General features: G+C 43.9%; 1 protein-coding gene and 2 long non-coding RNA genes across 3 annotated transcripts; 2 read left to right on the forward strand and 1 right to left on the reverse strand.

Moving 5' to 3' along the window:
• Positions 1 to 21857: 21857 nt before the first annotated feature.
• Positions 21858 to 97349, reverse strand: Rasef (RAS and EF-hand domain containing). The gene is made up of 17 exons (XM_042665621.1): positions 96865 to 97349; positions 70771 to 70917; positions 66202 to 66292; positions 60348 to 60443; positions 57082 to 57159; positions 55724 to 55839; positions 53340 to 53408; positions 51974 to 52058; positions 50531 to 50619; positions 46295 to 46529; positions 45897 to 46034; positions 45652 to 45799; positions 43682 to 43763; positions 42410 to 42524; positions 38790 to 38909; positions 31989 to 32065; positions 21858 to 23720 (listed from the first exon to the last, which is right to left on the reverse strand). Exons 1-17 carry the CDS (start codon positions 97347 to 97349, stop codon positions 23615 to 23617), a joined length of 2277 nt encoding a protein of 758 aa, XP_042521555.1. The 3' UTR covers positions 21858 to 23614.
• On the forward strand, positions 49289 to 62907 carry LOC122095137. The gene is made up of 3 exons (XR_006145040.1): positions 49289 to 49385; positions 51762 to 51768; positions 62895 to 62907. It is a non-coding gene; the product is annotated as an uncharacterized LOC122095137 (long non-coding RNA).
• Positions 97350 to 98379: 1030 nt separating the features above from the next.
• LOC122095133 lies at positions 98380 to 100330 on the forward strand. Its single transcript, XR_006145039.1, has 2 exons — positions 98380 to 98601; positions 99978 to 100330. It is a non-coding gene; the product is annotated as an uncharacterized LOC122095133 (long non-coding RNA).
• Positions 100331 to 137180: the final 36850 nt, after the last annotated feature.

A 137180-nucleotide genomic window follows, 5' to 3' on the forward strand; every position in this document is an offset into this window, starting at 1 on the left:
GACATTTGCTAGAATTGCACCGAATTGCTAGACTAGCACAGAGGAGAGCAGGCATGGGGGAGGCAGGAAGTGGCAGATTACCAGCACAGAGAGCTGGCAAGAACCGCCCTCATGGACACGTGAACGCCCTTGAACGTCCTTCAGCCAAACACTGATGACACGGCATTTCACATCTCTACCTGCGAGTGGTCCAGGGGGCCTGGGGTGTCGTCGACTCTTTCATGCACAACCTTCTAAAACGTTTGCTGGTTTAGGGATCTCCGTCGTAGCGTTTCCATAGTTCAACCCAGGCACTTGCTACGAGTCTCCTCATACAAAATACATATAAAACACAGATAGGAGCTGTGGACGTATAAACGTTCCCTGAAGCAAAGAACGGCCTTTCTCACCTGGATGCACTGCTCGGCGCCGCCGGGCTCCCATGCTCTCCTAGACAGTTAAACACCATCCATGCCCACGTAGAATGGGAGTTGAAGTAGCTTCAAACACTACACCTGTGGGTTGAGGCCAGCCCGAGAAAACAGCTCAGGACCCCATGTCTGTCAGAACAAGCGGGCCGCGGGCATCTACCAGTCACCCAGCAACCTCGACCGCAGGCCAGGCCAGCCGGGCAGAGCGAGACCCTATTTGAAACATTACGAAAGCAAAAAAGAGGTAAGGTCCTAGCTCGAGTGATAGAGGCCTGTTCAAACCCAGCAGCACGCGCAAGTGCACGCACACACGCACACACATGCACACATGCACACACACGCACACGCACGCACACACACATGCACACACACACGCACGCACACACGCACACACACACACATGCACACACACGCACGCACGCACGCATGCACACACACACACACACACGCACACACGCACACACGCACACACATGCACACACACACGCACACACACATGCACACACGCACACACGCACACACGCACACACATGCACACACACACGCACGCACACACGCACACACACACATGCGCACACACACGCACGCACACACACACATGCACACACACACGCACACACGCACATGCACACACACGCACGCACGCACACACACATGCACACATGCACACACACACGCACGCACACACATGCACACATGCACACACACGCACGCACACACACATATGCACACACACACGCATGCACACACGCACACACGCACACACACACACGCACACACGCACGCACACACACACGCACACACGCACACACACACACATACACACACACACACACGCACACACACACATGCACGCACGCACACACACACACACGCACACACGCACACACGCACGCACACACACACACACACACGCACGCACACACACACACCTACTCTCTCTAGGTAGTGCAGAAACCAGGCCTCCTCTGGAGGAGCAATGTACTCACTGCCTGGCAGGCAGGGCCAGGAGTCAGAAGGCGGTGGGGCTGTGGGGGCGCGGGGGCCGACCTCCTCTCCATGATCCTGCTCCAAGCATGGGGGCCGACCTCCTCTCCATGATCCTGCTCCAAGCATGGGGGCCGACCTCCTCTCCATGATCCTGCTCCAAGCATGGGGGCCGACCTCCTCTCCATGACCCTGGAGCGCGGCGGCCGACCCTCCTTTCCTCTCCACGAGGCTCCGGAGGCTCTGTCCAGGTGTGGACGCTGTAACCTCATGGAGCTTGCACGTATGGGAAAGGTACTTCTTGACTGAGGAAAAGAAACCCCTCCACATTATTCTGCCTCAATCAAACGTATCCATAAGCCAACCCCACAAATAAGCAGGACTTCCGGCTTCTGCAACCCCAGAGAGCTTTGTGACCTGTATTTGCAGACAATTCCGTCTTCACTAAAATTCTGTGTCTCCCTGCTCAAAGGGGGTTTTCGGGCAAGGTCTGCTAACTTTTACCTGGGCACCGATGTTTGCACACACGTTGGGCCTTGAGTTCGCGGGATGTGATGGGAATCTATCCATGGGCTAAGAGTCAGCAAGCATGTTGCCCATTTATGTTGCTCTGGGCAATACCCGGCTACTGTAGTTCTATGCACAAAGTTGTATAATGGCACAGAAATTTAGTATGGCTCTGCCAATTTACTTCCACTCTCTGCCAGTCTATAAATTCCTCTCATCCCTGCATTATTAGGTCATCATGAGATTATGTGATGACTGAACACATCAATTCTTCAAAGGGAGCAATTTCAATGACCCAGAAATCTCCCAGCGTTGTCATTAAGAAAGAAATCATGTAGACAGCAAAGTCCCCATTAGAGGTACAGAAGGAAGAACTAATAATAACCGGCAACGTCCACATGTCCTTAATTACAGCATCACGTTCAGTGGAGTTAAGGCTTTGCGGGCCATCCGCTAGCATCTCTGAGCTTGAAGGTCTATGCATTTCTAGGAGAGGGGAAGCCGAATCGTTCAACATGGCTGTCGCACAGGGGAAGGGAGAGGCACGGCCGGCCGTCTCCCTCCAGAGAGAAAATAAAGAGAGGAGCGCATTGTGTCTGTCACTACGTATATCTAAATCCTGCACTCTTCTGTTACCCAGAAAGAAGTCAGTCTCTGCGTACACTCACACAGGAAGCAGCTTGATTTCGAGTCCTGACAATCGCATACATTAATGACAACTCTCCACCGAGAAATAAGAAACGCAATGATGTTTCAAAACAATGTCTATCTTTTTCCAGAGCCTAGATAAGCTATAATGAATGGTTTCAGCTGGTGTCTCTGATGTGACAAGCCACACCCTAAAGGAAATGATATACGCGTTGGTAATTACATTTTTTTTCTCCAAAGGAGAAAATAAATCTAATCTAGACATTTTGCAATGTGCAGTATTAAGCTAGCATCAGAGCTTCTCTGTAGCCCGGAGATCCAGGGGGCTGAATGGCAGGAAGAAAAAGGAAAGAAACATCCATCCTATTCAGAATGAGGAGAGACTATCCAAAACCCTCTTCTGAGCGGCCCTGTATGCACACACACTGATCTGTATGCACACACAGTGATCTGTGTGCACACAGTGATCTGTGTGCACACATTGATCTGTATGCACACACTGATCTGTGTGCACACACACTGATATGTGTGCATACACACTGACCTGTGTGCACACACATTGACCTGTGTGCACACACACTGATCTGTATGCACACACTGATCTGTGTGCACACACACTGATCTGTATACACACACTGATCTGTGTGCACACACAGTGATCTGTATGCACACACACTGATCTGTGTGCACACACTGATATGTATGCACAAACACTGACTTGTATGCACACACACTGATCTGTGTGCACACACTGATCTGTGTGCACACACTGATCTGTATGCACACACACTGATCCGTATACACACACTGATCTGTGTGCACACACAGTGATCTGTATGCACACACACTGACCTGTGTGCAGACACTGATCAGTATGCACACACTGACCTTTGTGCACAGACACTGATCAGTATGCACACACTGACCTTTGTGCACGCACACTGACCTGTGTGCACGCACACTGATCTGTATACACACATTGATCTGTATACACACACTGATCTGTATACACACACTGATCTGTGTGCACACACAGTGATCTGTATGCATGTACACTGACCTGTGTGCACAGACACTGATCGGTATGCACACACTGACCTGTGTGCACACACACTGACCTGTGTGCACAGACACTGATCAGTATGCACACACTGACCTGTGTGCACACTGATCGGTATGCACACACTGACCTGTGTGCACACACACTGATCTGTGTGCACACACAGTGATCTGTATGCATGCACACTGACCTGTGTGCACAGACACTGATCAGTATGCACACACTGACCTGTGTGCACACACACTGACCTGTGTGCACACTGATCGGTATGCACACACTGACCTGTGTGCACACACACTGATCTGTGTGCACACACAGTGATCTGTATGCATGCACACTGACTTGTGTGCACAGACACTGATTGGTATGCACACACTGACCTGTGTGCACACACACTGATCTGTATTTTCCTTTGTACTTGTGAAAGGAGTGAGGAAGAAGAAACGCATTCACCAAAAAATTCAAGATCTGGCTGCAGCCCGCTAAGCACAGCTGAGTTGGAGGAGGCGCCCGCTGGGCCCAGGGCCGCTGCGGCTGCGCGCGGGGCATTGGCTCTTATGCGGCCTCACCGATCATGTTCTGGAAATGCCAGACCCTCCTGGGTCTCCAGGAGGCCACCTGGAAAACCGAGGTGGCCCCACCAGGATGATTTGTTCACGGCGTTAAGGCCACGGCCCCAGCGTCGCTCACCAAAAGAAAGACGTGCCCACCGCCCTCAACCTGATGGCGTAGTTCACTCATAGCACGGGAGGTAACGCTGGCCAAGAGGCAAAACCAGCCACTCCAAGCGGAGAGGCCCAAGGCTCTGCAAGACCTCGATCTCCCTGCCTAGGATGAGTCTTCCACAATGCCTGCCACCTTTGCTAGCCACAACCCATTCTCATGTCTGCTGGCTGCGCTGGTTCATGCTGATTGCCACGCTTGGACCTCTTCCCCACTACCTCCTCCAAGTGAGAACGGCCTACCCCGAGCCCTGAGCCCCTCACCCCTCACCCCTCCTCCCATCGAGCCCCTCACCCCTCACCCCTCCTCCCATCGAGCCCCTCACCCCTCACCCCTCCCATCGAGGCTGCCCTCTCCTGGCCTCCCGGCAGTGCCCTTTCTGCCCCCAGCAGCATCACTGGCCCCCTTGGAGACAGGCCCGTGACCTTCACCCGGCTCCCGCCTTAGCCTGGGCAGGGCAGCTGCCTCCCGGCTCATCACGTGACTGCTCTGGCTCTGGTAGTGTGAGTCTCTTAGCCATGCTGGAGGGAAGAGGGAACCAAGGCTAAAGGTCCACACACAGCCAGAAAGATGCGTCTTCTTGGGGTGTCGGCATTCAACCTGTTTACCTCCTTCTACCAGCATGGCTAAGAGACTCAAAGGCAAGGGCAGCCAGTCCCCTGGCTGCACAGCCATCTGTGTGTGAGTGTGTGTGTATGTGAGTGTGTGTGTGAGTGTGTGTTTAGTGTGTGTGTGTAAGTGTGTGAGTGTATGTGAGTGTGTGTGAGAGTGTTTGGTGTGTGTGTGTGTGCGAGTGTGTTTAGTGTGTGTTTGGTGTGTGTGTGAAGAAGCCCATGGCCAGAATTCATTGCACTAATAACTACACCTCCCAAAAGACCTCCAGAAGAGAAAAAAGGTTCCAAGCACACAGACAGCACACTGTGTGGAGTCTCACAGCGCCTTAAAGAATCAGGACTCCCACTAGTTTTGTGGAAGGTGTGTGTGTTTCGGGAGAGTCTGAATCGTGTCATTCTCCTTGGCCAACGTCTCACTGAATTAATGGAGGACACCATGTAGATTTTGAACACATAATTTCAGTATTCTTGTGCGAGGATCCAATACAAACAAGTTCACTGACACATCAGCTATGTCTGAAGCAGGAAGGCCTACGGCCTTTCTACAGACCATTCCCTGAAGTAGATTATTCACGCACAGGCACAGCACACTTGGCTTTTCACAGACAGGAAATGTGGGTTCAGTGGTGAGAGATTCATTACCCTGTTCATATACTTATTTTATATGATCCTGACTTCATAATTTTGTCTGTTTCCTTTTTTATGTCAGTTGTGGGCCTTGAACGCAGGGTCTGGGCGCTGTTCCTGAGCTTTTACACTACAAGCTAGTACTCTACCACTGGGGGTTAAATTGGAGATAAGAGTCTCAAGGACTTGCCTGCTCAGGCTGTCTTTGAACTGTGAGCCTCAGATCTCAGCCTCCTGAGTAGCCAGGAAGACAGGCGTGAACCAATAGGACCCAGCGGTCTTTGCCTTTCTATTATCAAAGTCAAATCACTTGAGTGGCAAAATATCAGAATTTGTTTTCTGCTTGTTCATGCCAGTACTGGGTCTTTTATTTTTGTCAGTCGTGGGGCTTGAACTCTGGGCCTGGGCACTGTCCCTCAGCTCTTCAGCTCAAGGCAAGCGCTCTACCGCTTGAGCCACAGCACCACTTCTGGTTTTCGAGTGGTTTACTGGAGATATGAGTCTCACAGAGTTTCCTGCCCGGGCTGGCTTTGAACCACGATCCTCAGATCTCTGCCTCCTAAGTAGCTAGGATGACAGGCATGAGCCACCAGCGCCTGGCCAGTACTGGGTCTTGAACTCAAGGTTTTGACCGCTCACAGCATTTTCTACTTGAACCAGATCTCCACTTCTTTTTGTTGTTGTTGCTATTGGGGGAGATTTTTTTTTGTTTTGGTTTTTACTGGTTAATTGGATATAAGTGTCACAAACTTTTCTGCTGACTTTGACAAAATCTTCAAATTTTAGCCTCTTAAGAGGCTAGGCTTACAGGCATGAGCCACTGGCACCCAGCTTAAAAACCCAGAATTTGTGAGTTCACTGGCTTGGCCATTCAGAACTCAATTTCAATGCAGAATATTAGGCATCCATGATAAGAACTGATGGTTAACAATGTTGGCACTGACCTGACATATGACCCTGGACACAGGCCCTACCCTGGCAGCAGCCTGTTCCTTGGTCCGGAAAATGAAGGTGTGCGCTAAGGGCTCCCTGCCTCATTGGCTGCCAGGCGGCTTCGTGAGTAACTCATCTCCACTCCAAACTAGAACTGCACTGCACAGCAGTAAATCAATACGCCAGTGAAGGTCCAGTTGCTGTGAGTCCACGTGCTTTGTTTGGGTTTTCATGTGGTCCTGGGGCTTGAACCCAGTGCTGTCCCTGAGCTTTTTTTGCTCAAGGCTAGTGCTTTACCATTTGAACCACAGCTTCACTACTGGCTTTTCCTTCTTGCTAGCTCACTGGAAATAATAGCCTCCCAGACTTTCCTGACTGGGCTGGCTTCAAACTGGGATCTTCAGACTTCAGCTTCCTGAGCAGCGAGGATGACAGGTGTGAGCCACCGTGCCCAGCCGATGGTAAAGCACGAGTTGACTCCCAGATGCGGTGGCAGCCATGAGTCTGTCAAGCCTTACACTGGAAGGCTAGCCCTCACAGAGACACTGCGGGGGGCCACGGCGTCTAGACCTCGATTCCATCCGCTTCACATTCTCACACCGCTCCAAACAATGCGTGTAGTCGCTGCTGCTAAGTTCTCTGCCAAGTCACAAGTTCAAGGATTTTGATCATGCTCTGTGGGTCTATTCCTTTCTTCCATAAAACATGAACAGAAACGGACTCGTTTCTACCTTGGTGCTCACCTTTTGATGGCCAAGTATCCATTGCTAGGCTGGAATTATTTCAGTACCCTCCAACATAGGTGAAAGAAAACATTTATTTTGTTTGCTTCATATAAAACAAATTCCAAGTTAAAATAATTTAAAATTTTTTAGAATGAGAAAATCACCATTATCCTGCTGCACTTAGGGTAGTAATCTGATCATTTCTTCCTGTACTTTATCAAAATATAGTTAAACCATTTTTACTATTAATTCTTTACTAAAGTTGGCTTTGAATCAAATATACCTACTATGAAAATACTATCTTTGCTTTCCGAATAAACACTTCCTGGTAAGCCAGTATCAGTATATTTCTTTTTTATTAGCAATTATATTATACTCACCTAGGAATCTATACAAAATGTGATTTTCCTTTGTATTCATTTTTGTTAAATTTTTTCAACCAAAAAATTTCTTATTCAAGCCAGGTGTCAATAGCTTGTGCCTCTAATTTTAGCTACACAGGAGGTTGAGATCTGAAGATCACAGTTCAAAGCCAACCCAGGCAGACAAATTCAAGAGATTCTTATTGCTAATTAACCAGCAACATACTGGAAATCATGGTCTAGCTCAACTAATAAAGCACCAACCTTGAGCCAAATAAACAAGTGACAGCCAGAAGTTCTGAGTGCAAGTCCTGGTACCGGAAGACAGACAGACAGACAGACAGACACACACACACACACACACACACACACACACACACACACACGATTTCTTATGCAAATTTTTCTTATTGCCTACATATTTGTACATGTGTGTATCTATTGCCAAGGATTCTTCCAAAAAAGGAGCTGAAAATCCCACATTAAGACACGTTTTGGTTTGATAATGCACCAAAGTATCGATCCGTTTGCATGGCCTATTCAAATATGGCACAGTACAATTTTGTACAAGGAAAACGAGGGTGGTGTGGAACGTAAGTTATTATATATGATAAAAAAAACTTAGTCGTTTGCCTCAAAGTGATTGTCTTTCTTTAAAAATATCTGCTCCTTTGCTTGCTCTAAATACCACTTAAATACCTAGGATCTACTAAGCAGCATTTGTCTGCGCCCATCAAGCGAATTCACTGAGGCGTGAGGCTCTATAAGCAGCGGAGCGGAAGGCCATGCTGTTACAGGGATAAATGCCCCGGAGTCACTGAAGCAGGACAGAAACAATCGCAGGAACACAGATTTGAGAATGTGCTGAAGCAGCCATGTTTGGGGGCTAGGAGGAAGCAGAGGCTTGCTCGTAAACAGGGAAAGAGTGATCCCATGACACTCCACAAAAATCAGGTTCCCGTGTGCGGTGTGATTGGATAAATGGTTGCTGTTCTGCTATCTGCTTTTCAGATAGTTTAAATTCATCAGGAAGCCATGGTCATTTCACAGACATATATAATGGAACCTTTTATAGGATGATTTTCTTTTAATCACCCAAAGGTCTGATAGGGTGGTTGGCTTGCTTCCCTAATAAAATTTAAATAGCTTTGCCTCAGGTCAAAGTGAAATCGTCTGTCCTAAGAGGAGTGCATCTGTGACATGAATAATAGCTGGCCCGTCTCAGGAGGTGACTTGAGATTACTGCTTCTGTCAGGAAAATAAATAATCACACGCGCACACACACACACACACAGGATGGGGAGATTATGGCAAGCAGAAAATTACTAAGCAAAACAAATTTTACTTCATTGGCCTCGTGAAGTCTTGAGCAGAAAGCTTAGCTTCCTTCTAGATCCTTCTCGCTAACACACCTAATGATGCCTTTTCTTCCTTCCTTCCTTCCATCCCCCCTTCCATCCTTTCTTTTTTCTTCTCTCCTTCCTTCCTTATTTCTTCATTCCTTCCTTTTTTCTGTGTGTGTGTGCGCATGTGTTTGTATGTGTGCGCACATGTGTTTGTGTGTGCACATTTGTGTGTGCGCATGTTTGTGTGTGTGCATGTGTGCACACACGTGTGTGTGTGTGTGTGTGTGCGTGTGCGTGCACACATGCGCACACAATTCAGCTCAGTTCCAGGGCTAGCACTCAGGCTCTGAAATCTATCAGCTTTCTTCAGTCAAGACTGGCACACTGCCGTTTGAGCCACAGCTCCACTTCTGGCTTTTTGGTGACTAAAGGGAAATGAGAGTCTCCCAGCCTTTTCTCCCCAGGCTGGCTTCGAGCCATGACCCTGAGAGCTCAGCCTCCCGGCAGCTTGCTAGGGGCTAGGCCTGGGCCACTGGCCGCTACCTGTTTCTAACCCTGTTATCCAGAACAGAGCCTGAGCTTCTCTGTGAAGGAAAATCAGGTAGACCCCTTTCAATCTGGATTCCTCATGCCCTCTGGCTGTGATCTGAGTCCCTAGTGTGGCTCTAGGTCTTCTATCATGGTCCTCTTGTTGTCTTTGGATTTCTAATTGGCTTCAGATTAGTTCTGACCTGAGAGTCTTTGCTCACATCTATTCTACAATGCTAAGCCCAGATCCTTGGCCTAGAGAGATTCAACCTACATAGTAATACACACTGAATGGGTTAATCACACATGTAAGGTGCACACACACAGGCACAAACACACAAGACAATTTTTTATCTAAGGGATAACGGTTAAGGCTGTCCAGTTACTTTTACAAGTAAGGCCCACAAGATTTCCCCAGGTCTTATTTTCCATCCTTCTATATCCCAAGATATAGGATTAGGATAAAAACTGGAGAGTCTCACAGACTTTCCTGCTTGGGCTGTCTTTGAACTGTAATTCTCAGAACTCAGCCTCCTGAGTAGCTAGGTTTGGTGCCTAGCTCTACCCTGAGCTTTGATGGGAGCTGGAAGTTTATCAAAATACTAAGCTTGGCTTTTGAAGAATTCATGGTGTTGACAGAGGAGAGCATGAATAAGTAGCTAAGAGATTCAAGTGGTGTAACTCCTCTTAATAACTAGCAAACAGTTTTAGCCAAATGAATACCTAGCAGCTGACGCATCTTTTGTTGGGGTGGGTTGACAGATGGAGAGAAGAAGAGGGGTGAATAAAGGCAAAACATTCAATGCTCATACGTGAAAACGGAGTTAGGAAATTGGGATTGGAAGAGATGGAGGGTAAAGACGGAAGAGGCTGAGATCACCACCCAACAGAATCCCAGAACCCCACACCGCGGTGCTAAGTGACAGCATGGAGATGTGATGTCTCCCCACCTCTGAGCAGAGAAATGGGGTTTGTAACCAGCTTCCAGCAACCAACAAGAGTCAGTCAGAAGTCAGGCGTCTCAGACCCAGACAAGAACACAGTAGAGGCGGCCCAAAATCCCAATGCCAACCCAAGTACCCCGATGGCTCACACCTGTAATCCCACTCAGGAGGCTGAGATCTGAGGATCAGGGTTCAAAGCCTGTGAGATTCTTATCTCCAATTAACTACCAAAAAGCCAGCAGTAGCACTGTGGCTCACATGATAGAACACTAGCCTTGAACACAAAAAGCTCAAAGACAGTCCCTAGACCCTGAGCTCAAGCCCCAGGCCCAAAACAACAACAACAACAACAGAACCCAACTCCAGCTGCTTTCTAGGCTAGTGGAGCACCTGCTGTGCCCTGCTGGCCATCCCCGGCAGGAAGAGCGCACGGGGTGCACAGCGGCTGATCGGGGTCTTTCATTGTCACGGCACACAGGACTTAGTCTGCAGGCTGGCACTCGTGGAGAGCAGACTGCTCCTTGCCCAGCCCCGGGCGAGCAAACATGACCTCAAAGGAGGCAGGAAAGGGACAGGCCTCAGGTCATGGGCAGGGGGCAGGGGCTCCTTACTCAGCAGCAGTTTCTGACCCTATTTCCTCCGCTTCCACAGCCGCATTTTTCAGAATTTAGGACCTGCTCTCGGCTGTGGCGAGGGGCCCTGCACTCTGGGCCACGGCGCGTTTCAGGATTGCACAGCCCGTTTATGAAGGGCCCGGAGCGAAGCAAATCCATCTGTGTCTTTGCATGCTACTTCAGAACCACCTAACCATCTGAACTCAAACTTCTCAGGAATAAATAGGCTACAAGGTCAAGTCCCAGGGAGTGTCACTTCTAACCTCCAGCAAATGTTCACAGCAGAGTGGCAAGCTCCACCCAATCGCCATGTCTAACGGGAGGCTGACAGGCTTCTAACAAAAGCAATTCCAGTGTGCTGCTATAATAACCTACTTCTTTTGATTGCATTTATTTTTAATGATTATTTTCCCCGCAAGCCAAACCAACCTGGGCTGCCGACCCACGAGGAGGGGGAGGGGAGGAGGGGCGGCCTGGGGACTTGTCTTGGGCTGCACTGCCACCTGGTGGCAGCTCTGCAGAACTGGCCTGTCCCTCAGAGCGAATTCAGCCAACAGGACTGAAAACGGTCCTCCAGCTTCAGACAAAACAGATGATGAGAAAGCGGCTTCGCATTGGCATGCTCAATGAAAATTATCACCGGCCTTCAACGAGAAGGAATGACTCCAAAGAACAAGTGGAAAATGCTTTCTTCTGAAGGTCTTTTTATCACCAAGGTTAGATTTGATTTGCCTTCTGAAATGAATTGACAGAAATGGACATCAAAAACTGGATACAGAAGTGGCGCTGTGGCTCCAGTGGTAGAGCACTACCCAGAGCTGAGGGACAGCGCCCAGGCCCAGAGTTCAAGCCCCATGACTGAAAAAAAAAAAAAAAGAAAGAAACCTCTGGATACATCTATATGGAGTTATAATTTGGTCACACAAACAAAATTGATTCTGAAGTTATTCACCTCAGGAAAGTACTATAAGGATCAAAGAAGAAAGTCTTTGGAAACTTTTGCACACTTGTGTTCTGTGAATGAAAGCTTTGTAGGACAGAACACAAGTGATCACCATTATTGGGGAAAACAAATTCAAAAATCTGCTTGTTGTAGTTGGCATGACCTTTGATCTTTATCCCCAGGCATCAATTTGCACACAGGACACAACACATTTTAATAAACACGAGTAATGTGTATTTCCGGAAGAAGTAATCACACAAGGTCAGGGAGAAGATAATTTAGGCAGGCTTTTGGAAAGATTTAATCAGTGTTACTAATGATACTGTTGATAAAAGACAGGCCAATTTCTGAGGCAGATGGAAGAGCAACCCCATCCCTGAGTTGCCACTCAGGCTGTAAGAGGGCCAGCGGGGCTCTGGTTTGATTTCGGAGCACGCAGGCTCAGCAGCAACTTTAGAGTAGCTCAGGCGTCACCAGCTTGCCGCTCACAGGACTCAGTGGAACCAGCCAATCGGAATCTTTAGAAACGTAGCCTTCTTTGAAAGGGAAAAACTCAGCAATATTAGGGAACTAGGCCAGGCGCTGGTGGCTCACTCCTGTAATCCTGTCAGGAGGCTGAGGTCTGAGGATCAGCCTGAATCAAGCCTGGGCAGAAAAGTTCATGAAATTCCTATCTCCCAGTAACTGGTAAAAAGCCATAGTAGTAGAATGACACCAAGCGCTAGTACTGGCACGGGGGGAGGGGGGGGTGGTTCTGGTTTACTGTGTTTCTATTTTAGACTATACTCCTGTGGTCATCCCGCGTACACCTGACGGATGTAGGGGAAGAGTCTGGATGGAAATGCAGGCAGCGTGTCTCCCGTCTCTGTTCTCTTAGGTGCTCACATTTATAGTATCTTACAGGAGAATGCCTTCTGTTGGACGACTCAAGGAGCTCATGTTTTCCCCTGTGCTGTTATTCAAGGTGGTGTTTCCACCGCCAGCGTGGAGCAGCTCTCTCCTTCTGGGATATGTGTTCGGGTCAGCTGACCTGGCTGGTAACAAGGCCCAGAATACCATCCTTTCCTCCTGGATACTTGGCTGGTTGGAGCTAAGCCAGGGGATCCATCAGTGGATCTAACAGGAATTGCGCTTTCCACCCAGGGGTACTGCTTACTTCCCTCCTAGCTTTGGGTATGGGAGCCGTTTTGGAGGTCAATTAGAATCCTATGTCTGAGGTAGGTGTTCAATAAATGTTGGAATGGGATCAATGGAGGCATTTCCAAGGCTTAATCAAGCCAGAGGCATTTTCAATGTTGATGGTGTTCTGGAAGCTCCTCCAGCCTCCGCCAGTTCCCTGGAGGTTGAAGACAGAAAGTGGCCAGTTGCCCGCCGGTGCTGGCTGTTACCGAGGCCCTCTGGGGGTATTAGAATCCTCAGTAATAAGAATTTTACTGATTCACAAAGAGCTCAGTCAAGGGAAACAAGGCTTATTTGCAAAGGTTATTAAGCTAAATGTCTCTTTGTTAAACCTTGTAGATCCTTCTGGAAGGTGAAAGTGAACAAGAGGTCATTGTAACTTCCAAAGGGTGCTACTATTCATATTATTCATTCAATTGTTAGGCTGTAAGAGAGACCGCGGCCATGGCCGTCAATGCATGTGTGTGAGCTGGCGCTGGGGTTGAGGGGACAGGCAGGGGCAGGAGCCACGCTGGTGAAGGGCACCACACGCACGCTGAACGGGACCTTCCTACAGCTAAGCTCAATCAAAAGGGGGCAAGGCCTTCCCAGTTATCCCCGGAGCTGGGCCCGGGCAGCCAGCCTCAAGTCTGGGTCCCAACGGCTGCTTCTCTTGTCAAGGAGCCATGAGTCAACCAACGGGTAAAATGATCAACACCTCAGCCAACGAAGAAACCAAGACCTCGGGTAAAATGATCAACACCTCAGCCAATGAAGAAACCAAGACCTCGGGTAAAATGATCAACACACAGCCAACGAAGAAACCAAGACCTCGGGTAAAATGATCAACACTCAGCCAACGAAGAAACCAAGACCTCGGGTAAAATGATCAACACCTCAGCCAACCAAGAAACCAAGACCTCGGGTAAAATGATCAACACTCAGCCAACGAAGAAACCAAGACCTCGGGTAAAATGATCAACACCTCAGCCAACGAAGAAACCAAGACCTCGGGTAAAATGATCAACACCTCAGCCAACGAAGAAACCAAGACCTCGGGTAAAATGATCAACACTCAGCCAACGAAGAAACCAAGACCTCGGGTAAAATGATCAACACTCAGCCAACGAAGAAACCAAGACCTCGGGTAAAATGATCAACACCTCAGCCAACGAAGAAACCAAGACCTCTGGGCCAGGAAGGCAACAGCTTGCCGCGGACACTCACACTGTACACCTGGTCAGTGAGCCATGGACACACTCACACTTGTACACCTGGTCAGTGAGCCACAGACACACACTTGTACAACTGGTCAGTGAACCACAGACACACACTTGTACACCTGGTCAGTGAACCACAGACACACACTTGTACACCTGGTCAGTGAGCCATGGACACACACTTGTACATCTGGCCAGTGAACCACGGATACACACTTGTTTGAACATCTGCTCAGCGAACCACCATGGAGACCTTTTTTCTGTTTGGATCGAGGTGGCGTCTGGAGCCTGAGTCTCATGCTGGCCTGGGAAGTGGTTGGAAGAGGCCAGCCAGCGAGGCCCCCACAGGACCAGAGAGGGCCAGAGCATCGTATCCAGCACGGTAGCCAGAGGAGCATGTTGGAAATGGATTATCAGAATGAGGGAGGTGGGCAGGAGGTCCTGGGATGATCCAAATGAAAGAGGCTGGCAGTGAGCATTGGGAATACTGCAGAGAGAAAGCCAAGAGGTCAGAGCGCCACAGAAGACGAGCCAAGCAAGCTGGGCTGCTGGCAGGAGAGAGGTTTGTGCCAGTGTGGCACAATTGTGCTTCTCTGGCTTTCTTTTGTCACGGTTTATGTTTTGCTGAATAGCTAATAGTGTCCCTGGAGCACAGCTCTGAAGGTTCCAAAGGATTTATTGAGTGGCCATCTCTCTTCCACTCTCTCATCCTAATTTCCAACTTCCCCTCCCTGGAATTTCTCCTCTATCCTTCCACAGGTAGGCAGTATATACAAACGCATGTATGTAGCTGCACTCATTACATCACAACCAGGACACATATCACTTTGTAGCTTACCTTTTTGGAACAGTTCCAGGACGATATCTGTACCACCAGTTCACTCCTCTTGGTGGCAGATCATTATTTAACCCATGTTTATGCATGTATAGTTAGATCACATTCACACTTTTCTTATGCGTAAAAGCGAAGCTGCTCTACTGTAGAGATGGGCACTTCTAAGTGTGATCAGTACTGTCAAACTAATCTCCAAATAGGTGAATCATGCATTTGGAATTATTATTCCAAATTATATTTTCTGTTACAACTTATTATGAAACTTCTTTTTCTCCATAGGTGGTGGGGCCTGAACTCTGGGCCTGGGCGCTGTCCCTCAGCCCTTCAGCTCAAGGCTAGAATTCCACCACTTTGAGCCACAGCCCCACTTTCAGTTTTCTGGTGGTTTATTGAAGATAAGAGTCTCATAGACTTTCTTGCTGGGACTGGCTTTGAACCATGATCCTCAGATCTCAGCCTCCTGAGTAGCTAGGGTTATAGGCTTGAACCCCAGCACCCAGCTATAAAACTTTAGATTGCCTGAATAATCAATAGGAAAGATGACATATCAGTATGTTAACTTTTCTTTTTGTTGGTTGTGGGACTTGAACTCTGGGCCTGGGCACTGTCTCTCAGCTCTTCAGCTCAAGGCTAGTGCTCTACCACTTGAGCCACAGCGCCACTCTGGCTTTTTTTTCTGCTTATGTGGTGCTGAGGAATCGAACCCAGGCCTTCATGCATGCAAGGCAAGCATTCTCTACTGAGCCACCTTCTCAGCCCTTAACATTTTTTAATAATACATAGTGTTGAACAGATTTCATATAATAAAAACTGACTAGGATAGCAGTTACTACTTCTTGGCCCACTATTCTTATCATAGGTTAGAGCTATTTCACAAGCATGAAATCCATGGGCCAGTATTAGACCTAGGCAGAAAATTCTAGACAATATGCCATTGATACTGATGCTGATATCCCACCCCTCATTTTGTACAGATGTATTTGCTCTTCAGAACAAGGAGATTCCTTGCAAAATGCTATCTGGATAAACCTGACTACATAATTTTTCTAAAACTACAGGCCAGATAAGGGGGAAAGCTAGGATTCAAGTTCAAGTCATCTTTTTCTTCATTCTGTATTTTTTGGTACTATTTTTTGGTACCTATTTTTTTTTAGTACTGAAGCTTGAACTCAGGACCTCACACTCTTAACTGGCTTTTCTATGTCCAAGTTTTTGCTAGTTAAGCAGAGATAAGATTTGTCTTCCCAGGCTGACTTCAAACCCCAGATCCTCAGATCTCAGCCTCCTAAGTAGCTAGGATTACTCACATCCCTGAGCCACCCATACCTGACCCAAAACTTAACTCGTAACTGCCAACAGGAACGAAAGCAGCAGCGCTGAGATCAGAACACTTGGGGGACGTGCAGTCGGCTACTCACCAGCCACATGATTTCTTAAGGTCTTATTTTTCCTTTTCTTTTTTATTTCCCTCAAAAATCTTTAGTAGTTAAGTCCTTCTAGGGTTCAGTACTCTGTAATCTGGTGAGGATTCAAATGTCTTACACAGAAAGGAAACACAAGAGTTGTGGCATATCCAAACGTATCACCGTCATGTTCTAAAGATTGAGAGCTGGTGATGACCAGCTCACTTGGAAATGACCGCCATGCTCAGGCACCTAAGGCCAGGGGTTAGTTCCTATCTTTATGCCTATTAGATTGCTAATTTAAAAAAAAAAAAAGCTATTGATGGTCAGTGCTTTGTAGTAAATATCTCTATGTTCAGGCCAGGATCTTGTTAGCTTATTGGTTTACTTTTATGCTGAGTGGTAAATAGGTCACAGACTTCTTGTAGGTTTAATTCCTGCCTCCAACCTGAATTGTCCTCGTGATTTTATGTCTTAATCATTGTACCTAACAGAAAGAATGGAAGGAAGAAAGGAGAAAGGCAGAGAATGAGGGAGGAAGGGAAGGAAGGAGGGAAGGAAGGAGGGAAGGAGGGAGGGAGGGAGGGAGGGAGGGAGGGAGGGAGGGAGGGAGGGAGGGAGGGAGGGAGGGAAATATGGAACTCCACACGTGTTCACTAAATCAGTAACTGGACAGGCAGGAGCCAGGTCACACAGAGAGCCTCAGACAACATGATAAAGTTTGGGGATTGTTATCTAAAGGGTAAAATATTTATTTGGGGAATGACTGAGAAAATGAATCTTCTGGCAATTAAAGAACACCAAATTTACCACTAAAATCCTACTGGAGATCCTTACAAAACTCTCCTTAAATGCTTCTGTTCTTGCATTCAGTGCACAGCTGGAAAGAGGTGCTGGTCTGGATGGTTCTGGAAAGCAAATGCACACAAACCATGTCATTAATAACTGTGACACTGAGCCAATGACAGGACGTGTGGCTCGTGATCCTTTAGGCACAAGCGGATGAGGGGTCTGACAACTCAATTCCTACACCACAGGAAATGAAGAAACAGACCCACCAATCAACAACACTCAGAGGCAGAAATAAATGGACATGCCTAGTCTTTCCCATATGAAAATTTCTTACCTTCCAATTTAAGCTGAAAAGTGTTTGTCTTTTTCCTTTTTCAGCTATGAAAACAGAGCTAGATATCCAGATCTGGGAAGAAAAGTTCTTATTTTAATTAATTAATTTATTATTATTATCATTATTTTGGTCCGTTGTGGGGCCTGAACTCTGGGCCTGGGCACTGTCCTTCAGCTCTTCAGCTCAAGGCTAGTGCTCTACCTCTTGAGCCACAGCACCTCTTCTGGTTTTTTGATGGTTTATTGGTGATAAGAGCCTCATGGACTTTCCTGCCTGGGCTGGCTTTGTACCTTGATCCTCAGAACTCAGCCTCCTGAGTAGCTAGAATGACAGGCGTGAGCCACCAGCACCTGACCTTACTTTAAAGGTTGCCAATATTCTTTTCTGGAGCTGTGTTTCCCTTTTTGAGAATTTGTGGGTCTACCCACAGGACATCCAGTTATTTACCACAAGCATGAAACACAGAGATCATCAAGGAATCCATTATCTCACCACTATTTACGCTGTCATCGGCTCAAGGTCTTTCAACCATTTCATCTACCAGCCAGTAACAAGTGGAAATTCTACACTTGCTCCATGCTATCTCCCCTTCCTAATTTTTCAGGCTGTCATTCCATTCCCCTTAGTCATTTCCTCTTTCTTTAATTCTACCGAATACAATGCTCTGTCTTATGTAAAACCCTAACTGTGATTTTGAAAACATGAGATTTGATATGGTTATCAATTCACTTAAGAAAGGATCCTCTACAGTGTTCCATTACCCATGCAACCAGGTAAATTTCTGTGTTTCTATCACTTATTGATGACGGTGCTCAGAGTCTTGAACACGACTGATACAATCAATAGACTGGGCACCAATGGCTCAAATCTGTAACCCTAGCTGGGTTGGGAGGATGAGAATGGGAAGGTCGTGGTTCAAGGACAGCCCAAGTAACCATGCCCATGAGACCTCTTCTAGCCCACAGCTGGGCACAGAGGTGTACATCTGTCACCACAAGCTACACATGAGACCAAGAAGGGAAGAGTCCTAATACCAAGCCAGCCTGGGCAGAAAAGTCCAGGAAATTCTCTCCATGAAGGGGAAGCTGGATGCTATGTTACGTGCCTACAATCTCAGTGATGACTGGCAGAAAGTCTAGAGTAGGTGAATGGCAGCGCAGGCCCAGGCCTGATAAAACAGTCTAACACTATCAGTGACAAACAGGACTGGAAGTATGGCTCAGTGGTATACCAGCCCCATAAGCAGAAGGCCCTAAATTCAAGCCTTAGTAACATAGACTCTAAAAGGTAACAAACACTATTCTAAGCCCTTTATTATACATTAATTCAGTCCTCATAGCAACTGTTATCTGCTTGTTACAAATGAAGAGGCTGAGGCTCACAAAGGTTAAGTTCCTCACTCAATCGTGAGGCCAAGCAAACTGCTCTTTATCTGCACTGTTCACAGCCATCACACACGTCTGTGCACTCATGTGCATATCCACAGAAGCACTATGCAAATTTGGCCTCATTTACTCCATCAGTTCTCTGGCCATCTGCTATGGTTGAGACTTGAATGTCTCCCCAAGGGCCCACGTGTTAGAAGGCCTGGTCTCCGGCCTGGGGCGTTCTGGCAGGCGGTATCATGGGGACATGGCTTGGAAGGGGATAGCGGGCCCCTAGTCTCTCTTTTTTTCTTTTGTTCCTGGCTGCCATAAGACGAGCAGTTCACTCTTCCTTGTGCTTCCGGCCTGGACCCTCTATGAACCAAAATATAAGCTTCTTCCTTTTAAATTCACTCTCCCAGGTATTTCACTACAGCAATGGAAAACTGTTAAATAGGCATTCAATTGCAAGAAACAGAAAGGCCCCATCTTGAGAGGTCAAATTGGGAGTCTTTACTAGAAAACCAGTAACTGCAGGTGGACTCCTGTCTCAAAGACCTGCAGCCCAGAAAGTAGTTTGCACAGCGCTTTTAAAGACAAAGCTGTGCTTGGGGTGGAGACTCAAGCCTTTTAGGGGAATACTCAAAGCAAACCATTTAGGGAAGCAGTAAAGGTGAGCAAGATGCAGCTGCAAGTTCTCGACAGCAGAGCTCTGCTAGCATTCCTGGAGCTAAACAACGTGACCCATCTACAGTAGTTCAAAGAATGGCCTATCTCACCTCTAGGCTTTTCCCCCATGACACCAGGATGGCTGTGGAACAAGGAGCTATTACATTTCGCTATCGTTATTCACCTATCAGCACTATCAGGTTCCTCCACTGTGTACACGGGGCACACTCGGAGGTGGCAGTAGACAAAGGGCAAAGGACACATTTCTAGTTAAACAACAAATGACAGGTGTGAAGCAAGTGGGGTTCAGGGAGCCTTCCTAGAGTTGGCCAGGCGGTGGGAGGGGGGGGGTATCAGATGTTATGAGGAGGGCCAGGACAGGACCAGTGGCACGGTTGCACCACAGCATGGAACCAAATGCACCCACTCTTTTCTCCTAGTCAACAAGGCTGGAAGGGCCAGTGTCCTCGCAGAGCATCCGGTCTCATGGGAGCCCATCTCAGAATCAAAGCTGCTTCTGGAATACCTGCAGCAAAGCAGAAAGAAACAATCCAAAGGCCAAAAGAAGCACGCTTTATTGAGTTTACAAGGCACAAGGTATTTGTAGTTAATTAGATAATTGCGTTGCGATAAAATTATACTTTATGGTATAATTATTAATGGTTCAAAGAGAAATAAACAGTATAAACAAAATAAGGCCCAGACCGTGAAAATGTAAACCACGTAAATCAAAATCCATAAAAAATTATTCAATGCTCAGAGGCCTGCGTAACATATGCATACAACATTTCTTATATACATATACAATAAAGGGCCACAAACCTTCACTCTGAAACCAGTCACTGCATATATATACGAAAATAAGGCTTTATCTTTAACCTCAATTTCATCTTCAACAGGAGGGCTGTGTGGCTTGAATTTATGCAAATCATGCTTTGTATTAAATAATCAAATGTCACCTACAGCATATAAAGCAGCAAGTAGAAAAAAATAAATTAGGGAAATGAACAGGACTTAAAATTAATGGTAAACAATTGCCTCGTTATCCAATATTATTTTCCAGTGAAATTAATATACTACCCAATGTGTCCAGAGGCATAAAAAGGAGTGTAGCTTAATTGTGGTATTAAAAGAAAATAGAGACAAGGGCGTTAACTCCCACAGGCATATGCAAAAAACAACTAAACTGAGCCTAAGTTAATAGCACTAAGTACTTTTGTTCTTACTGAAGGCAAACCTCAAATTTGAGAACACCTTCATGAAATTAAAATATGGAGTAAATAATCGTTGATCTCCCCGAAAGGCAATTAGGTGACTTTTCTTAAACAGATGTGCCAACTAGACATATGTCCCTAAACAGCATGGTGCAGCCATACTCAGATTCTCGAGGATGGCTAGTCTGTCTGTCCAAATGCAGCGGTAATGTCCCAATCAAGTTAGTGTGCCCACTGCATAACTGAGAAGCAAAGACCCAGATCATCTGCATCAAAGGAATGATCTTATTACAAATAGCAAGATAAATACAAGGATTTTCAGGAAGAAATAAGGGTCATATAATAAGATGCATATCAACACAGCTTGGGCAGTAAAACCCAAATATGTGTCCCACTTAGTAACACAGGTCCAATGGCCCACGTGTAACTCACCTGGGCTCCAAACCTCACTGAGTCCCAAGATTGGAAGGGGGGACAGCAAAGTTTTGTTTGACCATGCCACATAAAATATAACTACTCGCACCCCCCCCCCCAGTTTATCCTCACAGTGTCCCATGAACACTGGTCAGAAACGCTACCTATTTTTTCAAGGAACCAAAAACTACCACACAGCAACTCAGTTACTGGGGATATAATTTCCCAGTAAAAAGAATAAATGTCTTTAGTAGGGAGAAAGCACATTTTTAAAGGCTAAATGATGTAGTTATTTATCATTTTTTAGTGTAACATATCTAGTCAACTCCCATATTTTAAAAGAATGAAGTTTAAGTAATTTGAAGTTTGATCATAAAAACCATCTACAGGCTAGGTGCCAGTGGCTTCAACCTATAGTCCTAGCTACTCAGAAGGATGAAATCTGAGGATCAATGTTCAAAGCCAGCCCAGTCAGACAAGTCTGTTAAAAAAAAAAAAAAAACAGCACAATAGAAATTAAGCTCAAATGGTAAAGTACCAGCTAAGAATAAAAAAGCTAATAAGTTAGAGCAGGTGGCTGGTATTGGTTCACACCCCAAAAGAAAAGAGAAAAATCATCTACAGGAAGGTTGCCACATGCATGGCATTGTTTCCACTCAACAAAAAGAAACGTTTTGAACTTACATAATATAATAAATCACAGAGACCATTTACACAACTCTTGTTGGCAAGCTGCTTAGAGCCTGGGCCTACATGAATCTAGATAGGCTCAAGTCTTTCACTTGGAACACATTAATTGGCTCAAACTCCTGGGAGCAGGTATCACGGATCCACCTCGGGTCAGGTAGTGACTCCGCTGGCTTCTTGTTGTTGTTGTTGCATTTTTTGTTGTTCTTGCAAAGGCGGTGTACAGAGGAGTTACAGCTACATAAGTCAGATAAAGAGTACATTTCTTTTTGAACAATGTCACCGCTCTGTTGGCTTTTAAGTCATTTAGTTCAGTGTGGCAATCTATGAGATGCTTGAGGTTCTAGACTGATCAGGCTTCTGATGATTACATCAGTTAAACCAAGGACGCACCTTTTTTTTTAATACTTCTTTTGTTGCTTATTATTTAAGGAAGTTAATGTTTGAAACCAGGGGGTAATTAGGGGACTGGCACTGAATCACAGCTTTGAACTATGGAAAAGAGTAAAACAACATGGATATTTTCATATGGCAAATGGTAAGTCATTCTAATGCCAAGATACTTCTTCATGAGATATAAATTACATGCCATATAAATTATCCTTTCAAAGTGTACAATGCATCAGTTTCTTCATAAATGAAGAAAGGTCCACAACCATTACCACCATTGTCATTCTGGAACAATCTTGTTATTCTCCAAAGAAACCCATGCTCCTGAGCAGCCATGGTCAGCAGCCTGTTCCTCGGCCTCTTGTCCACCGCTGGTGCATACTTTTCTGCTGAACAACATTCCTGGCATTGTGCTTTCTATAGTATACGCCTTACAAGTTTACCTTAAAATTAAGTATTCTCAAGTTTGTATTCAATCCTTTTTCAAGCATGTTTTCTTTATACATAAAAAATAGATCTTTTCTTATCAGAGCCTAAAATGCAGCCTTTTTTTCTTCAATTAAATTGTTATCCTTTCAGAAGTGAGAAAAATCAATATCACCACATTTAAGAAGTGAGACACCTGCTCTACAGGTCCCTGGAGCAGCCCTTCCTGCTGCTAAGAATGCTACAAATTCCGAGAGGTGCCGGGGACCACGGCGTCTTTGAGGCTAAACTGCTGACTTTACAGAAAGGAAAAAAAATCTACGATGGGCCAGAGACTTAGCCCAGAGCACCAGGCTTCAGCGAGGCTTGGTTCAAAGTCCTCAGATGAGGACTGCCTTGGGTCAAGTGTGTAAGTAAGTCCCAGCAGAGGTTAGCTAACAGCTATGTATGAACCTGATTAAATCTGTGGTTTGTCAGACATCATTAACCTGAGCTCCTGATCTTGTTTTTTATTAAAAAAAAAAGAAAAGAAAAGAAAACAACCACCAGATAACAAACATAAACAAACTATCTTTAAGGAGTTACAACAAAAGTACCAGAAGGCCCAAATCTAATGGCTCACTGGGGAAGGAGCGCACATTCCACACCTCTCCATCGCACGCCACACCCTATTAGGAACCAATGAGTCACAGAACTCAGTGTGGGGGAAATGAAGACATTTCAGGGATGGTTGGGACTTAGCCACTGCAACAATTCTTCATCTGAGTAGACTTTTTGGAACCAGTCCCGGCCAGACTGGTGATGGATTTGCTGTCATCCTCCTCCGTCCTTTTCTTCACTTCCCTGGAGGTTGGTGGAAGCAAGGAAGAGGATTACTCAGGTACAAATTTAAGCCACAAATGGCTCAACAGAAATAAACAGCAATGCCGAGGGCTGCGTGAGCCGTGCAGACATGGCTCTAAATTCTTGGCAGGTGTCAACTGACTAAAACTTCACGAGAACCCTCTGGGTTAATTGTGTCCCCTTGTGCATGTGAGGAAAAGACGACAAAGAGGTTAAGAAATTTCCCTTTGATTAAATGGATTCAAATCAAACAGACTGGTTCTAGGGCCTGCGTTCTGACCACCAGGTCTTTCTCTTATCTCTCCTCTCTCTCTCTCTCTCTCTCTCACACACACACACACACTCTCACTTCCAGGTGTCAGAATGCTGTGTGAACTGCCACCTGCACAGGTCACTCTAACACTCTGGGCCCCGGCTTCCCTCCTCAGGTCATACTTGCTGCCCCTCCTGAAAGCAACAGATTTCCATTCTTCAATTGTCATGACAATGGAGATAACAATAGTTAAAACCCAAGTCTTCTTTTGTCTCTTCTAACATTTCTTTTAAGAGACAGCACTGAATAGTAGTAATAATAATAATAATATAGTAGCTGGAGATGCAGTGGAATGTGAAGACTGAAGTCACCTTGACAGACAACAAGAATGCTCAGTGGTCAAGATCATGTGGGACAGCTTATCTCTCAGATAATTCCACCTTTCCTTCTTAGTGCCTGGAGCACACTATCAAGAGGTGGAGCTCTGTCCTCTTCTCTTGGTCAGAACTGGCTCTCAGATAGCTGTAACTGAAGAATCTGGAGGGAAGGGTGCTCTTGGACTTCCAGATCCAGGGCTTAATCATGCCTGGCTGATTCAGCATCTTCCTGCTCGAGGCCTCAAGCTTAGATGGTCAGTGCTACTTAATGCACAGAGACCACCACAGTGCCACAAAAAAGGAGAACCCGTATGGACAGAGCCACAAGAAGGGGCGAACTGGTGGCAGACACTCAGCAGCTTCTCAGACACAGCTCTGGGCGTCATCTGCCTGCACACATGCAAGGCACCTCAAGCAACAGCAGTTGAGGAACTTTCCAGCTGATAGTCAGCCAATTCTGGTAATTGTGAGAGGAAAAAGAAATAGATGGTGTTTAAGGAGATTATGTTTTGGTATGGTTCATTCTGGAGCAGTTAACTGAAACTACTGGGAATCTTTCCAATAGAGCAACATTGTTCAATAGAAATGTAATGTGACCCACATCTCACTTCAAATGTTTTAGTAGCAATATATATACATATATGTGTAATGTAAAAAGCAGCTGAGTGTGGGTGGCTCCTGCCTGTAACCTTAGCTCCTGCGGAGATGAGGAACAGGAGGCCCGAAGTTCAAGGGAATAGCACGAGACACGCTTCTCATCCCATTGCTGGGCACAGCATGCATGCCTGCCATCTCAAGCTATGTGGGAGGCTGAGAGTAGGAGGGCTGCGGCCCCACACATGCCTAGAGGAGTCAGTAGAACTTCATGTCTTTGGAGAAAAGCTGGATTCAATGGCGTGCCACTCAGCACACCAGGGAGCCGACAGTAGGCAGAGATGGCCGAGCAGGTGCGCTTCCAAGTAGACAGCAAGACCCCAGCTCAAAAAATAACCAGCTGTGCTAGCCTGGCAAGTGTGAGGCCCTGCGCCCAAACCCCAGTTTGCTGAAAGAGAAATAAGGAGGATTAAAAAAAAAAAACATAAAAAGAAACAGGTGTGCTTAATTTAAATAACACACTAGTATCTTTTAGTTAATGCTGAACAGTGAAAATGTTACCATTTCAGAGTCAGTAATAGTATTGAGATAATTTATAATTGGCATACTGTCTTCAAGATCATACATACATATAACCTATACAACACATGGCCTCTTGAACTCTGGCCACATTTCAAGCCACCAGAATAGCCAGTGCAGTTTCAAGAAGCTCTTATTTGCTCTAACTTCTGAAAACCACTAATAATTTTTAAAAAAGAATTCAGCAAGAAGAAGCAATGGAAATCACTTCTTGCTGTAGGCCAGCTAATGAGCATTCTTCTTCCTCAGAGATTCCATGCACGCCAACGCTGATAGGGCACTACTGCCCTTCCTTAGTAGATGAGAAAATGAAGCCTCAGACAAAGAGACTGATCACCCCACAGCACCTCAAAAGCTCCTTTCAGACTGCAGTCATGAGAACTGTCAGATGACTGCAGATGCGTAGGCCACACTTCTGTGGGAATTTATTAGAGAGACAATAGAAAATTCATGAACCTCCAAATGCAAAGTCTCAGTCATGTCGTCATTTAACAAATTTCCAATTTATCCCAAGGTAAGGGAGCGATGATGGAGAACAAGGACCTGAGCAAGCAACAGCATGATCCTGAGCAGATGACCGGTGTGCAGAACCCTTCACAGAGCGGCAGGGACTCTGAGAGGACTCCTGAAAGACAGGAACTCCCTGGAAGGTGAGTTCCAGGTGCGGGAAGATTATGCAGGAAAAACAGAGGCAGCAAAGAGGTGGGACACAATTAGATGCTCAGTTTGCTACATCTAGAGTATTCACTTTGGAAACAAGGGCATTGACTGGAGAAGTAGGTAAAGTGGGGTAATGAAATGACTGCCAGCCACAGGCTGAAGAGCTTAGGCGTTTAACTGAAACAGAACACTGATGAGGAGTTGTGAGCAAGAAAGCAAATATAAATTGTGTTTTAGAAACACTTTATGGGACTGAGAAAGAAGCTCAATGATAGAATGCCTGCCTTGCATGCATGAGGCCCTGAGCTCCATCCCAATGTGGAAAAAATACAGACAGCAAGCTTGACACGGGGAAATCTAAGACAGACGCCGTGGGCATCATGTTAGAAAACTGTAAGGCAGAGGAGGAGAGATGGGAATACAGATTCGCTAGACAGACACAAACACCACTGTATCAACAGGGCTCTGAAGTCAATGGACATAGGGAATTAGGCAAGAAAGGAGACAGGAGAAGAAAGAAATGGTGACTGAGCTTGGCTGACTAGGTCTTAACTGATTTTTGGTAGATTCCTGAGAAAAAGAGCATAGAATGGGAGATAATTATAAAGAAATACTGTGTCAGCTGGGTACTGGTAGCTCATGCCTGTAGTTCTAACTACTCAGGAAGCGGAAACAGGAGCATCAAGTTCAGAACCACCCTAAGCAGGAAAGTCTGTGAGACTCTTATCTGCACTTAATGCCCCCCAAAGCCGGAAGTGCAGTGGTGGCTCAGGCAGTATAATACCAGCCTTGAGCAAAAGAAGCTCAGGGACAGTGCCCAGGCCCTGAGTTCAAGCTCCAGGGCTGGTGAAAGCAAGAGGGAGGAAGGGAGGAAGGGAGGAAGGGAGGGAGGGAGGGAGGGAGGGACAGAGGAAGGGAGGGAGGGAGGGAGGGAGGGAGGGACAGAGGAAAGGAGGGAGGGAGGGAGGGAGGGAGGGAGGGAGGGAGGAAGGGAGGGAGGGAAGGAGGGAGGGAGGGACAGAGGAAAGGAGGGAGGAAGGGAGGAAGGGAGGAAGGGAGGGAGGGAGGGAGGGAGGGAGGGACAGAGGAAGGGAGGGAGGGAGGGAGGGAGGGAGGGACAGAGGAAAGGAGGGAGGAAGGGAGGGAGGGACGGAGGAGGAAAGGACAGCATCTGTGGAAATTCCAGTTATTCCATTTGGTAGCTCAGAATGCACTTACAGTATTTAAAAAACAGGTAGGAGTAAAAAAAAAGTATGGCAACTTTAAGTGATCATCTGGAGATGATTTCAGTAACTATGGTGATATAACACATCAGAAGGAGACATAAAATGAAAAAGAGGGGCTGGGAAGGTGGCTCAGTGGTAGAGTGCTTGCCTTGCAAGCATGAGGCCCTGGGTTGGATTCCTCAGCACCACATAAGCAGAAAAAGCCAGAAGTGGCGCTGTGGCTCCAGTGGCAGAGCGCTAGCCTTGAGCTGAAGAGCTGAGGGACAGCGCCCAGGCCCAGAGTTCAGGCCCCACGACAAAAAAAAAGGAAAGAAAAAGAAAAAGACAAAGAAAGGCCATAGGAATACAGAAAGGAATGTGTGTGCGCGCGCGTGTGTGTGTGTGTGTGTGTGCGCGAGCATGCGTGTGCGTGCGTGTGCGTGCGTGTGTGTGATAACCAGGGCTTGAACTCAGGACCTCGTGCCCTCACCTGGCTTCTTCACTCACGGCTGATGCTCCACCCTCTGAGTCACACCTCCACGTACAGTTTTTTGATGGTTAAGTGGAGATAAGAGTCTCATGGCCCTTTTTCCTGGGTTGGTTTCACATTAGGCTCCTTAGGTCTCGGCCTCCTGCATAACTGGATGATAGGCATGAGCCGCTGGCTCTCGGGTTAACAACAATGAAGTAGCCAGCCAGTGATTCAGGCCAGTAGTGAACAGGCCTGGCCAGGTCACTTGGGCCAACTGCTGAAGCCTTTTCACCCCCACATTTCCTTGTCTGTAGACAGGTGTGGAGTCATAGCATCCTCACAAGAAAACCTCCTGGCTGCCTGCGGGGAGGGGGCCTGCGGCTTCTGTGAGGCGCACAGGGCGTGGCCCCCCGGTAAATATACGCCCTCCTTGCTTCCCTTGGCATTCTGCTGAATCTGGCACTGGGCTCTGCACATGCCCCATTCTCATCATAATGAACACATTTTATTTAGCCTGGAATCAGATATTAAATATACAGCCACATCTTGGTCAGGCCTACCAAAAAAAACAAAAAAAAGGCAAAACCCACCTTAAGAAAACCAGAAAACAACTTTACCAAAAAGAACCATGTTTAATAACCACATAGTTTAGTGTGTGCACTTATAATGGACTCAGCTCATGCCCAGAACTGCTATGCTTTTTGCCCACGGGTTTTTCTTCAACTTTAGGCTACTGACCAAATAAATGTCTGTTGAATGTGAGCCTACTACTGGAACTATTGAAAGCCTTGATCTAGTGATGACAATGATTGTGAGAGATGGCCTAACAGTGCTCTATGGAAATTGTGTTTCTAGGAGACGCTTTTCCTGGGATGGAGAGATTTTCCAAGAAGAACAGAATGGTTTGGCCATTATTTACACACAAAGAGCCTTTTCAAAAGAAAAATCTGTTCCAGACAGTACAAACCCATATGGTCTTCCAGCTCACAATTTATGATAGGCTAAGTCGTGGAGAGGACCATGCTGGGATCACGCTCTGAGAGCTACATCAAACACTTCTGTGTTTTCTATCATATGTTATTTTCTAAAGGTTGTAAAGCTTTTTAAAATGAGGATTCTACCTGTGGAGAATACAACATTGCCATTATAGACTTAAACACTTTGATAAGCAGATCTGACAGGCAGAGCACAAATCAATTAAAACCTTTATGTACTTGCTTCATTCTTTGAGTGTATGTGTGTGTTGTGTTTGTGTGTACCTGCACGCGTATGCACATGTGCACGTGCCAGCCCTGGAGCTTTAACTCGAGGCCTGGGCTGTCCATTTGAGCCACAGCACCACACTCCCAGGTTTTTTGGTGCTTAATTGAGGATAAGAATCTCACACTTTCCTGCCCAGACTGACTTTGAACCTCAGTCCTCAGACCTCAGTCTCCTAAGAAGCTAGGATTACAGGTGTGAGCCACCAGTACCTGGCACTACTCACAATTTTTATATTGAACACATTAGGCCCAAATTAGGCCATAATTTAATACAGAGGAAGTGACATCTCTATGAGGCAATAGTGAGGAGAGGCCATGTTTGGGGTGTGATCAAGATACAAGTATTCATTTAACTTTTATAGGCTTCCACGTGACAACTGAGCACTAAGTAGTGTTACATCATTCACAGGGACGACCGATGGTATTACAAAGGAACTTTGAGACCTCCACTCATTTTGTTGTATCATTTCTAAATGACTCCATGTTCTTGACCACATATATGGGGTGTGTGTGCGTGTGTGTGTGTGTGTGTGTGTGTGTGTGTGTGCGCGCGCGCATCTGAGGGAAGCTAAGAGGAGGGCACAGAATCAGAGGGAAACGGGAGGAAATATACAACAGAGGGGCCCATCGGGGCGCTGGACATCGAAGGAAACAAACTAAGCAACTCAAGGGCAGCGATGGGAGGGAGGGATGGGAGGGAAGAGGGAGCAGCTGACACTAAGCCAAAGGAAAGAAAGGTACATATCACCCCATGTGGAAGAAATCGTATTGTCAAAACTCATAGAATTCAAACATTACAGACCATGATAATGACCATTTGCCTTGTGAAGGCTAAAGTGTGCTTGTGACTTTAAGTATCACTATCTCACAATACTGTGAAATTTGTAAAATTTATGTAATCACTTAATCTCAATTAAAAAAAAATCATAAAAAAGAAAGGCGGTGGTTTTATTCAGCTTCCCCTGCCCATTCTAGAGATTGCTGGAGACACCGCAAGTGAGACACGGGCTTGTTAAGACTCCATGGCTCTTTGGAGTGCATTTGTTTAAGAGTGAATTCGGAGTTACCCCCGTACATAGGGCAGTAACCAGCCACCACACCCACCTGGAGTTATCTCTTATTTGAAACGCTTGTGACCATGAGGATTTCCAATTTCAGAATTTGGTAGATTCTGGAATACATGTATAGACTTTACATAGTATTCAGTATTCCTAATCCAAGAAACCAGCATCTGAAATGTTCCAAAATTCAAAGTCTTTGACCACCACTGTCCACAATCCTAAAGTTTCAGACTTTGGAGCGTTTAGGATCTCTGAGTTTCCGGCTATAGTTGCTCTAAGGCGTGACTGCAGCATCCTTCTCCAAAGCTTAGGCAGCTCTGGGCTCACACAGAATCTGGTCCAATGATGCTTTAAAGACCAACCTTCCTCCCCCAACAATACGGCACATCTGCTACATCACCTCCACCCAGGAATCCTGGAAGGTTGCAAATACTAACACAGCCATGTGACACAGCCGATCAACTATTCTACCTCACTAAAGAAAAATGCATTTCACTGAACTCTCCTCCTTTATTACACGTGCCTTGAGAATAAACAAAACAGTGTGCTTAAACACAATGCTAATCCAAATGCATGCCAAGATATGCCAAGATAACTTAGATGAATCTCTTCAAGTTTAAATGTTGGCTTTTATTCTAGCCTGGTCTAGGCAACACTCAAAGTTTAAACAGTGTTTAAAGAATTTTTTTTTGCTTTAAACAAAGATGATTTGTTTATGTCTTTGGGGAGAAGGCTATCTCTCTTGGACTGAAGTCGAAGGGGAAAATGGTCAAAGTATAAGCCCAGCACATCTGCCAACCCTGCCACAAACTGATGTGACCCAAGCTACCTCAAGTTCTGAGTCCTGTTTACTTGGTTTATTCAAGTCAAGACAGCCATTTTTTCAAGGCCCTAACCCAACCACTCAGCTAATATTAGTCTAATTTATAGACATTTAATACCAAGTCATTAATCAAAAGGTATCACTGAAAACACTGCAAAGTATTGTAACAGTCTATGTTTAGTAGGAGAGGCCAATTATAGAACTAAAGGCTCTCAGACACAATAGAAAAATAATTGTGTGCCTAAAACTATATATTTGTTTTCTGTGCAATTAGAAATTACTATCCTGAATTTTGCTTATGCATCTTTCTTCCTTTTGTTGTGCGGACATTGGGCAGGAAGTGGTGGTGGTTGTTACAGAAACCCTTTAAGATAGGAAGAATCATCTAATCGTCTTTCCATTTATAACAGAAAGACTAAGCAGGTAATGTTGTAATTTCCTAAAAATACTTCAAGAATTAAAATATGCACATTTATATAAAAGTTCTTTAAAGATGCAATTCTTAATCTATATCACAAAATGTTATTTGTGATTAACACCATTTCCTTAGCTTAACAATTACCCAGGTAATAATTTTGACATCGTGATTCCAACTAGCATGATGTGCAATTTGCTTTGCTAGAAGCTTTTTTTTTCCTTTTCATCTAGAAAAATGACATACTAGATAGTTGTATTCATAATAGACACTGGTGTTTAAAATGTGGTTCCTGGAGATGATTTGCACAAGTCAACTATTAGCTTTGTGCTGACATTTTGCAGAAATGTCAACGACACCTCAGATGCACCTGTTTTGTTTGGCAGTAAGGATGTTTGATATTTTACCAATATTCAGGGGGTGAACAAGTAGCATTGCTGAGGGTTATAATATCCATGTGCATTGGGCTGAAACACGGGACAGTATTTGATCTGCATGCCAGGGTGGAGGAATTTGACGTGTACATTAACTAGGTAACAGCTCCAACCAACCCGAGGCGCCCCTTACCGAGCAAGGTGCAGAGCGGCTTCCACTACGTTGGAGCCATCTTTGGCACTTGTCTCACAGAACAACGCCCCGTAGGTCTGCAGAAAAGAAAGAAATCCACACACAGCAACAGAGCTTTCAACTGGGCCTTTTGACATTTTAGCTATTAGAAACAATAAAATCCAGCAAAGCACACTTTCCCACTGAGCATGCTAACAGTGACTAACAATTAGGAAACTGAGTTCAAGCTGAGCGCCAGAGGCTCACACCTGTCATCCTAGCTACTCAGGAGAATGAGATTTGAGTATCACAGTTCAAAGCCAGCCCAGACAAACAAATCTAAGAGATTCTTATCTCCACCTAACCAACAAAAAGCCAGAAGTAGATCTGTGACTCAAGTGGCACAGTTCGAATTGAGAAAAAGGCCAAACAAGCATGTGAAGTCCTGTGTTAAAGCCCCCTGGGCCAGCACATGCACATGTGTGCATGTGTGTACTCACACATATGCGCACTTGCATGCACGCGCACACACACACACGCACAAACTGAATTGCAATTTTAGTATTCAAAAAGTAGCAAATCTGATTGTAATTATTCCAGAAATAGTTTTTAGTCAGAGGATTATTTTGCATTGAAAATACGTAAGATTTCATATTTTACCTGCAAAAATCATATACATGGGCTACCAAATGCTATCTATCACATAATTTAAGAGCTAAAATGCAACCCTGAAGAAGCCAGTCAGGATTCAGACGTCCATCGAAAGTCTGGTTGCTCTGTGCCAGCAGCTAAGCAAGGCCTACCAGGAGCCGTGGTCCTTTCATTCTGCTGTGGTCCTGCACAGGGACTAGTGCTTTAATTAGATTCTTGTATTTGTACTTGGCTTTTTTGCTCACAGCTGGTGCTCTACCTCTTTAACCACATTCCAGTCCAGCGTTTTGCCGGTTAATTGGAAATAAGACAACTTTCCTGCTTGGACTAGCTTCGAATCAAGATCGCATTTCAGCACCGGCAACCACGGTGCTCTTAAGGAGCACTCAGCCCACTGCAGTCCTGTTGTTCACCTTGTTGATGGCAATGGGTGTGACCAGTGCACCAACGTTCTCTTTCAATCCCTTCTCTGCTTCGCATTCTTCTTTAGGTTATGGCCCTGCTTATGCAGCCTTGGCTGATCTCCGTTTTACCCCAACGACTCTAGCCTTCTCTGTCTTTCTCCGGTGCCCAACTCTCCACTGACCTCAAGACCCTCGTACCTGCCTGGTCTTCCAATTACTTAGGTTGCCCTGACCCCTCCATATCCTTTTCTTTTCTTTTTTTCAAATTTTTTATTGTGATTAAGTGGTTACATAATTTCCAAATTTCACAGTATTGTGGGATAGTGAAGCTTAGTTCAAAGCCACAAACACATTCTAACTTTCCCAGGACAAACTGTCTATCATGGTCTATAACATTTATGAGTTCTATAAGCTTTGCTATACAGTTATTTCTTCCACATTGGGTGGTATGTACATTTCTTTTGTTTTGCACAGCGTCAGCTGTTCCCTCTTTCCCACTCGTTCCCTCCCTCCCTCCCATCGCTGCCACTGAGTTGCTTAGTTCATTTTGGTCAATGTCCAGCGCAGTTGATGGGTCCTGCTGTTGTATGTTTTCCCCTGATTCCCTCTAGTTCTATGGCGTCCTCCTGGTTTCCTTCCAGTGTGCACTTTCAATATCCTTTTCTCTAATCTGACTCCTCCTCATTTTGGAGATCCTAAGGTAACCCCTGAAGTTCAGATTAAGTAGAGTCTAACCTTGAATAGCTCTACCAAGTCTTCCTGGTAGAGATAAAACCTCACAGATATTTTCTGAGTAGTACTTGCAACAAGTTCAATTTCTAGTGTTACTTCTGTTTCTGTCCAACAAGCAGGAGACATTTTATCTTAAGAAAGGTGAACTGAAGCCAGGCTCTAGCGGCTCATGCCTATAATCTGACTACTCTGGAAGCTGAGATTTGAGGCTCAGGATTCGAAGCCAGCATCAGCAGGAAAGTCCATGATACTCTTTTCTCCAACCACCAAAAAGAGGAAAGCAAACTGTGACTCAAGTGCAAGAGTATTAGCCTTGAACAAAAAAGTTCAAGGACAGCACCCAGGCCCTGAGTTCAAGCCCCAGGATAGGCACAAAAAGAAAAAAAAGAAAAAGGAAAATAAAGAAGAACTGGGTGTGTTGAGGGCCTCGACGTGGGCTTAACATTCCCATATGTGGTAAGGGAGGATCTGATGGCTTGGTGGAACAAGGAGGCAGAGGAGAGACCAAGATTGGGGAAGACTCCACAATGGGACCTGCATCCAGCCGCCCTAAGTGATAGGAAAACATATACATACCAGGGAAGAAGGAAATGGGTGGTAGAAACAAGTAGTGGTATCAAGGTGCATGTATCTTCCATCTATCATCCTAGCTACTCAGGAGACTGAGAACTGAGGATCGCCATAGGAAGCCAGCGTAGGCAGACAAATCTATGAGAGTGTTATCACCAATTAAGCAGCAAAAGGCCCAAAGACAGAGGTGTGGCTCAAGCAGCAGAGCACCACCCTGAGAGAGAGCCAAGGGTCCTGAGTTCAACCTCAGTACCAGCATGTGCATGTGCATGCACATGCACACACACATACGGACACAGGTTGTGCTAAAGCTGACTTCTATATGCAGGATGTCATAGGATGACATGTGAGGATGTAGGAAACTGGAAGTCATAACGTGCTTGAGGAAACAAACGAAGACAGAGGGCGAATGAGACCGGAAGGGGACAGAACATTCCAAAACCCCCAGAAGGACCAGGGCTGCCTGCTTTGCCTGCTGATCTTTTCTCAACCCATAATAGAGTAGACATGACTACAAGTGCTGACTGCATCTCCTTCGCATTTCACTGTCAAGTTTTAATGTTTACCATATTTGGTCTGCAGTTATAATACTCAAAATATGCATCTGATTAAAATTTGTAATGTGAAACTTTATGCATGGCCAGTAATCCTAGCTACTCAGGAAACAGATTTGAGGATCATGATTCAAAGCCAGCCCAGGTAGGAAAGTCCGTAAGACTCCTATCTACAATCAATCACCAAAAAGCTGAGAGTGGAGATGTGGCTCAAGTGATGAAGTACTAGTCTTAAACAAAATAGCTCAGGGACAGTGCTGAGGCCCTGAGTTTAAGTGTCAGGATGGATACACGTGCGCGCGCGCGCATACACACACACACACACACACACACACACACACACACACACGAAAAAGGAAAAGGAAAAGGAAAAAAGTGTCCTTCCTTGGTGCCAGCCACCAATACCAGACATCAAATGAGGCTGACAACAGGTGGACCTGCTCAAGGGAAGGAGAGTCCTTCTAAAGGCCCAACAACAGGTGGACCTGCTCAAGGGAAGGAGAGTCCTTCTAAAGGCCCGGCAACCTTCACACCCCGACAGTGATGGAAGAAAACATTCCCACAGTAGTAACCCACACAGAACTTAAATTCTTCCTTCTGCTAATGTTAACCCAAGAAAATGCCAGACGAAGCACAAATCTGTGTCTGTGTCTCTGTGTACGTCTTGGGCTTCACATTCTCCTTCGCTTTTCACACAAGGCTAGCACTCTTATCACTTGACCCACAGCTCCACATCTGACTTTTTTCAGGTTAATTAGAGATAAGAGCCTCACAGACTTTTCTGTCCAGCCTGGCTTTAAACTGTGATCCTTGGATCACAGCCTCTGGAATAGCCAAGGATGACTGCAGGAAGAGCTCTGGAGTGGTCAGGATGATTACAGGAAGAGCTCTGGAGTGGTCAGGATGACTGCAGGAAGAGCTCTGGAGTGGTCAGGATGATTACAGGAAGAGCTCTGGAGTGGTCAGGATGACTGCAGGAAGAGCTCTGGAGTGGTCAGGATGATTACAGGAAGAGCTCTGGAGTGGTCAGGATGACTGCAGGAAGAGCTCTGGAGTGGTCAGGATGATTACAGGAAGAGCTCTGGAGTGGTCAGGATGATTACAGGAAGAGCTCTGGAGTGGTCAGGATGACTGCAGGAAGAGCTCTGGAGTGGTCAGGATGACTGCAGGAAGAGCTCTGGAGTGGTCAGGATGATTACAGGAAGAGCTCTGGAGTGGTCAGGATGACTGCAGGAAGAGCTCTGGAGTGGTCAGGATGATTACAGGAAGAGCTCTGGAGTGGTCAGGATGACTGCAGGAAGAGCTCTGGAGTGGTCAGGATGATTACAGGAAGAGCTCTGGAGTGGTCAGGATGACTGCAGGAAGAGCTCTGGAGTGGTCAGGATGACTGCAGGAAGAGCTCTGGAGTGGTCAGGATGACTGCAGGAAGAGCTCTGGAGTGGTCAGGATGACTACAGGAAGAGCTCTGGAGTGGTCAGGATGATTACAGGAAGAGCTCTGGAGTGGTCAGGATGATTACAGGAAGAGCTCTGGAGTGGTCAGGATGACTGCAGGAAGAGCTCTGGAGTGGTCAGGATGACTGCAGGAAGAGCTCTGGAGTGGTCAGGATGACTGCAGGAAGAGCTCTGGAGTGGTCAGGATGACTACAGGAAGAGCTCTGGAGTGGTCAGGATGACTACAGGAAGAGCTCTGGAGTGGTCAGGATGATTACAGGAAGAGCTCTGGAGTGGTCAGGATGACTACAGGAAGAGCTCTGGAGTGGTCAGGATGACTACAGGAAGAGCTCTGGAGTGGTCAGGATGATTACAGGAAGAGCTCTGGAGTGGTCAGGATGATTACAGGAAGAGCTCTGGAGTGGTCAGGATGACTACAGGAAGAGCTCTGGAGGGGTCAGGATGATTACAGGAAGAGCTCTGGAGTGGTCAGGATGACTACAGGAAGAGCTCTGGAGTGGTCAGGATGATTACAGGAAGAGCTCTGGAGTGGTCAGGATGATTACAGGAAGAGCTCTGGAGTGGTCAGGATGACTACAGGAAGAGCTCTGGAGTGGTCAGGATGATTACAGGAAGAGCTCTGGAGTGGTCAGGATGATTACAGGAAGAGCTCTGGAGTGGTCAGGATGACTGCAGGAAGAGCTCTGGAGTGGTCAGGATGACTACAGGAAGAGCTCTGGAGTGGTCAGGATGACTACAGGAAGAGCTCTGGAGTGGTCAGGATGATTACAGGAAGAGCTCTGGAGTGGTCAGGATGATTACAGGAAGAGCTCTGGAGTGGTCAGGATGACTACAGGAAGAGCTCTGGAGTGGTCAGGATGACTACAGGAAGAGCTCTGGAGTGGTCAGGATGATTACAGGAAGAGCTCTGGAGTGGTCAGGATGATTACAGGAAGAGCTCTGGAGTGGTCAGGATGATTACAGGAAGAGCTCTGGAGTGGTCAGGATGATTACAGGAAGAGCTCTGGAGTGGTCAGGATGATTACAGGAAGAGCTCTGGAGTGGTCAGGATGATTACAGGAAGAGCTCTGGAGTGGTCAGGATGACTACAGGAAGAGCTCTGTATCCAGGATGACTATAGGAAGAGCCACCAGTGCCCGGCCAAAGCACAATCTTTCCTTTCTTTTTATGTTTTAAAAAATCATCTTTCGCCGGGCGCCAGAGGCTCACACCTGTCATCCTAGCTACTCCAGAGGCTGAGATCTGAGGATCGCCTTTCAAAGCCAGTCCAGGCAGAAATGTCCATGAGACTCTTATCTCCAATAAACCACTAGAAAACCAGAAGTGGCGCTGTAGCTCAAGCAGTAGAGCACTCGCCTTGAGCTGAAGAGCGCAGAGACAGCACCCAAGCCGAGTTCAAGCCCCACGACCGACAAAAAAAAAAAAATTATCTTTAAGTGGTTTTACAAAGGAGTTGGCATTTAACAAATCAGTTTCTGAATGCACTACCTCTTGATCAACGTCTCCCCTTTCAACATTCTCACCCATTCCCACCTTACCTACCTTGATCCTCACCCTTCCTAATTTTGTACAATATACACTGGATGGTATTCTCTCTTCTCCTCTCTTCTCCTCTTCATTCCCTTTCCTCTTAACCCCATCACATGCCTTTTGAATACCTGCTTCCTGGTGTTTCACTTGGCTAAACTTTGACTTTGCCTTTCTAAGGAATTACACTATTTCAGTTCTCTATTGAATCTACTGTTTATCAGTTAATATACTTGTATACACTTGTATATCACCCAAAGTGTTTATTTACAAGTGTGTAAGCTAAATTTAGCTTCCATATATAAAGGAAAATATGCATCCTTTGTCTCTGTAGGCCTGATTTCACCTGACCTACTTTTTCCAGGTCTTTCTGTTTCTTTACAAATGGTATGGTATCATTCTTTCTAACAGATGGGAGGAATTCCATTGTGTGTGTAACACATTTTCTGATCCATTCATCCTCTCAGGGGCATCTGGGCTGATCCCATGCCTGATCCAAAGCACAAATCTTCAGAAAGAAGCCTTCGCATTCCCTTGAGGTCAGGCAAAACAGTGCTCTGTAGGTTGCCTCTCTGAAATTGATCCTATCTTAATAAAGTAGAATACTCCTTCTTTTCCTTTCATTCAGGAACCAGACAAGAAGGAAGAGAAATGGGAGATTACTGTGGTCACTTTTGTCAATAAAAATCAGTGGGAAAATGATGATGAGATTGTCTTCCCTTCCTGAAGAATTTACTCCTAGCCATAATTACTTCAATTCCTGCAGAGCAAAGCACTGGGAACTCGACTGGTGTAAGAAAGACAGACACCTCGTCAGACAAGGTGGAGACTTGTCAACCTCTTGCACAAAAGAAAACTAAAGTGAAAGGCCACTAACTCTGAAGCCATTACACCCCTCTATTCTCTTCCAGGTCTAGCCCACCCTCTTACCATGGCCAGTTTTTCTCCAAAATACCCTGCGACACACTTTTGTCCTTCGGCAGCGGCGGTGTCACGAAGATCAGCCTTGTTTCCTACCAGCATGATAGGAATGGTCTCATGGGTTGCATCCTATAATGAAAAAAAAAAAAAAACAGGCATCCATCAAACATTGACAAATTACAGTGACAACAGCCACTATGGTCATAATAGAAACAGTTGTCTAGTTGCTACAAAAATGTAAATAAAATATCATTGCATTCATAGTTTTTCTCCTGTGTGTGCTGGTACTGGGGCTTGAACTCAGGGCCTGAGCAATGTCTTTTAGCTTTTTCACTCAGGGATGCTACTCTACTACTCGAGCTACACCTTCACTTCTGGCTTGCTGCTGGCTAATTGGAGCTAAGAGTCTCATGGACTCACAGATACTCAAACCAAAATCCTGAGATCTCAGTCTCCTCAGGAGGTAGAATTACAGGCACAAGTACCTGGCTTCATTCATAGTCATTTTAGCTGTATTTGGGAGAATAAAGTGCTTATTTGTTATTATTTTCTTAAGTCTTATTGCTAATTGCAACCTAAAAATTATTTATATTTAAGATAATATCTTTAAACTTCAAAAATCTCCCTCAGTACAACCATGCTTATGTCCCCATTTTCAGGTAAGAAAACTGAAATTCAGAGAGTTAAGAACATCTCAGAGCCAAGGCCTGGATCCAAACTGACTACACAACCCCCAACTACTCCATCCTCCATCCTTGCTAATGAAAAAGGGAACAGGCACTGAGAGTAATCAGATTTACAGCAAAGGAAATAGGTATCTGCTAATTTCTAGCACAATAACCAGTATCAACTAAGAGGCATGACCACTGACATCGATCTAGTTGGGAGTACAAAGAAGATAACAGAAAATATTCTGAACATGTAAAACTCAGAGAATTCATCAGGTTTCAGGTATCTCCTTCCAGCCTTTACTTGGTCATTCAACAAATTATTCGTAGCAGGCAAATTATAGGCAGAATCCTATTACAAAATTTTGTAGCCCAATATTTTCTATATGTGCCAGTCCTAGGACTGGAACTCAAGGCCTGGGTGCTGTCCCTGAGCTTTTTTATTCAAGGTTAGCACTCTACCAACTGAGCCACAACATTACTTTCAGCTTTTTAGCAGTTGTTTGGAGCTAAAACTCTTTCCTGCCTAGGCGGGCTTCAAACTGTAATCCTCAGTTCTCGGCCTCCAAAGTAGCTAGAATTACAGGCATTAAGCAGCAGCACCTGGTAACCTAGTGACTTTTAATCAAGGTATGCCAACGGTCAGTTCAGAGGTCCACACATTACTAACAGTCTATTGCTTCTCAACCCCTAACCTGTCTCAGAGATGGTGTTACCCAACTAAGACTGGGCACTCACCGTGGTCTTTATAGGATTGCCCCCAAGCTAGAAAGACATCATGGAGAAGCTTCACTGCACTCATTCTTTCCCTACAATGAAATTCAAATGCCACATAGTATCTACTTTTCCCCATAACAAATTGAAGAGTGAATTCTGAATAGTTTTCCTCCTTTCAGATCCCATGAAAACAAAGTATCAACACTGAAAGAATTGCTGGCCACAGTGAGGTGCTCAGAAAATTAGATCTCCTTTTCCTGGGCATACTGTAATCTAAAATTTAATCTAATGACTAAGCAAGACATTTCAGCACTGGAATGCTTTGCTCAGGACTCAACTGTCCCATGCCAGGGAGGGCTATTTGTCCCTATGAGTAGAAATACCTTCTACATGCATGGCCAATCAGACTTCGGCATCCATTTCTTTTCATTAAAGGCTTATTCTGTAAAACCTGCTGCTTGCTCTGTGCTTTATCTAAGAAGCCACCAGTGTTGACTGAAGCCCAATTTAGACCCCATTCTACTTCTAACCAAGCAAGTACCATATGCTTCCTACACCTCCAGTTTGCCATATATGAGAATATTTCTGACTTCCTTAGGCAGATGTTAGAGAGAGGAATGCAGCATATGGAAACATTTTGAAGTAACCATATTACACATATAAGTATATTTTTGTTACATTTATTATAATTTCACATTACTATCTTTTGATGGGATGATGTACACATTTATTATTGCTGAAGTCATATTTCTTTATTATTTTCTATTTCTTTATTATTATGTTTGTTAGAAAGAACATCCATTTCAGGGATTAACTTCAGATCAGATAGCAACCGTCCTGCTTAGCTTTAACGTCTATTTAAAATTATAGATGATATAGATGAAGAGTCAGCTAATAGTTTATTTGACAAGACAGTACACTGAACCACAGCCCAAACTGTAGCTTTTTGTGGACTCATAACTGTTGGCAGGACATTAAATGTGGTCAAAATCATTTCCTACAGTAAGAATTCTTAGTGGGAGCTGGTGGTTCATGCCTATAATCCCAGCTACTCAGGAGGCTGAGATCTGAGGATCATGGTTTGAATCCAGCCCAAGAAGGAAAGTCCACGAGACTCTTATCTCCAGTTAACTCCCAGAAAACCAGAAGTGGCGCTATGGCTCAAAGCGGCAGAGTGCTATCCTTGAACAAAAAGCTCAGGGAGGCTGTGAATGTGGTTTAGTGATAAGAGTGCTGCCTAGCACGCATGAAGCCCTGGGTTCGATTCCTCACTATTATATATACACCAAAAAAACAGCAGTAGAGCTGTGGCTCACAGTGGTTGAGTGCTAGCTAGGGTCTACACAGTGCCCAGACCCTGACTTCAAGCCCCAGGACTGGCCAACAACAACAACAAAAACCCTCAGGGACAGTGCTCAGGCCCTGATTCCAAGTCCCATGACCAACAATTTAAAAACAAGTTTCTTTACCATGAAAATAAGTGATATAAAAGCACCTCAGGGGACTGGGAAGGTGGCTCAGTGGTAGAGCGCTTGCCTTGCATGCCTGAGGCCCTGGGTTCGATTCTTCAGCACCACATAAGCAAAATGAAAAAAGCTGGAAGTGGCGCTGTGGCTCAAGTGGTAGAGTGCTAGCCTTGAGCTGAAGAGCTGAGGGACAGTGCCCAGGCCCAGAGTTCAGGCCCCACGACCAGACCCAAAAAACAACAACAAAAAAAAAAAAGCACCTCAGATAAAATACACAATAATCTAATTTAACAACAGATACTACCCGACACATTAACAATGCCAGAGACCCCACATCATGACTAAAGTAAGGCTCCCGACACATTAACAATGCCAGAGCCCCACATCATGACTAAAGTAAGGCTGGTACACATCTGTACTGGGTTTGTGCCCCATCCCATCCTCACATCCAGTGGAAACACCACCTGAGTTCCTAACACATATGAAATCCCCTACATACTTTCACCCCCAAAGCAGTACCCTCTTCTCTGTAAATCAATTTGCATTTTGCTTTGATTATATAAAAGATCTCAGAATTTTCATTCCCTGAAGATACCATCAGTAGCATCCATGGTTTGGGGGGCACTTGTGTAACGCCCAAGAGGGAGAGCAACTGTGGCCAACCGCCATGGGACATGGCCTCCAGCATGCCACTACGGCTTCTAGTCATTCCAGCATTTTCTGAGACTGTTCATACCTCCACCTTGTAATCTTCAATTGCTTCATTTTGATTCCTTACCTCAACCATGTCTACCCATTCTCGTACATTAAGGAAGCTTTTCTCACATGTAACATCGTACAGAAGCAAAACACCATCTGCTTTTCGGAAGTAGGACTTGGCAATACTTCTGAATCTGGGGAAAAAAGAAAAGCACATCACCACTCAGTCAGCGAGGCGCTGCCTCCCCTCATCGTTACGCTCACTTCTTTCTCTCATCTTCCAAGGCCAGCCAAGTGAGAAAAGCCCGTGGTGACACACTGCTATGAGTCAGCCCTCACCAAGCTCTGAGAGACACCGCGAAAGGGGAAAACATGAGGTCCTGGGTGACTGACTTAGCAAAGCCAAGCATTTTTTCCTACCAAACAATCCTAAGGATGTGTAGCGAAAGCATAACTAAACTTCAACATCAGCAACAAGCTACCAGGACCTCCATCAGGGTCACAGAGGAAGCTGGAAAGGCATGTGTGCAAGCAATGTTACATTGAGTCTGGTGGGCAGGGAGGGTGGGATAGATGGAAAGACTAAGAGTATGGAACGTCACGGTGTATGTGCCAGACACTGCATCGTGAACATAGAAGATCCACGACAAGACCGCATACATCAAATAATGTGCCTGTCTGAGCTCCAAACCGACCATGGTAGGTTTTACTAGGGCCATGTCAACCATCTGACCCACTGAAATGTTGAAACTCCGTCTGTCAGTGAATACAAGTTTCATGAGGAATTGCTATCTTCTTGTCCTCAGCCACTGAATAGTGCCTGGTACAAAGGCAGGCACCTCAGATTTACTTACTGAACAACTGAGCAGACTCTGTCCCCAAAGAGACAGACAAAATTAAAACCTGTGCCTTGTTTCTAGTCACAGAAATGAATGAGAAATAAGGTATCGTCACCAGATGCTATTCAGTTTACATCTCTGCCTTTAGACCAGGGGTCTGACAGATGCTCTGCTCCCTCATTTACTGTTTTGTAGCTAAAGGAGTTCCTTCCATTGTTGCTGCATTCAGAAGTGTCAACTCACCGAAGTGCTCCTGTTAGGAAAATGCAGTCCTTTTGGTCCAACCAAACATCACTCAAATGAAGCCTAGAAACCCTCTTCTCCCACAACTGAGTGGATGTGAAAAGGTGAGCACTACAGAAATAGTTATATACCTCAGAATTCTAAAAGTAATTGGAATGATATAGTATGTATATAATCATATATAATTATGAGTAGAAATTATATCAAATGCCCTACGAAGGCTTATCTGCAAACCTGAACTCAGGCCAAAGCATAACAAGAGCACTTGCCTCTCCTGTCCAGCTGTATCCCAGAGCTGCAAGACTGTCTGCTCTCCATCGACGATGAGAGTTTTCATCTGGAAATCCACTCCTGAAAGAGAGTATGAGATGGAGAACATGATGTAAATAATTCCATTAGTTTGTGACTTTCAAGCCCTCTTTAGACCAGCGGAAAAGCAGTAAGCCAAAACTCAATGAGGTAGAAGGGAATATGACCTTCAAGGAGAACCACCTTTGAAGAATAAATGCATACAGATGCACTGCCTGCAGGCTGGCTGGTTTTAGAAGAGAGAACACCTACTTTCTGTTTACCAGTTGATTAGCTGAATTCAGTCATCTGTGTGTATATACGCCATGTAATTGCACATGCAAGAAATGCATGTGCATATGTATGTGCATGCATGTGCGTATGAGTGTTGTAAGTGCATTGTGTGTGCAGGTATAGCCATATGTGTGTATTAAGTGTACATGTGTGTATGCACATGGGTGTGTTATAATCATGGATGCAAGAATATGTGTTTGTATAAACAAGTACATGCATATGTATATGATACAATATATACATACATGTATATTTGTGTGTATATGCAAGTTATGTCCTATAAATGTTACGGTCTCTAGAAACAAACCTAAATACTGAAGGCTTTTTATAAATCAAAAAGTGAACTTTCAAGCTGGGCATTGTTGGCTCATGCCTGTAATCCTAGCTACACACGAGGCTGAAATTTGAAGATTGAGGTTCAAAGCCAGCCCTGGTAGGAAAGGCTTCTTACCTCCAATTAACCACCAAAAGCAAAAGCCACAAATGAAACTGTGGCTCAAGAGGTAGAGTGCCAGAAATGAGCACAAAAGCTTGAGGACAGCCCCTATGCCCTGCATTCAAGCCCCTAGGGCCAGCATACACATACATGCACTCACGAGTGCGCGCGTGCATGCGCGCGTGCGCGCGCACACACACAGCAAATTTCCTACTTTGTGATTTTGAAAGGTCTATCAGAGAATCATAGATTTACAAGGAAGCCCATTGTTAAGAGGGCAATCAATCTGTTCTAACAGTTCTAGCTATCAAACATCTCTTTAGGCAATCAATTTGTTCTAACAGTTCTAGCTATCAAACATCTCATTAGATAAAGAAAAAAATTAAGAATTTGCACACGATCAACTCTTACTAATTATTATAAAAGTATCTTGGGAAGCTCAAGATACTACTGATTCCTTTGTTGCGGGATGGGGAGGGGACTTCTACCTGGCTATAATTTTGACAAACTTTCTATTGGTTCACCTCATCAAATGATACCTATAGGAAAAGCTTTCCGCCTTCCCTGTGCAAATCTGCACTCTGTTGCAAACCCCATTTTTTAAAATGAGTTAAAAATGAGTTATTGAACAAGTGCTGAAAATGAATGCATCTGAAAAGCGAAAAAACAATATCTTATTTCTGAAGATGGATGACAGTTGGGAGGCAGCACTGGCAAACGTTAGGGTGAGTAGTTTAATATTGAGAACTATTGAGACACAGCAAAATGTTTGGAAATACAAAATTCACTCACAGATTTTAAAACTTGCTTTTTTTCCATTTCTCTCCATGGAATGTAAGTTTCTGAAATGCTGGGATCTGGTTGGCTTTCTTCACTGCATACCCTTACCACTTACTATTGCATCTAATTTTTATTAGAATTCAAGAACTATATATTGAATAAAATAATCTGGTATCTCAGGCTCTAAGATTTGGTTGACAGATCAGTTAAGAAGATTCTTGCCAGATTTCCTTTGCTAAGATTAGAATTTAGCCAAAACAAAGGCCCATCCACAAACACACGCACACATATACATCTATATCCATGAATGGAGAGAGACAGAGAGACACAGACAAAGAGACAGAGGTAGAGAGACAGGGGGTTATCTATCCCACCTCTAAAGAAAAGTTATTTAGCCAAAGAAAAGAATCTCCCCATTGTCGGCCGAAGTAGGAGCTGTACCCAGGGTGGCACTTGTGTGTCCTCGAAATTCATTCTTGCAGAGTCTCATGAGGAAGCTTGACTTCCCGACCGCAGCATCCCCAGCCAGCACGATTTTGTAAGCTTTCTGAGAGCTGAGTGGTTTAGAGTTGTCATCCACCATGTCTGTCTATGGGGACAAAAAACATACTGGGTGAAATGGTGTTTCCAGTTTTCCTCCTAACAAGTAATTGATGCAGAAGATGAGGGCCTCAGAAGCCACCTACTTGAGGTGAAAGGGCCAGGACGGGCTTTCTGGAGGAGCTACCAGTGTTCCCTTCACACACAGCCCCCTGCGGCTTCAAGTCTAAGACAGAGGCCATGTCCTCCGAATCGTATGCTTCCTCATCTCTTATATCAGGAACCTGTTAGAAACAAAGCCTCTCGTTAACGTGGACCTCATAAATCAAAGAAAAGGTACCTTCAGCTGACTCTGCAGCCAGTGCGGTTCTGGAATGGTAAATCTACGAGGCTGTCTCCCTACTTCGGTGGAGGAAAAAGCACATTCTATTGATAAGGCTTTGTATTTATGGACTTAGCACACTCTCATTTCAGATACATGACCGGTATGGTGAAAGATTTGAGTCAAAGCAAGGCCTTCAATGACCATGGAGTCTGGGCTTACATCTGTGTCCGAAGCGTCACCCCTGAAGCTCTCCTGTAGCCCATGGGAACTCTGAAACCCCCTCTGGTGCTTGTATTCCGCTTCGGAGTCGTACTCATTGGAATCTCGTAGGGTAGACAAGCCACTGTCGAAGCAGCTCTCCGGCAGACTGTCTACTTCGTAATTCATCCTCTGCATGGGATCGCAGAGAGCCAGGGAGTCACAGTCCTCATCCGCATAGGAAGAGCGGGACGACCTGGGGAGGAAGCGGGAGACCGGCTTGACCTGAGGCTCCACGTTGCAACATTCAAGGACACACGGGCGACAGACTGACTGAGGGGGATGTGGCCAGAAAATTCCACATCCTCACCTGCACAGCCACAGTGCCTTTCATGATTAAGACTCAAGGGAATCCAACCAAAGTTCAAAGCAGCAAAACTTCATTCTGTGCAATAAGTAGTTATGACAAAAACTCACATAAACCCAGATACCAGTGGCTCATGTCTAATCCTAGCTTCTCGGAGGCTGAGGTCTGAGATATGGCTTGAAGCCAGCAGGGCAGGAAAGCCCATGAGATTCTTATCTCCAATTAACAATCAAAAAGCTATTAAGTAGAGCTGTGGCTCCAACGGTAGAAAATCTACCTTGAGTAAAAGAGCTAACACAGTGTCCAGGCCCTGAGTTCAAGCCTTAGTACTAGCATACCATACGTGTGTGTCCACACATGCACACCTAAAACACTTTTTAAAAAATGGCTATTTTTTTAAATTATCTTATTGTCCAACACAAAAGAATTAGAGTAAATGGGGCTGGGAAGGTGGCTCAGTGGTAGAGCACTTGCCTTGCATGCACGAGGCCCTGGGTTTGATTCCTCAGCACCACATAAGCAGAAAGAAAAAAAACCGGAAAGTGGTGTTGTGGCTCAAGTGGTAGAGCGCTAGCCTTGAACTGAAGAGCTGAGGGACAGTGCCCAGGCCCAGAGTTCAGGCCCCACAACCGGACCCAAAAAAAAAAAAAAAAAAAAAAGAATTAGAGTAAATGAAGATATAAATGCAAGATGTAAATGCAATTTCTCAAAACTATGTCAATAAAAATGCACGCAAAGCATGAAAGGCTTTCTATTTTAATAGGGTCAGACCATATTCTAAATTGCATGTGTGTGTCTAAAGAGAATGTCTTCTTCAAAGAAAGGCTGGCAACCCAAATGGAAAAGACAGCCACAGTGATGAGAGGAATTCTCTGGCATACATGTTTATGTCTTTTTGTGCTGGTTGGACTGGTACTCAGGTTGGTATTTATACTAAGGTTTGGACTGGTACTCAGTTTGGTATTTATACTAAGGTTTGGACTGGTACTCAGGTTGGTATTTATACTAAGGTTTGGACTGGTACTCAGGTTGGTATTTATACTAAGGTTTGGACTGATACTCAGGTTGGTATTTATACTAAGGTTTGGACTGGTACTCAGGTTGGTTTTTATACTAAGGTTTGAACTCAAGGTCTTGCCCTTGTAAGGCAGGCGCTCTACTGCTTAAGCAACACCCCCAGTTCTTTTGTGCGGTTAAGTCCTCCAATTCTCACAGGCCTCAACCCTCATTCTCATGACCCTGTATAACTACTATGCCATTGCACCTTGATTATGGTTTGAAATGGGATCACCCTATTTTTTTGCCACAACTATTCTCCTACCTCAGTCTTCCCCATCTTTGCCTATCCCAAGTAGCTGGGATAATAGGTGTGAGCCACTACATCCAGCCCTCCACATGAACTCTTAGTGACCTTTCTCTTCAAACCTTAAAGAACTGACAGGTGAAAAAAGAATATACATTTCAGATTATGCAAGATAAACGAAAGGGCAGGTGGTAAACTTTCCTGGGAGTCAGATCAACAGAGTGAAAACAATAGTCAGTAAGAAACACGTGTTCTGGGGACAGCCTGAGGTAAGATGATTTTGACATGTAGTTTGGATATACCCCTACTTCCAGAAGATACGTTATAGGGGGTGACTTACACCAAATACCACTACTGGCTTCTATGAGTCCTTCCATTTTGAAACATTAAGACTTTACAAAGGGAAAGAAAAACATAACAATAAATAGGAGAATCCAAGGAAAGGATATATTTCCATATTAACTTATGAGTTTCTAGATTCTTAAGACTCTAAGTTTCTATTGAAATAAAAACAAGATTATTACACTCATTCTGCATCTACATTGTCCCTGGCTCTTTGTGCACATGACATTTCAGAGTGTGGGCCCTTCCACAGACTTTACAGATGACAGATGGATACAGAGGAGAAAGCTAAGTACCTGCCACATAAATATGGGAAGACAAAGATAACTTTGACTCATCAATAAATGAAACCATTAACCAAATGGTGATTTAACTACAGTTCTCTCCCTTTCTCCCTCTCCCTCTCCCTCTCTCTCTCTGTCAGTTGTTAACCTATAAAGTTATGACATATACATCAGTAAATGTAATTAGCTAGGTGGTTTGTGTTGTTGCATGATTTGTTCTAGTTTTCTAAATCAAGTTTAGGGCAATCTGTAAGAAATGAGAAAAATGTTCTCATTATATTATAGTACAAAGGACTTCAGTTACACAACTTTCATAGTACCCAGAACTATTTGAACCTTTTTTTCTTCTAAATCTATTAGTGGTTTTGAAAAACGTAGATTCTAAATTGAGAGATTAACTCCATGAATATCTAGACTCTAAAAATATCAAGGAGACATTGATCCAGATGCATTGTTCTCATAAAGTGACATGCTAAATTAAAACCGTGTTGTACTACTACTTGAAGATAATATTAAAAAAACAAAAGAAAAGCAAAAAAGGCCCATTTAATACATGTACATTTTTTTGGCCAGTCATGGGCCTTGAACTCAGGGCCTGGGCTCTGTCCCTGAGCTCTATTTTGCTCAAGGCTAGTGCTCTACCACGTTGAACCACAGAGCCATTTCTGGTTTTCAGGCGGTTAATTAGAGGTAAGTATCTCATGGGGATTTTCCTGCCTAGGCTGGCTTCAAATTGTGATACTCAGATCTCAAGCTCCGAGAAGTTAGGATTACAAGCACGAGCCAACCAGCACCCAGTTTACATATACTTCTAAAGTTAAACTGCTTCCATCTTCCCTGATACTGTTATTACAATTAACTGTGAAAATTACAAAACAAGTTGTATTTTTGATTAGGGTTCTTACAAGAAAATACAAAACTGACAACCCAAATGGAAAAGGCAAGCTAAAATTTGCAGGTTAAAATTAAATAAAACTACACAAAAAATGAAATGAAATGAACAACATACCCTATTGAGTTTTTATAATAGCAACCCAAACAAAATACACCATTAAATTTGTGCATCAACTTAATCATTCCCCAGGATGTGGCATTAGCACAGACATGGTGGCCTTGGTTCCAGTCTGAAATGACGGATGCCTGAGAGCTGTGCTCGGTCACCTGAGGCACGGTGAAGCGGAGCACCGTCCCTTACAACACAAGGGAAGGAGCTCTCAGCCCCGTGTCTGTGAGCCTTACTCGTGGGGCCTACTCTTTCAGTAATAAGTCACGATGAAATTTCTGAAATAATTTTGTTTAGAATGGATCTTAAATATTAGTCCAGAAAACTAACAGCACACCTACACCTTTTTAAAAGTTATTATTTCTCAGTAGCAGAGTGGTCCCAATTCTTTTCTTTAACAAGTCAGTGAACAATAATCTAGATAGTATTTTCCCAGAAATGCTCACTAATAAGCTTTGGTGACAGATTATCCTGAAAGGCAATATAACCATCTTCTATCACAGGGATATTAAGTGCATTATTCTTTGAGTTGAAATTATCCAAGTTACTAGCCATACTTCAGTTTGTTTTTCTAGTTTCATTTTCGTTCCCAGGTACACATCATACTATGCTTACCCACTGAACAGTGGTAGATGATGAAAATTCTATCGGTATCACACACCACATACACTATATCATCACGTACTGTAATTCCAAAGCATCTCTTATACAGGGCTGGGGTAATGGCACACTTGTATAAGACCAACCAGAGCATCTTAAAGACGTAACTTTGCATTTAATGAAACATTTTGACCACAGTTACCATCTGGTCACAGTATCAAACTTTAGTGTAGATCATAGGAATGTAAGCCAGAGTCTGAAACAGACTCCTTTGTTTAAATCCAGCTCCAAGGAAATTTCTTATCCTTTTAACTTTGTTCTAAAACTCAAATAATAAAAGAAGAAAAAAAAAGCATACCTGTCATAACCCACAGGTTGAGGAGAATGGCCACTAAATTTGGGACTGCTTCTAGAAATTGTATTCCCTGGAGATATATTATTTAGGCGCTGTAATACATAAGCAAATGTTGAGTAGTCTGTATAAACATTTATACATACATGCATAGGTGAAAATGTGCATATACACAAGTTAGCTTCTAATTTAATGTCTAGGATTCTAGATGAACCAAGGATGAGCCTGAAACTCAAGTGGAAAATTCCATCAAAGATAACTTACCACAGTTCCCTCTCTTTCCAGTCAGATCTAGAGTTCAAACTCTACTTACATCCCACCAAGAAGCATCCTGACTCCCAAGATATGTCAGGACCATGTAGCACTAATTGCCTTGAACTCTTCTGGCTCTTACATACCCTAACATTACGCTGCAATTTGACAGTTGAAGCTGAACCCCCAAACTGGGCTAAGAGAGAGGCTTCATGGCAAGTTCATTCTAGGGAAGGTCCTAAAACTTCAAATGGGTTCCAGGATCCAGTGGCTCATGCTTGTAATTCTAGATGCTCAGGAAGGTGAGATCTACAGGAGCACAGTTTAAAGCCAACCCAGGCAGAGAAGCCTATGAAACTCCATTTCCAAAATAAGCAAAAAATAGCAATGCTGGAGGTGTGGTTCAAATAGCAGAACTTCAGCCAAGCAAAAACAGCAGGCAAACACGAGTCCCTAAGTTCACATCTCAGTCCTAGAGGGAGAAATTCCAAAGGGGTTTCATTGGTTTGTGTATGAGGGTTTAAAGCCTAAGGCCTTCATTCTGACAAGCTCAATGCTGTAACGAACACTCCAGAACTCCCAGCTAGATGCAGCTCTCCCTCCTGACTGACAAACTTTCATTTTTACCCCCATAAGATTTTCTCTGCTGGTTCTTATTTCTGTGCCTCTGTATAGATCCAAATATCCCGTTACATTAGCTAACAGAAGATTTTCTGTAATCTCTCCAATTACCTAGAACATCTCATGTAAGCGTTGGTTAAAATCAAGGTGCTTCAAATGAGTAATATTTTTAATTTGGAGACGTTTTTTCTTCCTCTGGTTTTTGTTTTTGTTGTTTTTTGCTTTTTGGTGCCAGTTCTGGGCTTGGCATGTGGGCCTCATGTCCTTGCTCAGCCTTTCCATTTAAAGCTGGTGGTCTATCACATGAGCTATACCTTCAAATCTGGCTTCTGTTAGTTGGAGAGAATTAAGAGGACTCATGGAGTTTATTTGTTTGTTTGGTTTTTTTATTTTTTTGCCTAGGCTGGCTTCAACTAATAATCCTCAGATCTCAGCCTCCAGAGTAGCTAAGATTACAGGCATGAGCCACACATGTCTGGCTTGGAAAGAGTTCTCATGATTATAAAGAGCCACATGAAGTACTCCAATGTACACAATTAGACAGAAGAACTGGTATTACAGGCGGACGTCCCGTACCACGGCTCTGCTGGCCTTGCTGTAAGTGCTCTCCAGGGCGCTCCTGAGACCATCGTTGCTGTCACGCAGCTTACGGTTAGCTGTTCTGCACAGTGAAAAGACGGAAAAATACTCAGTGTTACTGGGGACCAATGTCATCCCAGTGGCGCTGACACATACAATGTAGAATCACGTATCTTTGCAATGTCTGATTTCCCTTCCAACCTCAAAACCTGAGATCCTAACACATTATTTGAAATACAGCTGTATTAGGGGTGAGTCTGCAAAGCAAGGAGAGCAGAGCTCCCGCCTCACCCTTGCATGCTTCCAGTCACTTCAAGGAAGAGCTCAAGTGCCCTTCCTCCAAGAACATTTCCTGGGCCTTTTCGACAAACCTTCGACAAACCTGTCTCATTTGGCATGTTGTTTTTTAATTTTTTTGTGTGTTGTGGGGCTTGGGTGCTGTCCCTGAGCCTCTTTGTGCTCAAGGCTAGTGCTCTACCACTTGAGCCACAGCTCCACTTCTGGTTTTTGAGTGGTTTATTGGAGATAAGGGTCTTATGGGGACTTTTCTGCCCCAGATGGCTTCAAACATGATCCTCAGATCTCAGCTTCCTGAGTAGCTAGGATACCAGGTGTGAGCCACCAGCATCCAGCTTGGCATTTTGCACTTATTTCTCTAACTACTAATCAGCTTCCATCTTCCTCCTCCAGAATAACTCCAGAAGAACAGAGATTTTTTTTCCTCCCACTCACTATTCTATCTCTAACTGTGGGTGTATCAGTCCCATTAAAAAGTACTAATTGAGCTGGGCACTGGTGACTTACACCCTAATTCTAGCTACTCAGGAGGCTGAGATCTAAGGACCATGTTCAAAGCCAGCCCTGGCCAAAAAAAAAAGTGTGTGAGATTCTTATCTCCAGTTAACCAGGAAAACACCACAAGTGGGGCTGTGGCTCAAGTGGTAAAGCACTAGCCTTCAGTACAAAGGCTAAGAGAAACCACCCAAGCCCTGAATAAGCCCCAGTACCCGCACATTAGCACGTGTGCTTACATGCATGCACATACACACATACACACACAGAGAGGACATTAAAAATCTAAGAAAAAGTTATCTCTGAACAAGCTCTAAGCAGTCAGGGCTTTCATCATTTAAAGACACCCTGGACATCCCATCTGACTTGAAAGTGCTTTTAAGACCCCTTCTCTGTTGTGAGCACTGCCATAATTAGTTTAGGGTTAGCCACCCAGGGAAGCTAAGTGTGTGTGCAGAATGCACCACAGTGTGAGAGTACCACAATGACCTGCAAACCTGGACTGTGGAATATGTCCACTCGTGTTACAGGTAGCATGTGAAACAAAGGAGAATTTTATATGAGAACTTACTGGAGTATTTCAATTTGTCTCTCAAGACTATTTCGATCTTCTGTGTATTCTCGGATTATTTCCAGATCCCTGTAAAATTGTATTTTATGTTTAAGTGAGAATCGCCAAGTTCTGCCTTACCGATCCTTACCCTTTGAAGCCCCTTTGAGGTGTGTGTCTTTAAGGTTTTCTCCCTTGCTAGTGCTCCAACTCACATCTCCATACCTTGTGCTTCCTTGGGAGAAGCTGGCCCCGCCTCTCACCACCCCCCACTTACCAGGGCTCAGCACACATCAGCTCTTCCCACCCCACCAGGGGCCTGGCTCCAATCCCCTGAATCCTCCCAGACAGTCAAGTCAGTAGTACCTTCAGCCCCTTGAACCTTCTCTGCTCCCACCAAGCTTTAGAAATCTCAGCTCCCCCTATTTCCTCTTCTTTTGAGACTCCGTCCATTCCTTGCTCCATCTCTACTCCTGACATCTTTCTTCTTCTTAGGTTAAGCCACAGAATCAACAGGCTTTCTGGGCTCCTGAGACTCTCCCACACCTGACCCCTCAGGTCCCCCTCAGACTGAGCATTCAGAGCATGTCCTCACCTGGGGGTGAGGTGGGGAACACAAAGAGCTCTCTTGCTGTGTCGGTAAACAAACCTATTGGCTGACATTCAAGAACTCTTACTCTATCAAGTTTGTCCACAACAACCTGTCCATTGGGTGTACCCCGGATGATAAAAGTTAAAAGTTTCCTAATTGCTGGGCACCAGTGGTTCATGCCTGTAAACCCAGCTACTCAGGAGGCTGAGACCTGAGGATCACAGTTTGAAGCCAACCTGGAAAGAAAAGTCTGGAAAGAAAAGTCTGAGACTCTTACCTCCAATAAACTACTCAGAAAAGGCTGGAAGTGGAGCTGTGGCTCAAGCGGTAGAGTGCTAGCCTGAGCAAAAGAAGTTCAGAGACAGCACCCAGCACCAGAACAAATAAACAAAAAAAAGTTTCCTAATAGTCTAATTCCTAATTGTCAAAATACCTAGTCCCTTAAACTAGCTTAAACTAGCTTTTAAAACTTTTATGATCTTCTTTAACTCTTTTTGTTTTTTTCCTATTCAAAACATCTCCTGCTGGGCGCCCGTGGCTCAAGCCTATAATCCTAGCCATTCAGGAGGCTGAGATCTGAGGATCATGGTTCAAAGCCAGTCGGGGCAGGAAAGTCCATGAGACTCTTATCTCCAATAAACCACCACAAACAGGAAGTGGTGCTGTGGCCCAAATGGTAGAGTGCTAGCCTTGAGCTGAAGAGCTGAAGAAGAGCACCCAGGCCCAGAGTTCAAGCCCCACGATCAACCAAAAAAAAAAAAAATCTCCTTTTGTCCAGTGGTCTGACCATCTTTCTTCAGACCAGTCTCATCCTTCCCTATGCTCTTGCCTGTCCTTTCGTTATTCACTCATCCAGGACATCTCTGAGGCTCTTTTCCAGCTGTAAATGGAGATGATGAAGGTCCCTAGCTGAGAGTGTTCTGTGGACTGAAGGAGTTAGTGCAGTACCCAGGAGTCTGCCTGTCAGACGACAGTCCTACCGTTTTCAGATGCTGCTGCTGCTGCTGCTGCTGCTGCTGCTTACAGCTGCCTCTTCCCCCTCCCCCAAGGTTTACCTCACATCCCTTAACAAAGTCGAAAAGAGAAACGTCTGTGAGCTCAGGGCCATGGATCAGACCGTGCTGCTGCTGCTGGTAGTGTTTCTGACATGATTCAGCTCTTACACTGTTTAACTTGTTATCTTTTCACTTCTGTATTCCTGACTAAATCTGGAGCTCCCATCCTTTCCTTCTGTTTTGCATACTCCAAACTCATAACCCTTATCTAGTTCAGAGATCTATATACAGTATATTTAATACATGTCTCACTATTTATTATAAGAATGTAATTCTGATTAAAATTTACAAAGAACGTTTTCTCCAACTGCACTAGTACAAGGACTGTATTTATTAAACCTATATAAGTACCCATGCATATATCATATCTGTTAACGTATAAATGCATGTTTGTGTATTAAACTCTATACTGTTACTAATATATAGCAAAACTCACAAGAGAGTCCCATCATATTTTAGGCAAGGACTGCTACCTAGGCATTTGTTCTTGACCTATCCAGCTAGCTCCAACTTAATCCAACTTTCAAAGCCTTCCATTGTCTTAAGTAGGATAACAATTAAAACATTTAATTTGCCTTTTAACAATACCACAGAGACCCACAAACCAGGAAATCTGTCATTGGTACAATCCTCGCCAGTAAGGAACATATTAGCAACAGTACCGAGTAACCTTTTCTTACTGCCTCACCAACCTTCATTTGTAGCTAATTCCTAAATACTGCACCGAAACTAAAATAATAAAACATAAAATCTCATACCTCTCAGAATTCAGACTCTGGTCGGCATAATCACTTTTCAAAGCATCTAGTTCACTCTGAAGAAAGGCTATGTTTGTCTGTGCTTCCAAAAGTTCTTTCTTAACTTTCTGATTTTCCTAGCGGATAGGAACACCACAGGCATTAAATTCAGTTTCTTCCTCATGGTAAAAAATGTAGCAAGGTGTACGCGGCCCACCCACAGGACACTCCATGCTTCTCCAGTTCTACAATCTTGACATTTAAAGAACTAATTGTCTATTCAATAATAAATCGTTAACATATCAAAATCTAAATCCTCAAAGCTGTTCTTTGTTTTAAATACTGGATATCTGTTACCCAACTACAGTATCATGTACTTTAAGATATTACTGGCAAATTAGCTGAAACCAAATGTTTGAACACTTGACTTACTTAATGAGGACCACAAAGGTACTGATAAATATTGTATAAAATTAACTGTATCGGTAATGACTACAATGACGAGTTTCATATCTCCTAACTTTAAACTAATGTCATTAGGAAATGTCTATATTTTTTCTTCAAAAACAACTGGAAGTTTCTAGTTCACAAAGTTGTCGTTCTTCCCTTCTGAAATCTCCTTAATCTGAAACACGCCAACAAGGATGGAGGGCTGGAGAGGCTCCCCTAGCTGTCCAGTACTAAACCTGCTTCTGAAGGATGGAAACCCAAGGGAGGGGAGGCAGGGAAAGGCAGCTGTTCTGGTTTACACATGACTTCAGTGCGTTCCACGCCAGCTGGGGCACCGGACACCCTGACCCCAGCGAGGAGCTGTAGAGGTGATCTGGAACTTTTAAGAGGTGGAGCCCAGTGAGAGCGCCTTAGGTTGACTGGGCACTGAAAATATTTAAGTGTCATAATGGAGAAAACATTCTCCAATTTTAGAGTCAATCTGAAATCTACCTAAAGAAAATTTAGTAATGAAAAAGGCAGAAAACACATCACCAATTTCTACAGCAAATAACTAAATGAAGATATGGTAAGTAAAACAGAAGTGGTAAACAGGGGAGAGGGGGAATGGAAGTGGAACAGGGCAATGATGCCATTATGTTCCAAAGCAGGGGACAGACCAGCGTAGGTGTTATACAAACAGCGTAGCAATGCTGGGTAGGGTTTAAACACCAAGTCGTTATTGCCTTAAAAGGAAATCACGCCATTCTTCTTGTGGAGGGGAAAAGCTTCACATATAATATCTTTGCTTACAAATATTTTGAGGAATTTCTCTAATGCAGAATCATTTTTTCTTTAAGCTCTATTCCTGGAACACTGAAATAAAGCATAGCTGTGTGTATGTTGTCTAGATGGAAATTTATTCCTTTAAGTCAGAAGGTGATTCTTACCATTGATAAATCATAAATTTGTTTTTTTAATGCTGCCACATCTTCCTTTTGACTTATATGTTTGGATTGCTCTTCAAGCTGAAAAAGTAAACAAGTTATTTACTAACCCATTTTGAAATGCTTTGGACAAGTTCTAGAATGTAGTTGAGTGCAGACATGGAAATTCTAGAGGTTAATGATTTTCAACTTTCTAAGATACTAAATAACATAAAATCCACATAAGAATGTATTTGTTTCAAGCATTTGCAAATGAGGTTTTACTGGACATGGAAAAAATGGAAAAAAGACTTTGGGAAACTATCCAACTATAAAGCAACCAGCTGGGAGAGCTGAGGGGGTGGTGAAAGGGAGCACTGGTAAGACACATTGCACTCATAAACTGACATGGGGAACTAAAAAGCTTTCGTGCAACTGCTTAAAGATAATAAAAAATAGAAGCACCCCAGTTTTGCTACATGTGAGATGAACATTCATTCTTACTTCTGTGCACTTAACACTTTTTATCTTTATTATTTTGGAAAGTCTTACTCCCTTACTACAGTGTAAGATTTTCTTAAGAGCAGAGTAGAGTAAGACTCAACTATATTTCTTCATGGTGAGTTCACTTATGAAATGATTGCAATCAACAACATATAAGCATCCCAGAAGCAAGAAATACACACACACACACACACACACATACACAAGAGCCTGTATGATCTCTGCTTGCAAGTTGACTCAATAGCATTAATGGACAAAACTAGTTCAGCAGCATATACAGTATAAAGAACAAAAACGAACGACAACCCTACCAAAGCTCACATTCCAGAACTGTGGAGATGGGTGGGCGTCAATCTGTCCAGTGTTAGTACATTGATAAAAATGAACCCCACATACCATCAAGTCTGATAACTATGGCGTTTCTTCATCTTTCTAGATGGTACTGTGGCTGAGAAAACTAATTTATTTTAAGATTCATTCTGACTTCAGAGAAGAAAAATTGTAGGCAAAATATGAGTTTCCTAGAATCAAAGTGAGGTTAGTAGCAACCAGAATGGATCTGTAAACTGTCCTACAATTTTATTCAATCTTCAATATCCTGTCATGTGATTATTTTGCTGTTTCACATAAGCGCATCAGCCAGGTAGGAAGTTTGGTATAAATGGAAAGGCACTAACAGCAAATGAAGACACCTCTATCACTTACCAGGAGGTAGGAGGCTTTGAATACGTAATCTACTCCCTCTGGATCACCCTCAAAAAGAAGTTTAGTATTCAACTGTTTTTAGTGATGAAAAGGAAGGCAGACACAGTGGCTTGTTCCTATAATTCCAGATACATGAGAGATGGATCAAAGCTCAAGGCTAGCCTTGGAGGAGAAAGTTTATGTGAACCCATCTCAATAAAATGCTAGGTATGGTGGTGCATGTCTGTGATAGCTACAGAGGATCATGGTCTGAGGAAGGCCTTGGGAAAAAATGAAAAGACCCTATTTGAAAAACGAATTGAAAAAGGCGGGCGAGGGGGGGGTGTAGCAGGGGCTCAACTGGTAGAGCTCTTACCTACCAAGAATAAGGTCCTGAGTTCAAATTCCAGTACCGCCAAAAATAAAAATAAATAAAGATGCTTAACTATCTTCAAAGCCAATAAAATATCAGTTATTAAGATCAGGAAGGCCAGGACCTGGTAATCCTAGCTATTCAGGAAGATGAGATCTGAGGATCACGGTTCAAAGCCAGCCCAGACAGAAAAGACTATGAGACTCTTATCTTCAGTTAACCACCAGAAAACCAGAAAGGGAGCCATGGCTCAAAGAGGTAGAGCATTAGCTTTGAGCAAAAGAAAAAAAAAAAGATTAGACAGGACAGGTCAATCCCATTTCACAGGGGTCAACAACATGAAGGGAATTGTCCCGATAACAGGGAGCAAACAGTTGTCAGTGAGAACTCAGGCCCTGTCATGTGACTCAAACATGCTCGGTCTCACTGTTTGATGTTTTCACATGTTATGAACAAGCATACTTTGTTGCATACATTCTCTTATTGACCTGAAATGCCATAGAAATTAATGAAGAATTTATGATCTGGCATAATGAGAAGACTGCCCATTAATTTTGTAACACAACTATAGTAAGATGGTCTAATGACATTTGAAAAATAGACATAAGGCAACAGAGGAGAATTCTTCATTATCTGAGGTTTAGGCAGATTACAAACTACAGTTAATTGTCACTATTATGTTGCTCTCTGTTTCACATGAACTATATGCATTAGTTATGAAAGTGATGGCAACTTGCCCACTTGAACTCAGGAATGGTGGGAGTCTTTACACCATGAAAACCAGCAAAGGCGACACATCTCGCCCTTGCCCTCGGCTCCTCTTCAGAGACACTGGTCAAATCTGCCAGCAGATCACGGTGTGGAACGGGCCCTACTTGTTAGAACCAAGTCGAGAAAAAGGAAAAGCCCAATCATATGTGGTTCATGTTCCAACCAAGGTTTTTACCTCTTGATGATCAGGTTGGAACTTTGTCCTTAGAAGATCAACATTCAATTCACTTAACAGATGTTCATGGAATACCAGTTCCACACCTTGCACTAAGCTAGAGGTAGGGACACATGGTTCACTGGCAAGGAAGATAATACTTCACTCTCATGGAACAAGTGGTCCACTAAACAAAGGGGACCTTAGGGCATTTACTGAGTGAAGACTAAGGAAAGCAACGTGGGATTTAAAAAGTGATTGTTCGAACCATAAGCAATCATTACTAGAACTGTAAGAAGTGACAGCAATTAATAAAGGAACTCAGAGGCTCTTAAAAGACAAAGTTTTAGCCAGGCACCAGTGGCTCATGCCTGTAATCCTAGCTATTCAGCCTCCTGGCTGAGATCTGAGGATTGCAGTTCAAAGACAGCCTGAGCAGGAAAATCTATGAGATACTTCTCTCCTATTAAACAGCCAACAAAAATCTAGAAGTAGAGTTGTGGCTCAAGTGGTAAAGTCCCAGGCTTTAGTGAAAAAGTCAAGTGAGAGTAAGAGGCCCTGAGTTCAAGTCCCAATGCTGGAGTGTACCTGTGCACGCACACGCACGCACGCACACACGCACGCACGCACACACACACACACACACACACACACACACACACACACACACAGTGGCCAAAGAGTCCATTTGACTCTACAATGCCCACTTCCGCTCTAATACTATTTCAGATGGTTTTGGGCATCCATAGCTTAGGCACACAAGACGCTGAGGTTTATCCTAGAAGTCTGGTCAGCACCCCATACCTTCTTCAGTTTTTTAATGGTCACTTGCAAGTCTCCTACTTCTGTTTCGTACTGACGTCTGAGGTCACTGAGGGCTTCCTCAGCTTTGCGTTTTTCCTAAAAGAAGAAAATGCTGATTTCAATAGGTTCAGTCTATTTAAAATAAACAGCCTTAAAATAAATATCCTTTAAAATCCCATAGGGAGAAACTTTTTTTAATATCAAATGAGCTGACTACGAGTCTCCTACCCAGGGAATGGGAGCAGGAACGGCAAAGGGAGCAAAAGACAGTTTTAGGTGAGCATCAGGTCTGGAACTGAAACCTGTAAGCATGGACGAACTGCAGAATCCCACTAGACACTTGTCTCCTTGGAGTGAAATGAAGACTATTATAGTCTAAGACGGGGCCACCACATGCCAATTAATTAGTGACTTAATTATGTCATAATTAATGAAAAGGTATGGCACAGTTATACGCTCCAGTCAAGAGTAGTGGGTGTACCTGTTTTCCTATTGCCAAACTCTGCCACAGAGGCCGGCAGAGTTATAAGTCGCCTGAAACCAGGCTTGAGCAATGTGTCGCTGGGCGATTCAGTCCTTGTGCCAACACTGCAGTGTTCTTATTCTAAGATGGCCACCACATCACAGCGACAATGGGAGTGCTGAGGACACACGGCCCGCTGCTGGCCATGACACCACTGTGAAGCACATGACACGAGTGTTTCCCACACTCAGTGTGTCCCTTCAACGGCAACAAGACAGACCAGGAGGCTGCAGAGGCTGACATTCATGGACTAAACCATTTCTAAACTTCTTTTTTCTCTTAACAAGAGATATTATGTTGTTTTATGGCCTTTGTTCACTATTGACATAGCTTTATATTTGTAACTAATCAAAGTCGGCGTGCTAATATTCACTAATAACCTACCACATGCTAAGAATAGTTCTAGGCGACAGGACATGCAGATTGAGGAACAATGCACAAGATGACCTTGTGCATTCTAAAGGAAGGTAGAATCAACACGCAGAGACAGATGGACAGGCAGACAGATAAGTTCAGAAAATTACACTAAAGAGAAAGAAACACAGAGAAGTGTAAAACAAACTAGTCTGAGTTGTGGGCAAGGACCCTGCAGAGGTCATGATCCCAGATCCGAATACCCCAGGCATTCAAGTGTCTTTACCCACTTATTGGCTGTCAAGTTAAGGCAACTTGCTAAATTTATATCTCCATTTTCTTATCAGATTATTGTGAGAATTAAGTAATCCAAGTAAATTAAATCACTCGAATCTATATAAATTAAATAACCCATACAAATTAAATAACCCATACAAATTAAGTAATTCGAGGACACTAAATATCCCATAAAAATTAAATGATCCATGTAAATTAAACGATCCATGTGATGTGCCTTCACAGAAGAGCAATGGTAACTTTTTAAAAAGCAGCAATCATAAATTCCTCCAGCCTTCTCACTGAGGCAGAAACCCTGCCTATTTCACAGGTGGATGAAGACACGAGGCCTCCCAATTAGCTGTGAATTCAGGCAGGCCACCTGGCTCAAATCAACCTGCAAGTACTGTAAGTGTCTCCACTGGGCCCACAGCCACAAGCTCTAACACAACAACATATGGTTTTAAATTATCCTACTCAGAGCTCACTAAGGAAAGTTCATTTCATTCCTAATCGGCATCGGGTAGATCCTGCAGGTCAAACAGGAGATTAGCACAGGAGTGCAGGTAAGAAAGGGCGCAGTCCTTTCAGTCAGCTCTTCACATGCTTCCAGAAAACCGAAATGCATGGTACACTTCACAGTTCATCCTGTGAGACCAACACAGCTGACACCAAAATCACATGAAAGCATTAGAAGACAACTGCAACCTAGGAGGGGAAAGTTGAAGAAAACAAAAGAGGAGGTAACACCATGCAAAAAGAAATGTCCTGACTACCTTGCTACATAACTATAACCTCTCTGTACATCATCTTTACAATAAAATTTAATTTAATAAAAGAAAACTACCACCTAACATTTCCTATTAATGTTGGTGAGAATATGATCGATAACATTTAGCAAATGGAATTAAAAAGATAAAATAATAATGTATCATAAACAATTGAAACATTTGAGGTTTAATCTCAAGACTACAAATTTGTTAAATACTCAGGCTGATCAGTGGAATTCCCCACATTAATCCTAAAAAAAATATATGATCATTTCAATAGACACATAAAAACACAACAAAATCCAACATCTACTTCTGATTAAAAAACGCCAAACCTGGCACCAGTAGCTCACGCCTATAATCATGCTATTCAGGAGCCTGAGATCTAAGGATTGCCATTCAAAACCAGCCCAGGCAGGAAAATCTGTGAGACTCTTACCTCCAATTAAACACCAGAAAACAGGAAGTGGTGCTATGGCTCAAAGTGGTAAAGTGCTAGCCTTGAGTGGAAAAAGCTCAGGGATAGCACCCAGGCCCTGAGTTCATGCCCCATAACCAACAAAAACGAAAGCAAGGAGGGAGGGAGGGGGGAGGAAGGAAGAAGGAAGGTAGGAAAGAAGGAAGGAAGGAAACTCTTCAACCTGATTAAAGTCATCTATGAACAACACACCACTAATACTACACTGAAAGTTGAAAGCCTGAATACATACAGGATGGGAAAGCCTGAATACATACAGGATGGTTTGTTATCACTTCTAGACAGTGCAAAAAGGTAAGAAAACAAAGTTGCTATCTAGATTAGAAAGGAAGTAAAACTGCCTTTATTCAAAAATTACATCACAATCAACCTAGAAAATCAAAAGCCATCGAGTCTAAGCAATGTGACAATACTAAAGAAGTCGAGATCAATACACACATGTCCAGTGTATTTCTATGCAGTCATTAAAAACAATGAGAATTTGAAACAAACATTCTAATAGAGGCAAAATGTGACATACTTGGGAATAATCTGAAAATACAAAGTAAGACATGTGCACCGAATACTATAAAATATTGCTGGGAGAAAGCAAAGAGACATCACGACATCATGAATGGGTAAGTGACTCACTTTTATAGATCAAAATATTCAATATTCTCCCACATTGATCTTCAGATGAGAAATATAAACAAATCCTCAGCAGGCATTTGTTTTTTGAATTATAAGATGATTTTATGAAATTAAGGAAACAATCAAACCAACTTTGAATAAAAAGCAAAATGTAAAATGAATACATGACTTCAGGGGCTATTATAAAGCAATAGGCACCAACACAATGAAATACTAACAAATCAATATATACAACAGAATGTAGAATCCAGATAAAAACACCCAAAATCCAGATAGCTTCTTTTGGACAAAAGGAAAAGGCAGTTCAGTGGAAAATGAATATGGTATTAAAACAAAACTAAACAACATCACAAGCAGAAGAGAAAGAAAAAGAATAGTCCATACCTCGCACCATACAGAAAATGGAACTTGAGTGTAAAACTTACCAAAGGAAAAAATTAGAGAAAACTTCTGGGACCTTGTCTTAATGAAAGGTTTTAAAATAAAATACCGTAACATGAACCATAAAAAGGAAAGACAAATTATTTGGACTTCATCAACATTAAAATTTGCTACTCTTCAAAAGATTGTTAGGAGAAGGAAAAGATTTATTTGGACAAAATATTATTTAGATTAGGTGCCTGAAACAAGATTTATATTTAGAATATATAAAGATACCTTCAAACTCAGTAATGAGAGAACAACTTAATTTTTTAAATGAGCAGACATAAGTCCAAAGAAGACACACACATATGCAATGTAACTTTACACATCTATCAGGGAGATGGATTATGTCATTATATCATTATTATGTCATTATATCATTATTATGTCATTAACAGGGAAATGGATGGACCTGGGGAAAAATATGTTTAGTGAAGTAAGTCAAGCTCAGAGATACATGCTTTATCTCTTATGTGGAAGTTAGATTCTAAATCATAAATGTACCTGAAAACATACACAGGGTCATATATACAACATGTTAACTAATGCATGGTACACGAGGGGGAGGATTTTAATGGTGTGACTTCTTTGAACAACTTAACAATATAACAAAATACTAGGAAGTTTAAGCATGTGTTCTGGGAGTGAGGACAGGGGAGGGAGGGCTGATGAATAGAGAAGGGGCAGGGTGGGCGAATATAGCTGTAATATAATATTCAATGTGCATACGTGAAAATGAAACCAGGCCACTTGAAGGGGTTGGCAGGGTTGAGAGAGATATGAGGAAATGATGGAAATGATCAAGAGGCACTGAACTCACAAACTGACATGCTGGAGTAAAACCCCTTTGTCCAGCTATATAAGGACAATTTTAAAAATAAATTACGTAACAGATAGCAAGTCCTAAAAAATGCATACAAATTTTTTTAAAGATGATATACACATGACATAGAAGAACATGAAAGATTCCCAACACAGTGTGACAGAGTCTCTCAAACGCAATCATATTTCCACAGATGGTGGAGCCATCCCACTCTAGGAATTCAATCAAGAGAAATAAAACGTACATATGCCTACATAAATTCTAGTACATGAAGAGTCACTGTACCGTTGGGACATAACTCAGTTGTCCTTCAACACACGAGTGCATGCACCATGGTGGTACATCCACCAGTGAACTATTACTTGGCTATGACATAAATGATTATCAACGCACAAAATAATTATGCCTAGTAGAAGAAGTCAGACAAGACATATTGTAAGATTCCATTAATATATAATTCTAGAAGCTTCAAAATAATGGATAGGACCAAAAAAAAAAAAAAAAAAAAAACCCAGAGCAGTAATTGCCTGGTAAAGAGGGACAAAGGAAGGCAGAGCATGAGACAGGAGACAGACGGCACTATCCGTGACCTGGTTGAGAAGATGACATGTATTATACCTCCATAAAGCTGTTGTTTAAAAAAATAACTAACTGACAAGACGCCATATGTTCCATATGTAATGAGAATGAAACACCATGAATGTTCTGTCCAGTTGGGGTCAAGAAGAGTTGACTGTGGCTAGAGATCTAAGGGAGGGCCTGGAGGCATGAGGGAAAGACGTGGGCACCCATCACCAAGGTAAAGGAACCAGCTGGGGTAAAAGCAGAGCCATGAGCAGCGATGACACTGGACTGGGGGGGGGGGGAGGTAAATGCCCAGATGAGTTTGAGGGGAGCCACCATGACTTCCAGAAGTCAGGGAGAACCTTCAGTAAGCCAGGATGTGTTATCCCCAAGCACCAAGTTTAAAAGGTGAGGTGGGTACTCGGTGCTAGGTGGCTGGCAAATACATTTCCTCCCAGTGCCAAAGCTGCTCAGCTGGCCGTAGGACCCAGACTGGTGTGCTGACTTTCCCTGTACTTTATTTTGGGGGATCTGTTTGTTTGCTCGTAGCGGGGTCTCACTAGTCAGCCCAGGCTGACTTCAAAGTTGAGCTCTCCCTACCTCAGCCTCCTAAAAGCTGGGATTACCAGAAGGTACCACCACACCTGCCTTCCTCAATTCTTTTCGCTTCCCCCAGCCACATTCTCCTGTCAGGCTGCGCCAGCTCCTCCGCTCCCCCGGTCACACATCCTCCCAGTGAGGCCCATGGCTCCCACCTGTCACTGTACATCACACGTGTTTCTTGACTGCAACTGTCATTATCTGAAACTCACCAACTTCATGGAGTCAGTGATTACAACATCCAGTTCCCCTTCCTCATTCCCCAGAAATACCACAGGTCAGAACCCTTTGGTGGGAGCTTTATAGAGCCCAGGCATGGGGTTCCCACAGCCTGGCATGGAGAGAAATACCCAGAGCCCTGTCCTAAAAGCCAATCCACAGGACCTGTGTGCGTGGACAGTCCAGACACTCACATCCTTCCGGGTCTTGTGCTCTGCTGCTTGAATCCTCTGATCCATTTCCTCTTCCAACTCACTCAGCTGCAGGGCTGCCTGGTCTTGGGCTCTGAAATTCAAAAGAGACCACCTGTTACAGGAATACTTGGACACTTAAAGAGAAACTGAAGCGGATCTACTTCCAATGAGGAACAATACACCATTCCGACTACTATGCCCTATTCCTTCCAAATAATGAAGTAGGACTGGCAATTTGACCATGTGGATGTAAAATGATAATAGAAGTAGATATTAAAAATAAAATATTAAATGGTATTAAACCAGAATAGCTCAAAATACCAAGTCACTGGGAGATTCTCAGTAATTAATCCTGGAAGTCCTTTTGCTTTCATGACAGAGGTACAAACCTCAGGCTCGGGGTGAAGCATTTCATGACAAAAAAAAAAGGTTCGACATCATTTCAAAATTTTATTCCATCCACCTCACAACAGTTAGAAGGAAGACAAGAGATTTCTGCACTCATTTCCAACCCTCATGCAATAATAAATCAGATCTTGAGGAGACCGAATGTCTAACTTGACAAAGAAATGGAAAAACTTTGGTGTGAGAGATTTCAGGACTGTTATATTTCACTAGTAATTGTGTAGTATAGAGATACTTGTCACTTTTTCCTAGTTGAGGTTTCAAATTAAAACTTTACATATATGTGTGTATATGTGTGTGTGTGTGTGTGTGTGTGTATATAAATGCTATATAGTAAAACAATACTATATAATACATTATATAGTACATGTAAAATACATGTACAAATATATATAAATCTTATATATATTCTTTTCTTCTCTGAGATACATATCCAATTTGTATATACCTGTCTACTGACTACATTAGAAGCAACTGGAAAGCAGCTACCCTAAGGTATAGTCAATTCACTTAAACCATGACAACATACTGTCAATAATAGAAGACCAAAGATGGAGCTTAAATGTAAGACCTCCATCTTCCAGCTTGTTTCCTGCTATACCACTTTATTGCTCCTATACCACTGCTTTTTTTTAATTTACCCTTTTACAACACAAATTGTTTGTGTATTAATTTAATGTCTGTATGGAACACCAAAGAAATGCTATGCGGTAAACAAAACCTTAAATTTTTTAGTAAAATTACCATTTTCTGTTCCTGTTTCCTTCCAGCTCACCATTTAACCAATCCTTCTAGCTATCCAGTCTCAAACATCTGAGACAGCGCCTGAGTTTTCTCTCTACCTTTTTCATTTCCAAGAATGGGGGGGGGGGGGGGGGGTCAGAGTAGCCCATAATGATGCAGCATTTGCCTAGCAACATGTCTTTTCTCTTAGCATATGTCCTCCATCTTCCATAACTTCTAATCCCTAGAGAATGCCTACTGCACTCAGACTGCCCACCATCACCCAGGTGACTGGGAATCATTCTAAATGGGTACTTATCCAACAGAAAGACTGAGTCTTCCCTCAGTCAGTAGCAGAGGCGAGGGTGGATGGTCCTTAGCTGAGAATGCAGGGGACAGTTTTCAAATAGTGAAAAAAGTGCCTTTAGAAGACTCCAAGCTGAAGATCAAGTCTGCATCTGGATCCACACCTCCCCCCCCCCCCCACGCCCCATGAGAGCGCAGACCAAGGCGGAGAGATCGCTGACCTTCAACAGATTCTGATAGGTCCATTACACCGTGAGAAAGCAGCCTGGCCGACCATGAGAATATAAACAACTGTCTCTAGAAGGGCCATCTGACACACATCTCTGGATGTGTCTGCATATGTACCTGTGACTGTGAGTCTGCCTGCTTAATGGACACTCAGCAGAGAGCCTGCACAATCAGTATGGGTGTGTACCTGTCATACCTCAAAGGAAGCCAACTTCGGGCCTCTGGGCCACACCTCAAAATGCCCTACAGAATTTGGACCTTTGACAACACCCACTAGAAGGCAACTCTGAGGTAGAAAAGCAGAGTCTGAAACAGTGTGAAACTGTTCTTCAATAACTGCCAATGTATAGTTCAACTTATCCTTGACTCTAGTTATTATAAGAAAGCATCACAGTCTTAAATTATTTTCTCTTCTACACTGTAATTCCTTTTAGCTACTCCAGAGGCTCAAGCACATAGTATCAGCACTAAGTGCAGGAAAACAAAAAGGTGACAGGCCTGTAGCCACCACCTGCCCATATCACCTGCCCCCATCCCTGCCTACAGGGAGGCAGGGCAGCAACCTATCAAGGTCTAGGCAGCGGCTGGGGGGTGGGGGCAGCTGCTGGTAGATCACTTGCAGCAGGAAGTACTTGTAGGGCAAAAGCATCCTAGTAAAATGTCCTCCGTTTCCCAGTGTATGCTAAAAGAGTAAGACCTTTCTAGGGAACAAAGATGCTAATGCTTAAACTGTAACACATATAAATTCCTTCTTTCCAGTGGGAGGCTATTAACATCAAGATGCTCTCCTATGTAAGCCACTTATGGCCTAGATGAGTTGTCTGTGTTTAAGCAGTGTGTGGGCTTTCAGATTAGGGTAAGGCCAGGTGACAAGATCAGCAGAGGGGAAGGCAGAACTCTGCCCATGTTAGGCACTGGGTCTCAGCATCCTGAGCATGTGTTTTCTTTTTTCATTCTTTTTTTTCTTTTTGGTGTCAGACTTGGGGCCTGAACTCTTTCACTTAAGGCTAGCACTCTACCACTTGAGCCACAACTCCACTTCTGGTTTTTTAGTGGTTCATTGGCAATTAGAGTCTCAAGGACTGTCTTGCCTGGCCTTGCTTTGAACCACAATTCTCAGACTTCAGATAGGATTAAAGATATGAGCCACCAGTGCCCTGTCTTCTTCTTATTGTTGTTGTTGCTGTTATTATTATGTTTTTAAGTAGTTGCACAGAGGTGTTCCAATTCAACATGGCAGCTGTGACTACAGTGCATCTGGGGAAAGGTCACCTCTTGATCATTCTCCTGTACCTCCCGACTCCACTCATCTCAACTCACCTGGTTCCATTTTCACATATGTACCTCGACTGTTACGGTCTACCCACCTCCTAGGACCTCAGTCCTGCAACATACACACCACAAGTTCCAGCTTCCCGATAAGCATTTTGTCAAACTGTGAGAGAGTTGTTGAAGGGAATTAGACCATTGGAATCCCCCCTGCATATACCGTACTTTAGTATGTTTGTGAATGTATGCATATGACCCTGCTACTTACCTATATATTTATCATTTAGATCTAACTTCCACATGTGAGAAAAAAATGTGTCTTTTATTTCTCTGAGCCTGACTTACTTCACTTAACATTATGTATTTCCATTCTCATTTTGCAGATGCAGAAATGGACTCATGAAAAGTAAACAACCTGCCTGCAGGTTTCACACCCATACACGATTAGGCTACTCATACTTATACATGATTAGGCTACCCACTCCCATACATGATTAGGTGAGGTTCACATGGGGTCTTGCGTGTTCCAAATGGCTAGATATAGGCTCAATCTCCAAATTGCTTTATATGAAACTATTAGTCCTAAAGAGCTGACATAATAGGATTACAATAACAGATTATTGGTTAATCCTAGAAATTACTTCCTGAGGCAACTTACCCTTTGCTGGCTCAGCTTAGAGCCGTTCTAGATTTCTGAGGCTGGGGAAGTCCTCTTATAGAGTAAAGTGATATAATCCAGTCCACTTGCCACCCAGGTCAGAGAGTAAGTTAAAATACCCCTAGGCACCATTTAGAAAGAGTCGGGTTGAGAGGGATGGGGGAGAACGATGAAAGTGATGATGTCAATCAAGACGCATTGCTGATCAAGATAAGTTGCTAAGTGGTAACCCTTTGAAGAAGGAGGAGGAAGGAAGGAAGAAAAGGAGGAGGAGGAGGACCAGGAGGACAAGGAGGAGGACGAGGAGGAGGAGGAGGAGGAGGAGAAGGAGAAGGAGAAGGAGAAGGAGAAGGAGGAGGAGGAGAAGAAGGAGAAGGAGAAGGAGGAGGAGGAGAAGAAGGAGAAGGAGAAGAAGGAGGAGGAGGAGGAGGAGGAGGAGGAAGAGAAGGAGGAGGAGAAGAAGGAGAAGGAGGAGGAGAAGAAGGAGAAGGAGAAAGAGAAGGAGAAGGAGGAGGAGGAGGAGGAGGAGGAAGAGAAGGAGGAGGAGAAGAAGGAGAAGGAGGAGGAGAAGAAGGAGAAGGAGGAGGAGAAGAAGGAGAAGGAGGAGGAGAAGAAGGAGAAGGAGGAGGAGAAAGAGGAGGAGGAGGAGGAGAAGAAGGAGAAGGAGAAAGAGAAGGAGAAGGAGGAGGAGGAGGAGGAGGAGGAGGAGAAGGAGAAAGAGAAGGAGAAGGAGGAGGAGGAGGTGAAAGAGGAGGAGGAGGAAGAGGAAGAGGAGGAGGAGGAGGAGAAGGAAAAGGAGAAGTAGGAGTAGGAGGAGGAGGAGGAAGAGGAAGAGGAAGAGGAGGAGGAAGAGGAGGAGGAGGAAGAGGAGGAGAAGGAAAAGGAGAAGGAGGAGGAGGAGGAAGAGGAGGAGGAAGAGGAGGAAGAGGAGGAAGAGGAGGAAGAGGAGGAGAGGAAAAGCCAAGGCAAGGCCTCAGTACCTCTTCACTGCCATGGCCAGGTGCTCCATCTCTGCACTCTGAAGCTGAATCTCACGAATGAAGTTCCTTATCACGTGTTCGTAGGACTGGACCAGCCGTGGCTCCACGAGGTTAATGTTTAGATACAGGGTACTAACTTGTTCTTTTCTACAAAAAAAAATCAAGATTAAATCAATGAAAATAATGCAACAGCAAATCTGCAGAACACCTCTGAGGAAGAGAAACATAACTGAAAAAACAGGAAGCATACAAACAGCAATAGCATGATCTGGAATAAAGATAGCAGATAGAGAGACTGAGCCGGCGCTTTTTTCTCCACATTAGAAGATAACAAACCTGAAAGGGCAGGTGGGAAAGAAGGAACTCATTGTGTGTGTGAGTGTGTGTGTGTGTGTGAGCGTGAGTGTGTGTGAGTGTGAGTGTGTGTGAGTGTGTGTGTGAGTGTGTGAAGGAACTCATTGTGTGTGTGAGTGTGTGTGAGTGTGTGTGTGAGTGTGTGTGAGCGTGAGTGTGTGTGAGTGTGTGTGTGAGTGTGTGAAGGAACTCATTGTTGAGTGTGTGTGAGTGTGTGAAGGAACTCATTGTGAGTGTGTGTGCATGTGTGTGTGTGCATGTGTGAGTGTGTCTGTGAGTGTGTGAGTGTGCGTGTGCGTGTGTGTGAGCATGTGTGTGAAGGAACTCATTGTGTAAGTGTGTGTGAGTGTGAGTGTGTTTGTGTGAGTGTGTGTGTGTGAAGGAACTCATTGTGTGTGTGCGTGCGTGTGTGTCTGTGAGTGTGTGTGTGAAGGAACTCATTGTGTGTGTGTGTGTGTGCTTGTGTGAGTGTGTGTGCGCACGTGTGTGTGTGTCTGTGAGTGTGTGAAGGAACTCATTGTGTGAGTGTGTGTGTGAGAGTGTGTGTGTGTTTGTGTGAGTGTGTGTGCGCACGTGTGTGTGAGTATGTGTGTGTGTGTGAAGGAACTCATTGTGTGAATGTGTGTGTGAGTGTGTATGTTTGTGTGAGTGTGTGCGCACATGTGTGTGTGTGTGTGTGTGAAGGAACTCATTGTGTGAATGTGTGTGAGTGTGTATGTTTGTGTGAGTGTGTGTGCACACATGTGTGTGTGTGAGTGTGTGTGTGTGCACGCACATGCGTCAGTACTGGGGATTGAACTGGTGGGTGCTGTCCCTTAGCTTTGTCATTCAAGGCTGGTGCTTGACCTCTTGAGACACAATTCCACTACCCACTACCAGCTCTTTCAGGTGGCTACCTGGAGAGAAGAGTATAGTGGCCCTTTCTTCCTAGGCTGGCTTTAAACCAAGATCCTAGGATCTCAGCCTTTTGAGTAGCTAAGGTTACAAATGTGAGCCCCTAATACCTAGCTGAGAGGAAGGAACTTGTATCAAAGGACACTTTTTTTTTTTTGAGGGGTAAGGATCATTGCCTTGGTTTGGTTTGGTTTTTGGTCTTTTGAAACTATCTAAATAAATACACTTGCAGAAAAGTTAGGCAACGTTAAAGCAATTACCTAATTCCATTTTTCCCATGCTTGAAATCCTAAGAGTGCACATATCCATTATTTTGTGGTCAGTTGAATATCACTTCAGATACAGCCATATTTTGTAAATATCTGCATCACATGTACTCCCAATGCTTCTGGTACATAAAGTATGCATTTCTTCATACGAATCCTCTGATTTTCCAGACACCAACAGGTGTCTAACAATTTGATTCACATCTGACACTAACCATCAAGACATGATACAGATCCCACAGGTAAAGACTCAGATGGCCCACACCCCACAGTTCAGGACTCATACCCCACGATGGCCCACACTCACAGTTCAGGACTCATACCCTGGATGGCCCACACTCACAGTTCAGGACTCATACCCTGGATGGCCCACACTCACAGTTCAGGACTCATACCCTCGATGGCCCACACTCACAGTTCAGGACTCATACCCCTGGATGGCCCACACTCACAGTTCAGGACTCATACCCCACGATGGCCCACACCCCACAGTTCAGGACTCATACCCCTGGATGGCCCACACTCACAGTTCAGGACTCATACCCCACGATGGCCCACACCCCACAGTTCAGGACTCATACCCCACGATGGCCCACACTCACAGTTCAGGACTCATACCCCACGATGGCCCACACTCACAGTTCAGGACTCATACCCCTGGATGGCCCACACTCACAGTTCAGGACTCATACCCTGGATGGCCCACACTCACAGTTCAGGACTCATACCCTCGATGGCCCACACTCACAGTTCAGGACTCATACCCCTGGATGGCCCACACTCACAGTTCAGGACTCATACCCCACGATGGCCCACACCCCACAGTTCAGGACTCATACCCCTGGATGGCCCACACTCACAGTTCAGGACTCATACCCCACGATGGCCCACACCCCACAGTTCAGGACTCATACCCCACGATGGCCCACACTCACAGTTCAGGACTCATACCCCTGGATGGCCCACACTCACAGTTCAGGACTCATACCCCTCGATGGCCCACACTCACAGTTCAGGACTCATACCCCTGGATGGCCCACACTCACAGTTCAGGACTCATACCCCTGGATGGCCCACACCCACAGTTCAGGACTCATACCCCACGATGGCCCACACTCACAGTTCAGGACTCATACCCCACGATGGCCCACACTCACAGTTCAGGACTCATACCCCTGGATGGCCCACACTCACAGTTCAGGACTCATACCCCTGGATGGCCCACAGTTCAGGACTCATACCCTACGATGGCCCACACCCCACAGTTCAGGACTCATACCCCTGGATGGCCCACACTCACAGTTCAGGACTCATACCCCTGGATGGCCCACAGTTCAGGACTCATACCCCACAATGGCCCACACCCACAGTTCAGGACTCATACCCCTGGATGGCCCACACTTCAGATGCCAGTCACCAACCCTGGGTTGTTATCTGCATTTCAAACCAATGAGCTATAAACCAGGCGTTCCCACGACCTCCTCCCTAGGCTTGATAACTCACTAGAACAGCTCACAGAACCTAGGAAAACGGCCTGACTTACATTTAAGGACACCATGAGGGACAGTACTCAAGACCAGACAAATGGAAGAAAGGAAGAGAGAAGGTACTAAGAGTTTCTGCACCTCTCTGTCCATACCCCTTGGCACCTGCAGCACCTACATGCATTCACCAGCTCATAAGCTCTACAAACACACTATTTAGAGGTTACAATGGAGGCTGTGTGGCATCAGTAATGATAGGCTAACTTATTGAGAAATAGAGATTAAGTCAACCTGCAGGCCCTCTGTCCAACTCAGAGGCAGAGAATGGGCTGCTGAAGATGCCAGTTCCTTAATCGGGCCATGCATCTTTTTGGCAATGAGCCCACTTATTAAAGCTATCTGGGGCCCAGTCATCCCAATTCCATCCCATTGCCACAACATGATCCTAAGACATCAGATAAAGGAGCTGGAGAGGCTGGTGGCACTTGGACTTTACATCTTTTTGTGGAGTTAACCAATCTATTCATCATCACATCCAAAACTTCTCCCAGCTGACAATATGCACGTTCACCTTGTACATCAGAGACTGGGCTACCCCTTTCCTGTTCCTGATGCTAGGAAAGAGCCAGACTTGCTATCTTTAACCCAAACAGTAGCTGTGCTGTGACAACAACAGCACTTTGTTTCTGAAAGCAAAGAATCTACACCAGATGAAAGAAGATATGCCAGGGAATTGAAAAATAGGAATTCCTTTGGCCTGAAATGATAACTTAACCATAATACCAGGAGGAAAGGGCTGAGTCAGTGTTCATCAGATCTAATGTCAGTGGCAACTAATTATCAAAGAAAAGCTAGATGCTTGCGCACATTGCCTTACTTAAATCTCACCTCCAATGTTTACATAGTTCTTGAGATCCATGATCTATCACTATGATTTTATAGCTATGCCCTAGACAATGAAAATGCCGTCTGTCTCCGGCCCTTGACATGGAGAGGTTTCTGCTCTCCAGGGGGGGGAGGGGGGGGGTGCGTGTGTGTGTGTGTGTGTGTGTGTGTGTGTGTGTGTGTGTGTGTGTTGCTCTGAAAGCTAGTGGGCAGGCCATTATAGAAACCAGCACACCTGAGAGTTTTCCACATCCCTCTATGCCATCTAATGGCCCCCAAATGACAGCCACAGAAAACCACTCAGAACTGCTAAGCACATTGCCTAGGCTTTTGCCCTTTTATTCCTTTCAAGGCAGAGATACTATAAAGGCATAAGAAACACTATGATGATGATAGCCTGGGTAACTGAAAGGCTACACAAGAAGCCATCTTCTAGCTGACACAGATGCCATAATTAGATATAGTAAGATTGATGTGTGTTGGGTTCTGTTTGGTGAGTGCACATCATATATATTGAGCTATGCAGTATGTGAACATCATCTCTCTAAATGCTCACAACCACCCTAGGAATAACTATTAACAACTCATTTTTCAGATTACAGAGGGCTAAGTGTCTTTTATAAGCTGAATCATGTCTTTAGTCTCATCCTCCCTACAAACTCATATTTTTAAGTTATAGCATCCAGATTTCTCTTGTTTGTAATAATTGAAATGTGCCTATAAATCTACAAATAAACCCAATAGATAATAGAAGACAAATAATTATACTTGGACATGATTAATTAAACAGCACTCTAACCATTCACACAGTGAGAACAAGGAGGATGTTCTTAGGAGAGGATCACAAGGGCTCCATAGCTATGTGCATAAAATCATATAAAATGATGCTTATCAAAATGAACTCCAAGAAATGGAAATAAGGTGTTTTTATTGTACTGTTGAGGTTCTTTTTCCCTCTTTGGTTTAGCCCCTTTTGTCATTGTTTTTTATTTTGGTATCCTTTGTCTTGTATATAAATGTATCTGATTTGTGGAGGAGTAGGGGAAGCACAGAAATGGGACGAAAGGTGAACCAATTCAGCAGTGGTACTCACTAGACACCATGCTGGAAAGGAACTATACAACTTGGGAGGGAGAGGAGTAGGGAAGGGAAAGACTGGGGAAAATGAAGGAGGGGATGGCAGTATTAAGAAAGAAATGTACTCTTCACGTGCCTTACGTACCTGTAACCCTCTGCACATCACCTGTACAATACACATTTAAAAATATAATAGATTTAAATAAGTTCTAGTATTTGGAGATAGGATCTTTGAAGAAGGAATGAAGTTAAAATGAGGTCATTATTTTGAGTTCTCATCCAATCTTACTAATGACATTATAAGAAGATATTTAGAAACAAGTATCTATAAAGATGATATAAAGACATAGGGGAAGACGGCCATCTACAAGCCAAAGAATGATGCCTCAGAAGACACTAACCCAGCCAGTACCCTCTATGAGTCACCTAGCTTCTACAACTATGAGAAAATGCATCTGTTGGTGATGTGTCTGTGGTAATGGTTACCACAAATGTCAAGGCAGCCTGTAGTGCCCAAGGTCACAAAGTGGTTGTGTGAAAGAACTGTCACGCAAACCCTGGCCCATACCAGAGATCACAGAGTCCACCATCACACTGCCATGCTCCCCCACCGTGTTAAACAACCGCACTTTGTCAGTACAAATGGTATGCAAAAATCATCCAACGGAGCTGGGGGCTGGTGGTCATGTCTGTAATCGGAGCTACACAGGAAGCTGAGATGTGAGGATCTCACTGGGAAGCTATCCCAAGCAAACAAATCCAGAAGACTCATCTCCAATTAACCAGTAAAAAGCCAAAAGTTGAGGGTGGCTCAAGTGGTAGAGTGCCAGCCTTGCATGAAAAAGCCAAGTGAGAATGTAAGGCCCTGAATTCAGATCCTAGTACAAGCACAAAAAAAAATTGTTTTTAATCAGCAGAATTCTAAAGAACTAAGAAGCTTGAGGTACATATTTAATGCAAAGCTTTAGTTAAGTATGACCCTAAATGTATCCATGTGGCTATAAACTTCCTGGGTTTTCTTCTAAAATAACTGCCCAGTCTGTGCAGAGGGTAATTCCAAAGAATTTAATATTATTAATGAACCCACAGGGATAATTCACATTAGTGATTTAAGACACACAAAGCTACCATCATCCCTCATATCAGGGTTAAAGATAAATACTGGTTGCATGAGTGACCCATATTTATCAGAGAGCAGTAGAAAAATTTCTCTGCTCCGAAATTATTCCGTGTAATTTCAATGCACAACAGGATCATTAACTTCTCTGCCTTTGTTATTTACTGACTGATGACCAGCATGATGTACAGCTTAAAAGCCTGACCAGGAGAGCCATTTAGAAACAGTCCCCTAGAGGCCTGGTTGAATAGCTAACTGCAGAACAATGAAACACTCACAAGTGGATGTCTCAGAACGACCCTGACTTCCTATGAATCTCTGAAATGAGAACAAAAGACAGTAACATAAATTCTCTTGAGTCATTTGCTGCTTCTAGCATTACATAAAATTTCAGGATAGTTCACAGTGAAGTGTATAAATAATTACTGAAAATGTCTGCTGCTAGTAGAAAATAAGCTACACGGTTAACTATTGTGCAGGGACTGCCTGGATACTCAGTCACCTCTTCTGCTTCTTATTTGAAAAGAACATAAGGAGCTTTGATTTCCCGAACCACCTGATGGGCAGGTGGCAGTCATGTGACAAGTAGTGGGGAAGTCCTGGGAGAAGAAATGGTGTGTGATTACCACTTCCGTGTCTGGACCCCTGAACCCTTGGCACGATTCTCAGCTCAAACGCTCTCTTTCCTTCCTCCCTTCTCTCTTCCTCCTCCCTTTCTTGTCCTCATCCTCGGTATACTGCAAAGCCATCTAATAGTGTAACTTGGTCCCTGAATCACCCCACAGACAGAAACCATAAGGTCCTCCTAGACCACATCAACCTGTCTGACACATAAGGAAGAAAGTAGTTTATACTGTGTGAAAGCAAGACATGGAAGTTCTTTGTTATAGTCAGCTTAACTTAATTTTCTATGAGCATTATATCATCATCCTCTTGCATGTGAACATACTTCCTGATATCCATCTTGATAGCTTTATATTAAGCAATAAAACTTTTATGATATACCTAAGTCTATACCATCAGCACCTACTCTGTTTAAGAGGGGACAAAAGTCTACTCTGGAACATTTAACTGCAACGACATATTCAGAGCACCTTATACAAGTGGTTGAGGCAATAATTTAAACATATGCATATAGTACTCATTTAATTCTCATGATGAATTCATGAAATTATCACCATATCCTAATCCTATGAGAGAGATGGGGGAGGGGCAGAGCGCGTCGAGCGAGTGGGGGTTTTGGGGGGGAGAATCTCTTAGTATAGTCTTGGTAGATGACCTAGAATTCCAGCTAGCAGACCCAGGATTCCAACTCAAATCCATTTGGCTCTATAGAGAGAAACAAGCTCTTCAAACTAAAAGCAAATACTAAACTGGTCTTCAAGGGCCCCAAGTATATACCTCTAATAAGAAAATTTGATAGATTAAGTTATTTTAAAATTTGAAGGAGCTATGTATTATTGCTGTAAGCACTGTCCATGTTACAAAATGATTCCTTGAAAGAAGAAAACAAGACTAAGATAGCTTAGTACAAAATTCAGACTATTAAAGCTGCTTGGAGACCACACTACGGCACCCACTGAGGCCCATTCACCTTCTCACCCCTGCTCATCCTTGCCTCCTCTTCCTTCTGGCTTTGTTTTCTCTTTTTTTGAGAATTGGATGATGCTAAGAGAAGGAAATATAAGGCATTTGGTGATTCTCACCCCAAACACTTCATTACTTCCAGAAACAATACTCGGCCCTCTATGTAAGACTAGCAGGCAGCAGGCAGCTGAACATCTGTGGACTCTTCAACACATCAGGACTGGTGCCATTACTTGGTATCAAGAGCATGCAGTAATCACTGGCCTCTCCTGGAATCCTTGCTCCTGATGTCAAATAGTGCTGAGAAGTGATGACAAGCCTTCAGAAGAACTTCCCCTTCACGGAGACGCTGAGCCTCATCTAAGGCAATTACACTTGCCCTCACAACCAGAGAGACCTGTTTATAAGGTAAACTTGGCACACAATGGCAAAGATGGAGGTCAGTCAAGAATAAAACAGATCCTACTTCTCATTCTGAGAGAACCACTAATACAGAAAGTAATCTAAAGGATTCTTGAAGATAGAGAACCAGAAGAAGATACACACTGAATTGCCCGCCCATTTGAGATGCTTAGTCTAGGCCTGTTCGGTACATAACAGGATGATCTGTATGAAAGACACTACTGATTAAAAGTTCTCCAGTTACAATTCTTTAAATGATCCCTGGGAAATAAGCACTTTGATCTGCAAAAATTCAAAACTAAAACTGAAAGGAAAATTAAACTATGTGAAGAAAAAAAGAGGTAAACTTAAGATGTGTGAAAAGTTTCAAAGATCACTGTATTTTGCCTAAGATAAATATTTCACTTACAGCACATAGTTATATCTATGTATCTGCCATGTAGTAGGACTGTCTTTAGAAAGCCTGGCTCCCTTGGGGTCTAGTATATCCCTGAGAAAAAAATACAAACATTGCTCTGCACGAAAGAACACAACGACCAAAAGGTGTCTAGGAAAATATGCCCTCACATTCCTGCTGCTTTAGGAACTGAGTTAGAAAGCCACACCATTCTATCTGCATACTACATAGACCCTAAACATAAACAAAAGGCAAAAACAAAACAAAAGCAAGCAGCATGCAATTCTCGAGCCTTCATCACTATACACTGAGAAATGATGCTAATTCTAACAGAAATTCACAGAAAATTAAAATATTCATACCATTCACAGGATAGCCTGTAGATCCTAAAAATAAAATGCTATTATCATACTATGTACATTAAGTTCACACATGATTGAAAAGTTCTGTGAAGATGAAGTACAGGTGATAAGCCGGGCGCGGGTGGCTCACGCCTGTCATCCTAGCTACTCAGGAGGCTGAGATCTGAGGCTCGCGGTTCAAAGCCAGCCCGGGCAGGAAAGTCCGTGACTCTTGTCTCCAATAAACCACTAGAAAATCGGAAGTGGCGCTGTGGCTCAAGTGGTAGAGCACTCGCCTTGAGCTGAAGAGCTGAGGGACAGTGCCCAGGCCCAGAGTTCAAGCCCCATGACAGACCAAAAAAAAAAAAACGAACAGGTGATAATACGAGGCCCTAGGGAATACCTGCCGTATGGGCAGATAATAACCAGGAAGAAAGCAAGAAGGGGCACAGGGAGGGGTGAAGCCTATGCTAGGCAGTGGTAAGCAGGACAATGAAAACCCTGGCATGCAGGGTGTATCTGGGGTGAGGAAGGGGCCAGCAGTTCTGAACAGGTAGGGCTGTGACGGCATCAGAAACCCAGTGAGTATACAAGGCCTAAAAACGCGCGCGCGCGCGTGTGTGTGTGTGTGTGTGTGTGTGTGTGTATGTGTATATATATATGTATATGCATATATGTATATATGTATATACACGTGTGTATATATACAGACATATATATGTATATATAATTGTAAAGATGCTGTAGAGAGGAGTTACAGTTACATGAGTAAGGTAATGAGTACATTTCCTATCGAGCAGTTACCCCCTCCTTTGTTTTTCCCCTACTACCCCTTCCCTCCCAACCTCCCCACCTCCCCTGCCCCACATTGTAAAGTTCATTTTCAACATAGTGTCCTGTAGGTCTCATGGTTACAATGGGTCAGCCTGTGTCCTTGCTTTTTAACTGCATGGCTTCAGAGAGGGTTGGGCATATTCTGAGAGGAGGAGAGCCTCTGAATGATTCAGAGGAAGAGCAGACATGACTGATTTCACACCTTAACTACTCCCATCTTGGAAATGGAGCTGTGGCTTAAGTAGCTTAAGTAGTCGAGTGAAAAAGCTAAGTGAGAATCTGAGACTAGCACTAGCACACATACAGAGAATGAAGCAGAGAATGAAGGACAGGGCTCGGAAATAAGTTTGCATGAAGCAGAGAATGAAGGAAAGGACTCGGAAATAAGTTTGCAGAGACAAAGATAACTCCAAGGCTATTATCATTCAATCCAGAAATGGGGGATTTCAGGGTTTGCTACCAGCTTCTCCTTTATAATAAAAATTAATAAAATTATACACAATTAAAACCTCATCCTATACTTACTTTCCTTTTCCAGTAACAATAATGACCTATTCAAAAGCACTAAACAAATCACACTATCATTCTGTCAATTATTGTAAAAGCTAATCCCTAGCTAGGCACCGGTGGCTCAGGCCTGAAATCCTAGCTATTCAGGAGGCTGAGATCTGAGGATCATGGTTCAAAGGCAGGAAAGTCCATGAGACTCTTATCTCCAATAAACCACCAAAAAACCGGAAGTGGCGCTGTGGCTCAAGTGGTAGACCCCTCGCCTTGAGCTGAAGAGCTGAGGGACAGCGCCCAGGCCCCGAGTTCAAGCCCCATGACTGACAAAAAAAAAAAAAGGTAATCCTTTAACCACAACAAAAGTTCAATTAAAAAATAACTTTAGGGGCTGGGAAGGTGGCTCCGTGGTAGAGCGCTCGTCTTGCATGCCTGAGGCCCTGGGTTCAATTCCCCAGCACCACATAAGCAAAAAGAAAAAGGCCGGAAGTGGTGCTGTGGTTCAAGTGGTAGAGTGCTAGCCTTGAGCTGAAGAGCTGAGGATAGCGCCCAGGCCCAGAGTTCAGGCCCCACGACCGGACCCCCCAAAAAAAGTAATAATAATAACTTTAATAACACTATTGTTTAAAATGTATTATTACATAGTATCCATACTTTCAGAATATATACCTAGAAAAGAATTGTCAACTGTCAAATCCAGACCACTGTCAGAACAGAGCAACATTAGTTTTCTCTTGGAAGGTCCAGTCATGCTTTCTAGACAGGAGAAAATGCTTCTGCCATGAATGGCCTTCTAGCCCAGCTGCCTGTGTTGGAAGTGGTCCCCATTTGTGTTTTCACAGCAGGTCTCTGATCTCTCTCTTCATTAACCCAGTTACAGAATACTTATCATGCTCTCCACCACAGAGACCACAAAGACGTCTTCTCACCATAGTCCTGCCAGTCAGCTGACTTCACCATTAGAGGAAGAGCTGGCCCAGGTGTTCAACCACATCCCCTGTCCACGTTCGTCTTCTCTACGAAAAGCTCTTCCAGATTCCTGTCTTCCTGGAAAATATTTTATCTACGCAACATTCCCTCCTCAGTTTTAACATGTAAACTTCCTGGAAGATGACAGAGTTAAATAGATTCATTCAGAGACTGAGAGAGATTCAGATTGCCAATCGCTGCCTATTCAAAACCACTGACATTTAGGTATGGGGAATTTGCCAGAAGGAAACAGAACAAGAGGCATTGTGCTGCAGGCTTAGAGAAGGCACAATCTCTGAACAGAGGAGGGCTTCTGAAGTTAAGAATGAATAATACACAGGATATGCATCTGGCCAGATTCCAACACTTCCTTCACCACATTCTAGCTTCATACACAAGGGCAAAACTCGTACCCGCTCATGCTTCAGTTCCCTCAGCCATATGAGGGGTTAACAACTTAGGTTGCTGAAAGGGTGAAAAATACCGCAGCATACAGGATAGTCACATAATATGCTGCAGATAATCAGTAAATGCTAGCTAGCCACTGTTAGAAACTGTCATCCTCTTGATTCCACTGCCCAAATGAATTAGGAAGAAGTGCATGGCTGCTGTTTAGAGTGGGGAAAAAACGTTCTGAGAGGTGGGAAAAACCAAAATGCCTTCTAGATACCAGTGCTCAGGGCACTAAAAGATGAGGACTGGGTCATGTTCCAAGTCCAGAAGGAAGTCTTTTTCTGTAAATCAGTAAATAGAAGGTAATTAGGCTTCCCCTTCCAACATGATGGGGAGGTAACCTAGAAAACACACAAATAAATGGGTTTGGCTGTGCTCCAGTGAAACTTTACCCACACAAACAGGCAGAAGGCCACATGGGCCTTGCCTTGCCAACTCCTGTGCCAGTCTATTAACACAATTCACCAGCACAAGACTGGGAAGGCATTCTGAACTCACTAGCCTGCAGACAAGAAAGAGCCTTGTTCACAGTCTGCCTCTAGGCCCCAAACACTCTTTCTCCGTTCTGTGATGCCCACTGGTAGCCACATGTACAGGAAAGAATATGCGCCTTTTAACTTATTTATTCATAATAACACATTTGCTCTTCTCCAGGATTCCTTTTCTACCAATGACATTGATTAATATAAGTAGGTCTAAAAAGCTATTTATAATCAAAACTTTCCATTTTGGCAAGGAAAATAGAAGCTTGTGAGAAAACAGAAATTAAAATATTTAAAATGTAAGTTTTCTCTTATTGCCATCGACCACATTTCTAGGTTTGTGTGGGACATGTTCTGCTTATATTTCTCTTATATCCTGGTAACTTTCATATTTATTAAGACTAGTCCTATTTTTGTCATCAAAGCATCACATTGAGTTTTTACACTGCACACTCACTGAATTTAAAGTTATCACAGATGCATTCAAATGAGGCAGAGTGAGCATGAGGACTTCCACGTGCAGTGTGGGGTGAAGGTCTCTCAGGAATAAGTTGGCTATGGTGGAAGGCAATCGGTGATAAGCCCATTGCTCCTGACCCTTTCCAGGGGTTATGTAACTGAGACTTCCTTTCAGGAGCAGGAAACAGAATGCACACTGACAAAATACATTAAGCTCAAACAAGAGAAGCTGGAGACACACAATTTTCAAGGCTCAGAAGGTAATGGAGAAAGCCAGGAGGCAGTGGCCGTGGCTGCCATGGGGACACTGGCCAGCTATGCCGCCTCCTGCACAACAAGCTGAATCAGGACAGCGCTGGGGAGGCACGGGCACTGTGTGCTCAGAAACGAGAAACTGATGCCACCACTTCCATGTGCTTTAGATATATTGCTATCGTATCAGACATTAATGTTTTCATATTCTTCAATCATCTTTTTTGGCAGCAATGCTCTCTCTCATTCTCTCTCGCTCTCGCACTCTCTCTCTCTCACACACACACACACACACCAAAATTTAAAAAAAAAACTGATTTGTTGCCAAAAAAAAGGAACAGTTAGCCAGGCACAGTGGCTCACGCCTGTCATCCTAGCTACTGTCAGATCTCAGGAGGCTGAGATCTGAGGATCATGGTTCAAAGCGAGCCTGAGCAGGAAAGTCTGTGTTCCTATAGGAACTCTGGGTGATTTTTCCAACTTTGCTTTTATCTAAAGCTATTCTTTCAAGAAAATTTAGTTTAAAATAATAGTAACAGCCAGCTGGTCAACATTAAAGAATAACCAGAAAAGAGGAATTTGAAGATTCCTAATACAAAGTAATAAGAACATAATCAGTACATATAGTACACAAGCATTGAAATATAATACCATATGCCATAAATATGTACCATATGTGCTAATCAAACCTAAAAATTAATGATATATAGCTAAGATATGGAACCATCCAGATGCCCCTCAGTAGAGGAATGGATCAAGACAATGGAATTCTATGTTCCCATCAGAAAGAATGACATCTCCCCATTTGTAAGGAAATGGAAAGACTTGGAAAAAATCATACAAAATGATGTAAGCCAGACTCAAAGAAACAGACTCCATGGTTTCCCTCATTTGTAATAATTAGTGTATGTCTAGTATAGTCCTAGAAGAGGATCACAACAGCTCAATAGCTATGTACATATGGACCATACAAGCTGATGCTAAGTGAAACAAACTCCAAGAGTGGAAAACAAGAGGTTTTTCTTTGTTGGTGTTGTTTTTTCTTTTTTCTTTTCCCTATGGTTTATCCCTTGTTGTCACTGTATTTGATTTGGGTACACTGTGTATTGTATATTTATCTGTCTGAATTAGGGAAGGGGAACAACAAAATGGTGAGACAAAGGACAAAGAGCAAACCAACGCAACGGCGATGCTCACAGACACTGTGTTGGAAACGAACTTCACAAGTCGTGGGGAGTAGTGAGAGCTGGGGAAGTGGGAGAAAAGGAGGGAGGGGTAATAATGTTCAACGAGAAACGCACTCACTGCCTTACTTATGTAACTGTAACTCCTCTGTACATCACCTTGACAATAAAATTAAAGAATTTTTCAAGGGAAATAAGATTTGAAGGGGAATAACCATGTCTTGCTTTTGAGGGGTTTTTTTTTTTTTTTACCCAACAAATTACACATTCGTTTCCAAAAAAATTAAAGATATAGAAATGTGAACTATCTTGATGTGATCATTACACACACTATATATACTGCTGAAGTGTCCTTCCACGCCCCATAAATTTTTCCAATTAAAAAAATAATACAAATAGAAGCATAGAAAGGCACATAGAATTGACGATATATATAATTTAATTCAAATACTTGATATTCTGCCAACTGACTAAAAGCTATAACTGTCATGTTAAATACTGTTCCATAAACAGGAGCAGTATATACATTAGACGTGTTCTTTCCTTACTGGGATTCTGGAAGTTTTTGTTTGCATCTTTGAAAAACTATTTAACAAAAGATCCAAAATGTCTTATTTATTTGTAAATTAGTCCTCTAAGTTTTTATTACATTTTGTTCAGAGTCACCTGGAAAAGCTTACATCACTCAACAAAGAGAGTTATCAAGGTTACCTTCAGCTCTTGAAGCTGAAGTAGATTGGAATTGTAAACAACACTGGGAAACAGAAAGACACAGAAGAACTGCAAGATCTAATGATGGGAACTCAGTGCACAATGTTAACTATGTAGCTGCCGCTGTGACTAGACATCTCAACTAACAAGCCTTTCTTGATGGATGCCCTATCTTGAGCTAATGAAAATGGTAGTTTATAGCAGAGTGAAATGTTCTATAATTTTGAAGCATCTAAATGTAGGGAACTTCCCTAAGAATTGTCACAGACACATTTTACTTGCCAAGTCTCATCTATATGAGGTTGAGAAATGTGTCAAAGTATTTGACAAAAAAAAAATGACTTTGAAAGAAGTAAAAACACAGAACCAGTGTCACTGTGGGTTAAAACATTAGCCAGGTGCCAGTGGTTCATGTGTGTAATCCTAGATACTGAAGAGGCTGAGATTTGAGGATCATGGTTCAAAGCTAGCCTGGGCAGGAAAGCCTAAGACTCTTATCTGCAATTAATCATAAAAAAAAAAAAAAAAAATGGGTATGAGGCTGTGGCTCATGTGGTAGAATGCTGGCCTTGAGCAAAAACTCTCAGGGCAGCACCCAAGTCCTGAGTTCAGGCCTCAGGACTGGCACATACAAACAAAACAAACAGAGACATTATATATGCCAACATTTACCATTGTGAAACCAAACACAAGAATGGAGAATATCCCTCATTTTTCAGAATTGTTTTATGCTTATATATTTTAGCACTAGAGTGTTTAGTTTAAAACATGATCACTTATACAGAATTATCAATTGCTAATGTCTATAATATCCAATTAAATAATCACAAGACATAACTCTAAAGGTTATAAACAACACTGTGGGCAAATAAAGCACAATATGGCCACTTTGAACCAAGTCTCATTATATTCTTGGACACTTCAACATCTAAATAGGACAAAGTTGGAAGTCAATGAAGTTCATCGTGCACGTGCATATGCGTGTGTGTGTGTGTGTGTGTGTGTGTGTGTGTGTGTGCGTGCGTGTGTGTGTATACTGGAGCTTAAATCAGGGCTCCACACACTAACTTGGTTTTTTCGTTCAAGGCTGGTGCCCTACCACTTGAATCACAGCTCCATTTCCATAAAGTTCATCTTTTCTTCCTTTGTTCAACTCTCTTCTCTTCTGGGTCTTTTCTACCTTTTTCAGCAATTCCAGGTGCTATGTCTGTATTTCAAGCTCTCCTTAGGAGAGCTCAATACACAGGAGACACACAGGGACCTTGTTCAGATGCCAACTCTTCAGCAAGTATTCGGAAGACAGGGGTCTGCAATTCGGGGAAGCTCCTGGGAGAACCAAGGCTGCAGGTCTCAGATCCTTGATTAGCAAAGCCTGAGAAAAGATGTGATTTAAAACCAGTGCCTGGGGCTGGGAAGGTGGCTCAGTGGTAGAGCGCTTGCCTGGCATGCATGAGGCCCTGGGTTCAATTCCTCAGCACCACATAAGCAGAAAAAAAAAAGCCTGAAGTGGCACTGTGGCTCAAGTGGTAGAGTGCTAGCCTTGACTGAAGAGCTGAGGGACAGCGCCCAGGCCCAGAGTTCAGGCCCCACGACCAGACCCCCCAAAAAAAATTAAAAAAATAAAACCAGTGCCTGCTGAGCTCCTGGGAACTGAATATGCAATCTCCCTCTCTTGTGGCTGTGTTTTAGGACCTATATCTGGTAGAACACTTTCGGGTCTTTCTATGCACTCAAATTACACATCAACTTAAGAGACAAAAAATAGTAGGTGGTGACAGTAGAATAAGATCAATAGCATTAGCCTTTAAATCCAGAGACTCTGAGTATAGCAGACGACCCTCCTACACGGTAGGGCTCATCTAACAGTGAAGGCCCAAACAGACTGACCTCTGACCTCCCTGAGAAAGCCTGCAGGTGTCTTCTTATGGTGGCTTTTATGGTTGTTTGTTTGGGATTTTTATTGTAGGTTTTTTTCAGCAGTAATGAGATTTGAGCTTAAGGATTTGTGCTGATTAGGCAGACGCTCTACTCTTTCTTGAGACATGCCCCAGCTTTTGGCATTTTTAAAGAATAGATCTTTGCTTTTTTCCCCAGGCCAGTCTAGACTTTAGCCCTCCTATTTATATTTCCCATGAAGGTGGAATAGCACCATGCCCAGATGTTTACTGGTTGAGTTTGGGCTTTGTAAACATTTTGTCTGGGCTGACTACGAACCATAATCCTCCAGTCACTGTCTCCCAATGGTGAGATTATAGAAATGAGCACAAACAGCCTTTTTTCTCCCTATCAGCGCTCTCTCCCCAGCCTGTCACCCTCCCCTGCAGCTTCTGAACACACCAGCTTCCACAATCATGTGTCAGTCCCTTAACATCCATCACCCTCTCCCCCACAACCCTACCCTATGTAATATGCACATGCATATGCATGCACACATCAATTATTGGTCATATTTCTCTGACGAACTCTAGTGCAAGTGGCTTAAGTCATTTCGATCGTTAATCATATGTAAACTAATGTACCAGCCTTATAGTAGTAGCATTGCCAACACTCTAAAGACACAAGAGAACTCTAACTGTTGCTGAATTTAAAACACTCAAGTATTATTCAGTAGACCAGGCCACTTTCTAAAGCCTCAGGTACTCAGCTAACCTGTCATATTTTAACTCCGGGCAGTGGCTATTAGGGTACACACGTGAAAATGTTTCCAGATACATTTGAAAATTAAAAAACCTGCCTAACAGATCAGAGAACTTTCATGGACTGACAGACTCTTATTAGTCAAAAGAGAATGTATTCCCCATATTTTCTTAGGAGACAGCTGATAGCTGATACATTACCCTTTAGGCCAACACACACACACACACACACATCCGTATACACATTCATGCACACACAAATCCATGTACGCAGAACCAAGTGCAATCTGCCTGTGCTTTGCTGTAACTCCCTACAATGTCAGGGCCTCTCTGCCCTAATGCAGGCTCCTGGGGCGTCAGTCAGCTCCCTCCCCAGGTCAGCAGGTGAGAGACAGTACTGTAGAAATGACACCCTCCTGTGTTTTGGCAGGCATGTTATTGTGTCACTCCACGTCACAGCCGCACGATGCAGGGAAATGAATACGGCCAACTGCTCTGTAAGCAGAGGCAGAGCTAGTGCCATGCTTCCCTCCAGGCCCAGACTCCACTTGTCTTCTGTGTTCTCTCCTATCTTTGTACATGGTGCCCTTGTCACCAAAACTAAGCAACCCACACACCATTGTCTCTCAAACTCCCTTCACCTCAGGAAAAAAAAACCCTATTTATTTTCATTTAGTCAATTATCTACAGATATTCCAGACCGTTTCATTTTCTATGTGAAGAATCTCACATGACTTCCTTAAGGAGCTGGTGTTTCATCTGTATTATCTCGGTTTGAGCCTTACGGTTAGAGAATTATACATACACTGAGAGGTCTGTGCTTTCTTCCTCTGCTGTATGCTTGCAGAACATTGGTTTTCCCTGAATGCATCTATTATATTAGAAGAGAGCTTCTAGCACTGTGATTCCTTCCTTCCTTCCTTCCTTCATTCATTTGAATCCCCAGCTAACCAAGCCACAGTGGGAAGCAGGTACTAGGCCAAAAGATCTCTGAGGAATATAAGAAAAGTATTCTGCATCCTAAGCACTCGTGCTAGCAAATGGTGTCTCTGACAGAGAACACGACACAGGAAGATCCTAAGACATTCCCTTCCTAAACAAATATGAGCTGGTGGTTCTGGAATTATTCCACCTCAATCCAGAGGAGATTGCAACTCTTGGGTACAGAAGTTACGAATTACAGAGTAACTGTATCATGTATGAAAAGGCGCAGTCTGTCATGGCTGCTCAGGTCAGCACTAATGGAAACTGCCCCAGCCTCCCAGAAGCCTTCTGCCCTGGGACCAGAGCTTTTGCCTGGAGCTCCAGGCAACCAACCGCATAACTATACTTTTGCCACTGCATTCAGATCCCAGGATGGAGAACTCCCTGCTTAGAGCTAGTGCTCTATCACTTGCTAACCCCTGATCCTTTCCCTTTCTATTTTAGTTTATTCTCCAGAAAGAGTCTGGCACTTTCCCTCGGCTGGCTTCCCAAAGATAGACCTATCAAGTAAGGCAGCAAAACCTATAGCAGAAAATATTCGACAACATTTGTTAAGCTTAGTCAAAGTAATTCTTCAAAGTCAGCCAATACTCAAAAAAACACAATAGTGAAGACACAACACAGACAGTCGTTGGGTAAAAATCTTAACCCCACCCCTGTAAGAGGAAAGCAACTCCACTCAAGTTCTAAATCAGGCTGGAACTAGAAGCTCAGATCAATAGAGATCTTCAAGATGGGACCATCCCTGACATGTGAGTCCACAGGACCTACTCACAGGTAGGAATAGGAGGTGGCAACTAGAAATGCCCTTTCCTAGCCAAGTCACTGGACCTTCACAGCATACGTAACTTAGAAAGACTCCCCTTAAAATCAGACATCGATGACAGCAATGCTTTTATTTCCTGCAGGGCAGCAGGCTGTCCCGAGCTGAGAAGTAGCAGAACTGTGTTGAGTCGAAGATTCTTCCTGGCACGGGCAAAGGGCAACTGTCCCTAGTCTCCAGGTCCATAAGCCTCATCCAGCTCCACTTTACCAAGTGCAGTCCACGGGTGGTGAAATCCTCTCAAGGGAACTCTTCAGCCACCACAAGAAGATAGGGAATGGTAGCTGGGTCAGAGAAGAGAGAAGATGTCACTTCTCTTCCATAGGAAGAAAGACACTCTAAAATCAGCTGATCTGTCCTGATTCGTCATCACCAGTAAGTGCTGGGCCAAGCCATGCCCTCCTGTGATTCATCCCTCTTGACATCCTTGCTGGTATTGTGACCTTCTGGATAGAGAGAACATTTCCAGGCTGTTTTTCTTTTCTTTTTTCTTTTTTTTTTTCCTTTTTTCTTTTCTTTTTTTGCCTTCCTGGTCATTGAACTCTGGGCCTGGGCACTGTCCTTAAGCTTTTTCATTCTACCACTTGGGCTACAGCACCACTGTGGCTTTTTCTGCAATTAACTGGAGAAAAAAGTCTTATGTACATTTCTGCCCAGGCTGGCCTCAAACTGCAATCCTCAGATCTCAACCTCCTGAGTAACTAGGATTACAGGCGTAACCCACCAGCACCCCACTCAAATTTTGACCTTTCACAGGATATTGTTTTTAAGGACTCAGTGTCTGGTACAATACCAGGTTTATAGTAGATACATATACACACACACACACACACACACACACACACACATACACGCACACATACACACAGATTTAAGTAAGAAATGAATGAATGAATGAATGAATGAATGAATGAAAACCCGCAAATGAAACAAGAGTTTCTTTCTGAGGGGAAGAGAAGAGATACTTTCTTTGTTTATGATTTGGTAGCTGAAGACAAACTTCTTCTACAATTTAATTTATGGAGATGATCCAGATGGACAAAAAGTAGATTAATGTCAAATCTATACAGTTCTTGAAGACTTCACATCCCTTTAGAAGCCTGACTAACATGTAGAACTTATGAAAGGAAATATCTCCTAAAGTTCCAGACCTGGCTTATTTTTCTCTCACATTTCTTCTCAATGAACAAATAACCAGATACAAAATCTTTATGCCTTATAGCCAATACACATTTATAAAAATCAGTGCAGTTGGAATTAGCAGTATCCAGCTAACCCGACAGAAAATACAATTTTACTCAAACGAAATTACCGTGGCAATGTCAGAATGGCACTGGCAGTTTGCAGGTGACTTTCTCAAGCACACTGCCACAGACAAAACCCATTTCTCTCATCACTTTCCTATGGCTACCACAGAAAATTCAACCCTTTGTGCTTTTCTCAGTTCATGAGAATACGTCAGGCCTGCACCAAGTGTTCCTGCCTGTCATCTTTCTCAGCCTGTGACAACACACACAATGCCATGCAAACACAAAGACAAGGTTGGAAACTGTGCAGGCAAAACTGACATGCAGGAGTCATAAAGAGAAATCAAGATGTGTTTTACTAATTTGTCCTAGATTATTATCAAAACAAAAACCCTCCAACACACAGGTAAGCACCCTGAAGAGTCTTTGATGTCTGGTTTGAGAATAGACAGATATGTGTCCAAGAGTATCCAAGCTCTGGTATGCCAGGAGAGCATCACTGTTCTACTTGTTACTCTGTATCCTAAGTCTTTCAGGTACCAGGGACTCCTGGGTATTTAAAAAGGTTGAGGTCAAGGTCAGGTCTATGTTGAGTTCTATGTCAAAGAAAATGTCAATAGTGAATCAGGTCGGGAGCTGATGGCTCATGCCTGTAATCCTAGCTACTCAGGAGGCTGAGATCTGAGGATCACTGCTCAAAGCAAGCCCCGGCAGGAAAAGTCCATGAGACTGTTATCGCCATTAAACCACCAGAAGACTGGAAGTGGCACTGTCGCTCAAGTGGTAGAGAGCTCACCTTGAGCTGAAGAGCTGAGGGACAGCGCCCAGGCCTAGAGTTCAAGCCCCACGACCAACAAAAATAATAATAATAATAATAATAGTGAACCAGAAAAAGAAATAGAGAACTCTTTGGTAGTATGGAATCAGCTATCTCATTTTTACAGGGCAAATGGACAAGGGTTAAAATTAGCTTATCTCCTTTTATAATTAAGAGATTATAAGAAAATTTCACTTAGAAGATCCTGAATGCTTACGAGATGAAGCAACAAACTTGTTCAAGAAAATGATTCCAAGGAAATGCTAAACATCATAAAGATTTCACCATCACGATTTCCCTCTGGGAGTTAGTGTTTACTTTCCATTTTGTAACCTGATGCAAAGTTAGTACAGTTGAAGGAAGTAGTCTGAACCCAGGGTAAGTTATCTCATACCATTTCTTCATTCCAACTGCATCCTGTATTCAAGTGCCACCTATATGGTACCAGTTATGCGTGATGCAGTGATGACGATTTTATCTATCCTCTAATAATAGAAAGAGGAAATACATCTCCAACCTTTCAGGCCAGGCACTGGAGGTTCACATCTGTAATCCTATTGGTAGAGGTAGACTGAGATACATCCATTGACAATATGTACAGTCTGCACATGCATAGCATTGGTTCTTCTCAATTAAATTGTTTGTTTTGTTGGTCGACTGGTTGGCTGACCTGTTGGCTGGCTGGCTGGCTGGCTGATTAGTTGATCAGGTTTATTTTCTCCAGTGCTGAGGATGTAGTTCAGGTCTGGTGGAAATTAGGCAAGTTAGGAGACATAAAGAGACTATCTAAATCTGCCTTCTTTGAGATGATCAAAAGGCTGTGCTCTGAAGTTTTTACAACAGATAAAGAGACAGAAAGAATTAAAAGCATGTCCAGAAAAAAGGTGTCCTGAAAGTTACCTGCATTTTGAGTAGACCTGACTCATTTTACCCACCTAGAAGCATTTTCTAAAGACTAGGAGTTGCTAGAGATATTCTTCCAGCTCAGAAAAGTATAAAGATCATAGTCAAGGGTCACTATCTTCAAGACCTCCTTTTGTCTACTTCTCCTTACTTCATTCTGTCATAGAAAAATAAATTCTTGATAAAAAATCTCCTATTTTGTGAGATTCTCCTGTTTGTGAGACTTCATAAAAATGCTTTTTACATATGAATCTCAAGGATATTTGTTTTTTCATATAAACTGGGAAGCCAAAAGAACACTTCATCCATCATCCAGTAACAGAAGCAAAGAATCCTAGAGTATGGACTATTTGATTCACTCAGCAAACATCTACTGAATACTTACTATGTGCAAAACTCCCTTTCACCAAAGGAAAGGCCCAGGAGCCAGACTTGAGCGAGGCTGCATTGTAAGTGCTCCCTTGTCTCCCCGCATCACCCTCCAGAGCACAACTCCTATTTCCAGAACTTCTCTTGGCCTGGTATCCCCTTCCATCCTGCATTCTCTGTCTCATCTGGCAGACAAAATAAGGAAAATCCGATTCTATCTCAACAGGAAGTGGTAAGCCCAAACAGCATGTAGACCACCTAAACCTGCCAAACTGAAGGTGACAGGACCCATGTTTTCTGGGCCACTTCCCTCGCCAGCCTGAGGAAAGCAGTCCCTGACTTCCTAAGAGATCCAAACTGAAGAATGTATTGGCATACATCACAAATGCCACTTTCAACCTCTGACCACATGATTTTATTTCTTCTATAATCTCACAGTTATTGGAGATTGGAGAATTTAATCCAAAATCATTCAATATTTTGTTTAATGATCTTTGAAGTGGAAATCCTGTCAAAATGACCATTCTTAACCTCTTAGAAGAAGGAACCGATCTTAAATCTACCAACCACTCTTCTCAAACTGAACAGGCACGGGGCAGAGAGCGATCTGATACGACAGTGTCGGGTGGGGAACAAAGCCACAAGACAGACTGGCATACTCTCCTAGACAGATGAGCTTCCCCTCAGAAGAAAACACATGTTTTATATTAAAATAAGCTCTGCCAGTCATTAAGATTATGCTTATCATCCTTTGCACTCAGGAGGATGAGTTCTGGAGGATTTTATTTGAAGCCACCTGGGGCAGGATTAAGTCCAGGAGATTAAGCCCCAATCCTGATGAGTGCTCGTGCACGCACAAACAAACACAAACACACACACACACACACATACACACTCCCCCTAACATTTAATAAAATGATCAAGAGGTTAAAGGTAAAAATTCAAGGACCAGTGAAGTGGCTCACACCTGGAATCCCAGCTATACGTAGGTAGAGATGGGGACAATCAAGATTTCCATCAGTCAGATCAAAAAGCTCCCAAGATCCCATCTGAACAACAACAACAAATTCCTGAGACCTCTTCTCAACCAATAAAAAGCTAGGTTTAGTGGCATGTGCCTGTCACCCCAGCTAAAGTGGGTAGCTTAAAGAATATTATAGACCAGAACCACCAGGGCATAAATGCCAAGATCTTATCTGAAGAAAAAAGAAAAGAAAAACACAGAAGCAGAAGGGGATGAAGGCATGGTAGAGCACCTGCCTAGTTAGCACAGGATACTAAAATCAAGCCCCAGTATTATATACAGAAAAAAAACTCATACTTAAAGCGGTCCACAATTTCTCAGCTGCCTGCAAATAACCCTCTTGCCTTTAAATATTGTTTAGTAAAACTTTTGAGAAATGTTCACCCATACTCTGTACTTTATCTTATGTTTGTCTCTGTCCCCAAGAACCTACAACAGTAGCTAAGATAGTATCTGGTATAAAGAGGTCACTCAGTAAAGTTTGCAGAACTAATGACATAATGACATTATCAATAACAAAAGACTTTTTTAATCACGTTTGGGTGAAAGGATAGGTGGACCAACAGCTACATCAGGAAATGGGATAAAAGCAATCCAATTTACCAAACACCCAATGGTTGCCATGGTAAGTTCAGGTGAGTCAACTCAAGTGGAGTTCTTTTCTACTTTGACAAGTTCAGGAAAGCAAATATTGTACTTGTTAATCTCACATTGAAAGGTGAGGCTTAGGAGACAAGTCCACCAGGTGAGACTGGTGCTCATTAAATGTAATAACCTATGAAGGTTTGGAAAGGCACAGTGATAGTAATAATTCTACCAATGATATGAAGTCTTGATTGGTGGAATGACCTTTAAAAATGAAAAAGGTCAATAATCATTTAAAGGTTAACCATCTGCTCCTATACTGGATAACCATGGAAAGATTCTACGTACACAAATATGGACAGTATGAATACTTCATTCCTAAAACTGCATTAAGATTTGTTGTTGTTGTTTTGGGTGCCAGAACTATCCCCTTGTTTTGTGCAAGCCCACAATTCTCCTTCCAGCTTTTTGCGGATTTAATTGAAGATGAGAATTTCACGGACTTTTGTTCCCAGCCTAGCTTGAACTACGATTCTCAGATTTCAGAGTCATGTGTAGCTAGGATTACAGGAATGAACCCCCAAAGATGGGCTTTCATTCCAAAAAGTATTATTATTCTCAGCTGGACTAAGTTATGCTGAAAGATGATTCAAAGAAAGAGCAGAATGCACAGCCATGTTTACATTTTCCTCCCACCCTGGAGACACTGGTTTCACCTCACTTGTAAACAGAAAAGATCAACTGCCACACCCACTTTCTCTACACCAGCCCTCGGATGGCAGGATGAGTGACCTGCTCCTTCTCCAGACCCAGTTCCACAGCCCTGCACTCCCCAGACTGGAGGCTCCTCCTCCCTCCCCTCCAGCCTCCAGTCTGGGAGTGAGAACTCCCTGCCTCACAAGTGTGTGGGGTGCAAAGCCAGTATGTAGTAAGCACCTGACACACATGGGAACAAGATGTTCTTTTCTGAGACTCAGGCAAACCATCAGCCAATGTACTATCTTTCCGATCTTAGCAATAACAAAAAGAGCTCAATACAATTTTAACTAAAACCCAAACAGAAAGCAGAAGAACCTGCTCAGCATTCACTGAATTGGGAGGAAATAAATAGTAGAACAACTGTAGACCAGACTCCAAGGCAGGGACTGATGCAGATGAAGCTAAAACTTTTCTTCCTCCTTCCTCCCTGAATGTCCTATAGTCTGGCCTGCTGGCATCTCTTCCCTCCTGGGAACTAAACTAGAAATGTGGTATTCAATTATTTCTCTCAAAGACAGACTGGTTATTTTATTCTATTGTGCAATAAACCAGTTCTGTTCCTAAGAACAGAGTGTGGTGGGCACTCGTGAACACCTGTGTACGGTGCCTGGTGTGTGTGTGTGTGTGTGTGTGTGTGTGTGCGGTGGGCACTCGTGAACACCTGTGTACGGTGCCTGGTGTGTGTGTGTGTGTGTGTGTGTGTGTGTGTGTGCGGTGGGCACTTGTGGACACCTGTGTACGGTACCTGGTGTATGTGTGTGTGTGTGTGTGCGCGGTAGGCACTCATGAACACCTGTGTACGGTGCCGTGTGTGTGTGTGTGTGTGTGTGTGTGTGTGTGTGTGTGTGTGTGTGTGTGTGGTGGGCACTCGTGAACATCTGGGCCTAAACACAATCAAGTTTCCTTTCCTACCAGGTCAGGATCCTCCTACCTGGAGGATGCCAAAGTGGGCTTGCTGCCTGGGGCAGCGCCTGAGGCCTGAAGGGGCCTGCAGGGGAGGGGAGGCTGGGGGAAGGGAAAGGACGGGAGGGGGGGGACAGGGAGGGGAGGGGAGGGGAGGGGGCAGGGAGGGGAGGGGAGGGGACAGGGAGGGGACGGGACAGGACGGGACGGGACAGGCGGGGAGGGTTCCAGGGCTGGTTCCAGGGCTGAGGATGCCTGCGTCCCGACCCCGGCTCCTCTGCGAGCCCCGGGGCCTCTCCTGGGAAAAGCCAAGCGAGCAGGAGAAAGGGGCCCAGACAGGGCCCGAGGCTGCGCACCCCAAAAGCCACCCCTCCGCGCCCCACCCCGCGCACCTGGGAATGAACCTGGCTTCGGCCCCCAGTCGTCCCTGGAAGTCCCGCCACGCGCGGCCGCCGGCCCCGTCCCCGTCCCCATCCTCGTGGTCGTGGTGGCCGAGGGGGTCGGGGTCCTCGAGGCCGAGGGGGTCGGGGTCGGGGTCCTCGTGGTCGTGGTGGCCGAGGGGGTCGGGGTCGGGGTCCTCGAGGCCGAGCGGGTCGGGGCCGGGGTCCAGGTCGCGGTCCCCGCGGGGCTGGTCCTCGAGCCCCGCGCCCGCCCCGCGGAAGCCGCGCGCGAACTCCTGGAAGGTGATGGCGCCGTCGCGGTCCGCGTCCAGGCGCCGGAACACGGCCTCGGCGTCCGCGGGCCGCACGCGCAGCTCGCGGCACAGCGCCCCGAACTCCTCCCGCTCCAGGCGGCCCGAGCGGTTCGCGTCGCAGGCGGCGAAGACGGAGCGCAGCCCGGCCAGGGCCCGCTCCTCCGGGGCCCCGCGCGCCTCCATGCCGCCCGCGCCGGGGCCGCGCCGGACGGGGGACCGCGCCGGACGGGGGGCCGCGCCGGACGGGGGCCGGGAGCCGGGTCGGGGGCCGGGAGCCGGGCCGGGAGCCGAGTCGGGAGCCGGGTCGGGGGCCGGGAGCCGGGAGCCGGGTCGGGGGCCGGGAGCCGAGCCGGGGGCCGGGAGCCGGGTCGGGGGCCGGGAGCCGAGTCGGGAGCCGAGTCGGGAGCCGGGTCGGGGGTCGGGAGCCGGGACGGGGGCCGGGAGCCGAGTCGGGAGCTGGGTCGGGGGCCGGGAGCCGGGTCGGGGACCGGGAGCCGCGCCGGGGGCGGCCCTTCCCGTCCGGCCGGTTTAGCCGCTGGCGGGAGTGTCCGGGAGGGGCGTGGCGTCCGGGCCGGTCACCGGGCGGCGCGCGGGGGGTTCCGCCTGGTCCCCGGGGCCCCGTGCGAAGCGCCCCGGGCCGCGCCGGAGCACCGAGCGCGCAGCACCGCCGCCGTCTCCGCAGCACCCGGCACGCAGCACCGCCGCTCTCCCCGCCGGCCGAGGCTCCGCCCTCCGAGGCGGGGTCGGCGCTCGGACTCGCGCCTCCACCTCCGGCGGCAGCTTCTGCTTTCCTGGACGGGACGGGGCGGGCCGGGCGAGCTTCGCCGGGCGGACGGAGGGCCGGCCCCGGCCGGGGCCAAGCCGGGAGCTCGGCGGCCTTTCCGCCCCGGAATGGGCGGCGCCGCGGCGGCCCGAGCCGGAGGGAGGGCCCTCGGGGGCGGCGGCCCGAGCCGGAGGGAGGGCCCTCGGCGGCCAGGCGGCCCGGGCTGGGCCCTCGCAGCCGCCCGCCGCGCGCGGTCTCTGGGCCCAGCCCTGCCGGCCGCGGGTCGCAGTGCGCCCGGTCCTCAGGGCCCGCCGCCCGGCCCGTGCTCGCTGAGGCCCGCTCCGCGCGCGGCCCCCTCTCGCTCGGCCTCCCGGAGCCGGGTGAGCGGCGGAGCCCCGGGCGCGGCCGCACTCGCAGCACCTCCCGCGGGTGCCCGCCGCCACAGTGCCCCCCACCAGGAGCGGCTCCACCCCGGCCCCAGGCCGAGAGAGCGCGCGGCCGCAGCGGGAAGCCAAACAAGAAAGGGCCCCTGCTCCCGCCGGAGCGGGAGTCGTGGGACGGTCAGGGTGTCCTTAGGAAAGGTTTTGCAGCTCTCCAGGAGTGCTCTTGGCCAGGAACGGGAGCTGACAGGCGTCTTGGAAGGACGAAGGACCCGTCACGACCGTTGGAAAGGTCAGCTTGCTCTCTGGCAATTAGAGACAATCTTGTTAGAGCATGTTTCTAAAAGAGTGAAAAGATGTCCTTGCAAAGAAAGGTTCGTGACCAAATACTTTCATAAAAGAATTGGAAAAGAATCCTATTACTTCCTTCTGGGATGAAATAAAGATATGTATTTCCTAGTTGAATTTTACTATGAACGTTTTAGTTAGGGGGTTGGTTGGGATTTCTATGAATTTTCCAGAGTAACGGCCGTGGAGAACATACTTTGGGAAACTCCATGGTAGACGATGAGTGGGGTGGGCTGTTGTAGGAAATGATTCCTTGTTTGCATCGTGAGTCAACCCAGCATCCCAAAGCAGGAGTGAGGATGAGCTCTGCAGCCTGTTCTCACCTGCCGAGATAAGCTTTCAATGGAAGCCTGTTGCTATGCACCATGTACAATTTCCTTCTTGCATAAGAGCATCCCTCAACTGTTTTACTCCTGCAGTTACTCTGCCTTAGAAAGATCTGCTACTCCAATTAAGACAGACCTAGATAGCCAAGTAATGGAATACCACTGAAGGGAGCGATGGGTAGGTTTGAGAATTCTCTGGAACTTATGCACCACTGAAAGAGCTGGAGTGCCTGGAGTCTTTTCTCATGAGCAACTAACTACATACACATGGCTTACTGTTTGCAAGAAAGTGAAAAGAAAAATATTGAAGAGTTTCCTAGCAGAGATGAGTCAACATACGGATAGTGATCTACTTACCCTTTATGTAATGCATCAAAAAGAAAGAAAATAAGACATATACTCATATACTCCTACAGAGTAGCATCTAATTCTGATGTTTTATTTTTCAAATAAAGCATTAGAGATTGTGTTGAACTTTTCATTGTATGTTTCTGGAACTCATCTACAACATTATGGGCTGTATTAGCAGATATTAGGCTTGGATGAACCTTTTAATTATAAGACACTGGACATCTTTATTGTGCTCCAAAGTGTATCAAACACTTTTACAAGTCAAACCAGACTGTTGCTGGCATTCGTCCCTGGAGCTGAGGGAGGAATGCTAAGTTCAAAACTCTTGATCTCTTCTGTGATGACAGAACAAGGCGTCTGTGCATTTTCCCACATGCACACAATATGGGTCTTGCACATCTTGCTCCTCTCAGTTGAAACAAAACTTTATAATTTATATTATGTGTAGCAAAAACACAAATGGCTCTCAGTTTAATTTTGGTTATCCAAAACAGCAAACTGCTTAAAGTATGATTCTACAAGAGCTCCCAAATTCCCTCCCTTTAGTGTTCAAGCTCTGAACACTACAGGGAACAGGACCCAAGAACATGATGAGAAACCAGGGCAGTGATAACTTTAGATGATATAAAACTCTCTTCCCCAGCTGCCTGTGAAGAGAGGAGCTACCATGACATGAGCAGGCTGGGCAGCTAGGTCCTGAGCAACCGTTTAAGAAGCCTAGAAGAGATCTGGGGAAGGCCTCTAGGAGCTGAGCGTGACCATACTCACAGCCAGCAAGGAAGGAAGCCTTTGTCCTACAACCTAGGAGGATTGGATATGGCCAACAACCAGAATGAGCTTGGAAGAGGACTCTGGGTATCAGATTAGAGCACAGCCCCAGCTAGAAATAAGGCCTTGATTCTAGCCTTCTGAGACCCTGATCCAAGCACCCAGTTGTCCTGTTCCTTGACTTAGTGGACTGTGAGACAATAAATGTGACTTATTTTAAGCTGTGAATCTTGTGGTGATCTGTTGCAGTGAGACTCTACTGATATCTAAATGCAAATCTGTTTTCTTGAAAAAGAGGAAAAGGAAAGGAGACAGGATAAAGTTTCAAAGTGCTGACAAAAGCTGTTAGCAAACTATGACATGTAGTACCTCTGAAACTATTTATCATATAATCTTAAGTTAAAGTAGCTTTTAAAGACTTTTGGTTTTGAGGTCTTGCAAACATAGCCATTTCAGATTGCCCAGGTATAATCAACTGCCTATTAATGTTGCACAAAAACTGATTAAAAATAAACCTTTAAAACAAATCTTAGAGAAGAAAAATAAGGAAACTTTTATAACTGTGAGAATACCTAATGGAGAGTCATCTGAAATCCTTCAGTATAGGGAGGGCCCAGTAGAGCACTTGCTTAGCATGTGTGAGGCCCTGGGTTCAATTCTCAGTAACACAAAAGGAAGAAGAGGAGGAGGAGGTAGTAGATGATACAATTAATATGCACTAATGACAAAGTGTTAAAAATAAAGTTTAAAGGGCTGGGAAGGTGGCTCAGTGGTAGAGCGCTTGCCTTGCATGCATGAGGCCCTGGGTTTAATTCCCCAGCACCACATAAGCAAAAAGAAAAAAAGCCGGAAGTGGCGCTATGGCTCAAGTGGTAGAGCGCTAGCCTTGAGCTGAAGAGCTGAGGGACAGCGCCCAGGCCCAGAGTTCAGGCCCCATGACCGGATCCAAAAAATAAAAAGTACATAAAAATAATAAAGTTTAAAGAAAAAAAACAGACTGGATACACAGGTCTGACAGAGCATATAGAGAACTGATTAAGAGAAACTTTCCCTCTATTTCCTCCACAGATCCGTTGAACTACATCAGCTTTGAAGCTGCCTTAGTCATAAACTGGTTTGTTCAAACCATTTCTTGAAAATTTGTGCTCCAGTGCACATTGTAACATAGTGTTAGTCACACACTAAATTCACCTGTGACATAATGATTTAAAAATCTACTGCTAAGCCAGTAATCCTAGTTTATGCTTGTAATCCTAGCTACTCAGGAGGCTGAGATCTGAGAGTTGTGGTTCAAAGCTAGTCTGCTCCTGAAAATCTGTGAGACTCTTCTATCTTCAATTAACCACCAAAAAGCTGTAGTAACTGACCTGTGGCTCAAATGGCAGTGAAAAAGCTGAAGGATAGCCCCAGACCCTAAATTCAAACCCTAGTATCAGTATAGAAATGAAAAAGAAGAGAAACCTGATGGCAGAAAATCATCTTCAAAGATGAACCTTAAAAGCCTTTAAAAGATTACACAGCAAATAGTTAAAGCTAATCTACATTGGACAAAAAGTAATGGAAATGGCCAGCCCTGTTGAGGTGGAGGCTTGGGTCAGTGGGTAGAACGCGAGCCCGTGAGTGAAAGTGTCCTGTACTGAGTTCAAGTCCCAGTCTCAAAAAAAAAATTAATCTACAAGCAAAAAGATTGAAAACTTCTGTAAACTAGTGGAGCACTACAGCTTGAACTCAGGGCATGTATTCTTGGTTTGCTTTTCCACTCAAAGCTGGCACCCTACCACCTAAGCCATAGCTCCACTTCTTTTGAATGTGTTTGCCTGTCCTGATTTTATACTGGGATCCTCAGATCTCTGCTGAGAGTACCGGCACCTTGAGGCCTATCCTCTCAATGTCCAGAAACATTCAACAAACAGAAAACTCATTGTGTGCTTTCCTCCAATTTCATATAATTTATAGAGGAGCTATACATTGCACAGTACTCCCCATAGGATTCCACTGGTATGCCACTGGGTTAACTTCAAACTGCGATCCTCAGATCTCAGCCTTCTGAGTAGCTAGGATTACAGGCATGAGCCACTGGCACCCAGCTTGGTATAACATTGGGTTCCACCACAAGATAAGGACTCAAATGGTTTTTCTTGCTTGCTATTGTTTCCAACATATTTATAAGATGATTGTTTTTGTTGCTTTGTATGTCCCTCCCCCACAGTATAACCCCTGCTTTCACTGTACTTGATGTTGGTATAATTTGTGGAAGGGAAAAAACAAATCGTTTAAATAGGGATACAGGTGGACCCATTGCAACAATGAGATAGATGTACAAGACATTATGTCGAAAAATGAACTTTACAACTATGCGGTGGGGAGGCATGAGGGGGAAAGGGACGGGAAGGGGAAACAAAGGAGGAGACAACGATGCTTGATAAGAAATGTACTCATTATCTTGCCCATGTAATTGTAACCCCTCTGTACAGTATTTTCACAATAAAAAATATGAAAAAAAGAAAAAATATTGGGTTCCAGTGATTATTCAACTGAATCAATTTTGAAAATGTCTTCTATCCTAACAATTTCCTAATAATTATGGAAATTCTGAAGTCTCCAAAACAGATTTAAACTCAGTAATCCTGATATTTTTGCATTTTTTCTTAAATCAGTAACAAGAGTTTATTGGTAAAAACTAATCCATATTTCTTGGAATAAAGAAAACTTTAATAGAAATATGAGCAAATAAGCCTGAGCAGTGTGTTTTTATCTGCTCAGCTCCTAAATCCTTTCCTACATTACCCCATTTCATCTCCTTTCTGGCCCTGGTGTTGGTGTTTTCCAGAAGAATTTAGATAACTTAACCAAGGTCACACAGCTAAGAAAAGAGCTGTGGTTTGGACCTGAGAATTGTACTCCAAAGTCCACATCAATTCTTCCTCTCAAATTAAATGAAAGTGATTCCCATTATGTATGTAAACATAAAATGGTTTCCCCCACCCTGGGTGCTTTATGAGTTAGAAGTCGGATTGCTTCGCACAGAGACTGTCATGTGATTCTCATTTGTAGCAGTCGGTTAGCAAATGAGCAGACAGGACTCCGCTGTCGTCTCACTGTGCTATTCGGTTCTGGCTCGCTCTCAGTCTTGACAAAAACGATGGTGGTTGCACCACAAAATGCAGACACTCACTTCCATTGGGTGAAAACACATCCAGGGGCTGGGAAGGTGGCTCAGTGGTAGAGCGCTTGCCTTGAGCTGAAGAGCTGAGGGACAGCGCCCAGGCCCAGAGTTCAGGCCCCACAACCGGGAAAAAAAAAAAAAGAAAACACATCCACTCATGTAGGGAAGATCACGAGGGCAGGTTTCATGTTTATGAAATGCATTTCTCTCAGATTAAGTTAGCCAGCAGTGGAACTTCCCATCACTGTTAGAATGAAACCTTCTTTCCTCTCATAATAGAGTAGGTCTTGCTAAACTAGGCCAGCTCTACTCAGGGGCACCTGTGATTCCAAGAGTTGTCGTAAAGCAACGAGACACATGAATGCCTATCATATATTTATCTCCTAAATCACCTCTCCATAAACTGAAGTACTGGCTTGGGTGCCTTAAAAACTGTGCTGTCACTGAATTAATTTACATTTGAGTCAACTGAATGTTTCAAGGCAGGGAAGTAAAATATAAATGGAAGACTCTGAGTAGGCATCCACTAGATGATCCTAAGAGAGTGCCAGGAGGACGAATGAAATGGGGATGTTGCCATGGTTACCAGGAAACAGAGCTGGGACTCTCATTGTCAGGAAGATATTGAAAATGTGGCCCAAAAAACTCATAACACTGGAGGCATTCTGTACTTTAATTAGTGTGATCTTGGCTTTAGGAAGGAAGCCTGAATGGAGAGAAGTATCTTCATTCTGCCAGTTGGCAGTGTTCACTTCTTAGAAAGCTTTGCCAGTTATATGGCACAGGCCATCTTGAAAATGAAGGTAATTTCCTAATTGGAAAATGGAATAAACTTATCAATCATTCACGGAAGCCCCCTGCCATGGCTACGCAGAGAAAACTCTGGTTCCAAATGAGTAACACGCTTCTGTAGTCCCAGGTCAGGCTGGGGAGGTAGCTGCTCTTGCCTCAAAGGCACAAACTGAAGTTGGCATCTCACAGTGGCTTACCGCCTGCCACAGCACACTCTGTATTCACTCTCCACTACAGTCAGCTAGGCTTAGAGCTCAAATACGTATAGTAAGCAGATCAAAGGGGTCATAACGCTCATCTTCATACAGATTATTTACAGATTAACAGCAGAAACTGCTGGGCTTAGTGGTGTACCCTGCAACTCTGGCACTCAGGAGTCTGAGACAAGATGGTCTCAAGCTTGAGGCCAGGCTGAGTCACAAAGAAAGACCCTGTCTAAAATTTTTTAAAAAGAGAACAGTAAAACCAATAGCAACAAGCAAAACAGGCAGTCACTAAGACAGACAAAAACAGAAAGGCAATTGCCATTTGTAATAGGATCTAGACACGAGGGTTAGACCCAAATTGAAATTAGACGCAGGTAGCAATGAAGTAAACTTACTGCATCTTCCTTGCTATTTGTTTTGACTATCTTTCTTATATAAAAATATGTTGGATTGAGGGAAAGGAAAAGGAAAGATGATATTCCCCCCAAAGAGGAAATGTACTTGCTTATGAAATGGTAGGCCCTTTCTGCATAACAATTGTTTAAAAAATCTATTGGAGGGCTGGGAAGCTGGCTCAGTGGTAGAGCGCTTGCCTTGCATGCATGAGACCCTGGGTTCCATTCCTCAGCACCACATAAGCAAAAAGAAAACAAGCCCTTCCGGCTCAAGTGGTAGAGCGCTAGCCTTGAGCTGAAGAGCTGAGGGACAGCGCCCAGGCCCAGAGTTCAGGCCCCACGACCGGACCCAAAAAAAAAAAAATCTATTGGACTCTGACAAATGTACCTTCTATCAACTGAAAATTTACCCGTTATCAACTGCTGCATAAATTATGAAAGGAATAATGGATAGCAGCATAATTAGAAGAAAGGATGAGTGGGAGCCAGTGGTTTATATCTATAATTCTAACTTTTCAGGAGGCTGAGATTCAGGGAATCAGAGTTTGAAGCCAGCTTACGCAGAAAAGGATATGGGACTCCATCCTCAAAATGTTTAGCAAAAAAATCAGTCTGGAGGGCTGACAGAAATGGTAGACTGCCAGCTGAATGCTAGGCTCTGAGTTCAAATCCTGACACTTGGAAAAAAGAAAAAAGAAAAGGAAGGGTGACATTGTAGTACAGAAAATGGAAATGGAAGAATGTCTGATTTACAAATTAAATAGAAATTTGCAGGCCCAGTGATCTATAAGTATAAAGGCAGATATCTTTAGTAAATGCATCTGTAGTAAATGTGTGAAAAATGCTCAGGTAGTTTAATTGATCTGCAGGGGACTCATATCCATAATATAAAACAAAATCATGGGCTGGGAAGGTGGCTCAGTGGTAGAGCGCTTGCCTTGCCTGCCTGAGGCCCTGGGTTCCATTCCTCAGCACCACATAAGCAAAAAGAAAACAAGCCGGAAGTGGCACTGTGGCTAAAGTGGTAGAGCGCTAGCCTTGAGCTGAAGAGCTGAGGGACAGTGCCCAGCCAGAGTTCAGGCCCCACGACCAGACCCCCCAAAAAAAAATCAAAAATGAAACAGCAAATAAAAAACATCAATAAATGGTCAAATGAATGAAACAGACAGTTCTTAAAAGTACAACTTGGGGGCTGGGAATGTGGCTCAGTAGTAGAGTGCCTAGCATGCATGAAGCCCTGGGTTTGATTCCTCAGTACCACAAACACAGAAAAAGCTGAAAGTGGCACTGTGGCTCAAGTGGTAGAGCTCTAGTTTTGCGCAAAAGAAGCTCAGGGACAGTGCCCAGGCCCTGAATTCAAGTCCTAGGACTGACAAAAAAAAAAAAGTATAAGTAGCCAACAAATACATTTTAAAGTCCAGGATCTTTAGCCATCAAATCTACATTGAGATTCTATCTCATCTCAGCCAAAATAACTATTATCAGAAGGAAAAAACACAAATAGCAGATTCTAGATGTAAAAAAAAAAAGAAAAAGAAAAAAAGAACTCAATATTGGTGGGGACATAAAGGAAATATTTGTATGTATGTGTTGTGTGTGTGTGTGTGTGTGTGTGTGTGTTGTGTGTGTGTGTGAAACACAGGGAGAATTATTCACAATAATAAAGAACAAAAAAATGTTATTTACAGGAAAATGGGTGGACCTGAATATAATTATGGTGATAAAAATAAGTCAGATTTGGAAAAAGCATATTTTCTCTCATAGAAAAACACCTAGATTTTAAGATGAAAATATTGAAGTAGAAAGGGCATTATTTGGGAGGAGAAAGGAGATCTGTGGCAGGAAGCCAAGAAATGATGATGGGGGTGAATATGGTCAAAGTACATTATGTACACGCATAAAATGTCATTATGTAACCCATTATTGTGTACATTAATATATGCTAATATGAGAAGAATAAAACATCAAGAGCTAAAAATAAAGTATACAATACACTGATATTCACAAAGCTGTGCAACCGTCACCACTAAGTCCAGAATGTTTTGAAAATCCTGCCCTGCACACAATAGCAAATTACTTTCCATTCCATCTTCCTCCTCAGTTCCTGAACAAAATGAATTCCTTCCTTTCTCTGTCTTCTATGCGCGTCCTATATCTTTTCTTAGCATAATGTTAACTTAGCATAGTACTTTCAAGGTTCATCTACCGTATAGCATAGACTTGAACTTCATTCCTTTTGTGGCCAAATATCTTATTGTATGGATATGCTCCATTTTGTTTATTCATTAGTTGAAGGGCTAGTTACTAATGCTTACCACACTGGGAACACATACAGGAGCACCAAGTTTGGTCAGGAGGCAGATAGAGCCAAGGAAAAACACGGGCAAGAGCCAACAGAGTGAATTTTATGGAAAGAACCATTGAGGTAAAAAAGCAATTTAGAATGGGTTAATTTGAATAATTTCCACAGCCTTTACAGCATAGGCCCTGACTAGTTGAGGTAAGTCTTTACCCTAGAAAGGGCATTTTCTCCAGATCAACAAGGTCCCAAGTACCAAAACGTCTGAATAAAAAGTCGTCTTTGAGCCAGGCACCGGTGGCTCATGCCTGTCATCCTAGCTTCTCAGGAAGCTAAGATCTGAGGATCACAGTTCAAGGCCAGCCCGGGCAGGAAAGTCTGTGAGACTCTTATTTCCAATAAACCACCAGAAAACCAGAAGTGGCACTGTGGCTCAAATGGTAGAGCACTAACCTTGAGCTGAAGTGCTGAGGGACAGCATTCAGGCCCAGAGTTCAAGCCCCATAAAAAAATCATCTTTAATATACATCTATAGTGACCACTTCCTTCTGGCCACCTTCAACCTCTTTTAATTGGTTCACAGAGAGGACAAAAACTAAAGAAGAGAGCTTCTTCTAGTAACTAAAGTGTAGTACCCAAGGACATAACTTCACTTGTTATGTTCATACATATAGCATAATGAAGTTGGGCTGGATATTTGTAGAAATCACTTGCCACTATGGAGTAGTCATTGAAAATGTCATTTAGCGAGACACAACTTTTTCTCTAAAAAAAAATCTGCTCAATTGTGAGCAGATAATTACCAAACTTTTATGATAACCTAATAAAATATGATACGTTAGTACTTTCAACGCATTAGTACTTACTTTAGTTCTTTTCATATCATAAGGTTAAATGCAGTGTTTATGGGTAAAACAATATATTTGAGATTTGCTTTAAACAGAAAACAAACAGAAAAGCTAAAGGCATTGATGACACAAGATAGAAATACTTATAATAACTGAGGCTTGAAGATGAATCCATTAAAACTACAGCTAGGCACCGGTGGCTCACACCTGTAATCCTCCTTACCCAGGAGGCTGAGAGCTGAGGATCAGAGTTCCAAGCTAGCCCAGGCAGGAAAGTCTGTAAGACTCTTATCTCCAATAAATTACTCCAAAAGAAGAGGAGGGAAAGAGGAAGCCACCAAAAGCTGTGCTAAGGCTCAAATGGTAGAGCATTTGCCTTGAGCAAAAAAACTTATGGACAGTGGCCAGACCCAGAATTCAAGCCCCAGGACCAGCCAAAAAAAAAAAAAAGATACAAAAAACCTTTACAGTTCTTTTTGTCTGCGCATGAATACAGTATTCATATAATAAACCCTTTAAAAGCCTGGTGAGATGTACAGGAAAAGGAAGTATTAAAACTGGCAATCGGTGTAGGAAACCCAAATTCATATACGATATGTATTTATACTATTATGAATTAAAACTCCATCCTCTTTCCTTAGATTCCAGAATTGCTGAAGTGACTTGATTTTTTCTCTAGTTCCAAATATTTGCAGGCTAATATTGACACAGGTTGATCAAATTCTTGTTGAAGTAGCTTTAGGCTAAGCAATGGAATCCTGAGGGTGTGGCAATGCGTGTTGTGATGCTTTCTGATGGGAGTCTGATGCCATTAGGGAAATTTCACTCATCAAAGACCCTTCACTCTCAAGAGAGCTTTACTGAACAGCAGTAGAGGTTGCTTAATTAATGAGGTTAAAACACCTTTCAGAAACAAGATCAGGATGACATTTCTATCTGTGTCAAGGAAACATCCTCCAAATATAGTACTGTGAAATCTTGGTGGGAATATTTGGTCAGAATGATCAGAAGGAAGGGAAAGAGGGAAGGGAAGAAAGGGGAGACTATTGATCTTTAGACATTTTTCTTTAGACACCTATTAGTTATTGGTTTTAAATAGTATTTCCTTAGAGTTTCCATGAATTAACCAATAATTTTTTTTCCTTAAGAAAATTATTCTTGGAGGCTGCAATGCTTGATAAGAAATGTACTAATTATCTTGCCCATGTAATTGTAACCCCTCTGTACAGTATGTTCACAATAAAAAATAAAAATAAAAATAAATAAATTTTTTAAAAAAGAAAATTATTCTTGCCTGAACAAGAATCTATTTTTAAAAAATCTCCAAATGATGCATATAAACCAAGCAATAGAGGAAATCAGTAAAAGAAACCATTCTCTGAGAGTCTTCATGGTGCCCATAAAGCTAGGGAAAGAAATTGCAAGAAACATTCAATGTGTCTGTGTGAGAAAACTTAAATTACTATATGCAATTACAATGGGGAAATGACAGATAAACTTTGATGAGGTACCTTGAATAAGAGCCATGAAGCCCACATCTGTGGCCCCATAGCAACCTGTCTACTACTATCAACTAGTCTGCATAGGGCTGGCCCCTGCCTGGACCCAGGACCTTGTCTCCTGCAAATCCAGGATACACATTCAGCTCCTGGGAGATGAAAACAGGGAGCATTCATTAGAAATGCTTCAGAACAGGGAGTGATCAGAAGGAGATTTAGTTAATAATAAGACAGCAGGTGAAGCAAATACTCTGACACCACCACCATAGAAACCAGCTCCCACAGTGTAAACAGATGGGCCAAAGGAGAAGGAAGAAAATGACCAGACAATTAAAACCAGCATGTTCTGTGTAGGCACAGGCTGTCATTCTTTTTTTTTTTTTTTTTTGCGGGGGGGACGGGGCGGGGGGGGGGAAGTCTGGTTGTGGGGCCTGAAATCTGGGCCTGGGCGCTGTCCCTCAGCTCTTCAGCTCAAGGCTCTACTACTTGAGCCTCAGCACTACTTCCAGCTTTCTTCTTTTTGCTTATGTGGTGCTGAGGAATCGAACCAAGGGCCTCATGAATGCAAGGCAAGCGCTCTACCACTGAGCCACCTTCCCAGCCCTGCCATTCTTCTTATAGGATGGTTTACTGGTGCCAGCTCCCCTTCTGAGGTCATAGATTCCATCAGGGGAAAGAAGTCATTCAAGCCCCATAGGTGTTTGTCCAAACAGCCAACATGGCCATTAAAATTATATTTATAAAGCACTTTTAATTAACTGAGAAGATAATATTTAAATAAAAATGATATCTGTAGACATGGTTTATATACTTTATAATCTCCAAATATTTTGTAACCTTAAAAGTGTTATTTGCCAGGAAGGCAAAAATAACTCACAGTGTGAGAACTCAGATCAGGAGCTTCCAGCTGGGGACTGAGCATGGCGTCCAAGGCAGCTTGTACTGGCTGCTGTGGTGGTGCTGGTTATACTGGCTGAAATGCTCTCTATCCAGAGGCAGTGGCGCCACACAGCTGTACAAGTGTGTCAACCAATACCACATTTATGGCTATTTCGCCAAATATAAATTTTAACTCACAAAGAAAAAGGAACTGTGATGAGAGGCATTATTACACAGGGGCAAAGAAACATCTATGCCAATTCTGTAGGTTAAATTTTTTTTTTTATTGTAAAGCTACTATACAGAGGGTTACAGTTACATGAGTGAGGTAATGGGTAATGAGTACACTTCCTCTTGAACATTGTTACCCCCTCCATTGTTTTCCCCCTACCATCCCCTCCCTCCCTCCCTTCCCCGAGGTTTTTTTTTTTTTTTTTTGATTGTGATTAAATGATTACATAATTTCAAAGTCACAAGTTCATTCTAACTTCCCTGGAGCAAATTATCTACCACAGTCTGTAATATATAACAGTGTTCACATGTTATATACCATATTTGTGATCAGCAGCATGGGGATATTTAGTAGTGGTTCAACCAGATGAGCAGGAGTTCTTTGTTTCTTAAGTCCTGTTAGTTTTGTCATATCACCTAACATTTTGGATTTAGCATCCACTTATCAGGGAGACCATGTACCGTTTGTCTCTTCGTTCTTGGCTTACCTCGCTCAACATGATTCCTTCTAGCTCCATCCATTTCCCTGCAAATGCCATTATTTTGTCATTTCTAATGGCTGCATAATATTCCATTGTGTATAGATACCACAATTTTTGGATCCATTCATCTGTGGTGGGGCATCTAGGTTGTTTCCATATCCTAGCTATTGCGAACAGTGCTGCAATAAACATGGAGGTGCACGTGTCCTTGTATATTGGTTCCTGTTGTTCAGGGTAGATGCCTAGAAGTGGTATGACTGGGTTGTAAGGGAGGTCAATCTTTAGCTTTCTAAGGACCCTCCAGACTGCTTTCCAAAGTGGTTGTATAAGTGTACATTCCCACCAGCAGTGTAATAGGGTTCCTCTTTCTCCACATCCCCTCCAGCATTTGTCGTTGGCTGATTTGTGGATGTGGGACATTCTGACTGGGGTAAGGTGGTATCTCAGGGTTGTCTTTATTTGCATTTCCTTCACCACCAGGGATGATGAACATTTCCTCATGTGTTTCTTTGCCATTTTTATCTCTTCTTCTGAGAAGTCTCTCTTTAGTTCCCTTGCCCATTTAGTAATTGGTTTGTTAGGTTTGGGAGGGATTAGTTTCTTGAGTTCCCTGTGTATACTGGATGTTAACCCCTTGTCTGATATATTGCTGGTAAATATTTTTTCCCAATTAGTTGGTTGTCTTTCTAGCTTAGTTGCGATAGATTTAGCTGTGCAGAAGCTTTTTATTTTAAGGTAGTCCCATTTGTCGAGTCTCTCTCCAACTTGTTGTGACCCTGGTACTCTGTTCAGGAAGTTCCTTCCTGTGCCTATTAGTTCAAGTGTCTCTCCTACTCTGTCCTGCAGTAGTTTCAGAGATTCAGGTTTAATGTTAAGGTCTTTAATCCATTTTGAGTTGATGTTGGTGCATGGTGATAGGCTGGGGTCCACTTTTAGTTTTCTGCATGTGGCTGCCCAGTTTTCCCAGCACCAGCGGTTGAAGAGGCTGTGTTTCTTCCATTGTATGTCTTTGGCTCCTTTGTCGAATATCAGCTGGCTGTAGGCCTGTGGATTTATATCTGGTTCTTCTATTCTGTTCCATTGGTCTTCAGGTCTGTTTTTGTGCCAGTACCATGCTGTCTTTGTTATTATAGCTCTGTAGTAGAGTTTGAAGTTCGGCATGGATAGCCCTCCCATATTGTCTTTATCCCCTAGAATTGTTTTGGCTATTCTAGGTCTTTTGTTGTTCCATATAAATTTTTGAACTGTTTTCTATATTTCAGTGATGTACGTCATTGGGATTTTAATAGGAATTGCATTGAATTTGTATATTAGTTTTGGAAGTATCACCATCTTTACTATATTAAGTCGGCCTATCCAGGAGCATGGGAGGTCTTTCCATTTCCTAGTGTCTTCTGCAATTTCTTTCTTTAACTTTTTATAGTTCTCATTAAATAGTTCTTTTACATCTTTGGTTAGGTTAATTCCTAAATATTTTATTTTTTGGGAGGTTATTGTGAATGGGTTTGCTCCCTTTATTTCCCTCTCTTCCTGTGTGTTATCAGTGTATAGGAAGGCAACTGATTTTTGTGGGTTTATTTTGTATCCTGCTATTTTGCCGAAGTGACTTATGATTTCTAAAAGTTTGGGGATGGAGTTTTTGGGATCGTGGAGGTATAGTATCATGTCGTCTGCAAAAAGGGATAGTTTAACTTCTTCTTTCCCTATGCGGATCCCTCTAATGTCTTTTTCTTGCCTTATTGCCCTGGCTAAGGGTTCTAGGACTATGTTGAAGAGGAGTGGAGACAGTGGGCATCCTTGCCTTGTTCCTGTTTTTAGGAGGATTGGTTGTAGCTTTTCCCCATTAAGTATAATATTGGCTATTGGTCTGTCATAAATGGCTTTTATTGTTCTTAGAAATGTTCCTTCTATTCCTATTTTCTCCAGAGCTTTTAGCATGAATGAATGTTGAATTTTACCAAAGGCCTTTTCTGCGTCTGTGGCGATAATCATGTGATTCTTGACCTTGGCTCTGTTGATATGCTGGATTACATTTATTGACTTAGGTATGTTAAACCATCCCTGTGTGTAGGTTAAATTTTTGAGAATTTAGCCATTTAAACAAATTGTACACCATCCTGAGTATGTCTTACCCAATGGCCTTTTGGAGAGATTGTTTCAGTATGTAAGAGAGTAATTAGGTGGGGGCTAAAATCATCCTATTATCTAGAAGAAAGGCCAGCTTGGAGATTTCAGAGATGGGAGAAGGGAGGGGAGGAGAGGGGAAGGGAGAGGGAGAAGGAAGGAGGAGAAGGAAGGAAAGGAAAGAAATAACAGAAGGGAGGGAGGAAAGAGGGTGAGAAAATGGGGAAATAGTGGAACATAGACACACAGGCAATAACCTCATAATACAGGTCCAGTAGTTCAGCAAATAAGGGCAAGGATTGACAAATATGATTGCATCAGACTTCTGCACTGAACAAAATGTCACTAGACCAAAGACACAGCATACAGGATGGGAGAACTTATCATCAGAGGCAGAAAAAAAGTTTGACAAAATCCAACACTCTTTCATGATAATACAACCCAGTAAAGTATAAACAGTGAAAACTTCCTCAACTTAGGAATAATATATACAAAAGTCTATGGCTAATATCATCTTCATGATGAGGAACTTGAAGCTTTCCCACCAAGATCAGGGACAAGACAAAGGTGGTCTATCTCATTATAGCTTTTCAGCATGGCATTAAAAATCCTAATGTAGGGGCTGGGAAGGTGGCTCAGTGGTAGAGCGCTTGCCTTGCATGCATGAGGCCCTGGGTTCGATTCCTCAGCACCACATAAGCAAAAAGAAAAAAGCTGGAAAGTGGCGCTGTGGCTCAAGTGGTAGAGTGCTATCCTTGAGCTGAAGAGCTGAGGGACAGCGCCCAGGCTCAGAGTTCAGGCCCCACGACCGGACCCAAAAAAAAAATCCTAATGTATATGGCAAGAAAAGTAAATTAATAGTATATCTATTGGGAAGGAAAGAGTAGCTATTTAAGATAATTTAATCATCTATGCAGAAAATACAAAAGAATGAACAATAAAAAGAAAATAATCTTCCTGAATTAATAATTACAAGAAAGTTACAGTATACAGTTAATATGTAAAAAGTCAATTTGTTGTTTATGTTTCAATGATGAATAAGATTTGAGATTAATAACACAACACCATTATCATCACATCTAAAAGAATGAAACACTTAGGTATACTTAATAAGATATATGCATAGTCTCTATATAGAAAACAATAAAACTGGGGCTGGGAAGGTGGCTCAGTGGTAGAGCGCTTGCCTTGCATGCATGAGGCCCTGGGTTCGATTCCTCAGCACCCCATAAGCAGAAAAAAAAGCAAAAGTGGTGTTGTGGCTCAAGTGGTAGAGTGCTAGCCTTGAGCTGAAGAGCTGAGGGACAGTGCCCAGGCCCAGAGTTCAGACCCCATGACCAGACCCCCCCAAAAAAAGAAAACAATAAAACTAAACTGATTAAAGAATTCAGAAAGGTATTCCATGTTCATTACCATTTTTTCCTAATTTTTTTTTCATTTGACTCAATCTCAATCAAAATCCTAGCATGTTATTTTGTGGATAGCTACAAACTGATTGTAAAGTTTATATTGAGTCAAAATATCCAGCACAATATGAAAAACAAGAACAAAGTTAGATTTCAAAACATATTACAAAACTATAGTAATCAGAACAATGATACTTCTCAATTTGATGGTGAATCTAAAATTTAATTAAATGCAAAACAATTGAATAAAAAGTATATATATTATATATATAATACTTCATATAGCATTCATAAATGCCATTGATATGGATAAAATAAGTAGATTTTGTATAGACAGAAGAAAAAGGGTTGTGTGGTAAGTTGTTAGACACAAGAGGGTCTTATTGGATTGATAACAGTTTACTCAAAAGGACTAACAGGGAAGACCTGGTACAGAGCAGGAAAAATATGCTATAGTGTGCATGCATGTGTGTGTGTGTGTGTGTGTGTGTGTGTGTGTGTGTGGTGTATGTGTGTGTGTGTGTGTGTGTGTGTGTGGTGTGTGTGTGTGTGTGTGTGTGTGTGTGTGTGTGTGTGTCCGTCCGGTCCTGGACCTTGAAGTCAAGGCCTGGGAGCTGTCCCTGAGCATTTTTGCTCAAAGCTAGCATTCTACCACTTGAACCCCCAACTCCACTTCCAGCCTTGGGGGGGACGGGGGCAGTAATTAATTGGAGATGAATTTCTTGAACTTTCCAACCAGAGCTGGCTTTGAACCGCAATCCTCAGATCTCAGTATCCTGAGTAGCGAGGACTGCGGACACCAGCCTCTGGCACTCAGCACATGCTATGTGTTCTTTTTTTCTTTTTTTGTTATGGTCAAGGTGCTATACAGAGGGGTTACAGTTACGTAAGTAACATAATAAGTACATTTCTTTCTTTTTTTTTTTTTTTGTAGGTAATGGGGCCTGAACTCTAGGCCTGGGCGCTGTCCCTTAGCTCTTCAGCTCAAGGCGAGCGCTCTGCCACCTGAGCCACAGCACCACTTCTGGCTTTTTCTGCTTATGTGGTGCTGAGGAATCGAACCCAGGGCCTCATGTATGCAAGGCAAGCGCTCTACCACTGAGCCACCTTCCCAGCCCCAATAAGTACACTTCTTGTCAAACTTGTTACTCCTCTCATTTTTCTCCTACTCCCTCCCAATTTTCGCCCCCCTGCATTCTGAACAGATCATTTCCAACGTATTGTTTTGTGTATATGGCTGGTGCATTGGTTTCCCCCTTGTCCTCTATCTCACCATTTTGTTGTTCCCTTTCCCTAATTCCAATAAATGTATATGCAATATCAGGGTACCAAAATCAAATACCGTGACAATAGGGAATATCCCACAGCGGGAAAAACATACAAAAGAAACAAAAAAATCATATAGTACCTTAAAACAACAACAAAGAAAAACCTCTTCTAAGAGCTTAGATGAAAGCTCCTTAGGTTGGAACCGGAACCTCAGAAAATGGAAAAGTGTATTAATATGCCTCTCAAAACATGCCCACACCGACAGGAAGTTACTCAGTTTGCTAAGAGATCATCTTACTGAAGAAGATTTTCCAGGATCATTTTGGATTACAGTGAATCACTTTTGAATCTTCTCTAATCTAGATATATAAATACCAACCTGCACCCACCCAGGCTGAAGACAGTGGCTCACATCTACAATTCCAGATACTCCAGACAATAATGATTTGGGGCCATTCTGGGAAATAAAGTAAACATGATACCAACTCAACAACAACAAAAAGCTGGACATGATATATATCTATTATCTTAGCTATGTGGGAAGTGTTAAATAGAAGATCTCAGTTTAGGTTAGCCTAGAGAGAAAAAACCCTATCAGAAAAACAATCACATAAAGCAAAAAGGGATGGAGTGCAGCTCAAGTGATAAAGCACCTGCCTAGCAAGCACGAAGCTCTGCATTCAAACCTTAATATAGCTAATAAAAGCACACAAACCAATAAAGCCAAGTTACTTCACAAATCTAGCTCAGTTGGCAATATTGATTTTGGATAATTAAATATTATTTTTCCTTAAGCCACAAAATGTGGTTTAGTTTTAAAACAAAATGGGGTACAAACTAGATTACAGAATTTGGGGGAGGGGGTCGTGGGGCTTGATCTCTGAGCCTGAGGAATCCAACCCAGGGGCTCATGCATGCAAGGCAAGCACTCTACCAGAGCCACCTTCCCAGCCCCAGATTACAGAATTTTAAGAACTGCTACCACTGTGTACCAAATTTTTCTTGATGTGTATCTGGCCATCTCCAGAATATGTGAAGATTCTTTTTTAATCCATCCTTCCATCTAGAAGCATCTCTAAATACTGACTCTATTTAATATTGAATATTGGAAGAGGTATGTTAGGTGTTTCCCCAAAATGGCAGCAATGTACTTTCCTACCACGTATCTTCTTGTAGAACTTTTGCTGATATGGAACTGAATTCTGCTCTTGAATGGGCTTGTGACTCACTTGTAAGTAACATAATGGGATGAGGGCATGACTGCAGTTACAGGTGGCAGCTATCTCCAGACAGCAAGACTCAGGTTCTGGCAGCACTACTATGCTACCATTGTACCATGTAATGCTGCCAGAACTTGAGTCTTGCTGTCTGGAGACAGCTATGCTGGGTTGGAAACCCGGCTTCACCAGGTATGGAGACCATGAAAGTTCCACAGCTGCTCCTGCCACTTGCTCTTCTTACAACAACTCCAATTGCAAGGGACAACTGTGGGAAACGCTGGACTTTTGCTCGTGTAAATTTTTCTTTTCTGCAGCGATCCCTGCTACAGTCAATAGCTTGACTTCACCATGATCATAAATCAAAGAGCAAACAATTACCAGGCTCCTCAGGAAGAGACACTAGGTAACTCATGACTGTGACATAAAGTCATTACAGCAGTATCAGAGAGCAAACACATGAAGCCGAAATGTCATCTACTATTCCTTTTGCCAATAATAGTTTCAGGATGTGTTTGACAAACATTCCAGTGAACTGAATCTTCATAAGCCTCTGGCTCCTCTGTCTCACCTTCAGCCTGAAAAACTCTTTAATGGGAGGGAAGAGAAGAGGTGGGGGAGTGAGAAAGACAGAAACAGAGAGACAGCAGAGGAAGAAAGGAAGGCAGAAAGAAAAGAGACATAGAGAATGACATAGAGAGGAGACAGAAAAGAGAAGAAAAAGACAGAGGAAGATAAAGAGAAGAAAGGTGAAGCGGGGAAAAAAGGCAGGAGAAGGAGATAGAGAGACAGAGACAGATAGAGAGACCAAGATGGACATAGAGGGAGAGACAGACAGAAAGGGATAAAGAAAGAGAAAGGGAGGATGAGAGAGAAAAGAAAGAGAAGGAGGAAGAGAGGCAGAGGGAGAGGGGCCTTTTCTCTTTCTTTGAGAGGAATGAGGGGATCAGGCAGAAAACATCACGGAGTGGATCATCAGATTTTTTAAAAAGAGTATCTCTTGTGGAGGCAAGTCTGGAAAGTTAGGACTAAAGATGAAACTGTTAGTGAACTAGTGATTAAGAAGTTTGCTCACTTTTTTTCATTGTTTCAGAATTAGGCAGTCTTGCGGGTGCTGGTGTCCCATGACTGTAATCCTAGCTATTCAGAAGACTTGAGATCTGAGAATCATGGTTTAAAGCCAGCCTGGGCAGGAAAAGTCCAATAAAATCACTCAGAAAACCAGAAGTATCGCTATGACTCAAGTGGTACAACCCTAGTCTTGAGCTGAGGAGCTGAGGGATAGCACCCAGGCCCAGAGTTCAAGCCCCCCCACCCCCATCACAACAACTACAACAAAAAGACAGTAGTTGTGGAGGTGGGGAGGGAAAGGAGGGTAGGGGAAAACAAAGGAGGAGGTAACAAAATTGATAGGAAATGTACTCATTACCTTGCTCATGTAACAGTAACCTCTCTGTACAGTATTTTTACAATAAAGAAACGTATTAAAAAATTAATAGCTCTCCCCTCAATTGTAACAACTGAGAACATTAACATTTGCAAATTAGAGTATCTTTAACAACTGATATGAGGTATTTTAATAGTATTTTTTCTCTTGCCTGTCAAAAAACAGATAGTGTAATGCTAAGTCCCATTTGCAATTAGTGGTTTCTTAGACTCAAAAATTCAGTAGTCATTTCTGATTTTCTCTGCAAAGTTTTAGCTCATTGGCAGGACAGCTCTCTAAGAGAAAGATCTGGAAGCATTGAGGCCTTATCGTGGATCATTAATTAATTCTGACATCATTTTGCTGTAGCCCAATTCCAAAGCCTGACCAAAGCTGGGATAGGCTTTCGGTCTAGGTCTGAATCATGCACCTCTCTGCTCATGGCCAAGATGTCTTGCTGGCTCCCCTGGACCCCGACACCTTTAAGATCAATTTTCTCAGGCAAGAGACAGTGTAGATTGTACCAATCCTGGGTCTTGAACTCAGGACCTGTGTGCTGTCTCTGAGATTTTTGCTCAAGGCTAGTGCCATGAGCTAGTCTCACGGACTTTCCTGCCTGGGCTGACTGCGAACTGTGGTCCTCAGTGGGATTACAGGTATGAGTCACCAGAGCCTGGCCATGAGCTAGAGTTTTCAAAAGACTCTCTTATAGCTAGACACTTCCCTGAAACTTCCTCTCTAGAGGGAGAAACTGGAGAAAGTGAGGGAAGAGGTGACATTGTCCAAAAAGTAATGTACTCATTACCTGACATGTAACTGTAACCCCTCTGTGTATCACCTTTACAATAACAATTTAAAAAATTAAACAAAACAGAAAAAAAGAATTAGGTAATATTGAAAAAGTTAAGAGAAAATATCTGAAAAGAGAATTAACAAAAGGAATCAAGTAAGTAAATATATGGCAAGGGAGTATCACTAACTGACATGGTTAGAAAAACATAGGAGAGGTTTTCATCCTGACTCCCAATTAGTTACTAGGTATATGACCCATGATTCAGCTTCTCCTCAAACAGTAACACCTTTCAGTTGTCTACCCCTTTAACCAGAGGAACACTACGTACTGTGGAAATCAGCCTAGGAGCCATTCTCCTTTGCAAAAGTTAAGGGTGTGTAACAAATCAAAGAAAGGCTGGACAAATGGGATTGCATGAAGTTGCAGAGCTTCTGCATGGCAAAGGACATAGCTAGCAAGATCAATAGAAAGCCCACGGATTGGGAGAAGATCTTCACTAGCCATACAACTGACAAGGATCGCATATCTAAAATATACTTGGAACTCAAAAAATTAAATCCCCCAACAACAAATCCTCAAAGAAACAACTGCCCAATAAATAAGTGGCCTAAAGACTTGAAGAGAAACTTCTCTGAAGAAGAAAGAAGGATGGCCAATATACACATGAAGAAATGCTCAACTTCTCTAGCCATAAAAGAAATGCAAATCAAAACATTGAGATACCACCTCACCCCAGTTAGAATGGCTATAATCAAGAACTCTAACAACAACAGATGCTGGAGGGGATGTGGACAGAAGGGAACCCTACTGCATTGTTGTTGAGAGTGTAAACTTGTTCAACCACTTTGGAAAGTAGTATGGAGGTTCCTCAAAAGACTTCACATAGAGCTCCCCTATGACCCAGCAATCCCACTTTTGGGCATTTACCCAAATGTTTACAAACAAGACCACACTAAAGCTACCAGCACAACTATGTTTATTGCAGCATTATTTACCATAGCTAAGATATGGAAGCAACCCAGATGCCCCTCAGTAGATAAATGGATCAAGAAAATGTGGTGTATATACACAATGGAATTCTATGCCTCCATCAGAAAGAATGACATTTCCCCATTTGTTAGGAAATGGAAAAGCTTGGAAAAAATTATATTAAGTGAAGTAAGCCAAGCCCAAAGAAACATAGGTCCCATGATTTCCCTTATTTGCAATATCTAGTATATGTATGAGTCAAGCAAGAAAGGTCAGATAATGTGATGTTAGGAAAACGAACCCTTAGATATGTATTTAAATGTTTTTTTCTTTCATGCATTTGTGTCTAACTCATTTATAAGATTATTTCTTTGTAGCTTTGTATGTCCCTCCCCCACAGTATAACCCCTGCTTTCACTATATTTGATGTCGGTATAATTTGTGGAGGAGATGGGGAAAAACAAGTCGTTTAAGGATACAGGTGGACCCGATGCAACAATGAGAAGTACAAGTTGTCATGTCAAAAACGAAGTTTACAACTTTGGTGTGGGGCGGGGAAGGCGGGGGGGGGGGGGGCGGCTTTGAAGGGATATGATGGGTAAACAAAGGAGGAGGCTGCAATGCTTGATAAGAAACGTACTCATTATCTTTCCCATGTAATTGTAAGCCCTCTGTACAGTATGTTCACAAAAAATAAAAATAAAATTTTTTTTAAAAAAATGTTAAGGGTATGGAGCAGGGTGCCAGTACCTCACGCCTGTAATCCTACTTACTCAGGAGGCTGAGATCTGAGGATTGTAGTGTGAAGCCAACCCAGGCAGGAAACTCTGACACTTTTATCTCTAATTAACCACTGTAAAGCTAGAAGTGGAGCTTAAGTGGTGGAGCACTAGCCTTCAGCAAAAAAAAAAAAAAAAAGCTCAGGGACAACACACCGGCCCTGAGTTCAAGCCAGGACAGGCACCGAAATAAATAAATAAAAATGATAAAGGGGATACAAAAATTTCCTTAAGCAAGATTTTTAAAAACATACATTCACACAAATCTGTGGTAAACAAAATGACAAAACTTTCAACCAAAACAAAATCAGTAATACTGCTATTGCTCGGCTATTACTAATACTGTTTGTTGTTTCTCAGCCCTAAGTGTCACACAAATTATGCTCCACTAACATATCCCATTCAGAAATTGTGATACAAGAAAACAAACAAGCAAATGGTAATTTTAGATTTTCCCAAGCAACTCACAAGCTCTTTTTTATGTGTAGATCACAGTTATCTATTCATTACATCACTTCAGGAATCTGTCTCAGTGTTGATAGACACTGTTGTTGAAGTGGGATATATATATGTGTATGTCGAGCTAAGAAATGCAGATGTCATAGCATTAGGAAATCTTTGCTCTGATTCTACATTGATTACCTTCCTAAGTGGCTTGAATCACCAGCCTCTGAGTAGCCTCTAAGCACAGTCTATATGGAGGATCAAGGCCTATGTCCCCTAGATGCAAAGGTCTGCTGGTACCTGAGTATGTCCATGTAAGGTCTGGCATCTTGTCTTCCTGGTGCTGCGCAGGAGGGTGATGCCCTGCCACCTTCTCAGGTGATGGCATGCCTGGATCCCTGGAGACAGGGGCAGGCACTTGGCTGATAGGTTACTGAACCTGTCAGTCCAGTTCCTGGGACTGGGAGTGTCCTGTGACCCTACTCCAAAAGGTACATGCTAAAAGACATGGAACAGCACAGACACCATTATGCCATGCCATGTGCCTCCATGTTTGTGTCCTGTCTCCCGTGTCCTGGCTGTTCACCATGCATCCCTATTCAGCACTCCATCAGAGCTGAGTTGGTTTGTTGGTACTGTTTTGTTCTTTCTTTCCTCTCTGGCCACTTTCCTAACCATATTATGTATATTTGGGGGCTGCAGTCCTTTGTAACAACTGACTGCATGCAGCCTGATAACTGTATAATAAAGACTCCAAAATTCCATCTACCAAAATATGGCTGCTTGAATAATTCACCTTACAACAGTCACAGCTGGATGAGCAGGAAAGTTCTCTGGGTTACATTCACATCACAAGGGAAGGGAAGAGTGGACATGGACAGCAGCTGGACAGGGCTCAGGGCGGGGCTGGCCGGTGGGGTGGGCTGTGGCAAGCTCTCTCCGGACCGGCCCTCCCCCACCCCAGAACCCCTCTATGACTCCCCAGCTCTGTGATGCAGGCTGGGGTACAAAGCCAGGCCCCGGCCCCCCTCAGAACCCTGTTGCTTCAGGCAGCCTTGCTATTCAGACTATGGAGAAGATCCTCTCTTTTCTGAATAGCAGTACTGAACCATGGATGAATTTAGCTTAGCTTTTTTGGATTTTGACCCCTCGTACACCCTTCCGGGTGCCGTGGGGGTCCTGATTTTGTATTTGTGTTACCGACTGTTCCTACACGTTTATTCAACCCTTTGGAAAAACGCATGCATTCAAAAGGTAAGGAAGCATGGGTGAAACCCAAGAGATTTTGTTATTAATGACATGGACATCAGACGTGGGCATCTGAGGAGGAGATGAGGCTTCGCTGTGTAGACATGAGCACTGGCAGGGGTAGTTGAAGTCAGAGGGGGCAATAGCTGGTTCTTGAGGTTGGAAATGCTGGAGAGATTTGTCAGAATGTGTGTGTGTATGTGTATTTGAACAAAGCATGCTTCAGGTTCATTAACTCCATAAAAATATGTGCTGTGAGCATCCCCTGAATCAAGTGAAATTTTAATTTTACATTCATTTATTTTAAAGTTTTTGAATTCATTTGTTGAACAATGATGAGTCAGTTGTGTGGACTGAAGATAGTACAGACTGAACAGGGAAAATGGGTAAAATCTAAGTCACAAAAGTAAATAAGGGAATAAGAACTTCGTATTATATCAGAGTTCAAATAATGAAAAACATTCTGTAGATAGTTGGTTTGAGGATATACTCGATGAGCCTGAGTGGAAATGTCAAAATTCCAGGTAACATGGGTCAGACTCCTAAGGCAGTAGAGTACCTGGACCCCAAACGGTAAAAGGGTCTCCGGTAATAGCTTGGTCACAAAGTTCTCTGGGGTACATTCACATCACAAGGGAGGGAAGAGTGGACATGGACAGCAACTGGGCAGGGCTCAGGGCGGGGCTGGCTGGTGGGGTGGGCTGTGGCAAGCCCTCTCCAGACCGCCCCTCCCCCACCCCAGAACCCCTCTATGACTCCCCAGCTCTGTGATGCAGGCTGGGGTACAAAGCCAGGCCCCGGCCCCCCTCAGAACCCAGTTGCTTCAGGCAGCCTTGCGATTCAGACTATGGAGAAGATCCTCTCTTTTCTGAATAGCAGTACTGAACCATGGATGAATTTAGCTTAGCTTTTTTGGATTTTGATCCCTCGTACACCTTTCCGGGTGCCGTGGGGGTCCTGATTTTGTATTTGTGTTACCGGCTGTTCCTACACGTTTATTCAACCCTTTGGATCCATGCATACATTCAAAAGGTAAGGAAGCGTGGGTGACCCCTCAAGAGATTTTGTTATGGTTGACGTGGGAAGTTTGAAGAGATGAAGTCCTGCTGCTGTAGGGCATGAGGCCCAGCATGGGAGGGCTCAGGTGTCCATCTGAACCAGACAGGGACAGCGACTTGCTTCCTAACTGTGGGTTGAGTTACACGGTGTGAGCACCATGAAGAGGTGTGGTTTCTGACATGTGATCTTGAGTCCTGTCCCCAAGCCAGGCGTCCTGCACAAGCTTTCCTTCCTGCCCAGAGGCACACAAGAGCAGTGCTGACCTCTGAGGGCCTCTGAGCAGAGCCTCCAGTGTGAGCTCTGTCCTCCTCAGAGGAGGAGCACAGCTGTAGCTGGTGGCTGCAGGTGTGATGCCCTTCTCTAGCAGAGGCCCTCTGAGTGAAGACCGTGTGTGCGGCGACGGGCAAATAACTGAAAGTAGTGGACCATGTTTCACAATGAAATAACAGCAAATTTCTGTTCACTTAATTCCCAGATAATATCTCAACTTGCTAGAGAAAGAAACGAATGAAACTGAGCCTCTCATTCTTTTTTGTTCTCAGAATCAAGGCAGAATTACACTGAAGAGGAGAGGAGCATTTAGAGGTAATGTTTTATCGTGGGTGATGGGAATTCATCAATGGTGATCCTTTTCCTTTCATGAGGTGTCAAAGCCCATGGTCTCTGAGGAAGTCAGTTGCTACACATCGTCTCTCTGAGAAAATGAGTCCTCAGAGGAAAGGCTCACAGGTAGACAGTCAGCCCCAAGATCCTTCTCAGAGTCTGTTCTGCCAGCTCTGGGCATGAGGCAGTGATAGACCTGGGCATGGGTTTCTGCTCACTAGGGGGCCAGGTGAGAGTCCAGCCACAACTTCAGCTGTGTAAGGAAGGAGCTGTACTCCCGGGAGCTCACACCCATGTCCTAGGTAACCACCCTAAAGAGACTCCTACACGATCCTTATGTTTCCACTTTCATTACACTGTTCTGGTTTTCCAGGTCGGAGAACTTGCCAGAGAGACATTGAAGAGGAGAGGAAACTTCTTTCTATTTTTAAAAGGTAATTAGCCATTCTTCTTCTTTCCTGGTCCCCATTTCACATTATAAGCACCCATGGAGAGATGGGTGGCTAGTTTTCAGAGGGGTAGCCATAGCAATGGGTGTGTGAAAGGAGACAGTAAGTACTATGAGGTCGTAGGTAGATGTGTAAGAGCACAAAGGGGTGTGTGGCTGCAGGTGTCCCCCTCCCCCCCTCACTGGCAGGCCCTCCATTCCCCATGTCAGTCCTGGCAATAGCCTTGCGCTTCTTGTCTCCTGCAGCCCACCGAACCAATCTGATGACATCCCCCCCTTTCGGAAATTGCTGTGTCCAGACCCCCTCTGTCCCATATGTAACAGAACCACGGCTAAGGTCAGTCGTCTGCTGTCTAGGGCATCCCTGGAAAATGATGCTCTCCCCGTGTCCCGTGTGGCTTCCACGGCTTTGATAAAAAAGTCATCATTCACATGTTTGACAAGCCCTCCAGAACATTCAACACCAGCCACTTCACCCGAACCTTGCCTCTCATTCTCCTCCAATGTCTCTCTCAACAAAGCCACCTCCTTAAAGAACTTACCTCCACCTCCCCCACCAGAAGACTCTCTGTCATCATCGTCTATTTCTCCCATGGATTCCCAATTCCAGGAGGACCCATTCCTACCCGGAATTTCCCCCTGCCCATGTAATACTCAGGAAACAGGACAAGACACCTCCTTGTGTCTGGTGGACAGCCTTGATGGGTTGCCCACTTATTACCCAGCAATCACTTATGACTCAAACAGAGCCATTGACGGCTCAACCCTCTCTGTGTCCAAACTCCGCATGCTGCAGCCCCACGCTGCAAACCTGCCTCCGCCCAGCTTGGCACAACAGAATAGGGACCAAGCTCTTACTGAGCTCGATAGTCTTGTGAGTTCTATGGAGGGAGACACCACCACCTATATTGTAAATTCTGAAGCTCCCTCATTTATCTGCTCTGATGTCCTGACACTGCTGGAGAGACAAATCCAAAAGAGAGGCGATTTCTTGATGTTAGAGGAGAAGGAAGATAAAACACAATCTTTCCCCAATCAGTCAAAGCCAGAGCGCCAGCCGAGTGTTTCAGGGGAATTGTTGCATTCTGGTGCTGATCACCAAGACTCAACACAGTCTCCCCCATTTGCAAGCACCACAGGCAAACTAGAGAATTTTCACATGCACCACGAGCAGCCCCCACGTCCAAAGGTCTTTGAGGACCATTCACAGAAAAGGTCGGCCCAGCTTTTCTGGGGCCTCCCATCCCTCCACTGCGAGTCCCTGAGCTCTACTGTCCCTGCCTCAGGTGACTGCCCCTCCACCTGCTTCAACCAGACTATTCATGCCTACAGTGCCCATAAGCCCACTGTCATTTCAGGCCAGACAACTCTGTCCTTGCCCCAGATTCAACTTCAAGCATTGTCTGAAGCACTTCTCCAGTCTCCATCCCAGCATCTCCCCTCTGACCAGTTCCAGGCCCAGCTCGAATCCCCACTTCCAGTCGTGCCACCTTCTGGATCTCAGCTCTGCAACTGCGGAGTATGTTTTCACACGCCTCAGCCTCAGAGTGAGACACAGCTTCTTACACCGTCTCAAATCGATGCTCTAGAATATAATGTATTACAGAAAGTTCAGAAACACATATGGGGTTTACCCCCTGTCATCCAAAAATCCCAGGAAGACTTTTGTCCTCCAGCTCCCCACTTTTCATTTGTTAAACAGGCCTGTAAGGCCCATGATTCTTCCGTCTCCATACTTCCTGGAGACTTTCCTCTTGACGATGAGCTCCGGAAAAAACTAGAGCATCACCTTCGAAAGAGGCTCATCCAGCACCGCTGGGGTCTGCCCGACAGGATCGTTTCATCTCTGTCATCGATGATTCCTCTGACAGAGATTTCCCAGGACACTGAGGAAAAGAGTAGTCATGGGCTCGCATGCATTCCTGTTTTTACTCATCCCAGCAGCAAAAATTTAAGCAAGGTTGAACCGAAACAGTTAGAAAGGCAGCTCTGTGAGAGGAGCTCAGAGATACCTCCTCTAGAACAGGATGTGAAAGAACAAGGACACGGTTCACAGACCGGAAAAAATGCTCAACCACTGAGCCATGCAAAGGTGGCTCCAGATGATCTTCCAGCACCCGACACTCACACAGACCAAGAAAGTCCTGTGGATAGTCATTCAGGACATCACTCAAGCACCTTAGAGGCAAGTCAACACCGGAAGGAGGCCCTGGAAGCACATCTGAGCAAGAAATTTGATGAAATCAGTAAGGGTCAGATCCCAGAAATTGTGCAGAGTTCAAGGCATTCTGTCAAAGTGAATGTTTGTGAGCATCTCCTCAGCCAAGTGAAAGATTTGGTGCCATTGGAGAGAAAAGACAGCATCTTTAGTTCTTTCCCTTATGGCAAAAGGCAAAAGATTTTGGAGGATCATATTAAGATTTTTCACTGGAGAATGGTGAATGGCCTTCCACAGAAGGTTCAAGAACCCATAGAAATCTTCAATGTAAAAGAGCCCCAAACAAACTCTTACTTAAAAATTCCGTCCTCAGACGTTCTTATTTCTGGGGCGGATTCTAAAATTGAGGCTCCTGGGCCTCTAATAGGACCCTCTAACACTTTTCATGAGGACACAATGAGAACAGCAAATGTCCCTGTTGTGGATAATTCCCTCTCTGCCACTGCACCTGTGGACAAAAGAGGACAGGAGATTGTAAAGGAATCACCTTTGTATACCAGTCTTCAGTTTGCAGTTGAAGATGGCAAACCCACAGCTTTGTTCCACACAAACAACAGAGGAGATAAACATGTTCACAGTTCAGTGCTGTCCATAAGACAAGCTGGGACTGAACCTGAGATACTAGATAAGAGCGAGGGTTCCAGCAATAATACCAAAAAGTTTCAGAGAAAAATGAAGAATTTAGGGCATTTTCCTATGACTGACAAGTCCAAAGAGCTAATCAAAGCAGGAAAACATCCTAATTTCCAATCACAACCTAACAACCTGATGACCCCAGTGACTAAAGTGAATTCTCAAAAAGTAGAAACTACCCTGACTACTAAAAAGTCCCTAACGAGAATCTCAGTTCCTGATTCTATATCAATAGAAGAACTTAAAAGCAAACTGATTAATGAGTTGAAGTTAATATTGGAGGACAGGAAGCAGAGGCAGGCTCAGGAAGCTCCCGCTGCCCCACCCCCAACTTCAGATAAGGGGACAACCCAAGGGACAATCCAGACATTGCTGACTCGTCACCAGGGTATTCCCAGTGGGGACACAGCAGCTTTCCAGGTATTTCATGTTCAGTCATGCAGCAGAGGGAGCAGCATGCAGCAGCAGCAGCCAGAGCCATGGGTCCCTAGCCACATTATCCCCAAATGCCAGGCCAAGAATTCCCCTCCAACAATGCAGACCTCGCTGACTCATCACCAGGTTGTCTCCACTGGGGACACAGCAGCCTCCCAGGTACTTCATGTTCAGTCGCACAACAGAAGGACTAGCATGGAAGAGCAGGAGGAACCCAGTCACATTATATTCAAATGCCAGGACAAGAATTCCCCTCCAACAATGCAGACCTCGCTGACTCATCACCAGGTTGTCTCCACCAGGGACACAGCAGCCTCCCAGGTACTTCATGTTCAGTCGCACAGCAGAAGGACTAGCATGGAAGAGCAGGAGGAACCCAGTCACATTATATTCAAATGCCAGGACAAGAATTCCCCCTCAACTACGAAGAGAGTGAACCCTAAGGTATCCAAAGTGCATGAACCTGGCAGAGGAGATGCCAGACTGGAGAAATCCCAACTGAGAAGGAAGAGCCGCCTCCCTCCAGACAGGGCAGAGAAGACACTTGGGAGCAAGTCTTCCCCAGCCCTGTCACAGAAGAGACAGCCTCCTTCTGAAAGTAGTTTCAGAAACCAGATTAAACAATTTTTCCAATGGCTTAGCCCTGGTACAAAACTCAAAGGCCAAGAAGTTTCTCCAGGGAAAGGTAGCTCTTCGTCGTCTCTGCAGGCGAGGTGTCTAGGTAAAGCTGCCTTTTCTAGAAACACAAAAGCTGTTGAGAAACAGGGGTGCAGTAGGCATGCAGTGGATGTCACCTGCTCCAGAGGGCCCCCTTCTTCCTCTGTGAAGTCTGGGAAGACCCAACAAGAGGTAGAACTAAAGATCCCAACAGAGAAGCCCGAGAGACGCTCCTCAAATGACAAGGCTACCTACTCTACAGTAACCAATAACCCTTCCAGTCAAGAAGCTGCGCCTGTGGCTCAGAGCAATCCCACAAGAAACAGATGCATCAAAGACAGGGGCAGACAGCCCCAGAAAAACATGCCATCGCAAGACAAGGCCTTCCGCCAAAAGCACCCGGAATCCGTGCCCCACAAGGAGCCAGGACCCAAACCAACACCGACTACCCATAAACGTCAACTTGGTCAACTACCTGCAGCTGCCCCTGTCTTTGCGGAAGGTACCGTGTTGGGAGATTTGTCCCTCTTATTCAAACAGAAAAGGCTTTTCCAGAATTTTCAGAGAGGGCGCTTCCTTCCTCCTAAATGACTCCCTCCTTGTTGGGAATATCGATTTCCCTCAATAAATGTTGTTCTGATAAAGTGCTTTTGTGTGTACTATGTTGGGGGTGTGGCTTTGGGGGTAGCACAGGGCTTGTAGTTTAGGGAGAGCAGTGGGTTCAGTTCTGATTGTCACTTCGTACTTCAAAGGGAAGATTCCCTGAAGCACAGATTTCAAACACCTTCAAAATGCTTCACTCCCTGATGATCTGCTTCTGATCCCTTAGGTTAGCCTGAATGACACTGGATGGCGGCTAACTCTCTTCTTCACTCGGGATGACAGCTTTTCCATGTCTGGAGACAAGTCATTGTTGACTGGCTGTGGGGGTGGCCAGGCAGTGTGGTGGAGCAGGGAAAGGTTGAACCTGGTGTTTGGAGTTTGCTGCCTGGGTAGAGTCAAGGAACGGAGTTAACACATCAAGAGGCTTAACATATTTCAGAAGCACACTTGATCCTGTGGTTCTCAGGCTATATGGACTTAGTATTTGATGGTGCTAGGCCTCGGTCTCACACTTGCTAAGCAGATACTGTCACTTGAGCTATGCTGTTAGCCCCTTGAGCTTTTGCTCGACTATTGCCCTATGACTTGAGCCCAGCTCCATACCAGTTTGTTTGTGTCCTCCTCCAGCGCAGGTTGGATTTGAACCTGCTTGATCTCAGAGCCTTGGTGCTGTTCGTGGCTGCCTTTTTTAATACACTGACTAGTTGAGCCACAGTACGAAGCACGAAGTGACAATCAGAACTGAACCCACTGCTCTCCCTAAACTACAAGCCCTGTGCTACCCGCAAAGCCACATCTCCAACATAGTACACCAAAAACCTGGAAGTCAGAGTTTCACAGACTTTCCTTCTCCAGGCTAGGTTTAAACCCTGAGCCTTAGATCTAGCCTCCTAAGATTCTAAGTATGAGCCATGTGGTTTTGTGGTTTTGTTGTTTTTGCTAGTCCTGGGGCTTGAACTCAAGCAAGCCTCAAGCAAGCCTGGGCTCTGTCCCTGAGCTTTCTTTTTGCCAGTTCTGGGGCTTGAAGTCTAAGCACTGTCCATGAGCTATTTTGCTCATGGCTAGTATTCTACCACAGCACATTGTTGAGCCACAGCTCCATTTGCAGCTTTTTGGAGACGAGTCTCGCAGATTCTCCAGGATGGGGTTGAATCTTGACCTGTATATCTCAGCTTCTTGAGTAACTAGGATTACAGGCCTGGAAACATTGATACATTTTTTAAAAAAATTTCTGCCAGTCCTGGGACTTGAACTCAGAGCATGAGCACTGTCCCTGAGTTTTGGGGGTTTTTTTTCCTCAGCTATTTTACTAGTGGAGCTGTGCTGTAAATTAAATAGGTAGCTGGTAAAGAGAATACATGCGGTATTCAGGCAGGAAGAGAAGTTTGTTGTATCAGCAAACTGCTGCCCGAATGTGCATGGTACATGGTGGAGAGGCATGGCTGAAAGGGGAAGGGGCTGAGAGTAGGTGCAGCCAGGTGAGGGAAAATGTGGCCATACTGGATGCAGATGTGACCTCAGGGCCTGGAACCTTCCCTCAGAAGAGGTCACCTGCACACCTGAAGGCAGTCACCTAGGTGACACGGGTACCAGGCTGAGAGTTAGCCAAGTGGTAGAGAGGCTAGGGCCCGGGGAAGACCTTACACACTTCTAGCTTTTTGGTGTAAACTGGAGATGAGTCTCAGGCTTTTCTGCCCAGGCTGGGTTTGAACCTTGATCCTCAGATCCCAACCTCTGAGTAGCTGGTTCCAGGCATGAGCTGTCTGTGTCCAGGTTGGATTTATGGTAGTTTTTATTTTTGTTTTTATTGTTGTCCTGCTTCTGAGCTATGCTGTTCAAAGCCAGGGCTCTGCAGGTTGAACCATAGCTCCCTGGTCCTGGGCTTGAACTCGGGGCTTAGGTACTATGTTAGTCCAATGAGCTCCCTTCCCATAGCTTAGCATACTCCTTCCCATGTCCACAGCTTAGCATACTCCCTTCCTAGGCAACACTAGTCCATTTAGTAAAGGCCTCCAACCCCTTGAGATGACACCATGTAAGGCAGCAAGAGCCCCTTAGAGTGACCTTCAGGTCTGGGCAGTTGCAGGACCCCATCCCTACATCCTAGTCCAACATCGTGAAGCCCCTGGCCTCACAGGGTCTCCACTTCCTAGCCCCTTCTAGCCACTCCTAGCCTCAGCAGGTTAAATAGGTCACCCCAAACAACAGCCGGTCTTGCCGGTCCCTTTCCGGTCCTTTTGTTCTTTGTACCTGGATGTCTGTGTGGTTTTCTGGCAAAGTCTAAAATACTCTAACACACTATGCAGAGTTGTTGTTTTTTTGTTGTTATTGCTGCTGTATTTGTTTCTTACCAGTCTTTGGGCTTGAACTCAGGGCCTGCGTGCTGTCCTTGAGCTATTTTGCTCAAGCTAGAGCTTTGTCAGTTGAGCCACAGCTCCTTTCCAACATTTTGATGCAAATTGAAGATGAATCCCACAGATGTTCCCGCCTAGACTAGCTTTGTACCTTGATTCTCAGATTTTAGCATCGGCCACAAGCACCTGGTTATTCCTGAGGTTTTTTTCATTAAGGCTAATGTTCTACCACTTGAGCCACAGTTCCAGTTCTGGCTTTTTTTAGGGGGAGGGATAAAAAATAGAGATAAGACTCTTGGACTTTCCTGCTAGGGCTGGCTTCAAACCAAGATCCTCAGATCTCATCCTCCTAAGTAGCTAGTATTACAAGCTGCTTTTGCTTTGCAAAAATACCAGTCCAGCAGTGGTAGGAATGTATTTTTAGTCACCTTACTCTGGGGATAAAACAGAGATTAAGGAAGAGATGTCTTAGAGGGCACGCGGTAAAAAGAAAATGAAAAGGATAACGAAGGACTTTGTTATTCACAAAACCCCTTAAGACCCTATCCATTACCTTCCCTTTTTGAGTGTAATCAACCAGATCTTCCTTGAGGCTGACCAGGGCTCTGTGCAGCTCACTGATGTGAAACACAAATTCCAGGCAAGCTAATTTTCTCCATATATATGTGGAGAGAGGCTGCAATCACCATTGCCAACAATACACACTAAAATTCAGACACAAGTCAGTAGATTCTGATCTTACTAGCCTTTCTAAGCTACTTTTCCACCATCAGTACAAAAGCATTTATAATCCATTTTTCTAAAATAAAATCAGAATTCAGACATCAGTTGTATTTAAAAGAACAAATAGCTTATAAAGATGTATACTTGCCCAGGTATATTCAGGGAGGATAAACTGCACTTGTTTAACACTTGTTCCCAGGAAAGCCTGGTTTCTATTAGTCCCCGTTCATGACTTCACATGGAGAATTGATTTCATTTCCACAAGAATAGTAACCTGGACAGCTGGGCTTCCTCTCCCAGGTCAGCACCAGGAAGCTGTAGATTCCTCTACTCTAACCCTGGAGCTGCTGATTTCACTCTTTCAGTAAATACAAGAGTAGCTTGGTCTCCTGAGAAACAGGCTACAGACACTGCCGGGGAAATCCTGCCTTGGCAGAGCTCTTTGATTCTGTTTGATACACAGTCACACAGTCACAAACAGATTCTGTAAGTCAGAAGAGAAGCGCTCTTACTCCCTAAGTCCTCGCTAAACAACTAACCTGAAAGACAAGTCTAGGGATTTCCTGGGGGCTGGGCTTCATCAGTTACAGAACACATGGAGCCAGGGTCAAAGATACCTGCTATTCTGTGGCCAGATTGTAAGACAATGGTAAGGATTGTGCTGTTAGCACACTGGTGTGTGTGTGTGTGTGAGAGAGAGAGAGAGAGACAGAGACAGAGACAGAGACAGACAGAGACAGAGAGACAGAAACAGAGACAGAAACAGAGACAGATAGATGAGACTCCTCTCTCAGTAGCAGTACAGACAAATTGCAGTAATCTTTCCTGCTTAGTCTACCCCCACGCCAGCCTAGTCACCTGACACAGTATTTGTTTAGTTACCACAAAGCAAACACCGCTACAGGATAGCCACTTATTGACTGATACCACTCACCTTTGGCTCTATGCCTCAGCACTGAAGGCCACTGAAACACTGAGATGGAAATCTAGTAACAGATGTCTACCCAACTGAACAAACAGAGCTCTCTTTGTCTCTTTCTACAGGGTACAGTATTAAAGGAAAGTTCTTTGTAAATGTACAAGTTTTGGAGCAGTAAGAACTGGGTTCAAATCCTAGCTTTGCCCTGGAAACATAGCTATATGATCAGGAAAGTTAATTTCCCTTTCTTTCCTCTATCAGAAATAGGGTCAAAATAGCACTTCTTTCAGAGGAATATTCTAGAAGTTTACTATATTAATATACTGGAAGGGCCTCAAACAGTGCTATCAGTTATTTCTCTTTCACTGAGTAAAGCAATTAAAGTAACAGCATATAACCTCAAACAAACATCAACTGTGACAGGTGCTTAAATCTTTTTTAAACTATTTACTTGGGTCCATGCATTGAACTAAAAGCAAGAAAAAAGCTAGGTATCCTAGCCTTCCTTTTGCATCTGTTTTTTGCCTTAAATCTTTCTCTCCGGCAGCTATCTCTCTCTGGAGCTGTCTCGAATCCAGACCATCAGGCATCAATGACACTTATTATAATAATGTCCCACCTGACTAATCCTGAGACAATGAACTGTCAGATCACTTCTGACCAGTGGGTAATGTCTGTAACTGGGACTGTTTATGCAGACCTCTTTCCCCTACAATTAGTTCTTTATACCTGTAGTTCACATCTATACTCTGATGAAGTAAAGTGTTCTTCTGTAGCTGTCCATGCTATAAAATAAATCTTTCTTTGTTCTTCATTACCATCTCCTTGTTTGACCTACAGAAGTAGGTGACCATTTGAATCTCCTGGAGCTTGGGCCTGGTATTTAAAACTCTAGTTTCAGCCAGGTGCCAGTGGCTCACACCTATAATCTTACCTACTCAGTAGGCTGAGACCTGAGAATCATGGTTCAAAGGCAGGAAAGTCCATGAGACTCGGAAATCCAGAAGTGGTGCTATGGCTCACCACTAGCTAGCCTTGAGCTGAAGAGCTGAGGGAGAGCACCCAAGCCAGAGTTCAAGCCCCACAACCGACAAAAAATAAAGTTTCACAACAATAAAACTAGTATTGTGAAAATAATAAACGACTTCACAGAGTCTCTACACTCTGAGCTTCTCTCAACATATCCTAGCTCTAAAATTTTAAACTACAGGAAAAAAAATCACTTAAAAGGCTTTGGATCTTATTTTCTCCAACTTGGTCTAGCAACTTCTTTCCAGGATTTCTCTGAAAGTTAATGGGATGTTATAGGCACCAACAGTTTAAAATAAGCCTTCAAATATTGGATATAAGCCCTAATGAATTTTTCCTTTATAACAGCCTTATTGGGATATACTTTATATAGCATATAACTCATCCCTGAACAGTTTGGAAGAGTTTAACATTTTAGTTATGAATCACCAACAGAACGAGTTTTAAAACATGTTGTGTGCATGTGTGTATGTGGCTTGAACTCAAGGTCTAGAGGCTGTCTCAGCTTTTTGCTCAAGGCTAGTTTCGCTACCACTTGGGCCACATGTCTACATCCTACTTTGAGCTTGTTAATTGGAGACAAGAGTCTCACAGACGGGCTGGGAAGGTGGCTCAGTGGTAGAGCGCTTGCCTTGCATGCTCGAGGCCCTGGGTTTGATTCCTCAGCACCACATAAGCAAAAAGAAAAAAGCCGGAAGTGGTGCTGTGGCTCAAGTGGTAGTGCGCTAGCCTTGAGCTGAAGAGCTGAGGGACAGCGCCCAGGCCCCGAGTTCAGGCCCCACGACTGGACCCAAAAAAAAAAAAAAAAAAAGAGTCTCACAGACTTTTCTTCCCAGGCAGGAATCACGATCCTCAGATCTCAGCCCCTGAGTAGTTAGGATTATAGGCCTGAGTCACTGGAACCTGACAGACATTTTTATCATGCCCCAATGTACAGTCTTTGGTCCTTTGGCAGTACTCAGATCCCTCACATTCCCCTCAAAGCAAGGCAACTGCTTTCTTTATGAATTTTCCTGTTCTAGACATTTCAGGTAAGTGGAATCGTAAGATATGGCCTTTTGTGAACTTAGTATATTTTCAAGGTTCATTCATGCTATCACATGTACTAGTACTTCATTAATTTTTATGGAATGAAGTGAATAACATGAATTATTTATACATGTAATGAGTAGGTGGACACATGTCTTGTTTTATTGATTGTGCTGTTATGAGAAGTGCTCCTTTCTTGTCCTTAGGAGCACAGACATGAGTGCTTTGCTTAACATCTACTCAGTTTAAAGGTGTGTGTGAATGTTGCTTTGATTGGCTAGCCCTGAATCATGGGTCCACCTTTGGAATGAGAATGTACTCAATTGAGAAAGGAACAAAACAAAAACGGAGATGCAATTCCCAAAATGGAAAAGGAAACTAGGCAAGCAAGAGAAACTTTCACCTGCAGGAACAATTAGACTAATAAAACTAAAGCACCTCGATCTCCAAAATTAAGACTGATATGTAGCTCTCCCCACTAAAATTCATCAGCCTTGGTTTCTAAAGCATTCAAAGGAATTTCCACACCTCTAAGCCATCACCTATGAATGACCAGAGCTGCGCTTAGAAAACGGTTTGACAAATGGACAGATTCTCCAAGAAGAGTCTCATAGGCATGCTGAATGCTGATTGCTGTCAGAACAGAAGTTCTGCTGTTGAAAGTTGCAGGACAAAAGTCTAGCAGAATTTACTATCAGGCTACCAAATATATATCTTTTCCTTTCTGGACCCTCAAAGTCTTTGGTGTTATATACAAGTAAACAGGAATGCTTTTGGTTTAATTGATCCATCAATTTCACTCTAATTTAATTGATCCATCAATTCCATGAAACGCACACTCCATTCAGATGGTAAAAGAACTCAGGTCACCAAGCCCTTAGTTCAGACAAACAGCTTTTAGATTTACTCCTCACACTTAAGACTCATTCACTGAGGTCATTCATCCTTCAGAATTACCAGGTTCTGCTTCCAGCTGGTCAGTCAGCAGAGTACACTGACACACTGAGCAAGCCAAGAGGAAGGTAACAAAGACTAGATGGGTGAGGTATGGCAGGAGTAATTTCCTGTTCTAACATAATATTAAAAGTTGTAAATGTGTATAGGAAAGGGATAAGCTTAGGGGTTACAGGCATGGCTCAGTTGAAGAGCACCAGATGATCTGCAAAGGCATCAGGCGCCAAGTTTTTGTCACAGCCTCAGACATAAAAGAACAGAAAAAGGATAAGCGTAGAAAAAATGTGATATAGTATTATTATAACATTATATATTACATATTATTATATATTGTTATATATTATAATAATATACGCATAAAATCTTAAACCATTTAGACAACAAAAGCCACAAAAGACACTCTGTATGGAGTTAAGATGCTTCAACTGGTCAATGATTCTGATAAGCAATGGCATGTTCTCATCCTCATTGCTTTTGTTGTTAATTGTCACCAATAAATATTCCCAAGCCCTTCTACAAAAGATGATACAATGTTTTCCCAAGTTTGGTAGAAGTTTAGCTCACATGAGGAGCAGGGAGGTTGAGAAGGTATTTCATTTCTTCCCACATCTAGATTTAAAAGCACTTTAGACTTAAAGACGTGAATAGTATATGCATGATTATATGACATATGTATGTATACACACATGCAGAGAGAGAAGCATGTTTGTAATAATAGAACTATTAAGGGATTGGAGAAGAGGCAAATTGAATGAGGTTGAATACTATGGAAATACACTGATATCTGTAAATTAAAATGGCATAATGAAATTCACTGAAAGCTATCAAATAATAGGAGCTTGGGGATGGGGAAAGATACACCAACAAAAGGAGTTAATCTGATTACAGTACAGAATAATCAATATATACTTAAAAAAAATGAATGACAGAAATGTAAAATAG

Source organism: Dipodomys spectabilis, unplaced genomic scaffold (assembly GCF_019054845.1).
Source record: "Dipodomys spectabilis isolate Male_0828 unplaced genomic scaffold, ASM1905484v1 ptg000335l, whole genome shotgun sequence".
NCBI classification, from domain to species: Eukaryota; Metazoa; Chordata; class Mammalia; order Rodentia; family Heteromyidae; genus Dipodomys; species Dipodomys spectabilis.

Bases quoted from the DNA above. Each gene is read 5' to 3' on its own strand.
- Rasef (XM_042665621.1), bottom strand. From the start codon at position 97,349: ATGGAGGCGCGCGGGGCCCCGGAGGAGCGGGCCCTGGCCGGGCTGCGC. The intron at 55,840-57,081 runs GTAAGAATCACC...CCTATCCGCTAG, and splicing joins AAATTTATGATTTATCAATG to GAAAATCAGAAAGTTAAGAA. The intron at 43,764-45,651 runs GTACAGCTCCTA...ACTCTCTTTCAG, and splicing joins ACACACAAGTGCCACCCTGG to GAGTGGATTTCCAGATGAAA.